The 144,179-nt window shown below is 42.5% G+C and overlaps 5 protein-coding genes and 1 pseudogene across 10 annotated transcripts; 3 read left to right on the forward strand and 3 right to left on the reverse strand.

Annotated features, from left to right (window-relative positions):
- The first annotated feature begins 6,231 nt into the window (after positions 1-6,231).
- sema3ga (sema domain, immunoglobulin domain (Ig), short basic domain, secreted, (semaphorin) 3Ga) lies at positions 6,232-28,096 on the forward strand. 3 transcript variants are annotated; one of them, XM_083768916.1, is made up of 18 exons: positions 6,232-6,305; positions 10,829-10,969; positions 16,749-16,909; positions 17,841-17,903; positions 18,019-18,138; positions 18,786-18,879; positions 19,011-19,130; positions 19,288-19,433; positions 20,043-20,157; positions 20,932-21,001; positions 21,101-21,245; positions 21,544-21,766; positions 22,041-22,129; positions 22,427-22,468; positions 22,573-22,730; positions 25,808-25,875; positions 26,341-26,468; positions 26,595-28,096. In XM_083768916.1, the coding sequence occupies exons 2-18, from the start codon at positions 10,858-10,860 to the stop codon at positions 27,018-27,020; spliced, it is 2,280 nt and encodes a 759-aa protein (XP_083625042.1). In that variant the 5' UTR covers positions 6,232-6,305; positions 10,829-10,857; the 3' UTR covers positions 27,021-28,096. The 3 variants fall into 3 exon arrangements, with proteins under 3 accessions (XP_083625042.1, XP_083625041.1, XP_083625043.1); XM_083768915.1 differs by lacking the exon at positions 6,232-6,305 and adding an exon at positions 8,835-9,193; XM_083768917.1 differs by lacking the exon at positions 6,232-6,305 and adding an exon at positions 8,835-9,193 and having other exon boundaries at positions 26,344-26,468.
- Positions 28,097-28,392: 296 nt separating this feature from the next.
- On the reverse strand, positions 28,393-40,611 carry LOC310862089 (uncharacterized protein). Its single transcript, XM_083769826.1, has 10 exons — positions 40,331-40,611; positions 36,406-36,546; positions 35,965-36,051; positions 35,677-35,773; positions 34,319-34,360; positions 32,728-32,896; positions 32,390-32,565; positions 31,077-31,885; positions 30,413-30,524; positions 28,393-28,499 (listed from the first exon to the last, which is right to left on the reverse strand). Exons 1-10 carry the CDS (start codon positions 40,439-40,441, stop codon positions 28,450-28,452), a joined length of 1,794 nt encoding a protein of 597 aa, XP_083625952.1. The 5' UTR covers positions 40,442-40,611; the 3' UTR covers positions 28,393-28,449.
- A 64-nt stretch (positions 40,612-40,675) lies between these two features.
- LOC310861481 (sodium-coupled neutral amino acid transporter 3-like) lies at positions 40,676-65,471 on the reverse strand. Of its 3 annotated transcripts, XR_014569488.1 has the most exons (18): positions 65,414-65,471; positions 63,001-63,168; positions 58,065-58,167; positions 57,177-57,261; positions 56,853-56,968; positions 55,088-55,161; positions 53,106-53,198; positions 52,483-52,564; positions 51,874-51,956; positions 50,978-51,036; positions 50,059-50,217; positions 49,073-49,152; positions 47,913-48,013; positions 46,904-47,028; positions 44,300-44,444; positions 44,076-44,179; positions 41,296-43,486; positions 40,676-40,747 (listed from the first exon to the last, which is right to left on the reverse strand). XR_014569488.1 is itself a non-coding variant. In XM_083768941.1 (17 exons), the coding sequence occupies exons 3-17, from the start codon at positions 58,103-58,105 to the stop codon at positions 43,382-43,384; spliced, it is 1,452 nt and encodes a 483-aa protein (XP_083625067.1). In that variant the 5' UTR covers positions 58,106-58,167; positions 63,001-63,168; positions 65,414-65,471; the 3' UTR covers positions 40,872-43,381. The 3 variants fall into 3 exon arrangements, 2 of the variants coding, with proteins under 2 accessions (XP_083625067.1, XP_083625068.1); XM_083768941.1 differs by lacking the exon at positions 40,676-40,747 and having other exon boundaries at positions 40,872-43,486; XM_083768942.1 differs by lacking the exon at positions 40,676-40,747 and having other exon boundaries at positions 40,872-43,486; positions 62,995-63,168.
- A 1,148-nt stretch (positions 65,472-66,619) lies between these two features.
- Positions 66,620-72,344, reverse strand: LOC310861477 (DNA-(apurinic or apyrimidinic site) endonuclease 2-like). The gene is made up of 7 exons (XM_083768935.1): positions 72,133-72,344; positions 71,864-71,947; positions 70,293-70,476; positions 69,440-69,583; positions 69,284-69,353; positions 68,038-68,440; positions 66,620-67,705 (listed from the first exon to the last, which is right to left on the reverse strand). The coding sequence occupies exons 1-7, from the start codon at positions 72,245-72,247 to the stop codon at positions 66,996-66,998; spliced, it is 1,710 nt and encodes a 569-aa protein (XP_083625061.1). The 5' UTR covers positions 72,248-72,344; the 3' UTR covers positions 66,620-66,995.
- A 1,460-nt stretch (positions 72,345-73,804) lies between these two features.
- Positions 73,805-102,137, forward strand: LOC310861465 (protein bicaudal D homolog 2). The gene is made up of 11 exons (XM_083768910.1): positions 73,805-73,881; positions 76,204-76,575; positions 82,603-82,815; positions 83,162-83,314; positions 85,980-86,492; positions 88,648-89,340; positions 89,722-89,928; positions 91,737-91,916; positions 94,665-94,816; positions 96,905-97,277; positions 98,962-102,137. The coding sequence occupies exons 2-11, from the start codon at positions 76,312-76,314 to the stop codon at positions 98,965-98,967; spliced, it is 2,754 nt and encodes a 917-aa protein (XP_083625036.1). The 5' UTR covers positions 73,805-73,881; positions 76,204-76,311; the 3' UTR covers positions 98,968-102,137.
- A 1,725-nt stretch (positions 102,138-103,862) lies between these two features.
- Positions 103,863-113,152, forward strand: LOC310861222 (5'-nucleotidase domain-containing protein 2-like; annotated as a pseudogene). The gene is made up of 5 exons: positions 103,863-104,219; positions 104,310-104,396; positions 104,513-104,641; positions 111,102-111,166; positions 111,520-113,152. The product of its transcript is annotated as a 5'-nucleotidase domain-containing protein 2-like (transcript).
- Positions 113,153-144,179: the final 31,027 nt, after the last annotated feature.

Consider the following 144,179-nt stretch of genomic DNA (forward strand, 5'->3'; position numbering starts at 1 on the left):
GACATTTTAGTCGTCATAGCTTAGTTTTTATTTAGTTTTTTCGTCAGTGAAAAAATTTAGTGGACAAAGAAATTTCGTCATAGTTTTAGTAAAAATCTACACTGCCCCAGAGGCAAATTCAAAGGAAACAAACAGCAGAGGGTGCTGTTTTTATCCTTTTTTTGGCAATGGGTTCCCAGATTGATACATGCAGTACAAGCCCCCTCCTACAGTATCTATGCCCTCCGGCCCTCCTATTCGACCCTTTTACCATGGTCCCTGGCCGTGCGGCAACAATGGTTGGACTATACCGCTCGAACTGCGCTGCTCCCGTGCTATACCTCATTTTCTGCCCTTACAACCCAAGTGGTGTGTTTGTGGGCCTACCCGACCTCATTCTGGGTAGCACGGGGTGGAGGTTCAAAGTTAATTGTCTCAGGGGCCCCCATGAGTCCCCTGAGGGACTTCGTTTAAATTGATAATAAAACGTTTTCGTCTTGTCGCAAATCTTCGGTATAAACTAGGCTTAAAGGTTTTGTTTTTCTGCTGGTTAGCAGACGGCTCATGGGATCCCCCAGTGTAAACTACACTCCCCTGCGTTAAGCTGACAATGCTACTGTACACAACATCCTCTTGTCATGCCAAGTCACTGTATATGATAATATCAGATTTCACTTAAGGTGGTTCCCCCCATACGTAGCCTGTTGCTGAAACCGAAGACTCCAGAATGGGCCATAACTTCAGAGAGGTAACAACAATACTTCAGCAAGTCATTATCTTCAGTGTGATTGATGCGTAAATGGGAGTTTGAGGTGGATGCGATGCGTAGAAGAAAAGAGGTGCGCGGCACTCGGGCTCATCCATGGTAGAAGGGTAATCTGACAGGTTAAGACAAGGCCCCTTAAGCACCACGTATGTACCTCTTGTGTGTGCATGTGTAGGTGCCCTGTGTAGGTGTGTCAGTATTTGTGCACATGTGCACGTGTATGTAGGTTTGCATCTGCGCGTGCGTGTTCCGGAGGCTTGTGAAAACGTGCTTTTATTTCTATGCAAGCATGCACATCATTTATGTGCATAATTTGAATCTTATTGCATAACATTAGTTATTTTCAGGTTTTCTATATCACTCTGCAATGTCTGCTGTGACGCAAGTCTTGTTGTAGATAAATCAAGATTAAAGACGGCGTTTGACCTGCTGTGCAGAGAAAATGGAGGGTTGGATGAGAATAGAGGGTAGAATGAGCCTGTGGACCATGGTGGAGGGAGATAGATGTGTGCAGCGATAAGCCCCGGCACCCGGGTCCTGACAGATATGCGCGGCAGATGGATGGGTCTTATCTGGGAGATCACAGAGGGCTGCACGGTGACGCCTGCCTGGGCCCCGTCACAGAGGGCCATGATCACACCAGACAGATGAATAGGTCTGCCCCCCCCCCCACCCCACACCATCCACAACACACGCACACACACACACACACACACACAGACTTCACAGAGTGAACAGATTGCAGTGCTTACCTACTTGTCTTTGACATTGAAATTTACCTGATGCACGGTCCCTGAAGGATGTCTCGACTCTAGAGAGAGATTTGTGTGTGTGTGTCTGTGTGTTATTTTGCATTATATTTCAATATTTGACATAGTTTCATATTGTGAACACCTTCAGAACTTGTATGATTTAATCAGTGTTTTTTAATAATGCCAGTAATGGCACTTCGTAACAGAACTTGTTTTGTTTTGGTAGAACGTTTGCATAATGAACACATTAAATTTAATGGCCTCACTGACAAGTTGTTAATATGTGCTAGGAAGTAGCATGGAGATACGATGAGATACGATGTATTATCTTCACCTGTACGATTAGTGCTGTATGCTACTGTTTCTTATTGGACTTGAGACTCAGCTTTGATTTGATGACTTTAGACACTTGGACGTCTTTAGAAGGCACTTGATAACTTCCAACAAATGTACAGCTTGTTTAGGACTCGAAATTGGACTTGGACTTTACTTGGGACTTGTCAGTCTTGACTTGGGACTTGACTTGAGAGCAAATACTTGAAGTTGAGGCTTACTTGTCCTTGCAAAACAGTGACTTTGTCCCACCTTGTGTTGAACACGCTGTGGAATCAAATATCCCCCTGGGACAATAAAGTCTAATCTCAAAATCTACATTGTTCCTGTTCAACCTGTAGGGGTTTAAGCGGTGATGCACCAAGCTCTATGGGGGTCATTAGTTTCCATTCAGATGCACACGGGAATCGGGATGCTGACTGGTTTAGATTTATATTTAGACTTGGTTAACAAACACTGTAAAGCTGTCTAACCACTCCACTTGCTTTTCTGTGTAATGCATTTAGTTTAACAATGTACTATTTACTATCTATGCACGCTAAATGACAAGTTGACATTGACTGGTGGTCAAGTGTCCCTGATTGCCTAATGAACCCCATAACCCCTTAACCTTAAACTTGAACCCTAGGGTCACTAGTATTGGGCTTCTGACAAATATAGCAGACCTACAAGCTCACCGAACAATCAGATACATGAACGAACTGATAAGAACCAGAGTGCCCCCCCCCCCCCCCATCTTGCACTATCGGGCTGTAATTGCACCTTTAAAAAAAAAAAAGCTGTATATACGGAATACGGAACATAACCTCACATTGCACCATCTTAAACTAAATTGTGTTGTATGGAACATAACCTACTGTGAAGCTGTTCACATAAAGTTTACCTAACTTTTGCTACTACAGGGAAAACATGCACATGTACATATGTTACTATTTTATTTGTACTCTTTGAATGCTCTTTCTTGCACTCATTATTCTATCCCTGTTTGCTGTGCTTGCTGTGTTTTGTTGTTTGAATGTTATGTTATGCTGCTGCATTGTCTGTAAGGAAGCCAAACAAAAATAAGTTTTACTCTTATGTACCTACAGTACACAAGATGTAGCAATAAAGTACAACCTTGACCTTGACCTCACTATGCGCCATGTTATAAGGTGTTGTGAGCTTGTTAGAGAACATTAATAGCAGGCCTAGTATAGGTCCCTGGGTCTATTAAAACCCATTTTGGGCGGGAACCCCTTTTGGTGTTTTAAGCATTATGTTATACTTTAGGTATTGAAAAATAGCAGATCTGCTATTTTTTGAAAAATCTTGAAAATGTGGCGCAAATCTTTGAATAATTATTCTTTCAAAGCAAATGTTTTTAACTCGAAGCCTTGCTTCTGTGGGGTCCCTGGAACAACATATTTTCAGATGGGGGTCAGTGGCCAATTACATATATTTTTGGAGGTCCTTGACATGAAAATGTCGACTAACATAGAAACATGGGTTTTTCCAGAAAAGTGTCAGGATTTAGAAGGCATTTGTAGAATCTCCTCAGGTCTAAATGGGTTAAGTACAGTATGGTGTAAGAGTAGATGGATCCCTATATTGTGGCTGACATCTTATCTACATAAATAGTAAATACACATCATTAGTTTCAATGTACGTTTACGTAGGTACACATGCATATGCGTGGGTGCATAACATACATAATGTACTGTATGTTTGATTGCAAAATTGGCCACCATGTAATTTCAACATTCTCATATGTGAATGATCATCAGAGGCCCCGTGCATATGCCAAATGTAAACACAAAGAAATGTTTAACAAGTCAATAAGTAATTGAAAGGCTGGAATGGAATCCAAAGGAAAGTACGCACATCTCTAAAAAACTTCCAGTTGCTGAACAAAAAGATACGTACAGGAGAAGAAGTAGTCCCCACACTGTTTCGTTGTTCCCACAGGAAGACAGGATATTTATTTAATAAGGATGACAACGTTTCGACCCCCTTATGTCTTCGTCAGATGACGAAGACCAATGGAAGTAGTCAGATGACGAAGACCCATAAGGCGGTCAAAACGTTGTCATCCTTATTATTAAATAAATATCCTGTGGGAGCTACCGAACAGTGTGCAGACTACTTCTCCTTCTCCTAAAGGCTGGAATGGACACATCAAAATAACCCATTTTGGTCCCCCAAAATAACACGTATATCTATAACCACTTAAACCCTATACTGTACTTAGCTGACCGGGGTGCCCCAAGGGTCTATACTAGGTATCCTAATATGTTTCCCCTCTACACCGAATATCTCAAATGTTTGCCCCAGAATAGGGACGCTAGGTTCAAGTGGTTTCTAATCCCAGAGCATTAAGCACATTCACCCACTCTGTCTGTTTGCAAAAGACTAATGCTGGGGTGATGACAGATTTATCTCCCTGGACCCATGTGCTGCACGTTTTCACCATTCCTCTTTTCTGGGTACAGTACAGAGTACAGTACAGTACCCTACTACCCGCCTGTTGTTTGTCGGGTCATCCAGCTGCATTTTATAGTGAGAGAAAGCGAGTGCCAGTCTTGTCTTAAAGGCAGATGGTAGAGCGGCTGGCCGGCCTGGTGGACACGTGGCATCGTGCTGCACATATGCAGACCGTGCTCTGCAGCCAAGTGGAGCTTTGATGCTGCTGTACTGTACTGACCTCGCTGTAAAACACTGGTTATCAACGTGGGGTTCCCGGGGACCCCAAAGTATATTTTAGCTGACAACATGTTACATTGTGACGTGTTGTGAGCGTGTAGATCAGCTATCTGTTTTTTTTCTTCTTCTTCTTTATTTACGTTTTTGAAATATCTTGAAAAATTTAGGACACATTTGGAATAATTACTTCGTATTCATTCATTCATTAATAATTCATAATAACACAAATATTCTCTTATGGGGGTCTTATTCAGATGGGGTCTGCAGCCAATTTGGGCTGAGGGCTTTGACGTGCTCTCTCACTGCTGTAAAAACCCTGCACTTACACTACTTCCATTGGTAGTGAAAGGCAAGTGAGCTGCAGCTGGAATGTGCCACGTATGAGCCTTTCATGTCAAAGACGGTTACAAGAGATGTTCTCCTTTGATATCCATCGATGCGTGAAGTTCATGGATGGTCCCTGGCAGCACCTGTTGCATTATCTTGAGTTGGGTTGTTGATATTTTGTTTCTGCTCTGTGTGGTCATAATTCTATAAGGCTGAGGAAAAAAAAGAAATATCTTGAGAAACATTCCTGAAACATTCCTGTGGCCACAGAAGTTACGCAGTGAAAATATTTTGTATGATCAGGATCAGTTATTGAAATACTATAGATAAAGCACGTTCACTAAATCAAATCCTGGGCTCTCTCTTCCTTGCGGCAGCAGTCTGCTCTTCACTTGTATTGATTGATGTGTCTGAAGGTCAGGCTTAAGCCTAGAGGGTTTTGTTAAAACTGCAGACAACCCCAATTTGCTTCTCAAATCAGATTTTTAGGACTGACTGTCGTCCACATTGTTATTTGAAAGTGATCAAATCAGATTTGTGTAGGTATTACATCGTCAACCTATCTGCATTGGTTGCTGTGGTAACGAGATAACGACATACAGTAGGTGTGCATTCACACTAGCAGATACAAAAGACTCAAAGCTACACAGCATATTTGTAGCTTTGCATCTTTGTAGCTGAAATTGAAATCATCTCGTTTTTGTAGCTGCTTGTAGCTTTTGTGGCAGCTAAATGTCTTTGTATCTTCATGTGGCTACATGGCTTCTATTGAAAACGAATGGTAGCTGCCAGTGTGAACGCAGCGTCAGGTTTAGCCTTACCGTATACTCACCGGTTGTGGGCTTATAGATCTGCTATTTTCCATGAGCAATAGTAATGGTAGTAAGTATCAGGCTTCAGTGCCAGATCATGCAGAGTGACTGAGTCGCGTCTTTAGAAGTCGGATTTGAATGAATCGCCTTTAACGGAATAACGGCACATCAAAATGTGTTTCAAATTTGATTAGCTAAATTCCAGTTTCCATGTTTAGTTCTCGCTGTTCAGATTGTGATTCCAATCCTAGGCCAGTCAGTGTGACCATAACAGCATTGCAGGTATGGATATTGTATACCTGCCGCAGGCCACATGATGACACAGGATGTGTTTAATCAGACAAGCGAGTCATTCCTGACAAAGGAGTCTGACTAAACCCTATGACCTCATTGACCTGTGTACACAATGTCAATGTAAGTGATGCATTTCTGTAGCGACTTCATCCAAAACGCATTGCAACATGTGCAATGCCCATTTGACTATGTATGTTTCTCCCATTCACACACTGACAGTGCCAACCTGTTCATCGGGAGCAATTCAGTGTCTTGATCAAGGATACCTCGACGCAAAGCCAGGAGGATCAGCCGGGGACGAACCATGAACCTTCCAGTTCCCACGCAGCTGGTCTACTCTACCTCCTGACTGACATTTTGGAAGTAGGTAACCAGTCTATATGGACCCTGTGTCTGGTCCACACGCTGACAACCTTCCTATGTTAGAGGGGGGCGGGAGATGCTATCTGAGAAAATTGCGGCAATAGTGGGTGGGTGAAGGTCAGATAAGAGCATTGAATGGTGCATTATCTGATCCATGGGTGACGTTAGTGGTTCATAAAGCAGTGGGATCTGGCTGGTCTCTAGCCTATAGTGCACCGTATGGAAACCTGAACTCGGCACGCACACACACACACACACACACACACACACACACACACACACACACACACACACACACACACACACACACTTGTGACTCATTTCCTCAGCTGGAAAGAGGGGGATGCCTCCCACTGAGTTGGGAACACAAAGCCTGCCTCCCATCCGAACCTCGTCACACACCGTTATGGACGACATCTGGTCGAAGCCTGCCGTAGGACAAAGGTGGCAGCTGACATTATCCTGCGACGCTCGGGACAAATAAAAGCTAAACTTGCAACAAAGGTCATTTCCAGGAGGGTGCCAATTGAAATACGGCACTCCTCTCCGACACACACATGACGCAGCCCCCTTCGCTTCATGTTTATTTTATTTCAATGTCTGCATGGCCATTGCTCAGGATATATTCATCCTCTGACTATAATTTGGGGGTCCTTTGTGTGCCCAATGTGTCAGATCTTCCCCACAAAACCATGAATGTGCAAAAGCTGCTCAATGTCAAGCTACATATAGGTGGTTGTGTTAAGATAGTGAATGTCTTTTATGTACAGTTGACCCCCGCCTGGGTGCTTTGTGAGCGTTGTCATGAGCCTGAGAGTCAACTACAGTGGAATCTGAGGAATCTATTAAGACTGTCCTCACACTTACGTTGAAGTTGGAGAGTAATGTGACATTGAAAGGCTCTGTAATCAGGAGTGAATCACTGCTCTTTGCACTCTGTTTAATCACTTAAATCTTATGTACAGTACTTTGTTGACTGGGGTCGGCCAGGGGTCTGTACTTGGCCACCTCCATTTTTCCCTTTACACAAAATCTCTTTGCCGGTGAATGTTCACCTATTATGGGGACTCTAGGGTTCATGTAAAGTGTCACCTCTGGCCCCTTTGACGCATTTGTCAGACTACATTTGTATAAATGTACATCTGACCTTGGCTTTTACACATGGTAGGCTACTACAGCACAGACTAATCATTATATTAAGTGTCACATAAACAACAGATGTCCTTTGACATAGTGTGGTTATAATAAGAATCAGAAAAGTAGTTTGTTGTAAAAAAAACATTTTTGCCCAAGCTCCTCGAACTCCTCGAAAATCACACCTGTGTGAAGTGAGGGGCGCTCTTATCATCGTACATCATCAATGCCGACTTCTTACTGACAGTGGAGAGTTGAAAGCCTCCTACAACATATCAATGTTTGTGTTATGCAATGTTTGTGTTTACATTATGACGTAAAATTGTCCATTCATTGTCAATTGGAATTTAATATTTGTGTAGGACAAACTTGGGCTCACACACTAAAAGCTGGACATAGGAGGGACTAGCGCCCCTCAAAAACCACAAATGTCTTATCTGACTGTCAGTGGGTCTGCGGAGGACGCAACAAATCTCTGTGTTTGGGGGGTGAGCACCAGCTAACCTCATTGGCGAGCCTATAATATTTGGTCAGTCGGGACTTGGTTGTATGGTAATGAGTACGGCACTAGTACTCTGACAACGCATATATTACTACGTTCAACGTAGTAATATATGTTACAATATTTATTTATCTAAATCAGTTTCACCTCTACACCAGGGGTTCTCAACGTGGGGTCTGGGGACCCCCAAGGGATCCCTGATAGTTAGGAACTCTAACTAGGGACATTTTCAGAATACATTTAACTCTCAATAAGCATTTCAACCATATCTTCTTCATATTATGGCACCATTTGTGAGTTAATTGGCTCTGTGTCTCATTGGTGGGCTTTGAACATTTCAAAGAAACCGACCTACCAATTATTGATGAGGTTTCAAAGCTAATGGCCTACAGCCATGCATTCTCTTCCTGGAATGAACATGCTTAAATTGAAGCCATTGTTCTTACATCAATAAAAGGTAATACCACCCCCTCTGAGACAGAGTAATGTAGACAGGCATCATTTCTGTAGTAAATGCTCAGACTATAGTCTGAGCATTTACTCATTATGTGGAATGTGGATATTATGGATAAAGGCTGAAAAGTGAATCAAATGGGGGTCTGTTAAATAAATGCATATCAAACTGGGGTCCTTTGAAATGAAAAAAGTTGATTCATCACTAATCTAAACTAAACATTTTAAACCTCTTCTAAATATTCCTGCGATCGACTGAGAGAGCAGCACGAGGGTTAAACATATGCATACCATATGGTTTAGCAAGGGGTTTGGTCCATTGCTGCCGTGATGGCCAACAGCAGTAGGAAAGGAAAGGAAAGGAAAGGGGAGGGAGCCTAGAGCAGGGAGGGGATTCTAACAGAACGGAGAATCTAAACACCTGCACACTTGATGGTCACTCCAGGCAGTCAGACAGCAAGAGCCTCAGAAAAGGATAAAAGGACCACCACCGTCTTGATTACGTCAAGTGTTATTGGAATCAATATCGGACAACTTAAAGTTTTAGACACAGTGTTCGGGGATTAGTTGTTTTGTCTTGCGACTGACCTGCCTGGCATTTTATTTATTTATCAAGGGAATTTATTGAAGACAGTTTCGTGCCGCCTGGAGTTTATTTTTCTCGTCGAGATCTGGGAGCGATTCTTCAGTCCGGTGTTGTGCCAACGCGCGTTTACGCACGGAATGTAGCGATACCATCTCGTCAGTCTTGAATATCCGAAGCCTTCGTCCGCCGGCGGGTATAGAACAAACAAACAAGGTAATTCCCTACATGTTTTTATGTCTTAACTCATGACATGCACTTGTGTTGTAACTTGTGTAGTATGTCTGACAAAAGTGTAGATGGTGAAGACTAGAGAGAATGAGTGATAGCCGTTAACCCTACCCATGACAAGCTGTTATCTGATGGCTCCTGTCTTGGGATGTGTTGAGTGAACAGGTAAACACATGACTTCACCAGCGAAGGTCGACCGTTCGAAGATTTTCTGTTATGATGATTTGTTGTGCTTGTGTATATAGTTGTCTTTCTACAGCCTGTCTATTTCTTCAGAGTTCTTTATTTTTTATTTTATCCAGTTGAATAATGATTTTCTTTCTCTCAGTCTGTCAGACAGAAACAGAAATTGCTTTTGTAAATTGTGAGATGGCCAACATTGGTATTGGTAGGTACTTCGTAGCCTACCAAATTTGCCATCCATCAAAATAGTTCAGGAATCAGATTCAGTCTGATTAGATTTGTTTCTGTTGGCCAGGATGATATTGAATCAAACGTGGTATCCATTTCACATTGACTTTGATGATTTGTATAGATTTCTGTGAATTACTGCAGTTTTTTATTGGTATCACTGCCACGATAATGGTGGATGGTTTGTTCACCATCATTTTGTTACAAGTCCCTGATGGTCCAGGTCTGGCACTCTGGCTACACCGAATTCTTGAGAGAGAGAGCCAGTGGGTCCCCACAGTCACACACCTGCGGGGGGGGGGCACAATTTAATGGACGTTATGGACTCAGCTTTGCCTTTTAGTATTCATAATTTATAGCCTATATGGAATAGGCTCAAGCAAAGTGCAGATGCATAATGAATGCATGAGTTAATGTCTAAGTTATTGGGCTGTAACCTTCAACACCCTTCAACACTTCAATGCTAGTGTCCCTGTTCTACGGTGAACATTAGGCAAAAACATTATTTGGTGTAAAGCGAAAAATTAGCGGTCCTAGTATTATTATCAACGCCCTGACTCCGGTCTCCTGTCAACTAATATATACTTATAACAATAAAACATTATAACAAAAATACATTTTAGAAACTGGAGCACCTGTAGTAGATTGCTTAGTAGATGTGCTTTGATGAGATTAGAGAGAGAGAGAGAGAGAGAGAGAGAGAGAGAGAGAGCTCTATCTGTATTGTAAAATAAGTAGACAGTAAGTAGACCATTATCTATAGTAATGAATAATATAATTACTCAGAACAGGAGTTGGGTTGTGTTTCCAACTTGTGTGCAGTCTTTACAGTTTAGCCTTCTATCCATAGTCCTCTAAATAAAGAGTAGGACCACTAATGTTATACAGAGCAGGTGTGTCGATTTGGACATTACATTCTTTCATGCCAAACGATAAATCTGCTGCTAACAGGCTGCGTGCCAATCTTCTGATCAGAGAGATCAGAGAGAGAGACACACACACACACACACACACACACACACACACACACACACACACACACACACACACACACACACACACACACACACACACACACACACACACACACAGAGGGGCTGTCTCCTGCTCTTCTTTCATCCTGGTTCTATCCTTTCTCATAACTGTCATAAGGCACTGTGCAATAATACTCATTTTCCATTTACATTTTTTTCCTGTTGTTTAATCCAGATTTAGATCTCTGTGGGTCGGTTACCTGCATGGTGGTTACCATGGCAGCCTGTGGAACCCTGCCTCTCCTGCTGGCCTTATGTGTTTACAGTATCTCCGCTCTCCAACTGTCCGCTCCACGAGTTCATCTGTCCTTCAAAGGTGAGCAGATACGCATCACCTAAAACCCCACGTGTCAGACTGGGATGGACGCGCACTGCAGTGGACGCTTTAGGCTGGGTTGGGTTCTATTGTTTCCCACTCACAAGGGAAAATGTGTGCACATATCCAGTTATCCACGGTTACAATTGACACGTGTGTGCGCTGTGCACGGCACGCACACATGCATGAACAACAATAAACACATGCACGCATGCATTTGCGCGCACACACGCACACACACACACACACAGTCACACATACACACGTGTACACAAATCTGTAGAATGTAAACACGCACGTACGCTCACTTGCACGCACACACACACACACACACACACACACACACACACACACACACCAGTTATGTTTCCCTTTTATACATAAAGAGCTTATTTCCTGGCTCCTGTCAAACAGCGCACCACAGAAAACAAAGGGTGGATGTTGCGTGTGGTTGGCTTGCACTGTGCCCTTCGATACTTGTACATGTTGTACAAGTATTTTTCCTCACACCCAGCAACCCCCCCCAAACACGTACTCACGCACGCACACACACAAACAGTCACACACACACACAGCTGTCTTGTTTCTTTGCTCCTGATGTTTAACCTGATCACAATAGTGAAACAGCTAGTGCAGTGTAAATACAAGCTAGGGCAGATATCAGATAGTTTGTGGTTTTTCTGGCTTTTCTTGAAGGGTTTGGGTTTTCCCCCACAATGTCTCCTCCCTGTCGTCATTAAAGTGTAATGGTAGAGCACCAGGTTTCAAATACCTGGATGACATCTTTGATCAGAACCAGCCTGGAAGATTACTGTTATTTTGGCAACTCAGTGATGATGTAGGCACCTCTTTATCACACACACACACACACACACACACACACACACACACACACACACACACACACACACACTGAAATCATTGTAAATAAGAATTATAACAAGTATGATTCACATTTAGATAACTAGAATTTCGCGGCCGCTCATCCCAGAGTTACGTTGCCACGCACTATGGGAAGAAGGAAATTGCGGGAGTTGACTCCACATGTAGTAACGGATGGGTTATTAGTTATTATTATGTGTCCTTATTAGTGTAGTGTAGTGTAGTCAACACGTTATGGCTCATACACACTGCCCGGTATTTGCTCCGATTATGCTGTCGGGGAGCATTTTTGGCGCTGGCCGACAAAACCCCTGATCTGACGTTAAGCGGTGCCCAAAAGTTATAGATCACAAAGGCTTTGCTTTGATAATGTTTGTAGTAAACAAATGCATTGCCGCCGTGAGTGTGGACGGGAGGCATCTTTGGTGGCACTGCAATGAGCATTTTTTGGCGGGTGGTGTCGAGTGTTGGCGTTGGGCGCGATAGGAGGAGATAGATCCCGGACACTGCGAAGGTAAGTGTGTGACGTCACTGCCGTGTGAGTGTGTGTGGGTGTAGTGTGTAAGATGGTGTTGTGGGTGTTGCAATAGCGACGTAGCTGTTGTGGCTTTGGGTTTCTTGCCATGTGTTGGGTACAAGTTCTCTAATATATAATAGATTGCTCGTAGCTTTCATGTTCTTTGCTTTACAGATTTGTGTTCACACGATTGGCGTCTTGTTAAACACCAATAACTACTGAACATGAGCAGCTAGTCTGGCCTGTGGTGGCACGCTGGTGGATGACTGGACAGTGCGTCAACCACTTAATCGATTCCATGTCCTTCCCTGTCTCTACCCTCAGTTTCCTGTCTTTCTATTATCCCATCTAAAAATAAAAACACAAAAAAACCCCACAAATATATTAACTACTTAAGCACATACCTCAGTCATCATACGACGGTTAGTGAAAATAAGTACACAATGCGTTTATGAAGAAATGCCAACTTTGTTGATTTGAAGGAAGAAGATCTGCAGATCTTGATCAGAATATTCAAATAGTTAAAGAATCATCAGGAAGTGGACTGTCTGTTTTATATATAAATATATTTTGTAATGTCACATACAATATTGTCAGGATCTGCCTCATTTGCTTTAATTTTTGTGCTAAAAGTTTGGTGTTGAGACCACGTTGCACCTTGTAGTGTCAACGTGGATTCAATTAGTCAATTAGGAGAATATTTTGGATGATCAGTGAAGCAACTACTGAATTATATCTCACCAATATTTGTGTTATATAATGGCAAGGTAACAACTTCTACCAAAAGGGTAATTTTGCTGGAAGAAAAAGTAAAGAATTATGGCCCAATTTGAATTAAACACAATTCATTTTGCAGCTGTAAGGCAGTTTGCACTGCCTTTTTATTTGACCCTTGGCCTTGACACTAATCTCATTCAGTAAACAGCTTATAGTGTGCACACTAATGTAGAAGAGTTTTTGTCATACTTGAGGTAATATATGCAGTAGCCGAGCCAATATGTGACAACTGAGAAGTGCTAAGTTATTGTTATGACATGTAGGCCGCCAAAATCAGTCCATTCATAGAAGTCATTAAGTAACCCTTCCCCCAAATTCCAGAGAATTGGTGGAAAAGTGAGATTTACTCCCCAACTCTGTTTTCTGCCATTGGAAGGATTTATTGTTCATTGTTTGTGACAGGGACACTCTTTGTTCTCATAGGCGCCTGTGGAGGAGGTTTTGGGAGGGGGGTCGGGGTGGGCATGTGACTTCGCTGAATGAACATGCCCGCCTTGGTGACAATCTGGGTACCAGAGGCCTGCAGGGGATAGAGATCTCACATTGTTCCCGCTGTCTCTGGGAAGTTGTGTGATCCCACACTTCAGAAGGACTGACGGACGTAACTGTGACTCAGGATTGCTAGACAGCAAATACGCTATATAATTATTAATTAAAGCCACATTCAGTATCTCTGCATCCTAGTCACTTTCACCCGGCATCCCTATGCTGGGTGCGAACATTTGGGAAAATAGCAGTTCTGCTATTTTCCACATTTCTGTTATTAGAATAGATTTATTACAGAATTCTCTGTACTGTATGTGGGGACTAGATGACACCATGGAGTGGAGAGAATGAAAAAATAAAAAAATATATAGGCCTATATATATATATATATATATATATATATATATATATAAAAAAATGCAACCGACATGCACATCCAAGTCCCAGACCTACTTGGCAGGGTGCTGAATCAACAAAAGTTTCACCATGCAGGAAAAATAAAATCTGCACACCAGGTAGCTCCCATTTCCAAAGATGTATTCTAAAGTTATGTGACGTTTCGAGCACCTCAGACTTTATAACAAAGTTTGAGGAAGAGCCTCCGTGCTCAAAATGTCACTCAACTTTACAATAAATTGGAAACCCAATTTATTTATTATAACACCTGCCTGGTGTGCAGAATTTATTTCTTCCTACATACTGGAGAGGGATTTTACTGAGGACCCCCTGGAACCGCCTCAACATGCCTTAATATGTTACCCCGCACCCCACTTTAAAAACAGCTGTCTTAGGGAGGCTCAGAGTGTGGGCAAGGTAATTGTTCCAGCAGCATTCTAGTGATAACTTGCTATCATCTTGTGTTACGGAAACTTGTAATGGCCTAAGTGATCCTATTACTTGGAACAAAGTGTCATAACAGTGTTGTTAGAATGTTGTCAGGGGATAAGTGTTTTGTGAATGTTTACTAGATGTAGATGATGCCAGTACATTGTCTGCTATTTACAGAAGATGGGGACATCGATCGTGCATGGTGTAGGGGTGTGACGTTGCCAGTTTTAGCCTATCCTCTGAATCCACTAAAACCCTCGTCCCTCGTGGAGTTTGGCTTGAAGGTTTGTTATCCTGTGTTTACCTCTCAGGAACAGAACCGGACTTGGCCCCACCTCCCTAAGACCCCAACCCCTGTCCTGTCAGCCGGAGATCCGATTGCATGGCTTATTTTAGTGGCACGTCTACTGCATCCTGTTAACGTTGACCTCAGAAGGAAAGATGGCAGAGGCACTTTGATGTAAATAAAGATATTCTTCCCGCTGCCTGCCTGCAAAGCCTGAAGGTCTCTGATCTGTGTTCTCTTATGTGACTGCGGGCCTGTTATCGTTCACATGCCTTAGCCATATGTTAAGACTCTCTCTGTACACATTGTACACAAGGGAAATCCTCAGTGTCAATTTAGCTCCTAGAGTGTACAAATGGAACCGTAACACTGACACTTTACTACTACTAGTACTAATATGTCGCACAACATGTTTTTGTTTCTGATATTTGTTGAGCGTGACCACAAACCCCAAGAATGTTATTTAGATAGCATGTTGTTTAGACAGATGCTAGGTTTGATGTTTACCTGGTATCCTAGTTTCTTTGAAGCACTATAGTTCTCTTTGTACTCTGTGTGACTATTTACCCTGTCGTTTGTTGACTATGGGTTCAGACTTACTCGGCTTACTCTGATTTCACACTTGTCACTCTGGATAAGGGTGTGTGCTAAATGGCTAAATTGTAATTGTAGAACACAGATTACTATCTGATGTCAATATAAATTAAAGTATTGCATCAAAGCATAGTTGGGTGGTTATACATGACTGACACTGTGTACACAGAGTAAATCCTGAGTCTTAAGAGTTAAATTAAGACTTGGGATTTTGCCTTGGGGGGATTTCATGGTTGAAACAATTTACATTTTGAAGTAGAATGCTGCAGAGCAAAGTCCATTTACCTTGCAGCAAATGAAAATGGTTTAATCAGAGCGTTCAGGGAGAACACGTTGTGAAACAAAAGAGCAGAGAGACGTTTCCCCGTTTTCAACATGTCTTAACAACTTCATGCTCTGCTGAACACAGCCGTGCCCGCGATGCGAGGAATTATCCCAGAGTGCAACCAGGCCGCCGGTTTCTTTAGAAACGTGCTTTTTTCCCCACTGAGCTCTGCAGGGCATTTAGTGGCCTTAAACTCCATCACACTTGGAGGGCATGAAATATTGAGATCTTAAAAGCAACGCCGTTTCTTAAACTGCTCTGAGATGGGTTATATTTAGTCTTTGACACACATTTGACTGAAAACAAGTGAGAATGGCGTGGGTCCAGCCAGGGGGTTGTGAGGTCATTAGAAAAAAATGAGGCATTTCATGTGTGAGATGCCAGAGAAATAGTATGCAGTATGCACGTAAGAAAGGGACACGTTTGCTCCCCCTGCTGACTGGTGTTTGTAATTCTTTGTGATGCTTTCTTCAACTGTTGATGTTCTCATAGGGACAGATACAGTGAGACCAATAGAGATCAATATTTTATTAGTCATGTACTGTACGTTAATTTAGCATAATAATTTGACTTATGTTTACACCTGTGAAGGGTGTAATCAAATGAATGGAAATTAACATATTAGACTATTAATTATAAATAATAATATATCTGAGGACAGTGGTTGTCCCTGGTATATCAGAGCATGATATTGCACTGCCTGTAGGTACATTTGCTGAATTTGTACATGCGGTGACATAGACCTACTTCATTTAAAAGTTCAAGTTTCAACCTTTTATTTGTTAAATGCTCAAAAAGGCATCACTTGACTTTTTAATTTTCTTCAGCCTTATAAAGTAAGATACAAATAAAATACCAAATAAATCAAGACTAAAAGGTGAAATAAACTGTAGTACTATAGTGTACTACAGCATCTATAATGAAGTGACTGCAGTAATGTTGATAGTGAACACTGTACAGCACAGAAATGTGCATTTCTATGTTTGTGTGTTGAGGAAATATTTCGTGTAAGTTTCTGGATGTGTGTGTACTCTGGTCCACAGAGCTGATGGTTTTTGAATGTGTGTGTACTCCTGGTCCACAGAGCTGATGGAGACTCGGGCAGCCAGACCTTTCAGTTTCTCCTTCAACACCAGTGACTATCGCATCCTTCTGATGGACCAGGATCAAGGTCGTCTCTACCTGGGCAGCAGAGAGTACCTTGTGGCTCTGGACATGCAGAATGTCAACAAGGAGCCCCTCATAGTACGTATTTTAAGCCTCATTTATACTCTGTAGTACGATGGTGTTGCTTTTAAAAAAGAACACATGTTTTTAGCTTGTAGGTCTGTTCTTTTAGATTCTGCCTTTTTAATTTCATGGACCCTCATTTGATACATTTGTTTATTTTATTTTATTTCTGGGACCCCAACCATGTAAATTGTTCATGTGTTAGTGTGCAGGTGCAGATCTTGTGTTTTTGCTAAAGATATGAAGCTCGATATGAAACAAAGGCTTAAATAAATTTGTATGCATTTGTACACCCTGAGTTACCGACCAGTAAAGGTCCATTTGATCTCTTTGCGGTCCCATACCCCGAATTGAGAAGCAGTGGTCTAATATCTGGAAGTAATTTCTGCAATGGGTTCCGAATTCCAAGAGCAGATCTCCAATGGAATTTTACATTGGGTTTTTGCTAAATTAAGAAATGAAACAAAGGCTTATTTATACAGTTTTGTAATCCTGTAATCTTGTAATTGGGGCCACTGTAGTTTAGTGAATAGAGAGGCCACCTGGTAATCAGAAGGTGACTGGTTCGCACCCAGCTTACTTCAAAGTGTCCCTAACCAAGACATGCTTCCGACGTCTGAACAAACTTCTGGTGGTCCATAAGAAAAAAGGTTCCTATTGACAAGACACCTTTCATACTCCATACTGCCAACTGAACTGTTCTGAGAGATGAGCCCTGAGCTCTGTCTAATTGGTCTTGCATGGTGGAATTTCCCTATGAGTATTAATTATTGTTGAATGAATGTGGTGTAATTATACCTCCTTATCTGGAATCCAGTATCTGGTATCGGTTCCTGGTATCTGGTATTGGCATTGTTCTTTGCATGATTATTATTGCTATTCAGTTACTGTATGTACAGTAATAATCCCTGGTGTTTGACAGCTGCTGTACGTTTGTCCCCCATAGATCCACTGGCCTGCATCTGCAAAAAGGAAGGGAGAATGTCAGATGACTGGGAAGGGAAGACAGGTGGGCTCAAGATTCTATATCCTGATTCTTTCTCATATAGCAGGAAGCGACTGTCCTTTACTGATAGCTGAAAATAGCGTAGTATAAGTAAGGCTTTTCTCCCTTTGGTTCCCAGGGAGAGTGTGCCAACTTTGTGCGGTTGATTGAGCCGTGGAATCGGACTCACCTTTACACCTGTGGAACCGGAGCGTACCAACCTATCTGCACCTTCATCAACAGAGGATGGAAGTCTGAGGTGAGCCCCGACGAATAGCTTTAAACCCTCAAAACAACAGTACACTTTACAGCAGGGATAGGCAACCCTTTCAGGGACATTTATGGTCACTTAACCGCTTTCCAGGGCTGACGTGATAACTCAGTGCCAGACAGTGAAATACCATTGATTTTACATCTTATTATAGACTGCAAAATTAAGCGTAGAATAAGTAAGTGTCGTCCCAGACGGCACGACACATGCACGTTATGAGTATAATTTTATCACCATAGATTTCACTGTGTAGGCTAGTTTATGAATGGAACACATGCGTTTCCAATTGCTGCGGATGACAGTGTGAAGGCAAACCGCAGCGAATTAAATATGCAAGAATCCCAACTTCTCCGCCCATTCGCATCGAGTCTACCGAAGTATTAGGTGGGAATGTGACCTATCTTAGTAATCCAGTCTAATCACCCCGTCATAGATCAAAAAGAGACAGTTGCCCACCACTGCTTTACAGCAAAGTTTCACTGCAGTAGAGCTGGGTATACATCAATATTTCAGGAGTACAAACTGGGCCACTGATTCGTCATATTAACAATTAATATTACATTTCCATATTCCATTGTGACATTTTAGCAGTCTATTTTTACGTGTTCCGCTCATTTTATCATGTGTCTTGGCAGGACTACCTCTTCAGGCTGGTTCCTGGCTATGTCGACTCAGGGAAGGGAAAATGTTCCTACGACCCCAACCAGGAGAACATTGCTGTTCTGATCAGTAAGACCGATTTCTTTTACGGTTCAGTACATTGGCTCAGGAGGCAAAAATAGAACCCCACACCAAACCTTTGGATTCCCTTGAACCACAATCTGTTCTGTTTCTGTTGTGGTCTTATCACATCTGTGCAGATGGGAACCTATACGCTGGTGTGCACATTGACTTCATGAGTACGGACGCAGCTCTCTTTAGGACCATGGGGGGCAGATCAGTGATCAGAACGGAGCAGTATGACTCCCGCTGGATGAATGGTGAGTCAGTATGTGTGCATCGATATAGAAAATGTTGTTAATAAATGATCAAAGTGGTTGGTTGGTTTATGATTCCTTTCACTGTATTTGACAACGCTCTCTCTCTCTCTCTCTCTTTCTTTCTTTCTTTCTTTCTTTCTTTCTCTCTCTCTCCTAGAGCCCGTGTTTATTAGGATCCAACAGATCCCTGACAGCGCTGAGAGGAACGATGACAAGCTCTACTTCTTCTTCCGCGAGAAGACTCTGGATTCGGGTGGCGGGTCAAGTCCTAGTGTGGTGGCGCGGGTGGGGAGGGTGTGTCTGGTGAGTCTCACACACTGAAAATGAAGTCACGTAATGGATCACTGTCTATATCATGATTAATCATGGTTTAACGATCAATTAATCAATTGTGTTCCGGCTTGGATCAATGGAACCCACGTAGTATATACTTAAAATAAGTTTGATTGATACAGTATCACTATGAAAACAAATTTTTCAAGGTTTTAAAGAAACAAATCGAAAAATAAAACTGGCACAACCAGCTGAACGGCAGGTGCAGGACCTACAGTGGAATAAGATAAAGAATAATAGAAGTCCGCACACTGTAACCTTTCAAGAAGCTCCCGGGCAAGGCTTTGTATCGGTAGAAACAAATACAAAATAAAGCCTTACCTGGTAGCTTCTTGAAAAGTGTGCTGACTTCTATTATTCTGTAAAGAAAATAAATACTACCGGTATGTCATTTTTTGGGGGTTCACTTGCAACACCCTTGCGTCTTGCAAGTGGACACGTGGGTCCTGGCCCACAAGTTGGGAATCACTGATCTGCATGCTTTTATATGAATCACTACTGATCTGCATGCTTTTATATGAATCACTGGTCTACATGGTTCCATATTGAACACAACATTCTTTTCCAACCTCTGAGCAGAACGACGAGGGTGGTCAGAAGTCACTGGTGAACCGCTGGACTACGTTCCTGAAGGCTCGTCTGATCTGCTCCGTGATAGGAGAGGATGGCGTGGAGACGGCGTTTGATGAACTGAGTAATGCTACTATAAAATCACTCACCAATATTGCAATACACGTTGACAGTTGGGTTTACCTTACACCTGTTATACAGTAAGTGTAAGGTAAAGTGCAGATATAAGGTACTTTCAGGGCATGGATTAATGCAGACGTTGTCGCCTGGATCAACGACAGGTCTGCTCCAGGTCTGCTCATGAGGGGTGCGACAACGCAAGCGTAATAACACAATCCAGTCTAGTCAGTCGCGGGGACGAAAACGAGCACACGCGTGACAATTTCACGGGACCGCGCCCACATAATTACACCAGTGCGTTGTCGCCCCTTGACTTCTCTGCGTGTACAGAAAAGATAGTGTCTGCTTTCACTACCGAAAGTTCATACAAGCTAAAAATAACATTTTCATATCGGCCTGATAAAGATATTGGCTTTTCAAATAAATATAGGCAGATACCGATATGGTGAACAATACATAATGTATCCCTAACGCAAACTAAGTTTTCAAAGGTTTGAGAAAATACTTAACGTATCAGACCTCTACAACCTCACAATACGTTGCATCTCGCAGGGGAAATGCTGTTGTCATAGCAGCAATGGCAAATTTGGTGTGAACTTGTGAACGTGTGGGTAGACTTTGCACCCCCAGGCCAGGTGTGCCTTGTTGTGAGCTTGTAGATCGGCTCTTTTTGCTGCTCGATACCGTCATGCATGCGACGCAAGTAAACAGACGAAGTGTTTTGTAACTGTCTGGAGCCCTTTGTGTTATTGATCGATCTATTTAAATATCTTTCCAGGGGATGTGTTTATCCAGCCGACACAAGATGAAAGGAACCCCGTGGTTTATGCTCTCTTCACTACAGCTGGGTGAGCAGATTAACCATATGTGCAGAATTCAGATATATATCGTACTAGACAGCCATTTATCTGTTCATGTTCCTGATTGCCTCTCTCCCCGTGTTCCAGCTCCGTGTTCAAGGGTTCAGCGGTGTGTGTGTACTCAATGGCTGATATCCGCAATGTCTTCAATGGACCCTTCGCCCACAAACATGGACACAATTACCAATGGACGGAATATACAGGCAGGATCCCCTATCCTCGGCCCGGAACAGTACGTCTCTCATGAATCAAGAATCAAACGGGGGTTTACACATGGGTTGCATTGATCCGGAATGTACATTTGTTTATATTTGTAAACTCTCCGTGTCTGAAATATGGCCGATTATGTCATCTTGATCTTGATGATGATGGCCTTGAGGTCTTTGACCCAAAAGTTAATCATCTGTTCAAGGAAGCAGTAATTTCGTTCAAAGACACACTGCCACACATACAGGGTACAACATTTGTTCATATCGTTACAACATTATAAAGAGGGACCCCACCTCTCTCTCTCTTCTCCTTGTCCCCAGTGTCCGGGAGGGACGTTCACCCCTGGAATCCACTCCTCCAAACAATTCTCAGATGAGGCTGTGAACTTCATCAGAGCTCACCCCTTGATGCACCACCCAGTGTATCCCATCCAACGCCACCCTCTAGTGGTGAGGACCGGCGTAGACTACCGCTTCACTGCCCTGGTAGTGGACCAGGTGGATGCAGTGGACGGGCGGTATGAGGTGCTCTTCCTGGGGACAGGTGAGAGATGGGCAACTACCATACCATTTGATCCAGTAACTAGGTGGTCAAGAAACAAACTACCACACGATTTGATCCAGAAACCAGGTTGTCAAGACAAACTACCATACGATTTGATCCAGTAACTAGGTGGTCAAGACACAAACTACCATACGATTTGATCCAGTAACTAGGTGGTCAAGACACAAAACAAATTCAGAATGCTTGGTAAGTTGGTAACTGCAGTACCAAAAAAGATGATCAAGCTTTTTTTTATATCCATCTTCCACTACAGATCGTGGCACGGTCCAAAAAGTAATCGTTTTGCCCAAAGACCCAACCAGCATGGAGGAACTCACTTTGGAAGAAGTCGAGGTTTTCAGGGTATGTCTTAAGTATGTAACTGTGATTAGTTTAATTAGAATTATTGATATAGTGTGTTTTATCCTACTGTTAGTTTAATTTACAGCATTGCATTATGTGGGTACAATCACAAATGACACATTAAGGCAGTATAGGCTAACATTTTGTAAAATAGTGAAAATAGACAATCTGCAAGCTTGTAGATCGGCTATTTTTGCTGTTCTTTGTACGACGAATTATAGATTACGCTGTCCCGAAAATAGTACTGGTCTCAAATGTTGAACTGTAGTGATGTCTTTTTGTACGTTTTATTCACAGACCAGGGCTGCTGTGAAAACAATGACGATATCTTCCAAAAGGGTAAGAGAAGTCCAGGGAAACGGTGACAGTGATGGATATCTGATGCAAACTTTCACAAGCATACTAAATGGAGAATAACTTTGTTTTCTTTACCCCTCCAACAGCAACAGCTGTATGTGTCATCAGATGCGGGGCTTACCCAGGTGTCCCTGCACCGCTGTGGGGCGTACGGCCGGGCCTGCTCCGACTGCTGCCTGGCACGAGACCCTTATTGTGCCTGGGACGGCGAGAGCTGCACCGCATTCACCCCTTCAACCAAGAGGTCAGAGGTCATATCATGCATTTACAATAGAGATGCACGATATTGAAATTATGACCGATATCCGATTATTATTATTATTTTAATCGGCCGATACTGATTCAAATACCAATATTATATTTACATTTATATTGAACTCATTGCTGAATATTTAAAACATAATTTTTTGTTTTGCTGGTGATATTAGATGGTAATATCCCATAACAGCTGACGCGCCTAAACACTTTGACCTCTATTAACGAGTTGCCCGAGTTAATTCATTGTAGAACACTTTCCCTGCGATTCACGAGTTGCCTGAGTTATGTTTTCATTGTTTAATCCACGTTTTAAATCCACCGGACAGAATGGGATATGAGACGCGTTTTGATGACGGCATCGCAAAAAGGTCCATCACGCCGGCGTGCAAAGGGTTCTGGGAAATTGAGTCCCATTGTTTACAATGGCGAATTTGCCGGATGAACAAGCGGGCTGTTGTTGTGATCGCCGCTATGGAATACTTTTCTACACTACAACAAGCGATTACACCGTTTTAAAGTGGATTTTCATGACAAGCAACTCAGTGGTTGGTGCAGTGGCTGTTCAAAGGTAACTCTATAGAATACCGGATGACTCGCCCCGGTGCTTGCCCGTTTTTCCTCCCGGAATTGTCACCAGTGAGGGGGATAACTTTGTAATATGCTATTGGCTGTTTGTATTCTTTTTGGAAAAATATAAAAAGATACTCCTGTAGAAAGGCTATATTATTTTTACTTATATTGACCCTATAAACAATTTAGTATTATTTAGTATTATGTAAGGTTTTGCACACTCAAATGGTACCTCGTCAGATAATCCCCACATAGCCTACAACAACTTCTGTGAACAGACTTCAATGTAGTAGCTTTTCATAAATTATATTTGTACTTAGGCTGTCTGCTGTCATGAAAGTTTATAGTTAGAGAAATTAAAAGTCGGGCTGTCTGCTGTCCAGCCTATCCCACCCCTCACTGGGGAAAATTCTGTGAGGAAAACAGAAAACGGGGGAAACGAGTCATCTTGTTACCACTCTATACTTATGCAGTCTAGGCTATTAGACCGCCGTACATTGCCGGCATTCAACCTCTTAAAGAGACGGAGACGGGCAGACTAGCTGCTCTGCGATTACAAAGCCATTGACAGTCACATTATTATTGTGTCATCAATATCTGTGAAAATAATCTGGATTATTTTTAGACCGATCCGATACCGATATGGCATTTTTATGGCCGATTTCGATATGCTACCAATTATATCGTGCATCTCTAATTTATATACTTTATAAATCACTTGACAGTCGAGAACAAGGAGGAAGGTATGTCGACAGCGAGGCCTTAAATTGAGACTCATGAGGCGCACCCCAGTGAGCTGCTAGGTGATGGAGTGCCTGCACCGGGCAGCCTCGTGCATCATCGGGCGTACTGTCCGAGTTGGCAAACCATGATGGATTGCTCCCTTCCTCCGCGCATCACCCGCTCCCTCCATGTGCCTCAGCCTATCACAGCTCCCTTCCTCCGTGCATCAGCCTATCACAGCGATCGGGGCCTATACGCCCCCCCCCCCCCCATAGACTAAATGCACCTAATTCCATTAAAATCAATTTCTCTGTTGTTGTTGTTTTTTTCTTTCTTCAAAGATAGATAGAAATGTACCTACTGTAGGCTATATCCCCCCAATGTTACAGCACAATAGGCAACAACATGCACAAATAGTCTAGTAGCCAGAATGTGAACCCGGACATGTTGAGTACACCAACGTTTTATGTTATAAATGTTTCGTATGGGTCCCCAGCATGTAGAAACTGCCGGATGCTAACTTGCATATGTTGAGCAATTTTCGTAATTGCCATAATATGTGACCATACCATTAACAACCTATAGAAGGCAAAATATTAAAAATGTCAAACTAGGGGGTTTTCATGATGCTGAATCCATTCCAAGCATTAGTTTAGCAAAAAATCACTCATTGGGCTAAAAACGGCCATTGCCGTCATCACAGATGTGACGATGTCATGGGGGGTGCACTGCCCGGGCTAATGTAGAAACGACTGCTTTGTGTCGATGCAAGTGAATTGCTTCGGTCGCAGTTAACTATGGAATCGTGCATTTCCCGTCAGGGTGTGTGTTTGTTGGTTGGTTGGTCGGGGTGAGAGAGCACGTGAAATCATCAGGGATGGAGCATGTGACATCATCAGGGATGGAGCATGTGACATCACGTGACATCATCAGGGATGGAGATCCCTGATGTCATCGATATTAAGCCCATATATGGATATCTCTGATGTCATCAATATTGGCCAGCAACTCTACATCTGACCTCAAACCTCAATCCCTTAGATCTCCATATATGGAGCTGACCTGTTCTGACATTCCATATGTTGATCCTTCCCCATCTATCCTTCCTCTTCGATGTCTCCCTTTTGACTGATACCGGTCCATTTAAACTCTAGACAGGCCTGCCCCAAAGTTATTAGTGCAGCCACGCAAGTTCCGAAAATTAAGATCTTACCCTCCCTGTTCTTTGACTATATAGAAGTGTCTATTTGTACGTCTCTAAATGTTTTGATGAATTGAACAAGGTGGACCCTCTTGTAAACAAGTGTAATGCTTAATTGGGTCGTCCACTCACAGTTAACAGTCTTTGTATTGAGTTTGTGCTTGAAATGTACTGTAATTCTGCAAACTGTTAATAAATATTTCAATCAATCAAACCCTCGCCCAGCAGTCTGCTGTCACCCAGGCAGATATGTTGATCTGACCCCCCATGCCAAAGCGCCAGCGCTCACCCAGCAGTCTGCCGTCAACGAGACGGATGCGTGCACGCGACCTCACTTCTCGACCCTCACGACAAATCATCTATTTGAATCAAATAATATTTTTGCGGTGCATCGTTTTTTACATCATCACAATGTCCTCTTGGTTCAATACCAGCAGGCGTGTCTTCCCCCCCTCTCTGCCTTCAATCAGTTTCCTGTGTCTCTCTATGCTGTCCTGTACTGTACTGTATATTAAATACATGAACAAACTGCCTAAAATGAACCTGCAAATTGTGTTCTGTTGTCTCAGGAGGAGCAGGAGACAAGATGTGAAGCACGGCGATCCACTGAGGCAGTGCAGAGGGTACAACGCCAAAGGTTTGCCTGTTTTTCTGGAATTTTAACCACATGAACCCTATGGTCCCTATTCTGGGCATGTCATCATAATATGCAAACATTCTACAATAATATTCAAACGTTCAGTCAAAATAGCCGATGTGGGGGCCAAGTACAAACCCCTAGGAGACACCGGGCAATGAAGTATAGTGTTTAAGTGGTTAATAAGGGCTCTTGTGTGGCCGGGGATTCTCACCACAAATATCAGTTAAGGGCTGGCTCACCAAGTAAGAGCACACATACCACACAAATACGAAAGACAACAGTGTTTTCTAGATGATGCCGGCTTGAATCCGTACTTTAATGCATGGCTTCCCTTTTCTCCCTCCACTACCTGTATGTTCCCGGTCCTATAGTATATGAATAAAAAATACTTTAAAAATAATACATAGCTATATCAGTTGATCCTCCATTTATTGCTGTACTTTTTTCCCCCAACATGTTCAGTAGAAAAACGTTTGACAGAAACAGTGCAGTTTGGCGTTGAGGGCAGCAGTGCGTTCCTAGAGTGTCAGCCTCGCTCCCCTCAGGCCACAGTCAAGTGGCTTTTCCAGAGAGATGGCAGGAGGAAAGTGGTGAGCAATAAGAGTGGTTCTATTCAAATGATAACACATACCTGTATATTCCTATGTACAGAACGACCCACCTTGAACCTGAAATCCCCTCAATATGACGTGCTTTGTCTTTTCTTTGCTGTGAAGCTCAACCGCGAGGGCGGAGTGGTGAAGACCCACCACGGCGTCCTGCTGAAGAGTCTCAACCGATCGGACGCGGGGCTCTACCACTGCCTGGCCACGGAGAACAACTTCAAACACACCATGGCGCGTGTGGCGTTGCGCATCCTCGACCGAGACATCGTGGTGGCGCTCACGTCACCGGACGAGGAACAGGAAACTGGCAACGGTGGTCCCCCGCCTGGACACAGCAGCCACAAGCACCACCACCACAGTGTCCCCCATCAACCTCAAACGCTTGCGTCCCCCGTCCCGACTCCCTTCCCCCCGGAGATTAGACTGATTAACCAGTACTGCCAGTCCTACTGGGAACAGCTCAGCCCCAAACAACGACAGCAGCGTAAACGCACCAGCCGCAGGCACACAGAGAGTCAGGAAGAGGGTCTCGGATAGAGACAACAGTGCTGGTACTGGACACTCCAGGGTGGACTTCCATATTAGACACCCCACCACTCATCCCTCTGACTAATGCTTAATTTATGCAGCGCCATACGACGGTGTCACGTGCTGAAAACAGCCGATCTACAAGTTCACAAAGCATCGCAGACACAACACGTTGTGAGCTTATAGTTCGGCTGTTTACGACACGCAACACCGTCGCACGACGACGCATACATCGGGCTTGGTACGGGTGATGCTCTCATGTCATTCACATGTATCTCAAAATAGAGGTGTAATATATTGATTTTGAATATAATATATGGTCATGATCCATTGAGTCATTATTGTATTATATGATAATTAAATAAGGATGTAATTGGAAAATATTTTGCATGCTCAGTTGTTCGTAAATTGTCCGCTGTTTGGTTTTCAATGATTCTAATGTCTGTATGGTCATGTGTAGTAGTGTATTTTAACAAACTAATTCCATTGGATGTTGTCATGTGTTGTTACTGTCCCACAACCCAGTGACCTGTGTATGTATTGAAGATATGACATGCCGCTATGACATACAGTATTCTTCCAGTTATGCACTTTGATGGTGGTGGTTTTAGAGGGAATGAGGGCTCTTTGCACACAAAAAATAGTGGACATTTTTATATACAAGCCTTTTCAAAAATGGGAATGAAACTAGCACAGGTTTGGTGTTTTCTACATAATATGCTTCCAAATGTTAACAAATGCTCTTTTTGCTGGAGAGACACGTAAGGGTAAATAATTCAGAACCACCATTAATTTTAATGTGAGTGAAACAGTGCGCTGTGTGCAGTCAATCCTACACTGGAAATGTTCAACCAAATGCATAAAGACTTAAACATTCTCGAATTGGCCTGTATCCAGTCTTATGTGTTATTTATTTTACATATTTACTCAGTCACTGTTTTATTAATATAATAAAGCCACCAGTGACAATTTTGCAGTTGAAGAGAACAAAGAATTGATGGTTTTGTGTCAAGCAACAGCTGCTTCCAATCGTACTGATTTCAAAATAAAAGCTCCAACAATAACCTGTGTATTGTTGCAACATTCATTGGTGTTGATCAGACTTACTTTTGTTTACGTTTAGATTTTACCCTGATCTATAGTGCCCCCATGTGGTTGGTTGAGGAAATATTATCTATTGCAAAAAATTAAAAACATTGGCTTGAACTTCTAGTAGGCACAAACATTAACAAATCAGCAAAAAACTACAGGTTTAGCCCTCTGGGCTTCAACCACAAACCAGTCACAATCCAGTCTGTAATGAATGAAGCTTTAATTGACAAATCCAACAGCAATTCAGTGTTTTAAATTAGCAGTTAACAAATAAACAATCCCAGAATCCCAGTGTTCTGTGAAGTTTGATGAATAAAGAACATGAAAAGGAAATTTTTAATTTACATCAGTCGTCCCATTCCTCATCAAATTCATCATCATCCTCCTCTTCATCATCTGAAAAAGAACAAGAGAACATGTTTATGTCACAACCGCTGGAGGTCTGCTCTTTACTGGGGCCAGCTGTCTCATCAGCTTGTGTGTATTCAGTGTTCTCTCGTTAGCCTGTGTTAATTGTTTGTTTGTTGATTGTTATTCTGTGGTTCTTTGTACTCGCCTACTGTACCTGTTCTTTGTCCTCACAACACATCTGCTGTGTGCCGTGTGTGTGTGTGTGTGTGTGTGTGTGTGTGTGTGTGTGTGTGTGTGTGTGTGTGTGTGTGTGTGTGTGTGTGTGTGTGTGTGTGTACACATGTGTGCTGCAGCTGGGTCCTTTTTTACTACAATCCATTCCACACCCTGTGGTGGAAAGTAATTAAGTATATTTTCTCAAGTACTGTACTAAAGAAACAACATTACTTTATTTGAATATTTCCATTACTACTGACTATTTAATTTATTTCCTACCTCCTACCTTTTACTTAATTAATGTATATATATATATATATACACATACCGGTATATATATATATTAAACAGAACCACAACGGAAACAAGCCTAATGGCTTTCTTGTGTCTGTATCCTTTTGAATTCATTTTCAATAAAGTTTTCAATCAATCAATCAAATGTGGCAATGGAATTCAAGCCTTTTAATGATGATCTTAATACTGAGCTGACCATAGAAGGAAAAAGATAATTCTTTTTTTGAGGATGTCTATTAATGAAAAGAAAACAAATGTGATACATTTCAGAAGCTCTCTAACTCACATTAGTAAATATCAGTTTTTCTTTGGGGAGAAAAAGATGAACTATGTAAAATCGTATAGATATCTGGGTTTCTATGTTGATGAGCATATGAGTCTTGTCCATGGTTCCACAGTCCTCTCTGAGTCTGCAGGCAGAGCCCGAGGTGGAGTCATTGGTAAAATCAAGGTGCTTAGAGATGTTGGTTTCCGCACCTATACAACACTTTATCAGGCATGCGTTTGCCCAGTTCTAGATTATGGTGCTGGACTCACTACTACTAACAGTCTGGGAGAGTGTAGCTGTACATAACCGAGCCCTCCGATACTTCCTGGGTGTACATAAATATGCACCAATGGCAGCCGTCTCAGGAGATATGGGATGGGAACCTTGTGAGGTCCGGTGGACTAACAGAGAAATAATTTAATTGGGACAAACAACAGAATGGACCATGGATAGAGAGGTCATGCGTGATATGTTCCGGGAATGTGGAGTTCAAGATGTTTTCCTCGGATTGGAGCAGGTTAATGTTGTGGGGCTAAGGGAGACGCTTCTTGATAAGATCAAACAAACCTGGATAGAAGAGATCTGGAGTAAACCAAAATTACATATGACTATGGCACGGAAAACTGTGATGTATTTAATTTACCAAAGAAAAAGAGATCACTTTGTGCTCAGATTAGAGGAGGTATTGGCACTTTACATTGAAACTCGTTTCTATGTTGGGTTGGATGAAGAAGATTGAATCTGTCAAATGTGTGATCTCAATGAGAATGAGTATAATTTTGTTTTGTATTGTCCCTTTTATGAGAGGGTCAGAGAAGAGCTGTTTAATAATATAAACTATGATGATATGATGGATATAAATGATGCACAACTTATCAACCGTTTATTTGAAAAATATATTTTTAAATTGGCAAACTATCTAGAAAAAGCCTGGGACCTGAGGAAAAAAGCAATGTACAGCCAGTAAGGGATTATGTATGTTATGTTTTGTTTTGTTTTGTTTTGTTGTACTTATGTTGAGTAGACGATCAGCATTGATGGTAACCATCGGAATCAGGACCCGAACCCGCGATGCGATGCCAGACTTACCAGCCTAGGTGCCCGGACCGCTAGGCCGGCCCAGGCCTATTTGCATGTATTTGAATGAAATATGTTCAACTGTGATTTGGCTAATAGTTACCAGAGGAGTGGATGGCTTTACTTCTCTTCTGCATAACCATCATCAGAGCTCCAACGATGCCCGCCCCTCCCTCTGCGTTAGCTGCTGGAGGTGGTTCAGGACACTCTGACACCTAGAGGAGAGGTCAGGACACACACAACAATGTTGGCACAATGGGCTCTATGCACACATGAATTTGGGCCCTTGGCCCCCTTTCCTACTTCCTTCCTTGTGTTACCGATGATACTAATGAAGGCTCTTCTCCATTCTGGTCAAACAGTGTGAGGGTGCTGCTATTGTGTGTGTTGGCTCACTGGAAACACTCTACACTGACCCACTCAAAGTGTCCTTGAGTGGGTTCCAAATGGCCCCGTACAGGTGTGTAAATCTGAGTGTACAAATGGAACCAAATGCCATTTTACTCCATTTGTACAAAATGGTACAAATAGTTCCATTTGTACAATCTCAGAGTTATGGGGGTCCGTGAAATTTAAATGTTTGAGAACCATTGCACACTAAATGGAACAAAGCCTTAATTAGTATCATCGGTAACACCTGTGAAGGAAGTAGGGAAGCAGCCTGGAAGTAGAAAGAGTTATTCTGTGTGCATATAGCCCATTGCAATGTGACATACAGTAATATATAGACTGTGAGGGGGAAAAAAGAAAACAAGAGGTGTGTTTACGTTTCGGAGCTTCCTCCCCAGGCGGATCTGATCCAGCAGGCCTCCTCTCCCTCCTCCACCTTCTCCTCCATCTCCACCTCCACCCCCACCTGCAGGCTTAGGAGGAGGAGGAGGAGGCGCAGGGAAATCGTCAATCGTCGGCGGAGGGGGTGGTGGTGGGGGTGGCGGCGGCACAGGTCCGGGTGCGAACGCAAGAGGGGGAGGGGGAGGTCCGCCTCTACTGGGTGTGGATGCAGGAGGAGGAGGGGGAGGTCCGCCTCTACTGGGCGTGGATGCAGGAGGAGGAGGGGGAGGTCCGCCTCTACTGGGTGTGGATGCAGGAGGAGGAGGGGGAGGTCCGCCTCTACTGGGCGTGGATGCAGGAGGAGGGGGAGGTCCGCCTCTACTGGCCGTGGATGCAGCAGGAGGTCCTCTACTGGACGTCGACCAAGGAGGAGAAGGTCCACCTCTGCTGGGCCCTGATGGAAGAGGAGGAAGCGGTGCGGCGGCCATGGAGTGATGATGGGGAGCAGAGGGAGGCGGGGGTCGAGGAGTGGTGTGGGAAGGGCCGGGGGGTGGCGGCGGCAGGAACCGGTCGTCTGGCGGCGGGGGCATAGAGTGCGGTGGAGGTGGGGGCGGGAACCCACCCCGAGACGACGCAGCAGAGGGGGGAGGAGGCAGGGAGGTCTGGCGACGATGGGGATGGCCACCCGGGAGAGGAGGTGGCAGGGAGCCACGTGCTATGGAGGAGGCAGAGGATGGCGATGGCGCTTGGCCAGGTAGTGGAGGGAGGGGCCCATGTCTGGGGGGTGGACCCCGGGGCGTGGCTTCTAACAAGACAAACAGAAACAAGTTAGGAGATATTATTAGCTCACGAGGTGTGCTGAGTAGTGCATGCTTGTACAATCCGTCATTTTTATGTCCTCTTCCGTAGATGAGAGGTGTGTGACTGTTTTCCTTCATTGGCCTATTGGTATAATCAGTGCATTCTTCATTCTTTTGCCTATCCTGTAAGTTATAGAGCGTCGCAGTCCGGAAGAGAATTTACAGTTCATTCTTTTTTTGTTGTTTTTCTTCATTCTAATTATTTGTTCGGCCCAAATAATTGTGTTTATTGTCTTGATTTGTCACCATCCGAGTAAGCCTAATGGCTGTAGTGTAAACTGAGGCTTACAGGTCTTTAAATACATACTTTTTAAAACGTCTATGGGAATAATGAATGGGAAATTCTCTTCCGGGCCGCTCGTCGTCATGAAAGGGGGCGGGACTGCGACACTCTATAGTGTACTATAATTGCACTAATTGCAATCTACATGGTGATGCTGAAGTCTGACCTCTGCCGGCTTCTTGTTTCAGGGCGTCTATGCCTCCATACTCATTGATGATCTCTATGACCTTCTTGGAGGTCTCCTCATCATTCATCATCGCTTCGTCGATCCCGGCGCTTGACAGCACCTTCATCAGATCAGGGTCCGGGTTGTTGGGGTCCCAACCGAAGTGAGACACATGTCTGACAACAGAGAGAGAGAGAGAGAGAGAGAGAGAGAGAGAGAGAGAGAGAGAGAGAGAGAGAGAGAGAGAGAGAGAAAGAGAGAGAGAGATGAGAGTGGTGAGAAATACAAATACAATACAAATGGAATAAGAATATAATGATTAATGAACTTAAACGTACTGAAACCCACTGGGTCCTGAGATGTCTGCTTTTGACAGCTTGGAACCCTTTTTCTTGCTTTTCTTCTTGTCTTTCTTCTTTTCTTTTTTGCTCATACGCGAAGGTACAGAAGGGTGGAATGAGGTTTCTGTCTGTGGGCTCTGGATCTCCAACATGGTGACGGAAGAAGCTATCAGCAGCAAATAAATGACATTTAAATCAGCCCACCTTTACCAGCTGCAACACAAGTGCTGAACTAGCACTACTAATTTACAGTACGATAATATAATTGTGAAATGGAACATTATGCATAATAATCACTATACTTACGTTTGGTACTATAACCATTTTTGGTCCAATTTTACTCAACATTTTGAACACATGGTTTAAATTACTTTAAATTACAGTCAGTTACAGTTATGTCAATTTAAGTAAAGAAATCTGAGTTGAGGTTGCTTGTTTATCATTAACCATAATATTACCTTTGTATGTGCGGATTGCGGAAGAGAGGTGAGGAAGAGAGTGCAAGCAGGGTGGAAAAGATGGAGAAAACTTCTGACAACAAACAAGAGGCGGAGCTTGATGTGGCAGAATAGAAGATAAGCAGGAAGATGGGAACCTATTTTTTACAGTCTATGATGGGAACCCAATAACCCATGCATTTTTAGTTTTTAGCCTTACCCCTTATCGCCCATATGCCTAAACTTCTTTGCCTTTATTTCATATTTTGATAAACATTTTAAAATAGTTCAAATAGCCAATCTACAAGCTCACAGCGTGTCAATAGATCGTCTAGTTACTAGCCAAAGCAAGAGATTGAGATGGTTTGGACATGTGCAGAGGAGGGATGAAGGGAGATGGATGCTGAAGATACAGAAAGAGGTGGATTGTGGAGAGCTGAAAGGACATGTTGGAGTGACCGTGGAAGATGCAGAGAACAGATGGAAACAGATGGTGATACACTGTGACATCCTTATGATGGGAATCAGAGAGAGGAATTGCTGTGCTGAATACAGAACCTTTCCCTACATTTTCTGATAGGCTACATTTATTTTACGTGTAGTGCAAGTGATATTTTGTGGTTTAATAAAACCCAGGCCCAAATTTTGTGACATCATAAAATTGACATTTCCACACAGCTTGCAATCAGACTAACCTCGCCAGTCGCCACACCAGGCTTTCCAACACAATCAGACTACCGTAGGCTAATCAGCAAAGTAAGTGAATACACCTGTAGCCTATGTGTTCAACATCAGGGCTTTTAAAATACGTACATCATGTTGCTTTGCAGTTTTAGGAATATAGGCCGACAACCTTTTGTGGTAAACAATTTGTGTGCGTGTTTTATATGCATATTATAACAAAATAGCGTAGATTAGATTAGCCGAAATATGCCTCGAACGGCCACAGAAAAGGGAAGATAAATTGGGATGAACACGGTGAGATTCGTGCGAACCACACGCCACCAACATTTGACGAACTCCAAATGTTATGGTGCTTTTATTGAAATACGGTACATCAGATTATATATCATCTCACATGCGTGTTCTGTTCTGTACTTTTCTAGATGCTTAGTTAACGTCAGATAAATTCATCTATATTTGTGTCTTACCTTTAGTTGACGGCAGGTGTCGCTGCTTCCTCTCTGCGACTGCTATTGAATGGAAGGACAAGGTTGGTTGGATTATTACTAGCATGCATCGAAATTATTTCCACTTTTAAATACAGTTGCCAGTGGTGAAGTAACTAAGTAGAGTTACTCAAGTCTTGAATTTATTTTTTATTTTTTTTACTTTCATGGGAGTATTTACAATTTACAGTAGCCTACTTTTACTTCTACTCTCCAACTCTCTAACATCTCAGAGGCAACATCTCAGAGGTCTAGGTACTTTTACTCCAATAACTTTAGTTACTAGTTCCTTTGTAGTTATTTCTTTATTATTATACATGGCTCGGCAAGGCTACTTAATAATACATTACCCATGTTTTGAAAATAGACGATATATCGCAATGCATTGTGAGATGTGAAAATGTGTGAAATGAGACATTCTGCATAATGAGTACTTTTGCGCCTACTATAAATACATTTAGATACAAATGTATGATAGCCGTGATAGTATGTCAAAGAGTGTTTGTTCAGAAACAGGGGTTCCCCCCAGTCTCTTCAGCTCTTTAGTGAACAGAAAATACATTTTCAGTTTGGGATACCAATTGAATTTATGTTCCACTTACGATTTTGTCTACTCATCTTGGTATTGTTTATTCTGTATATTAGTTATCTTCTTTATTATTATGACTATATTTTGTAACAATCCTAACTTGTAGCCTACAGAAAATCTTTTCACTGGTTTGTTCCTCTTCATTTACAAAGTTCCTCCATGATGAATCAAGCAGGGACGTACTGTACTGTATGTGTTGTTCCCCTCAGCCCTATGTCCCAACATCCCTAACCCAAACCCTAAAGGTCAATGTATGCTCCTTCTGACGTCTGGAAAAAGTTCAGTTTTGAATGGGCTGCACAAACCCGTCAGAACTAGGTCAGACAGTCAGGACATCTGGGGGTGCAGTAGTGTTAAAAAACAAACAAAATAAAAAACATCAGAAGTTCTGAATTATGTCAATGTATAGCTATCACCTCCCTAAGAAAAAGGTTTAGGCATACGAAGGAGCATGCATGGCACTTACATGTAACCCCAAACCCTCTCTAACATTGATGGTGACCAACATGTCTTTTTTCTAAAGTCTCAATTATCAAAAACAAAATGAGATCCACCATGGAACAAATCAGAAGTAATCTAACATGCATGTCTTTATAAAGTAACTTGTTAAAGGAACTGGAATTGCGATATTTGGGCTTATTGATCAGTAGTGTGGTGTGAATATCAGAGGAAAGAAAACATGCTGGCCAAAGTAATGATATGGTAGACATAAACCTTAAAGATGCTGATGTAAAGTAAAGGATATACTGACCGTGGCGATTAACTCTAAGGTTTATCTTCTCTTCTACAACATTTTGAAAATGTTGACCTTCTTGCGGATCTGCAAAGTTAAGGCCCACTTGACAGTCCTGCATGGTGTTAGAGTCAACAATATCATACACATACTCATTTTATGATAAACACAATAGATGGAATACTATTTGCTGCATAGAGATTCTGCATGCTACAGTAGATGCCATCAATATGCAGGACAGAATGACATAACCAGGCCATAAGGTTTTTGTTAACAAAACACTGTAAAGAGAGGGTGTTTGCTTACGTCTGCTGCAAATGTGTGAAAGTATGTGTGGGGACAGTCATAGGTGATTTCGTTATAGAGTTCCTGTTCCCATAGCTGTTTTCCTGCCTGGGGAAAAAAGAGGATTTCAACAACAACCATCTGTATGCCATCCTTACTACCGGCTTACTTTATTATTTACTATAATAATAATAATTAATAATATAAATAGTTTTGTTGACTTCTAGCTGTATACCTTTTTCTTTACCTGCAATTTCATTGCTGAGCCATGACAACTGAATTTCCCCTGTGGGATCAATAAAGGTCAGTCAGTCAGTCAGTCAGTCAGTCAGTCCTTCTGTCTGCCCATCTGTCCGTCCATCCCTCTGTCGTTGTTCTCTATAAGATTGGCATTGGGTGTAACTAACAGCAGAGTTTTCTTTCATGGTCAGAGTTGAGGGACAGTCGTGGTGTGCTTAATACCTTCACGTCAAACATTCGTATGAAGTAGGAGCGCTGATGGTTGTCCTTGACGAAACATGCCACTGCGGTGTGTTGGAGACTCCAACAGGACGGACTGTGAGGCAACGCCATGTACAGCTGCACCACTGATGTGGCTAGAGACTACACACACACACACACACACACACACACACTTGTGAGGATATCAGCATTTTAGGACCAGACTGTAATAATTTCTCCTGAACTTTATTCAGGATATTGCGGGGCGCTAGAAATGACGTAATGTGGAAGCCAAGTCTATGCATTTTTCATGTTTAGAAGAAAAAGAATCACACCCATGTGAAGTGAGGGGAACAATTATCATCGTCCTTATTAGATGCCCGAACCACCTAAGCTGGCTTCTTTACAAGCAAAGAAGCAGCGAGTCTCTCTCGCGAAACTGAACTTCTCACCCTGGGCCCTATCTTGCGCCACCCTTATCCCTAAACATATTAGCCATTTTTTACTATTTAGATTTTTTTTTTAATAGTTCAACTAGCCGATCTACATCGACACGTTGTGAGCTTGTAGATCGGATATTGTTTGCTATGTTGCAGACCATTTTCCAGCCATAATTAATTTCACTTGTAAGTATATATTGTATAATACAAAAAATTCTGGCCAATCACAAGTTGCGTCCTCACTTTTGTCATTGTTTCAAGCAAAAGTATCCCTAAACTACTTTAGCTTTTTGTTTTTTATTACTATTTTGACAATCATTTTTGGATAATTCTAGCCGATCTACTTCGACACGTTGTGAGCTTGTAGATTGGCTATTTTAACTATTCAAAAATGTTGCCTGCGACGTTTCCCGCGACGCAGCTTGCAATGCACCTGGCGCCCGAAGTATAGGAGTATAGGAGCTTACTCTGCCCCTTAATGGTATTTTGGTCCAGCATCACCCGCTATCTTTTTTGCAGACACCGGTATTTGCGCCTAGAGGTGTGGTCATGGGTATGCTGGCACGCTTCCCCTAAATTGCTATTTTGGTCACACACATTTGGGAAGGCGCATAGTGGATTTTAAAAGCACCCGTAAACTGTATGCCAAATTAGTTTGGTAAAGAGCGGCGCGCACTGCGCACCTGCATGGAGATGTCCGCGTAGTGCAGGCTGCGTCATCTCTCCTTATTCTCCTATTGCATCTCTTTGTAATTTTCCTATAATCAACCTGCCACTTCCTTGTGTCCATTGTGTTTATATAATTGTATAGTCAAAGAAGTTATTTGTGCCAGGCATTGTGCGGTGTGTGCGATTCCATTTGGTTTAGTTCATCACCAGTGCAGCAAATGGCCTCCGATTTACCGAACTTTCTGAAAAGACGATTGTTCTTGTCTCTGTGCGGGGGGGGGGGGGGGGTGCAGCACAAATGAGACTTCAAGGCAGCAACGCAACACTCTTCCATGGGCTATAGACCGTAAGGCTATAAAGCAATATAGCACTGGGCATAACGGGCTAAGGGATAAGGGATCTCTTAAAGGCAATGGCATAGCCTATGTGGCACGGTGATTGATTTAATTATTGTAACGCCCAAACCACACCTATGCATAATATAACGGGTAACAGAGGTGTTTTAGAGATTTAGACAGGTAACCAAAATACCAACTTTAGTGGGGGAACACCCCTTCCCCACTGCTAAATCCCAAAACAGTGTATTTAGAAAGATCAAACGAAAATAAAGCCCCTAGTGTCTATTTTACGTCATGATGATGTACGCCCCTACACTTGACACGGGTGTGATATTCTTTACACAAACACTCAAAACTAGTCGTAGGTGGCGGTAGAAAAACAATGTTTGTGTTTACACAAACCCTGAAAGCTGGACATGGAGCCCTCAAAAATATGTGTAATAACAATATTTGAATTACCGCATTATGAATATTTATCATGTACAATACTGGCATTTAGTTTAATGTAGTTTAATCAAATAAATAAAAGAAAGCATTACTAACGATTTGTATCAGGGTCACCAGAGTCATTTAAAATGGGGGTGTATCATCACGCAAGTCAATTTGTGAGTGTGTCATGATAAGAATTATCATTGAAGTAATAATTGACCCGAGTCAATAATTGAAGTCAGGGGCCCCCACTGTATTTATCGACCATATGATTGATACTTATGTCGTCATTTACTACAAACATTAAAGTCCATAGACTTGGCTGGAAAACAATTTACATCATAAGACAAGTGCTCTAAAGTGAAGTCTAAATAAACAGTCCATAGACTTGCTCCACAAACTATTTACGTCATAAGCTCTCTAAACAAATATAAAAAATACCATAGACGTGGCTGCCATATGACTCTTCAAAAGCATGCATTGGGGGTGCTAGAGCCCCTACAAAACTGTTTGGGGTTGTTACAAAGGATATGACATCTTGCATGAGATTTTCACCTAATCCGGCATAACGGCAGTGTGATGTCCCAACATGACATCACATCTTCATTTACCGTAAATGCATAGTGAAACAACCAGAGATACAAGAACAGAAGCAATGGAGAAGCTAAATAAGATCACCCATGTATATCTTAACACATTAGCTTTTACTGAGAAACTGCTGCCTTTAGAAAGATCTTGAAACTTAATACAGTCAGTCATTCCTCCAGCTAGAGAATAATCTCAATCTCAATCTCTATAGTATCTACGGTAGTATTTACAGCACTATCATTATGTTTTAAGGATTTAAGTGACAATTCACAACCCAAACCAGTGCCCTAAGCACATTCTTCACTATAGGGTGTTAAAACATGCATAATGATTTGCCAGGTTTTCCACAACAGAATTAAGGTATATATTTTATGTTTTAATTATAATTAGTTTAAGATCACTTGGCAGCTTTTAGGAAGGCCACTCGATAAGCCCTTCTGTGTTTTTTTGGCCTTTGATTTTGATTTATTTATTTTCATACAAACGTATTTTATCCCTTTGATTTTACCTTTGTTTTTTTTATGTACACGTGTGCTAATAAACTAAACTACACTAATATAAACTAATATAAACTAAGGTATGTGTTTGCCTTAAACTCAAAATGTCAAGGCAGTAAACAGGAAGGCAAGTGCTGCTGAAATGTGTGTGCTCAACGACAGGCTAATTCTCACTAGAGGAAGAATTGTTTAACCACTGTTTCCTGCCAGAGCTGCCTGCCTGCTATTTTGATGACCTAATATTAGCACCCAGCCACCCAAGAATAAACAGATATACTTTTATATGCAGCAAAGGTATTGCAGTACTATGTCATGTCCAAAGCATACTACTACTACTACTACTAATATTAATAATAAAACCCAGTATTTCACTGCAACAGGAGTGTGCATGTAATTGAGGATAAAAACTACAATATGTAGTACAGAAGGAAAGCTCACTCTCACCTTTCGGCCTACTCATGGGAATTGTAGAGATTAGTTTCACCACCAACCAGAAGAGCAAAGATTTGAGGCAGGCAGGTGAAAATATTCAAATACTATATAGTGTATACTCTACATACAAGTTATAACCTACCTGTAAAGGTTTTAAAATGGTGAGTTGTTAAACAATTTGATTTGTAATGGAAAAAAGAAATGAATAGAATAGTTTTGTGTCTATTAATTGATATTTCGAATATGACAAACTCGTAAAAACACACTGCTTGATTAATTGACTAATCAGAAAAGTAATTGGTATACCGCCTGGATGTCATTTTCACAAATTAGACCAGTGGTTCTCAAAGGTAGTCCATGGACCCTTTTGGTTCCTTGAGGAGGTTCCAAATGGACTGTTAGAGGTCTGAAACTCAGAGATTAAAACGTTTGAGAACCACTGATTTAGATACGTATTAGTCTGCAGACAACATCAAGGACGGATCAGTATACAGCATCCTGCAGTACAGTATAGCTCATGTTACATCCTCTCCTCCCACTCTCCAGAACTTACAGCACACCTTCTGCCGAGAAGGTCCAGCACCGTGTCGTTCTCCTGTGAGCTCAGCAGGGCGCTGGTGACGCTGGTGACGCTTTCACCCTTAGCTTTGGCTCGCCGGTTCATAGTTCTCTTAAAACGTTGTCCCTCAGCTCAGCGGTAGTCTTGAAAGAGGGCTCTGGGAGCAGACAGCCAGAGCATCTGTCCTCTCTTCTGGGTGTTGTTTGTCTTCAGGACTCAGCCTGTGTTGCACACAGCGGCAGGAAGCAGGAAATGGACACAACCGCATTATTCAACACCCTACTTTTCTTCTCTTCTTTTCTCTCAGGGGCTGAAGTGATACTTCCAGTTTCTAGTTCAGCTGCTTTTATAATTGGCTGTCAGTTGTTGTTGTTCTTCCTCTTTTTGGCTTCACTTTGTGCTGAGAAATGTCTGCAGAGGAATGATAAGAGGTTAGGGGTGTATTTCCATTGTTTCTCCTTTCGGTACACAATATACAGATGAAATGCAATACAAAAAACCACAGCAAAAAAGCATTTGGTACAAATGACAAACACTGATCTTTATTGACGGGTCACAATACTGAAATTAATTTACAAATGTACAGGACAAATCGTAAATATATAAGTCATATATTTTAAGGACATTTTATTCAGATATGGCCTTCATTCTATATAACAGTGGTTCTCAAAGTGGGGTCCTTGAGGGGGTTCCAATCAAAGGGGTCCCACTCCCCAGCTAAATGAGGCACAGTTTACATATTTATTTTCTTTCCGAGCTATTTTAGAAAAATCTTGACAAATGTAGAGACATTTCTTATGGCTGGATCTATATACTGTACTGTACTATATATACTGCACATTTGTTTTAAATGCAGGGGTCCTTGAAAATGTTTGAGAACAACTGGTATATACAGTAGATGGCATAATTAAATTGTAGAGCACATATTTCACGCTACCGAAATTGAATTTCCGATATACCTCATTCCTCATTCTTTGGTTCTTTTAACAGATATGTACACAATAGTCCTCAAGAGTATTCTGAAACGGTTTCAGAATCACATACATACTGCACCACAGGTCTGGTCTGCGCTTTCAGTTTCAAGTATTACGAGTTTGAGTTTATTAGAGTGTCCATCGTGAAATGGCGATAAATGTGATTCATAGTATGTCACGCTCAAATAACGAACTTCACAATTTTTGTTATCAAAGTGTATCAAAGTGTAGAATGATTAAAAAAAATAACATATTCAACACAATAAAAGCCTCCCCTTGAAAAATACGTAATTCTTTGGTAGTCTGGATTCGGCATGTCTAGTAATTACACAGAATCACAGCCCAGAGTAACAGTAAGTCAATTTCATGAGACTATCACAAAGTAAAAAAGGTTGAACGGAGTGAAATGTACTCTTATTTAGTACAAAAGAAAGCAAATTCCCAGAATTATGGGACATTTTTGGAAGGTGCCACAATATCAGATCGATTTAAAAGTGGAATTACTGGGAGGTGGTGATTAGACCGCTTCTCGGGACTGTGTGGGCATGTACAGACCATGATTAACTAACATTTAATGCTATGTTCATGCTGCCAGCCCAAATCAGTTTTTAGCCTTTCTAGATTTGGAATCAAATTGGTTTTTATCAAGTCTGAACAGTATAAAAAATAAAATAAAATAAACATGGATTTGTGCGTCGCAGAGTAAATATCTAATAATATATTTTAAATTATTCTCATTTCAAAACGTAAAAAACAAAACACATTTTGTTCACAATTTTTCATGAATTAAAAACAAATTCACATTTTTCAGAACGATTTCATGAGTACAAAAGTACAAAAAAATCTAAAATGTCAGTCATAAATTAGAGAGAAAAGTACTGAAAATAGCCGATCTAGTAGATCGGCTATTTTCCCTATAGTTTGGTTTCCGGGGAGACTTCTCTTTTGGGTCTTGAGGCAAAACGTTTGGGAACCGCTGCTCTAACCGCACATTTACAGTAACTTTCCAAAAACATTTACTTGCACTGCTACACATAACGATGACATGACGTAAGTGGCATACAGTAAAGCATCATTATTGGAGAAATCAATGCCATGATGACTGCAGCATAGAAAATGCATTGCTTTATACAGTATATCCACCTCCTCCATCGAGCACTGTCACTAGGGAGAGCTGAGAAGAGGTCTACTAATCAGCCTGTGTGTGGACTTTGGATGGGCCTAGGGGCTTTAACCACATGAACTGTAGTGTCCCTACTCTGCGGTGAACATTCAGTGAAAATATCCAATCTACAAGCTCACAACGCATTGCAATGTGATGCGCATTTACCCAAACCAAAGATGTTTGTTTAGAACGAAAACTGGCGGCAGTATAGACCCCTGGGGGACTCGGGTCAACTAGTATCTTAGTAGTAGGCCTATATAGGTTTGAAGTGGTTGAAGTCATACTGTGTAACATACATTTTATAACACCTATAACTCTGGTGTCAGGATCTGTCTATGGTCTGATAGAACTTTGATTCCAGAATTCAGTTCCAAACAAAACCAACTGAAGTACCACACTAAAGCGAATGCTGAGGATATTGGAACAACATTGTCAGAAATGGTACGTATTAAAGTGAATAAATAAATACATTAATTTGTTTTAATTGGAAAAAGTTACACAGCATGACTTTAACATGGATAGGAATTACTGTGGCAGTGATGGAGCTATTCAATGGAAAGCACCACCGTTTCCCCGCAAATTCCCATCGAGTTCCTTCCTGTCATTTCAAAGTCTCCATCTCTGACCATTTCCTCTCATCGTTCATTAGGCCTATCTTGCTTATTTTTATTCATAATGTGATCCCGCAGTATTTGTTAATGGAACACAATTTGCTTTGTGTTCTCTTGGACTCGTGTGCTCTCTGACCTACACTGAAGGTCAAAACTCTAAATGTTCTTGTTTGGGGAAGGATCTTCTTTTGCCTCCGTTCTTTGGCTTTGGTTGAGTACAGGGCAGGCCGGGGGGTAATTTAATGACTTGGTTTGGCATGCTGTTCATGTGTCACTTCAGTCTCAACGGTTATGGTTAGTGACCGCCTCCACTTCGAGACTCCCCGGTCGACCAGTCGATGATAATGAAGGACAGACTCATCACCATGAATATAACCCCCAGTCCAGCGAAGACGGCAGCCTGTTGATGAGAACAGAACGCATTTAAGCAGTGGTGGAGGAAGTAGCAATACCACATACCACATTGTCAAAATACTATAGTCTGTTATAAGTCAATTCCTGCATTCAAAAGTACTAGTATATACTGTACTTACAGTAGTACTAAACATAACGGTACTCATTATGCAGAATGGCCTATTTCTAAATCATATTATTGGATTACCCAGATATGGCTGGCTCACATAATATTGATAATGTCATGGGAACATCCATACGCTATTATCTTGGAGGCACAAACAAGTGAAACAACACGGGTATCACCATTGAGGTTGTGCGACGGATCATATACAAGTCATATATTTTTATGTCCTGGCGCAAAACTGTGTTTAAGTATCATAGTGCAGGGACCTGCAACATGAAAAAAATAAGTGACGTCCAAAGATTTATTTTTCAAGCCCCCGAGCCAGAAAAATGAGCCAAATCTTTGACAGAAGCACCTTTAGTTCCAACACACTTATGTGATGTTGATTTCCTTTCCCAATTCACACGTAGGGTGTGACGTCACTATAGCTAAAATAATAATGGAAAAATGTATGCAATGAGCAAATTACCTGGATTTTGGGTCGGGAAAACAAAGGCTCCTGCTCTTCTGGAATAATCCTGATGTAGAAGACTCCAGGGAGAATGAAGATAAGGCTCGGGGCAGAAGTGGCTCCTGAACGTCCAACGGATAGAGAACAGAAAAGTAAACAAGACTGAACATGGTAAATAATTACTGCAGACATTTTGGTATACGCCGAGAGAACGGAGAGGGTATCCCATTCTGTGCCTTTACCTATGAGGCCAAAGATGTCTCGTATGGAGGGCACGAAGATGACGAGCACGTTGACGATGCAGAGCAGGCAGACGGCGATGATGATGTGCCTGGCCCAGTGGAAGGGCTTATCTGGGAACAGGATCTGGAGCAGCGCCCGACGGATCTGAGGGAAGACAGAGAGAGACAATAATTATGACATCCCCATAGCGATGGAAGGCAAATGTTGTCTTAAGACATTCTTAAGACAGATTCTTAAAAATGTCTTGTCAAAGAATGTCAGTGGTTCTCGAACTTTTTGAAATATATGTATTTGGCCGCCGACCACCATCTAAAAAAATGTGCTCTAGGGACCCTCAGAAGCCAATACGTTAAAAAACATTTGCTGTGAAAGAATATATATTCAGAGATTTGCACACATTTTCACAATTTTTCAAAAATAGCAGATTTACAAGCTCGTAGCGAGGCACTCTGTGCTGTGCTATGAGCTTGTAGATCTGCTATTTTTCAACAGAAGTGGTTAAAAGACAGATGACACAGATGCGTACGCATTAAATCATTAATGCAGGCTTGCAGGGCTGTGTATCGTTGATCCGAGCGCCACATAAACAAAGAAAGAAACCTTGTATGTACTGTAAAATAAGGTAGTGAAACCAGTATAAATAAGAAATACGGCATTGCAGTTGTATGACTCTGCCGCTAACTACTTGCATTGTACATCAATGTCTGGCCAGACTTGCAGTCATAGTGCCCGTCATCTTTCCCTGTGTAATACCAGACGGTGTCCTCCAGGGAGAGGGAAATTCATATTTTTGTTCTTTTGCATCAAACTACCATCAACAGCCTGGATTCTTGTTTGCCTACTTAGTGTACAGAATCCACCAAAACAAACCAACTACATTCTTTCTTTATGCAGATTTTCCCTTTAAAATGACACACTTGCAAAGTTGCAGCATCTCATGTCAAAACAGCTTGCTTCCATATTGGCCCATACCCATTCAGCTATGACCACCGTCTCAACGTAAATGTCAGACAGGGTCACACAGTGACGTCAGTCCAGGAACAACGTCTCCAAAAGGAATCAGCTGACTCTGAACTGATTAACAAGTTGTAATTCACTCTCTCTGTGTGTGTGTGTGTGTGTGTGTGTGTGTGTGTGTGTGTGTGTGTGTGTGTGTGTGTGTGTGTGTGTGTGTGTGTGTGTGTGTGTGTGTGTGTGTGTGTGTGTGTGTGTGTGTGTGTGTGTGTGTGTGTGTGTGTGTGTGTGTGTGTGTGTGTGTGTGTGTGTGTGCTTTATATATTTGCGGCACTCATTTGCATATAAATGACAGATGGGAGACTTTGCCAGCTTTTTAACATAGCTCATTCAAGTAGGAAATATTCCATGATGTGGAGTGAGTTCAAACTCAGTCATTCATTCATTTATTCAAAATGTATACTGACTGAGCATAGTGAAGAGGACGTATAGGAGCCAATTCAAAGTGCTCCCAGTGGAATCTTAGGGTCATTCTGTCTAGGTTGTCATTGTACATAACCAACTGCACAATATATAAGAAATAACATTTCAGTTAACTCTAATAAAACAAGGGTTTACAAAAAAGAAGAGGAGAAGATAACATACTGAAACTGTATTGTGTGTTTACAAATAAACCTAGTTTTAGTCTTTGTCAATAATTCATACATTAGCCTAGTATTTTGGGGTATTATGAAATCTATCTTCAAATCCTTCGTTTGATCTATTATTATTATTGCTGCTTTTATAGAAGCTGGCCTTGACATCATTTAAACAAGCCAAACTCTTGGGCAGCTAAAGATGGACAGGTGCATAGGAGAAGACCAAGCAGCTAAAGATGGACAGGTGCATAGGAGAAGACCAAGCAGCTAAAGATGGACAGGTGAATAGGAGAAGACCAAGCAGCTAAAGATGGACAGGTGCATAGGAGAAGACCAAGCAGCTAAAGATGGACAGGTGCATAGGAGAAGACCAAGCAGCTAAAGATGGACAGGTGCATAGGAGAAGACCAAGCAGCTAAAGATGGACAGGTGCATAGGAGAAGACCAAGCAGCTAAAGATGGACCGGTGCATAGGAGAAGACCAGTGTAGAAGAAAAGGCCCCTGCACACCGTCTTAAAAAAGAGAGAATAAAAAAGGAATGGGAATCACAGCGTTTCTTCTCCAAGTTATCTATCAATATAATCATCTTATGAAGATCATCTGATGAAGGTCTCTGGACAAAGAAATACACTTTTATAATTTTTTATCATTTATGTTGTTGGATGTCTGCTTACGATGTTGGTGGATGTAATCACTATTTTGTAGTTATACCTCGTCAAACGACAGTATGAATCAAAGATTTGAGTTAAAAATGTTCGCTGGGAAAGAATAAATATTTGAATAAATATTTTGAATAAAAGATTTGCACACATTTTCACGATTAAAAAAAAATAGCACATCTACAAGCTCGTAGCGTGGCACTCGGTGCTTGTAGATCTGCTATTTTTCAACAGCAAAAGTATAAAATAATGGTTAATGTGGTTAAACGTTGAAGTGACACAGATGCGTTCCAGGTCCTAATGTTGTGTGTGCCTGACGTGTGTGTGTCGTTAGGTGTAGGTGTGTCTCACCGGGAAGAGCACCACAGGGACGGTCAGAGTGACGGCCACCAGCACGGCCAGGCGCACGCAGAGGATCAGCGTGTCCAATGGGTCCACTTTGCTGTAGGTCGCCAACAGCTCCGACTCCACGTTAACTGCACACAGAAAGGTTTGATTACTTCTTTTTTTACTTGAATAAAATGGCATTTAGTTTTAGTCATATTATTAGTCATCTGAAAAGTTTTAGTCAGTCAGATTTTAGTTGACTAAATGTTGTACGATTTTAGTCGACTAAATCTACAGTTAATTTTGTCTACTAAGCTCTACAAGCTCACACCACGTTGTGAGCTTGTAGAACTGCTATTTTCAGAGCGCAACCAATCATAAAATGACTTGTCTTTTAGTTCTGGATCTCTCTTCTGGATTTTCACTCACGATGACACAACACATGACGTTCAATCCATATGATTGTCAAGTGCCGGACTCTGACCGGAATATTACTTGCACGCCAGTGTCATCGCACACCGAAAATAGCCGACGTACAAGCTCACAACGAGTCGCACCGTGTTGCGTTGTGAGCTTGTAATATAAGCTATTTTTTCTTTTTCTTTTTTTCTTTATCCCACAATTTTGTAACCCATTTTTCACATCTGTGTCAATTATCTAATGTGATCCTGGGCTCTACACACCCTCCGCCAACCTAGTCCCCATATATGGGGGACATGGGGAGAGCAACGGACTTGAACTCATGCTTCCTTCATGCCTGAGTGTCCAAGTTGCTCCTTTACATCTGACAAGGGGGAGTTTCCCTGGTTGGATGTAGCACGTGGAAGGAACACATTATTCCAACCAGTTCCTTTCCCCTCCATCAGGCGCCCCGGCTGGCCAGGGGGAGGCAGTTTAGTGACCAGGATTACTGCATGTTTTTTGTGAGGGTACCTACCCTAGGGAACACGGGGAGAACATGCAAACTATAAATATAAGCTATTTTTATATGAATAATTATAAATAAGGCCTGAGGAGGCACGTAGCGACTTACCGTAGAAGGTGAGGTAGCCAAAGAGAGCGGTTAGCAGGTACATGACGAACATGGCCAGGATGGAGACGTTAGCGACGGTCTGCATGCGTTTCTTGGTAGCACTGCAGTGAGAGGTGATCACAGGAACAGCATGGATTAGTTTACAGCAGTGGCTTTCAACTCTTTTCATATCAAGGCCCAATGTTTATTCGGCATTTGAGTCACGGAACACCATTTGATGAGATTTAGCCTCTCAGACCCAAAACGTAGAATATGTTTATGTTTATATTGTTGGATACGATTTTTTCCACAATTCCATGATGTATTGATGTTGGTAACTTGGTGCCATAGGAGGGATAACAGGAAAACGTTGATCAAAATAACTAATTCTTCTAGATTCTATAATTGTGTAGACTTCTTGTAAATTAAGTAATGCAGATGCTTAACAATAATTTAACCCTTATGGGTCCATTTTGTTTCATTTTACTGTCTCAAGAGTTAAAGATCTATAAGGCTTAATTTGGTTACCAACTCTTAATCATTTATCTGGAACCCCCTCAAGGACCACTGGTGGTCCCCAGACCACTTGTTGAAAACTGCAGTTCCCTCTGTTGTGATTGCATAGAAAAAACGATGTAATATTTTAAACTCAGATGTTATGTCTATGGTTGTGTGCTCTTTATACTATGACAGTTTTCCTCAAATTAGATTGTTGCAATACATTGACTCGGAACCCCTGTATCATGATATAGGCTAGATTCTTGCCAATAAACAGTGTTATTGTGAATGTACAGCAGAGGGCACACTTGAGGCAGATTTGTTTCCTTGTTGGGGAGCTCTACTAAGACAGGGGTCCTAAATGTTTTACAGCTTGAGACCCCACACTGAAATTTGTCCTCAGCTTGGCATTCACATAATGAAAAATGTGTTTATAGATGGACTATTTTCACAATTAGTAAAAGTAAAAGAAAGATCTGGACATTTACTCGCGACTCATGAAAACGGGTTCACATCACGACCCATGTTTGGGAAACACTGCTGTGTGGTGTGTGGACTGACTCACTCTCTTGAGTTCTGTGTAGATAAAACACTGCTGTGTGGTGTGTGGACTCACTCTCTGAGTTCTGTGTAGATAGATAGAAACACTGCTGTGTGTGTGTGTGTGTGGTGTATGGACTCACTCTCTGAGTTCTGTGTAGATAGGGAGGACCTCAGGATGACACACGAAGGCAAAGGCCAGGATGGGGACGGTGTACGCTGTCTGGAAAGATGAAAACAAACAAAGTGCATGAGGAACAGCAAACTGAGAAGCAGCATTTCAAGTCCGACAGGTAGGCCTAGTCAAAATGTATTATTTATTGCAGTCTCCCTGGAAATTCAGTTCCCAGTGGATTTCTCACAAATTTCCCAAAATTGCACCTTCCTAGTTTAGTATTAAAATCAGTTTAAAGGCGTCATATGTCACTTTTCCATCGTAACAAAAGGATATCAATTATTTTATCCATTTATTTCCCTGCTGAAACCAAGCCCCCAGTAAGGCTATCCAACGTCGAAGATGCCACTACCTACTGGCGAAATGTGTAATTGCAGCACTTTAATGGAAGTGGATGGACGTTCACGACGTCACGTGCGTAAGCACGGACCTCAGGCTAGGCTAAACTTCCGCTCCATTCTGTTCGAGCCATTGAGTTATAAATATACTTCCGGCAGTCTCCCGGGTGCTTCAAAACGCCACTGAGCAACTTCCACTGAAATGAATAGCGGGGGCTAACGCTCCGGGTTTGGTCTCTATCCTTTATAGCTCTATGGCAGAAACACATTGCCCTCTTGCTGCATTTTGAAAACGTCCCCGTCTATCAGACAGCGAGATAACGAGGTGGCTGATAACGGCTGGTATAAAATGGAAATGATTGGTATTTTAGTTTTGTTTTTAGTTTTGTTACTGTATGTAAACACAGGGCAAAGTTACTTACTGTACTGTGCCTTTAACCCTATATACATCAGCTCTAAAAATTGCCGATCTACAAGCTCACAACACAAATCATGTATGCTATAATGGGAGTCCCTGGCACAAAATATTTTCAAACGAGGGTCCAGTACGCGGCTGAACACATGTTAATTTGGGGGTCCTTGACATGGGAAAAGTTTGAACTATACTGATGATAACCTGTGAGTTCATGGTGAACAACTTGGCCTCGCAGGAGTCATCAATCATCGTGTCCGTCCCGTTGACCTGAGGGAGGTCCTGGTCCATCCAGGAGGTTGTATTGGTGCCAATAAGAGTCTCGCCCAGTGGACATGGGATGTTGAACTTCTTATAGATCACCTGGTGGGACACACTCCGGTTAAACACCTTCACTGTCAATCATGAAATTCAAGAAATCTAACTAAATCTCAGTGGTGTAAAGTAACTAAGAACATTTACTTAAGTAGCCTACTGTACTTATGTACAATTTTGAGGTATTTGTAGTTTACTTGAGTATTTCCAATTTCCAATTGTACTCCACTACATCTTAGAGGCAAATATTGTACTACATTTGAAAACTTTATTTAGTAGTTAACTTTGTAGATTTTTATTATTATGAAACATACAGTAACCACTTTGTTCAGGTACAGTACATTTTGGCAATTTGAAAATATTTTTACATTTTCTAAAGATTTGTATATGCATTTGAAAACTTGAAATGGGACCTTCTGCACCATGACTACATTTGGTACATTGAGTACATTTTGATGCCAATACTTTTGTACTTTTACTCAAGTACATTTAGAATTCCAGACTTTTACTTGTAGGGGAGTATTTCTATATTGCAGTATTGAATTGATACTTTTAAGTAAAACATTTGAGTATTATTTCCACCACTGCTAAATATTTCTAATTTGTTTAACCCATTTTGGGCGGTAACCCCTTTTGGTGTTTTAAACATTATGTTATCATTTAGCTATTGAAAAATAGCAGATCTAGGTCTGCTATTTTTGAAAAATCGTGAAAATATTTATTTCAGAAAACTGGAGGATTTAGACGATTTTTTTTTAATTTCGAGGTCAGGCCTAATTTGTTTCACATGGCTGTAGTGTAGACTCACCGAGATGAGGAAGAACACCATGCAGGAGAGAGAGAAGCCGCTGGTGTAGCCCAGGTAACCTGCAACGCCAGCCAATCAGCATGATCATAGGGCTGGCACCATTTCATTGTTTGTTTTTTTGCATTGAACATTTTTTTGTTGTTGCCTTCTAGGCATCGTAATCACAAATTGCACAAGGCAGATATGAAAAATAGCTTAAAGGACCACTTCACCACTTTTCAACCTAATAGGTCCTCACTAATAATCATGAAAAAATTGCGCATTTCTTTCCTACTCTGTCTGTGTCTCATAGGAGGGCTGTGGGCAGTTCACAAACCGTCTTCCAGTGACATCATCGATGGGGAATACAAGTTAAGAAACTGCAGGCTTTCTAGTCCTGAAAAGTTGCAATGCGAAAATGGAAGCCATCGTTCTCACGATAATGAAAATCTAAACATTTTTGTTAACTCTTCTGCCTAATGATGATGTCACTGGAAGACGGTTTCTAAACTGCCCACAGCCCTGCTATGAGACACAGACTGAGTAGAAAAAATCGTGCCATTTTATCATGATTATTAGTGAGGACCTATTATATGAAGATAGGTTGAAAGTGGTCCTTTAAGTATACAAATAAATCACTGGCCCTTTTCTTTTTTCTTTCAAATTTCTTTACAAAATAGCGGAGATAGATCTGCTATTTTTGAAAATGTATGGACATATTTCAACATGGAAACGATTATGCAATTGCGATCATCTCAAATAATTGTGATTATGTAATAATTGTGACAGGCCTAATCATGAAGTTAACAAATAATCAGGCAACGTCACGTGGCAAAGGTTCAAAACAATGAGGAAAGTGTAGATGATGATGGTGATGATAGACGGTAACGCATGGAGGTGTTGATGGGAGGACATACCAAGCTGCTTCATGGTAGCCAGTGGCAGGATGATGGAAGCGCTACAAATGATGATCAAATAGTTCCCATTCATGAACCACTCTCTAAGAGACACACGGACAGACAGGTGGACAGACAGACAGACAGACAGATGGACAAACGGTCAGAATGCCACATGTCATGGTTAATGTTGCGGGGGGCCACCGGGGGGGGGGGGGGGGGGTGGTTGGCAGGAGGGGGAAAAGAAAATCAAAATAGTATGGCGATGCGTAGTGAACCATTTTGCAATAGGTGGGCCACAACCAGAGGCTACGGTTACTTGGGGGTCCTTGGCATGGAAAGCTTTGCATTGTGTTTGGCTGAATGCGCAAAATGGGGCAAAGACAATACATATGGCAGCAATCATAGGGAGCAATGTCAATAGCGCTCAATAGCGAAGACGCAACGCTGAAGTGCGTTATGGAGCTGGTGGCTACTGACGTGTGATAATTAGAGATGTAATGTGCGCAAACATAGCAATGGAAAGTGGGGGCAGTGATAACGGTAGCGTGATAACCCCACCTCCTGCATCTTTCCCCATGTGCGATAAGATGCGGTGTACATGAATCGGTGCTGAATGTGAGCTCTCACCCTGTGTTCTCAGTTTGACCAAGGAAAGCCTGGATGACCAGTGGAAGCTCAGACTTAACGATGAAGAGGTAGCTGGACATCGCTGGAAGAAAGGGGGAAAAAAACACATGCATTTTCACAAATGTGGTGGAAAAAGTACTCAAATGTTATACTTAAGTAAAAGTATCAATACTGCAATATAAAAATACTCTGTTACAAGTAAAAGTCCGGAATTCAAAATGCACTTGAGTAAAAGTACAAAGGTATTGGCATAATACTCATTATGCCAATGAGTACTCATTGTGCATAAGTTATACATTCTTTTTTTAAATAGCTGATCTACAAGCTCATAATGTGTCGCTATGGCTGAAATGTGTATAGGGTTGAACTGCTTAATGTATGTTTTGTAATAATAATCCAAATCTACAAAGTAACTAACTAGTAACTAAATAAATAAAAAAGCATGGAGTAAAAGTACAATATTTGCCTCTGAGATGTAGGCCTAGTGGCGCAGAAGTAAAAGTACTGGTAATTGGAAATACTCAAGTAAAGTACAAATAACTCAAAGTTGTACAGGACATGTACTGTAAATGTACTTAGTTACTTTCCACCACTGTTCAAATTGCACGGTAACGCTCCAGTACCTCCGATGTTGTGTACTGTTATGATGCAGGCAGCCACAACTTTGCCCGGGTGTCCAAAGGCCCGGTTTCCAAGCTGCTCATAGGCCCGAATGCCTACAAATCACACAGATTCACATTATGTGTTAGAACAGCAACGAAGGAAGGCGGACATTCTTGACTACTGGTTGTTGACTAGTTTTGTTATTTTTGCATGACCAAAATAGGTGGAACAGAAATAGTTATAAGCTACCGTATCTTGTTACATTAAGCTAGTTTACAACTTTACATGTTCTTTGTTCTATACCATCCTTGTCGGTGGAAACCTTGTAAGTCCAAAACGTTTTAAAGAAATTGAAAAACATCCTCTTTTCCAATGGATCCAATGTAGTTGTTATTTAGTCACAATCTCTTGTTAATACTTTTCATTGGTTAAATATTTATAAAACCCACAGACTTAACCACTTTCACTTTAACTTAAACATTTTAGAAATGGCACAAATAGCGAGTCTAATCTACAGCGAGTTTTATTTGGAACGGACCATCCTGCTAGGAGGAGTTTGTTCAAGTATGACCTGTGGAACTAGCATAAATTATGCCAAAACGCCACAATAAATTAAAAATGGATGACTTCCTGTTTGGTTTAGGTCAATTTTAGTTTTAGGTCAATTTGCATAAATGTAGGTGAAACCGTATTGTGGGGCTTCAAGCACAAACTTTTGTAGGGGGGCGCTATTGAGCCATTAGGCTACACCCCTTTTTGGGACGATTAAAATATGTAATCTTTCGCCACTTGTGATGTGTGTGCAAAGTTTTGCAACTTTCCGAGTATGTTTAGCAACTCAAAAACGCATACAAGAATGATAATCATGGCGATTTCAATAGGGCTTTACACTACTGTGCAGTGCTCGGGCCCTAATGATAATAATAAACATTGCGATTTCAATAGGGCTTCGCACTACTGTGCAGTGCTCAGGCCCTAATGATACTCATACACCATATATAGTGGATTATTTTCAGCACGATTCTGAAAGTTTCGTTATTAACGGAGATGAGGAGATGATCATGAATAGCTTAGGCTAGCTGACATTACCGCAGGTAGGCTCACCTCCTTATAATTATTGTATTATTGTATCCCATCTTTCAGCACCATTGAGGCAGAGATCTCTCTCTCTCCCCCTTTCTCACTCCGTGTGGGCTCTGACACCGCTGGACTGCGCAGTGTGTGTTTGAAAACATAACTTTATTGTTATGCAGGCACACATGTACACATAGACATCAAAGGGGGCTTGAGCCTCTGACCTTTTACCGTCTGTAAAAACCTGCCCTCTCCAGACCATGTTCTATGGTGAAAGAAATGCAAATAACCCCCCTTTCCATACATACCCGAAGGCAGCATTCAGGAAATTGCCTGTTTCTGAACTCTTCTGAACTTGAACACAGCATTTATCGTTGAAACAATTTGTTTCTAAATCCATGTTCACTTCAGACAGTAGCTAATGAGTGCAGTGTTTCGCCGTGAAAATAGCTGATCTACAAGCTCGAGCTTGTATTGTAGATCCACTATTTTCTGCTAAAAGCGCCCTTCTGGGAACAGAAGGGCCTCTCTAACATTCTCTGCACGTGCCTGGTGTTATGGACGCTAACTTCATTATAGTCATACCGTAGTTATCGTGCTCAGTGTTAGTGGAATTCATTAAAAAAAATCACACCCGTGTGAACTGAGTAGTGCAACTCCCCTCTCCCCCCCTCTCTCTCTCTCTGTAATTAGCAGGCAACAGTGCAACACTATCTCTCTCTCTGTTTCTGGCACAACAGCGCCACTTTTGCCCCTACTGGTACTCTAAACATAGTCACATACATAGTCACATAGGACATTGCTGTTCCTTGGAGTGGTTCCACCACTCAAAAACATACAAAGCTGAAATATGGAGATACAGTACAGGGTTTCGATATGTTGATGTTTATTGATCAGTTCTATGTGTTGAAGTTTATTAATGACTCACCGACAACTCCGGCACTCCTCAGAAGCAGATGGATGGAATAGCCTGACAGAATAGCAATGGACACCAACAGAATTCTGCAACACATCATCAGACCATGAAATGAACCTCAAAGACAAAACCAATGGTTCAGCCATTCACATTTGTTTAAGACTGGTTCTCAAAGTGGGGTCCGGGCCTCCGGGGACCACCAGTTGTCATTGAGGTTATTCCCGGTGGTCCCCAGTAAAATTAAGGTAACATCAAAATCAAAACATCAAAGTCAAAATAGACAATCTAACAATCTCACAAAACACCTCAATGTGACACATTGTGAGCTTGTAGATCGGCTATTTTTGGAAACAAAACAAAATATTAATCATTTTGTTTTGACAACACACATGTTCTCTTTCTCTTAGATGGGGCTAAATGCATGTCAATTTTGGGATCTTCTTGAACATGGTTTAGAACCATTGATTTAGGAGAGCTGCTAAACCTCCATGTTTATTTAGCTGGCTTCAAGATGGCAACATCAATCTGTTAATTTGTTAATTCACCTCAGAGATATTAAGTGCTGAAGATTAGTTGATGACGCATCTGACTGGCCTGCCAGCCAGCCTGCCTCCCTCCCCCTCTACCCCCTGTTGCCGGGGCTGATCCAGGCGTGTGCGTGTGTGTGCGTGCGTGCGTGCGTGCGTGCGTGTGTGTGTGTGTGTGCGTGTGTGTGTGTGTGTGTGTGTGTGTGATCACTATGGGTGAGCTATATTTAACTCCTACTAAACCTCAGAGCATATGTGAAAGCTAATATACGCGCTGATAGATCAGGATGCCTGGTCACGACAGCAGTTGTTGTTATTGTATGACGCACTTACTCACTCACTCACTCACACGCTCTCTCTCTCTCTCACACTATCTCTCTCTCTCTCTCCCTCTCTCTCTCTCTCTCTCTCTCTCTCAGACGAACACACACCAAGCAGTTGTTTCAGTTGATGGATGGACTTGCGAGCAGAGGGTAAAGCATGTTATGGTCTGGACATTCTCCTGAGCTGGTGCATCATCATCACCATGCAGAATATATACAGCGCAACAGTTCTGAATCAACATCATGTTTGGCTGCAATTTACAATTTTACAATTTAGGCATTTAGCAGACGATCTTAATCCAGAGCGATTTACATTTAAGCAAGAACAAAAGCATGGGAATACATCACATAAAAGCATTTATCATGAAACATGCGTAAGCTAAGAAAGTAACAGTGGAATATCTATATAATGAAACTATACATACACTATACATATAAACTATACATATTTACTACTATGCTATACATATGTACTATGGCGTGCTATGACTATATACAATACAATTATAGTGCTGTCTACATAACATGCTATAAGTCTGTGTCAAATGCAAAAGGACATGCAAAAGGACATGTTGATGAGAACCTGGACCGGACTTATTTTATTTTTTTATGGACGGATGGATGGATGGATAGATATTTCAATAACATTTTAATTTATAAGATTATTGTGCCAGTTTAACCACTTTCAACCCGGTGTCCCTATTTTGGGCATGTCATTGTAAAGGCATTTCTAAAACAAATCCAGAATAGCAGATCTACAAGCTCACACCTCATTGCAATGCAACACATTGTGAGCATGTAGATTCCAGAGTCTGTGGCTATATCCTTGGCTTGGGAAAACCTCAACTATGCATGCAGAAAACACAAAACACATACACTTAACAGTATAGGCCTGTGTGGGATGGGAGGTTTGGCTTGCATACTCACAAAAACAGAATGATTCCGGTATTGGACATTGCATACGCCAGTCCTAGGATTCCACTGCCCATTATGGCGTTGCTGAGGTTAAATATGGACATGCCAAATGACGTCTTCCCTTCAAACTGCAGAGGTTAGAGAGTTCAAAACAATACATTCATCTCATGATCCACGTCAATGTATATGAAACTGGCATAAAGATTTATTTGTAAACAGAGCCCGACGGTTATGTCATATCAGTGTGTAAAGCTAAGAAAAAGTGAAGGTTTTTGGGAAAAAATGGCCTGATACTTGAACGATTCAACAAATCAAAACAAGTGCCAAATTACTCACATCTGTGAAGTGCATTTCTTTCTTTTCGTCACTTTTACCCGGAAGAAATTCATCACGGTCAGCCATACGTTCCAGCCCATCAAATCTGGAAAGAAAATTAACAGAACATGTGTATAATACACCAAAACACATATAGTCTTGCATTGCCAGACTGTTGCCTCTCGCAATTTTCAAATGCTTCTATATAGCATTCGGAGATTGTGGAATTGTTGTCTGGCTACGCGAGACTAAAACACATATGGCACAAAGTCTGCTTTAGAAACACAACCTTTATATCCGGTGACAAACCTCCCTGGCCAGTTTCATGATTTCATCTATTTGGTTTGTGTTGTGATAATATCTCCTTATCCGTCACTACTGCTCAGGCTTACAGTAAGTCTGGTTATCAGTAAACTAAGGAAAGGTATTTAAAGGAATCGTACCCATCACTGGTGGTGGTGGATATACTTTTCATAAGTAGTGAAATGTAGTAGTAATGTTACGTGTTATGATCTAAGAAGTGGTACAATGTGTCACTTTATTTTAGTCTGTTCTTAAAACAGATTAAGTGTTTTACTACTGTGTAAATACTGTAGTTTTACAGTATTTACACATTCCCATTTTTACCTTGTTTTGTCTTACTTTCTGTGGTAACTTGTTTTATTATATCAGGGAATAAGGATTAGCATTAGCATTGTTGATAAACTCCTCTGTATATTAACACTGAATTCTAAGGTACTGTACTGTCATTGAATGCCATGTTCATTCATGTATATTGTCCCTCTCAAATAAAGTAAAAGTATGTAAAGTTTTTCATGAACCCTAAGAATTCCTATGCTCCTATTCCTACTCCTATTCCTATGCTTTATCTAACAGGGAACCTGATAAAGGAAACTAAACTAAACTTACCCATCATCCTTGCTGTGCCCGTTCATTTTCTGTAGCTCCATTGCTGGTCTCTTAAAGCTGGGTCGTTTTGAAGACTTTTATTGAGAGGACTGGGACCTTGAACCTTTAAGGAAAGGAGGAGGAGAGTTCTGATTAAAATACAGGTATGTGTGTGAGTGGAGAACTTCTGACATTTGGTCATGATTAACTCAATCTATAATCCAATAACCAACTTCTCACTCTTTGATAGGCTAAAGCGGCCTAATTTAAACTCTGTGCCTTGTCGAAAATAACCGGTTCTCAACTATACCACACAAAGACAAGCAGTGGCGTGCACAGATAGACACTAGGGGGTGCTAGAGCACCACCTGCCCTTGCCCTCTGGACAGCAATGTGCCCTTTTGAAAAAAATGGCACATTTATTTTTGAAGCACAGAGAAAACTGTTGCGCCAATTTCTTCGTCCTTTTTTCTTCCAAACTTGACTACGGTAGAGGTGGTCTAAAGAAAACAAGGGAAACTTTGACAGAATAAGACTCGCTCACCGTATAGAAAATATAAGTAAAACTCCTTGGACTGAGACTTTTTTCTTTTATTTCATCATGCTCATAAAGTGCTCTGTGCTCAAAGTGCAATTAAAAAGCAAACGTTTCGGTCCTAAGACCTTCATCAGTGCTATCATAGCACTGATGAAGGTCTAGGACCGAAATGTTTGCTATTTAATCAGTGCTATCATAGCACTGACGAAGGTCTAGGACCGAAATGTTTGCTATTTAATCAGTGCTATCATAGCACTGACGAAGGTCTTTGGACCGAAACGTTTGCTTTTTAATCAGTGCTATCATAGCACTGATGAAGGTCTTAGGACAGAAATGTTTGCTATTTAATCAGTGCTATCATAGCACTGACGAAGGTCTTTGGACCGAAACGTTTGCTTTTTAATCAGTGCTATCATAGCACTGACGAAGGTCTTTGGACCGAAACGTTTGCTTTTTAATCAGTGCTATCATAGCACTGACGAAGGTCTTTGGACCGAAACGTTTGCTTTTTAATCAGTGCTATCATAGCACTGACAAAGGTCTTAGGACCGAAATGTTTGCTTTTTAATTGCACTGAGCACTTTATGAGCATGATAAAATAAAATAAAACATATTTTCTTAAGTCTCAGTCCAAGGAGTTTTACTTCTATTTTCTATACGTTGAGTGAGTCTTTTTCTGTCAAAGTTTCCCTTACATTTCTTTTTGTACAGTGTACAGTTTGTGGACCATGGTGACATTGATCAATTCTTGATTTAAAAAAAAGCTTCTAATTTATTATTTATGCCACAAAATCTATAAATCTCACACTATTAAGGCAACTGGCCGGTTCCACAAGGTGCCCTTTTTTCACGTGAGCACCTGCCCCTTTAAATGTCTGTGCACGCCACTGAAGACAAGTATAGGGCTTTATGCCTGAATGGGCCATTAATTGAATACATGCCACAACCTCTCAACCAGGTAGTCATCCAACATATAGTAGGGGGGCAACAGTTAATCAAACGTAATCAATGTAATCGATGATAAAACATAATCGAAAAGAAGATCAATTTAGTCGGCTTGTTGAGATATAAAAAATAATACAAATAATATAAAAACGCTTCTTGATTGTTCGATTAATCTACGGATAATCACTAAGAAACATTTTCGATAATTGCAGCTCTAGTAAATTAGATTAGATCCTGAACTTCCTGACACAGAGGAGTAAAACAGGAGCAAGAGCAACACATCTAAACCGAATTGAACTACTCAGATCTCCTCAGGGCTGCGTTCTGAGTCCCTTATTGTTCACTCTATACGCACGACCGCTCGGCCAGGCTTAAAAGCAACCACATAATAAAGTTTGCTGATGACACCACCATGGTCGGCCTCATCACTGATGAGGGTGCCTAAAGGAGGTGGAGCAGCTGTCAATTTGGTGTAAAATGCTCAATACAGAAAAAAGAAAGAAATTATTGTCGACTTCAGGAAGTGGACCAGACCACAACACCATCCAATGAGGACTATCGATAGCTCAGCTGTGTAGAGGCCAAGTACAACATTGTTGGGAGTATTGCTGACAGACAACCTGGCCCCGAGCAGCAAAACCACTGCCATCACAAAGAAGGCCCAACAGCGTCTCTACCGAACCCTGGCCATCTTTTACAGAGGTACCATCGAGACAAGCCTCATTCTCACCCACTGCTTCACGTCCTACGGCACACACATTACGACTTTTATAGGTGTCTGGAGTCACATGGACTGTGAGAACAGCCGGAAAGATCATTGGTACCTCGCTGCCATCCCTGCCAGATATAGATATACCAGCAAGACGCCCTGACGGCTGGGTGACGGCAGACTGCTGTCAGAACAGGTCAGCTCCATATATGGAGATCTAAGGGTTGGAGGTCAGATGTAGAGTTGCTGGCCGGCTCCATATATGCAGATCTAGGTGATGATCCAGTCTTCTCCATGTATGGCTATCCAGGGTTTGATGTGGTCAATGTCGTGATCTTCATATATGGAGACATATATAGAGCGTGTCACAAGGCGTGCCGGACTGACGGACATATATGGTGGCGTGACGGAACGACTGGCGGAAAGACAGGTTTTGCAGGTTTTCATAGTACTGTAATCTATGACCTATGGTCACAACCAACAACGATGCACGAGGAGAGTGACTAACATCATCAAGGACACTATCCACCCCTCTCACAGCCTGATCTCCCTTCTGCCGTCAGGGAAACCATACAGGAGCAGTGGAGCACCAGTGCCCGGATGGAAACGATGCAAAACGGTTCCTTTTCAGACTTTTGAACTCCAATCTCCCTACTATTATATTGGGACGTATGCATTCCTATGCATTAGATTAGATTAAATCTATAGATGAGATTATGGGTTAGGGTTAGATTAGGGCTGATTATGCTTTTTAACGACATGAATCTTTCTAGTTTTTAGGATTTTAGGAGGGGTTTTAATTTATTCATTATTTTATGTTTTTTTTGCTGTCTTTAACTACTGTAGGTCTTTTCCCAAAGCTGGTTGCAGATGGAAAACAAATAACAAATAAAGCAATCTTGATCTCCTAGTCCAACATTTAATATAGTGTATATTCTTCCACATGCTACATCCCAGGACTGTTGCACTTATCTTGCAAACTTTCCATTGTTTGCTAATAGATTCCAGCCCTAAACTCACAGGCTGGCTGGCTACTATAGGCCTGCCTGTGGCCATGTTCAATCCACACCATGGATCCATAGGCGCCTGCATATGGATCTTCTATTCTAGTCAATCAAATTTGAGATTTAGAGCAGATCTGCTCTATTTCTGCGATGAATAGTTGAATAGGTGTTCAGATTTAGACCTGCCCACTGGTGTGCCTTAGGCACAAACACTCCTGGTCTAGACAACCGTGTATGTCATATTCTGTACGAGTCAACAGATAGATTATTTTCAGAATGGCCCTCTTCTGCCAGAAACTGCCAAGAAATAAAATTCCCCCAGCTTGATACTCCCTTGAAATGAATACTATATTTGTGTTCTAGCCAAGTCTAATGACACAAATCAAGTTGTGATGATACAGATGAGACCAGCTGCCTTCTTAAATCACTTCGGTCTCAGACCATTTTTAAGGTTGATAATTGAACAAAGAAACAATTAAAGATGGACTTATATACTAACAACAGTACTTTTTCAAGCAGCAGTATTAAGGAAGAGAAGAACAGTTCATGTCCATTTGTAAACTGCTCCGGGCAGCAGAGAGCTAGCATGGAGAGACTCTGGGGAATGATGGGTCACCTCCCTACTCTCTGGGTCAGGCGGAGCTCAGGGGTCGTCGTCGTCCGAGCCCCTAGGGCCACGCTCACGCCACGATGTGTCATTCCTGAGGAGCTTTCACATGACACTGGAATTCGTATTATTCCCACGCTGATCATTGAACAGACACTGTGCACTTTATTCAGACAATGTGGTCGCATAGAGCAATGGGCCTTGGCGATAGAAACAATAGATTTGCGGTCTAAAAGGTAGTCGTTAGTCTGAGAGCGCTGGTTTGACTTGACCCCTGCATCCTGGGCTGAGGTCAGGTTGGTCAGTGTGACTTTACATAGCTATCTGCACAGCCGACCCAGTTCCCATGACCCTCAGCCAACAAACACAGCCCACACTACAGAGAAGAAAAGTCTTTGCATGTGACGAGTTGCGTGGAACAGCAAGTTCCACTCAACTTCAGGAGTTCTGGTTCAATCACTGTGATCGGTTCGAATCCCGGCTCCCCCTGTCTACATGTCGAAGTGTCCTTTGGCAAGACACTGAACCCCAAATTGCTCCCGATGTGCTGGTTGGTACCTTGCATGGCTTCTGCCGCAATCGGTGTATGAATGTGTGTGTGAATGGGTGAATGTAATGCACAGTCTATGTAAAGCACCTTGGATAAAGGCGCTATATAAATGCACCATACTGATCACGGTGAAGAGAGGGCATGCATTTTGGACTTTATTTTTTGAATCTTGAAAAAGTATAACCTTAACCCTAACTTTTTGAACACGGTTTATTACAATAAAATAAAAACACATTTTATTACAATAAAATTAATACAGACTCCATGGTGAAAATGTATACTAATAAATATGTGTGTGTGTGTGTGTGTGTGTGTGTGTGTGTGTGTGTGTGTGTGTGTGAAATCATGCTGTATAATCTAATAACTACAATATCCACCACTCGTAATATCCTGCTGTGTGTGTGTGTGTGTGTGTGTGTGTGTGTGTGTGTGTGTGTGTGTGTGTGTGTGTGTGTGTGTGTGTGCGCGCGCACACACATGTGTATGAGTAACACATGGAGCTTGTCTGATGCAAGACCGGCTCACTATGTCAGTTAGCCCTTCCCTTTCCTCTAGTAAAGGATACATCATGTAGAACTCATTCATAAGAGTCACTTACACTTACCCTGTTGGTCAGCAGCAGGTTCCTGTCCACGGTGGGATGCCTTGCCCAGTGCCCACACACACACCGATGATTAACTCCTCAGGGACACTGTACTAATTGTCTCTTCTCCCCCAGTGTTTGTGTCCAGTTTCCAGTGAGTAGTTTGTCTAGTCTGCTAAAACAAAGCTCCTTGGTAGAGAGAGAGAGAGGGGAAGGGAGGAGAGTGTGAGAGAGCTTAAGGTCTAGGAGGGAGGGATGAAGGAGGAAAAGGAACACCCATAATACTTAACCCTTTGTTCAACCAGTTTGCAGGTAGTTCAGTTTCACGGGAGGCGCGTTCTATTACAAAAGGAATGGGGGGGAATTGTGCCCTGGGTGAGAAATCACTCAACCGGTGTTCCCATTCAGGAGGTGGTGATACTAGCAGTCTGGCACAAGGAGAAGAGAGAGAGGAGAGGAGCAGCTGTCTGTGTTTAATTCCCTGAGACACTGTTGTGATGTTAATGTCAGTAATTAACATTCCACTACGTAGTGGTCCATGGCAGAGGGGAGTGTCTTCACTGGGGGTCAGCTCAGGTGGGCTTTGTTTACAAGCAGTGGTTCTCAAACATTTTCACTTCGAGGACCCCCAAATTGATGCTGACACCCATTTGAAAAGATATTGTGCCATCCACCCCCGTAAAATAACTTTTTTCTGGTTAGACTAATAATTCTGCAAGTGGTGGGGATTAGAAATAATCTCAAATAGTTCCCCGCGGGAACTAATACCGCCCCCCTCCTCAACAACCATGAGGGTCCCCAGACGCCACTTTGAGTAGCACTAAAAGCACTGCTGGATACTGGAAGTTAAATTAACGTTTCTACCATGCGGGGCTGGAAGTCGCTGTCCCAAGTTAATTAGCTTAGGAGATCAGTTCTTTTTAAAGGTGGCTTGTCGTCGTTGCATGTGATTCTGCTGCATTTAGCATGCTAACACGTTATCATGTGCCTCCACGTTAATCAGGGCAGGCATGTCTAGCAAAGAACAAGCTGTATTAACCACAGCATTCTGTCAATTAAGAAAATCCTAAAACTTTAGTCCACACAGTGCCTGATGCCCCGGTGTCCCCCAGGGGTCAATACTAGGTCCCCTACTTTTTTCCTCTTCGCTAAAAATAGAAGCTCACGATAGATTTTTGCACAATGTTGTTCGCCCCAAATACTATAGTACTGACCAAGTTCTATGTCGTTAAGTTAAATACCCTATATATAGTGTTTGATATGCAAAATATTATGGTGTAGGGCGCAGAATACATTTTAAACACAAAGAAATACAGTAAACTGATATGTTCAACTAATCATTTCATCAGAACTGCCTTAGTTTTAGTTGGTTTGGACAGCTGTGGCCCACAAATCATGCAAACAGTTTGGCTAAAAACAACCCAGGATAAAAACACAATAGAAGTATTTTTTCCCATTGTGGTCCACCGTCCACAGAACGGCTAGAAAGGTCAAAAATCTGCTTTGTTGATAAAGTTTAACTTAAAGATATGGGTTGAATGTACACACACCCAAGCAACACCCACATTTTGTTTATCTCATCAGAACACAAACTCTTCAAATTTCATTCACACTTTCAGGTTCTGCTGTAGGGGTGCAAAACAGATCGAAATAATACATTTAATTGATTACCGGTATTTTAAAACAAAACAATGTAATAAAATAATCAGTTCTGGGGGGAAAAACTCAACATTTGACATTTCATAAAACGGCTAAAATGAACTTGTAGATCTGCTATATTTACACAACACCGCTGATGAAGTATGTAGTTAATAATCAGTCTGAATTAGATAATAATGAAAAATGTAAATCCATGTCATGTGAATTTGTCGTTTTAAAACAATCTGCTTTTCGATTATTCAAACAAGTTGATATCTTAAAAAAATAATCCAAAGCTGCTCTACTTTGCTTAAAAAGTGTCCCAATGATCACAGTACAATTTCATTGGTGTTCAGAGAACCTGGAATGTTATTCTCAATTTCCTTCCATGTAAAATAAAAGGTTTAAACCCAAAAGAAAAACATAACACTGAATGTAATGGCAGAGACCTTACTGACCTCAGTGACATGTATTCAAACAAAGTGGTTTGGAAAATCCAACATCTCCTTGGCTTTTGATTTAATTAGACATCTTCATTTCACAAAATGGACACGTTTGGAAATGAAAAAGTGGGAACTGTAACTGAAATGACTTATAAAACGTTATGACAAGGATGTGCTTAGATATACTGAGAACTTGAGAAGATGGACTACAGGACTATATTCTTAGTCTAACAGTATTAACCCAGCTGTTTTGATGCTTAACTGTCAAACATGCATGAATGGATGAGCTTGTCTCATGATGAAACACTGCCACATTATTATACTTAAGACAGGAAGATATTTGTTATACTCACGTCTTGAGACAGATGTCTTCAGTACACAGCAGTATGGCCAAAATGCACCTCAAAAACCTTTTTTATTTAGGGTTCATGTAACTGTGGTGAAAGTAGAGGAACTAGAATGAAGAAAGGCTATAAAGGGTTGAGGAAGGGGGGGTGTATTAGCGCGGGGTTTAGAAGTATCTAAGCCACTCCCCTTTCCTCCAGAGGCAGATAAGGCCACGTGTGGAGCTGCTAGTTTATGAAAGAATCTTATTGTAAATATTGAGTCAGAATGTTTCCACGTGAGGCCTATACTGCAGCAGGATACCCTGGAGTTAAATGTCTACAGACCATAGATAGACCCAGGGTGGGATCGGTTGTTGGAGTGGAATGGGGAGGGATTATCCACACCTCTGATTTTTATATGTCATACGTTTTATCCCAGGCCTGGTCATGCAGACTTACTTAAATACTTTTGGGGACATGTAGCCTCTCTGATAGTTCAACATTTTATTTCCAAAATAGCAGTTTAATTTATTTTGTACAATTCAAACTATAAAACTAACAAACACTTGTTTGCACTCATTGCACTGTAAGCCTGGAATAGACAATGTCTTAAAACTATTACAGTCTGTCTCCTGGCATCCAGAACTCTTCCTACTGTTCTGTTTATATTGTAGGTAGTAACAAAGTGGGTCATTACATTTCCACCACTCTGGTCTGTTGGCTGTGGGTTCTTTGGGGTTACTTTCAGTCATCATCAGCATCATTCTCCATACCCTCTATATTACTGCCATCTAGTGGATGTAAACACTCATCATATCATACTTTAATAAAAGCTCAATGATAAACAGGCTATTATAAAAGGTAACAGTCACCCCTTTTCCATCTCGCCCCTCTACCTAGCTGTAAATAACAAACATAATTCATGTTGGTGATGATATAAAAGGTATTATCATATTAATTTATCATTGTTAAGTTACATGGAAAATATGTGTATAATAAAACGAAATGAACTGCTAGAAGGTCCTAAATTAAGCAGTCACCATCTCTGTGTCATGTTATTCGACTACTATACAATCAAATAAATCTATATACAAGATTATTTCAAATAGGTAGGGAAATACTAAATTAACTGTTAACTACATTAAAACATTGATTTGAACAGCTAGGCTACTATAACAGTTCTTGCCATACGTCATACAGTAATTGAGATTATGTGTATCAAACAAAGACATTTTTTGCACAACTTTGAACAGTAATGCTGACTTCCATTGACTAAAGGAGTTTGAAATTGGACTTTACCATTTGCATCCTGTCAGTAATTTGCACATTGTCATGTAAATTATTATTGTCATTTTGTTTCATGTGACACCTTTACCAAAACCAATAAGAGTGTTCTTAAGCAGTCTGTTTAAATTACTATCGATGTCATTGTTAGTCATATTTCAGTCTTTACTTTGAGCACTGACAATATGTAAAATGGATACTATCAAAACATTATATTCTGAGGCTGAAAACACAACATATAAATGTTAAGAAAATGTGAATGAGGTTTAGTTGGCAGTTCAAAGTCCAAGATTTAGAAGAAATATGTAGGTGTTAACAGAAAAGGTCATTTCCCCTTGTCAACCCATGTGAAACAGTTACAGCGAGCCTCAGGATTAGAGGCGTGGCCCTGAGGGCGGGCGCACACGAAGAATTGCCTGCCCATGTTAGGCCCCTCCTTTTTTACAGTGCGGAGGACGCAGGGTTCCCCGTGAACCTTACAGGGCGGCGGCGGGGGAGGTCCGTGAAGCACCGACTTCCAAAACGTCAACGACGTCCCCTTCTTGGGACCGGTGGCGGCGGTGGACACAGAGGTCAAACACTCCTCCACCTTTTTCTTGGTTTTTCCGTCACTCTCCTTTTCTGCGCTGCTATGGGGTGACAAACGTGTGTCATTACGGGCCCGCTCGGTGAGGTCAACGTCCTCGTCTGCGATTGAGGGGACGTTCGGTTTAGCGTGGGCTCTTGGGAAGTTCTGTGACGGGGTCACTCGATCCGCGGCGGCCGCATTGGTGGGCTTGGGTTTGAAGAAGGCCAGCAGGCTGCCCTGTGGCTTTGAGGGAGGTTTTGCTGTTTTGCTTTTCTTCCCCTTCGTGGTGGCAGAATCCACCGTTAACGTTCTTTTCTTTCCGTTAGAGCTCCCCGCTGCTCCGAGCGGGTTCAAGTTCTCTCTCCTCTCCCCAGCCTCTTGTGATCCAGGTAGCGGTTGAATGGCCTCGGTTTTAGCTGCTTGTTGGTCCACCTTCACCAGAAAGCGGGAGAGCTTCTGTTGCTTTCCTACACCACCATCAGGGATGGAAATAAGAACCAACATAGTTAGAGTCGGAAACGCTAACTCAGAGAATCGTCATCCCTCTACAAGCTCACAATGCGTTGCGATGCGAAATTTTACAAAATAATGGTAAATATGTAAACATCGGTAATCGTTGGTCTAGGACTCTCCAGGTTCTGGATCAGTATTGGACCCAAAAATCTGTCATCGGTCTGGTTCTAAATCAGACCAAAAAGCGGAATCAGTTGTGATTCTGCTTAGCTGATCATTAATGACTAACGGTAATCAATAATCATTAACTAAGCATTGGAAAATAATATCAATTCCCAACCGCTACCTGCAAACTCTGGCAGGTGTCGAGTGCAGAGAGGAGGCGTCTTAGAGCTGGGCAGAAGCTTGCAGATGAGCTCCCCCCAGACAGGACAATGGTCCGAGCCCTCCATCTCCGGCATGATGTCTGCCTTCACAAACTGCTCCGTGGCCAGCGAGCAGTCGGCGAAAATGTAGTCTATGCGAGTTCCGTAGTTGGTCTGCCGCGCTCCAGTCATCGTGTTCCAGCATGTGAACGCGTGCGAGCGAGTCGGGTGGAAATGGCGAAAGGTGTCCACAAATTTCCCACCGTGGCCCGAATTTGATGAAGTCTCCCCCAAGTCTTCATCCTCCTCACTTACGTTCTGTTGACAGTCGTTGTGTAAAAAGCCACCCAGCCATTTTCTCCCAGGGTTCTCTTCAAAATCACCCTGGGTTATGATAGCACAAAGAAAATGGGCAAAAGCATTATTATATATTTAGAATCAGAATCAACTTTAGTGTTGCATTACACGATATCAGATGTAAAAGAGTGGGTGAAATGATTCTTTGTGCAAGCTCTCAAAAGAAAGTAGAAACGAAGAACAAGTCAAAGAAGAGGAATACACAATTCCAAGGTGCAATGGAGGCAAGGCAACTCCTTTTGAAAAACACTGACTGAGGGAAAAAAAAGAGAGGAAAACACCAAAACCGAGAACAATTAGTGGGCAGTGTATTGTTGGCTCCTCGCCCGTTCCACTTCCGTGTAGCGCGACTCTCACCCATTTGTAAATGTATGTCTTTGTCTCATGGGGTGCCAGGTGTGAGGGGTCAACCTGTACTCGGCTGGCAGGAACAATCTCTTTGAAAATCTGTTTAGTGTTTCTGATTGTGCAACCACAAAATGCAATTGAAAAGTGGGACGTAAATTAAGTTAGTACAACCCGACTGCTTTGTTCCCACTCAAGCAAAGTGTCATTACTTCCAGCAATGTTGAAATGAGTCACTAATGTGTGCAGGATGTCATGTTCGTCTTATCTGTAATGCTGCATAGGTCTACCATTTAAAAGATATATATAAAAATACATACATTTATACTTGCATATTCTTTTTATTAACTTTAGTGTTTGTTTTTTTTGTCCCCCACAGGCCCCCTGCGGGTGTTCCGCATATTTTCTTCATTTTCTGTCTTGACAGATTTGGGATACCTAAAGTATATAAAAAGTATAAGGAAAAATCCTCATACTGTATTGTATAAGAATAAACTGGCCAGGCTGGCCTAATTGTTCACTTACAATGTCATCGGGGTCACAGTGGTCTATCGGTCGGTGAGAGGTGTTCACATCTCCTAAAACAATCACATGGCTGAAACAAAGAAACACAATATTGGAAAAAATGTTTTTATTCAATTATCTCCAGCTCAAATGTCAGTTCAGTGCTGGTACTCTCACCTTCCAGACTTCAGCAAAGCTTCAGCGCGACACTGAAGCAACTTGTAGAAACGTAATTTGAACAGTTTCCGCTCTGGCTTCTCGGGGTCTGCTCTCGGACAGTACACATTCACTACAGTCAGAGTTTGCATTTGTTCTTGATACCTAAGACCATAAGAAAGAAGGGACACACATTAAGATGAATGCCAGGGCATTCATCTTAATTCATTCAATGTCATTCATTCAATGTCAGGGCTCCACAAACATTTTCAGTTCAACAGCATCTTAATGCTAACTTCAAAGCAGACCATTTCCTCACACATGGTTTTGTGCCGAGTACTGACGGCTGTCTTACATCATTGGTTCTCAAAGTGGGTTATGTTGACCACTAGGGGTACTTGAGGGAGGCTAGGGGGTCCCTAGCTAAATTAGAGATAGTTAGGAACCAAATGGACCCTTATGGGTCTGTAACTCTTAATGTACAAATGGAACCAAATGGAGTTACATTAGCAGTGATTTTACAATATAAATTGGTGTCCCAGAAATAGAAATGCCATTAACACCATGTGTGTACGGTCATGTGCACGGTCATGTGCCCGAGACGGAGATTGATAATCTCTGTCAAATTAGTGCTATGAAAACTGATAGCCTAGAAGCGCTTGCTGACGATGGGCACATTTTATTAATGGATTAAATAGGCCCGGGCCCTCAAGGTGTTAAATGGGGGTCCGAGGCCTAATGCATGTCAAACTGGGGGTAATTGTAATTAAAATGGTTGAGAATCTGGCAAATTTTTTCAAATGGGGTGGATAATAATAATAAGTGTGGATTTGGGGGTCCTTGACATGAAAAGGTTTGAGAACTACTGTCTTACATAGTTTTGTGCTGGGTGATGACGGCCCGCCCTTCGTTGTCCAGTTCGTACAGCTCCTCGGTGGAGAAGTCGTGATTGTCTCCGTAACAACCCACAGAACCTTGGTGGTGGTTGGTCAACAAGCGGCTGAGGCCTTCTTCAGCAGCGAAGGGCGTGGCGCTGTCCCTGCAGTACGTAGCCACACCTGTGTGTGATGGAAAGGACATGTGTCCACTCACTGTGACTGTACTAGTGACATGGTCACACCTGGGTTTGATGGAAAGGACATGTGTCCACTCACTGTGACTGTACTAGCCCTAGAATGTCTTTGTTGTTACATACAGTTGTTACAGTATTTCACATACCGGAGCCATAGAACACCCTGGTTTACTTCTGTGAAAGTTCTGGCACAAATGTGTATTTAGTCAAATATCTCCACTTTACCACCGCATTCGCACGGACACCTTTCACTCCGGGCAAAGAGGTCTGGAATAACAGCTGGACTGAATTTACCAAAACTTCCTCTGATCACCACAAACATCATCACGAATTGACCAGGGAAGCACAAATGTTTGGGGCACACAATTGGAAGGTGGTGATGATGTTTGTGGTGATCAGAGGAAGTTTTGGTAAATTCAGTCCAGCTGTCATTCTCGGAGTGAAAGGTGTCCGGGTGCAGCTTGTGAAAAAGTGGAGATATTTGACTAAACAAACATTTTATGACAGAACTTTCACATGGATATGAAAGTTGAGGACCATATCTGAACTCCCAAGAATTATTTATTGTACACAAGGAGTGCCGACCACATTTATGCCGCCGTTCTGCTGCTGCAACCGCAAGTCTATGGAAGAGTTCTATGGCTCCGGTATGTGAAACACTGTAACAACTGTATGTAACAACAGAGACATTCTAGGGCTATAACTGTACTAGTAACTGTTTAAATTGGAACAATAATTCTAACAATAATAAACTTTATATAGCACCTTTCTTAATGTTACAAAGTGCTTGTAACTGCAATACAACATTTAAGGTAGTGACACTGGGAAAGGTGATTGATTGATTGATTACTTCATTATTACTAGTAGTTTGCAGAACAAAATCACAGGACGAAAGTACAGTTCAATGTCTATTTTATGCATTTCATTTGATTGTTGTTGGTTATCCCTTGACACTGTAAAGCACTTTGTAAACATTTTTTTCGAAAAGCACTTTATAAATAAAGTTTATCATTATTATTATACAAGGTCTGCTAAGATTTATAACCCAAGAAAACCTATGGCTTGTTTCCATTTTTTTTTTTTTGATTGATTGAAATATTTATTAACAGTTTGTAGAATTTACAGTACATTTTAAGCACAAACTCAATACAAAGACTGTCAACTGTGAGTGGACGACCCAATTGGCAATTAAGCATTACACTTGTTTACAACAGGGTCCACATTGTTCAATTCATCAAAACATTTAAAGACATACAAACATTTAGAGACATACAAATAGACATTTCTATGTAGCTAAAGAACAGAACAGTAATTCATCCTTCATATTCAATTCATCTGAAGGTAATAACATCATGTCATCATAATAGTATTACCTGAATAGCCACTGCGGCCACGACTGAAGCTGAAATAGGAGCTGTATCCATCAACAATGGCACATCTCTCATCCAGTAGGTCTCCTGTTGTGTGTCAGGACATTTACAGTTCATGTTAACACTAGTAAACACACTTTAAACAGAATAAACATTGATAGCCTATTGCTATGTTAAGACACGTTTCGTTTTACTGTGTTGCTGTTTTAGAGCTCAGGTTAAGCACTTTTTAAACATAATTAAACATGATTCAATAGTTTGCTGTCACTCACTTGTCACCTTGGTCTCTTGTAAACAGACAATATCTGCATCCAGTGAATCCAGAGCTCTTTTAATCCCTCCTTTAAACGTCCTGATGCCGTTTATGTTCCAGGTGACCACCTTCATTGCGCACCTTAGCTATCAATGCAATCGATTTATTAATGCAATTAAACGAATTAATTATTATTGCATTGACTGCAGCCTGAAGGAGTAATACAAAGAGCAGAACGTGCCAGCACGGAAGTAAAACGGAAGCGGCTTAGGATCTAAGCGGAAGTCTTTCATAATATTATCCTCTCAGCTGTTTTGCTATTTTACTCATTCATTTGTAAATTAATGGCCTGGGTTGTTTTCACGCGTCGAATCGTATATGTGGATAAATCAACCAAATCAATCAAAAAGCAACTAAAAACAAAATAATCAATTAGAGGGAAAGACTTGACTAGACTAGATGGTTGCCCGATGAGCTTGTTCACAGTCTGGCCGCTAGAGGGAGTCGTGGAGTCGTGTCTCTACATGCCGCTTTCGGCGCGCTTTTGACAGTGGATCAGTGATGGGTATTTCGTCTCTGTTCTGGGACGGATTCTTCACTCAAAATGTAACCCAACGGTCCCAACCCATCATTGTTTGTTTGTTTGTGCAGTCATGTGCAGTGTGCACATACACAGTGTACAAGTGCTAAACAAATTATAATAACAAAAACAAACGCCATGCAAACAGCTGTTCTATAGACCAGTGCTTCCCAAACAGCTCTTGAATTCATGTCAAGGACCCCCAAATTGGTACAAATTAGTCCGCGGACCCCCATTTGAAAATTTATGCCAAGGAGGACCCCCATAAGAGAAGATTCTTTACGGTTTTAACAGTGACTTTCAACCATTTTAATTTCAAGGACCCCCAGTTTAACATGATGCATTTAATAGGCCGCTACGGACCCCATTTAATGGCATTTATATCTCTTGGACCCCCACTTTATATTGTACAATCACTGTTAATTTAACTCTGAGAGTGTACAAATGGAACTCCATTTTGTACACTCTCAGAGTTACAGATACAGACTCGATCATAAAGGTCCATTTGGTTCCTAATTATCATCTAGCTGGGTATCCCCATGCTGGAACTCTCAAGGACCCCTATGGGTCCCCGGACCCCACTTTGGGAACCACCACTGTTCTAGACAGTCTTGCATGATTACCTCAGTTTCTTCAATCTTCATACCTCCTGGCCCACTGTCCACAGTGTCCAGTGTCCACACACTTCCAACATTATATGATGAATCCACATTACATAACTGAGACATTCAGAAAGACTGTATACCGGTAGTCAACAATTAACTTATAATAAGCAACACAAGACATTTAAAATGCTTTTAACTGGTTTGTTAACTGGTTTAACTCGTTTGGGAGGTCAACCTCCTTGACCGCCCAAAAATAGATGATGCATCATTCTCAAGGGCATATCTGTGCGACTGTGCCTCTATCCTGGTAAATGAGGTAGTGAAGTGAAGTAGGGCAATCTCCACACTTTATTGTTGCAACCGCGCCCCCTGCTGGACATTAGAAAGATTCAATGGCTGAGTGAGTCACTTCCGCATGTCGCGCTTTACTTGGAATGAACGCAAAGAGCCAGCTCGTTGTTGAACAGCACATCACACTGTAGAAACGAGAGAAGCGGGGAGGGAGCAACAGAAAGAGACGGGATCATATCTCTCTGTGTGTACCGGGACCGTACCCGGCTGTCACCGCACACATCACATCCTGGTGAGTGACTACTAGCTTACATTTGGACTAAATAATAATAATAACAATAACGTTTAGTCTGATTACAAATTAACTGGTATCCGGGCGGTAGGCAGCGTCTCTGGGTAAAGTAACGTTACAGGGCAGGCTGAGTAAGATACGTAGAAATAAGGAAATGTAACGTTATTGAATTAGTGTGAGACGGCTACAGCTGATGTTGGCTTTTATAACGGCTTGATGTTTTAGTGTACCCCGGTGTGGGGTGTTGCTGTTTTGTGCTATAACGTTGTGTCGGGACAGCCGGGGCGAACGAACGGCCCATCCGATCCATCCATCATGTGTTGTCCGGTTAATGCCATAGTAATGCTAGCAATGCTGCTGCTGTGTGATGGATATGGGGCCTCGCGTCGCCCCGGCGAGCGGCCCCTCCCTCCCGGCTAAACGTCACCGAACGTGTGCGCGTGCGATCGAGTGTGAATCCAGGCTTCCATGGGCTGGTTAATCAAGCGTACCCTTATCTATGCCTGGCTTTACAGCCCGTAGTGCGGCTGTGTCGACCCACCTGCCCCTCTAAAAAGAACGGATCTACCGTTAGATCTGTCCCTTTTGTTGGCAACTGACCAAAACATGGATTTAGTTTCCATTTAAATAATTCACTTAAAATGGGAAATTCAGATGGTATAAACGATACTTTATTTAAACGTGGTTGGCTTAGATTGCATCATTCTGAGTCAAATTGTCAATGATGCTGATTTTGTATTGTGTGATCAGATATGTTATTCTATATTATTCTATTTATTTTGTAATTGTGTGATATTATAATGTCTTGATACTCCACCAATAGCACCAGTTCACTGATTGTTTAATGTTTAACTAAGGGGCTATGTAGTGAGCTAATTAGCTCACTACAAGCTAGCTGCCATCTATGCTGCCATGCTATCATCATGGATGATATGGACGCGCGCTCATGGACAGTGGACCGTATGCAGTGACACACTAATAATGGTGTTTATGGTTACACAGGCAGCATTAATCGAAATCAGAGTGAATGGAGCACCTTGCAGGCCAGGATCCTGGGGGAAATGTCCTTGAAGGACCACACTTTTCGTTTTCAACCTATCTATCTTCATATAGTTGGTTCTTACTAATGTTTATCATACCACCATTTCTTTCCTACTCAGTCTGTCTGTAGGAGGGGAGTGGGCAGTTTATAAACCTGTCCAGTGTCCACCAGTGACATCATCGTTAGGCAGATTTTTTTTAAACAATATATATTTTTAAATATTTACATTTGTATTATCGTGAGAACGATGGCTTTCTTTTTCACATTGCAACTTTTCAGGAATAGAAAGCCTGCAGTTTCTATTAGCTTGGATTCCCCACCGATGATGTACTGGTGGACGGGTTTCTGAACTGCCCACAGCCCTTCTATGAGGCACAGACTGAGTAGAAAAAAATAGTTTTATTTTATCATGATTAGTGAGGACCAATTACGAAGATAGGTTGAAAAGTGGTCCTTTAATGGTCTTAAGTTGTGGTATCAAATGACCAGGATGTTTAAAATGCAGCGTTTTTTTTTTTTTTTTTTTGCGGCTTACGCCTTTATTGATTTTTTAAAGGATAGAAAGTAGGCTGACAGGAAACGGGAGAGAGATGGGGGGATGACATGCGGTAAAGGCCGTGTCGGGTCCGGGAGTCGAACCCGCGGCACACCGCGACTGGATCACCAGTCCGGTGCCCAGACCGTTACGCTACGGCCTGGGCCAAATGCAGCGTTTTTACTATAAATTCAGGCTCACAAATTCACAATACATATAGTCTTGATGCACCAATTCTTTTAGCTGCAAATAATATCCGATCTACAATGAAGCTCACATAAGCTCATATTGTGTGTTCACCTATTTTCATTAATGTTCACCATATTTCCCTCTGTGCAAATAATGTAGAGCAACAAATACCCCCAAAACAACGAAACAAACAAAATAGGGATGTCACATGCCAGTGTTGTTGATAGTGGTTAAAATAAATCTTGTGGGGGCGGGCACGGGTGCTTAACCCATTACAACCTGGAAAGCATCTGTGTCATTTTAAAAAAAAAGCATTATTGTATATTTTGGCTATTCAAAAAACGTGAAAATGTGTCCTGGAACAAAATGTATTGAGATGGGGGTCCGCGGCGAAATACATCATTTTGCGGGTCCTTGACATGAAAAGGTTTTGAGCACCACTGATATAGCAACACAGGTTTTTCAGGAAACCAATGACATTTGTACAATCGGCCTGAAGTCTTAATGGGTTCAACCAGATTATATTTCATAACACTGAGCTTTGTGTTTTGCACAGCGTGGAGTGATGTGGCCAGCGTGAGGATTAAAAGAAAACAAGGCGGCAGGCCCCACCGTGGAGCTTTCGTGCTGGAATACAACAGAGGCTAGAGTGACGTCGAGGAGGATGCTGGAGGCCGAGGCAGACCCCATGGGCAACGAGGAGGAGGAGGAGGAGGGGGAGGAGGGGGGCGCTCTGATGGGGAGCGGGGACATGAGGAGCGAGGTGCTGCGGCTCACGCTGGAGCTCCAGGAGGCCACGGAGGAGAAGCTCCAAGCCGCCCGCTACGGCCTGGTGGTGCTGGAGGAGAGCGCCGCCCTCAAGACCAAACACAGCCAGCTGGAGGAGGAACACGAGAGCCTCAAACATGAGCTCCAACAGATCAAAGAGGTAGGATACTACCTCCCCTGATCCATAGATCCATGATTCTCAAACATTGTCATTCCAAGGAGACTCAGAGAGCCTGTAGTCCTAACTATCAAACAATTAGCAGGGGACCCCCTTAACCCCCCTCAAGGACCCACTTTGAGAACTACTGCTGTATAGATAACTCAAACAGGGATGTCTAATTAGTGGCAGTATCCATCATTTAATCCAATGTTCTCATTTAACAATTCGATTAGTCCTGTTAGACACAGTTTTTCTATCTTTACCATTTCTGCTCCTGTTTTACGGCATGCTGCCTTATATACCAGTTTAACTGTACAGTGCTATAGCTGTATGTATGGATGTTGCCCAAATCTGTATTTTTGAAATCCTGTATGATAAAATGTCTACAGGTGACCCACACATGCCTTAAAACCAGAGCAGTGTGTTTGCGTGCTCTGCCCACCCGTTCTGCCCGTTGTGGGTTAAAAGATGTCCAGGGGCCCGCACGGGGGTTAATCCGTCCCTGATTAGACCCTGTCTTGTTATAAATAATTAGCTTGTTTCTCTTCATGTCAAACAGTATACATGTCTTGTACCATGTGGTCAAACATGAATGTTCTAGAACAGAACTGAAGTAACTGTAACTGTTTATCAGTGATATAAGAAGTAATTTTTATTATATGGTCTATGGTTGTGTAATACATATTATTCTATCATGAATAGTGTCATTCTCTCACTGTCTGTACATCATTGACTACTGACTAAATTATGTACGTTGTACCATGGAGTATAAATATCACACATTAAGTAATGCAAAGGGGCTGGTTTTGGACCATACTCCTGGGACTAGTATTTTGCAACTATGTGTGTGGAGTGGGCTATGATAGTTAATAGTTATGACAGTAGTGCATATACACAATGACTATACAGTTCATCTTCATATTCATCTTTCATTTTCTAGCTTCAGGATTACACAAACAAAATAATAAATACAGTCCAGATTGCATTCTAATTTTAATTGGCGTCATCAAATGCCCACAGGTCAGGATGGTGAAACAATTGGCTCAATTGAGCTAGCTCAATTCGTTTACTGTGTATGAGTAGTACCAATGTGTGGTTCATCCAGTATGACTATGACAGAAATTCTTAATTTATTCGGTGGCTTTACAGAGGCTTTGATTCAGCGAGGTTTTATGATTTCAGATAACCGGTTCTGATTTTGGCCTCGAGTTTCTTATGAATCTTGACTCGTGACCCTTATATAACCAGTTAATTCGTAAACGTGTTAAGGAGCCAGTGATGAGTCAGGCCTTGGTTTGTAATGTCATACGATAATGAATCCGGTGTTTTGTATTCAGCTGCAGTCAAACAGGCTCACAAGTCCGTTAGTCAGCATCACAGTCAGTGTTTTCAGTGTTTTTAAATTGTTGTTCCCGTTGAGTGCAAACACAGTGTCAGATTGTCAGTGCATACAATATTACTGGGCAAAAGATACGAAGCCTGGAAATGTACTGCATACATTTGTTATTGGAGACATTTAGGGCTTTTGAGAAATCCTCCCTTGGTATAGTAGATTATGAAGACAAAGGTAAAACGTTATTGATTTGGCAATTCAGTTTCATCTTCACCCAGCTGATGGTCATGAGTGCATGGGAGGAGAACAGTTTGAGGTTAGGGTTTTAGTTTCGCCATGTCTGATTTCAGTCATTTGGATTCCATGTCTTCTATGGAAGCATGTTGTGCAGCAAAAATAGTCTATGAGCTCTCAAGCTTGTAGATATTTTCGATTATTATTATTTTAATATATATACTGTATTTATATATTTTAAGATTATAGCATTTGAACTCAAAGTGGCAAAACTATCATAAGGTTTAGAAGCATTTTCTAGGATATTTCATAAAAGCTAAAGTTAAAGCCTGAGTCTGCGGTTTCCTCACATGGTTGGCAGTACAGTACTGAGCAGGAACAATATTACAAATGCATAACAATGTTACATATTGTGTTAATTCATTGTTTAGGAAACAGCGCTAGCTCCTTTCACACTGTTTCGGAAATAGCATAATATGACTTGGTGATACAAATATTTTGAGTCGTGAGATTTCTTTTAGCTTGAATCCATGTTTCTTGCACAGGGACATAAAAGTCATACTCCGAAACCGTGGGTAGTAAATCAGAGAGATGTATTTGGGACGGGTGAGCGAGCAGTGAAGCTCTTACCACCACGGCGTGATGCCATGTTGTGGAGGCCTTAACATGTATACTGGGGGAGCCCGGGGTGAACCTGTGACCTTCTTTCTGATTACCAGGCGGCAGGCAGCCCCCATCATCAGCTACAGCTGCCCAGAAGGGAGGCATATATTATTGTTGTAGGAAATTGGCGGCACAGAATTTTATAGTTTTGAAATATGATCTATTACTCTAAATGGTATGACGCTGTCGGGGGAATAGTAATTTTCTTGGGATGGAAGGAGTAGCCTGTATTCTTCTTGTCTAATAGGTCTATCATACATTGTCAGCATTTTGGCTTAATTTAGATGTGACAGATGAAGAAGAAGATAAAAACATCAGCATTCAGTATGCTGTTTTTAAGCTCCAAAAACTTATTTTATTTCTGTCTCAACGTTTCCACACTTCTAGGGCTTTATCAGGCAATTATGCAGTGTGCAGATGGACAGGAAATTGAACTGGGAAACTTGTGATTATGTGATAGACACATTAGCCAGCTAACTGTGCTCCCTGTGTTTCAGCAGGATGCTGTAAATGGATCACAAATACATGATTACACAAATCCCTTTGGTTTTCAACACATTCTACCCCATAGATCGTGTCACGGCCGTTATGACTATGTTTTATTCTCGTACAGACGTTTTCATGATGGTCATCCACTGATTAGACTTTACTACACGTTAATAATACTATGTTTTAATATCATGAAAAAAATACATCACATTCCTTTAATGGCTGTGTAAACAAATTGAAAATCCAATACACATTGCTCAGCAAACGTAGCATCATATTAAATGTCTTGTAGCAGCAGGTATTATTAGCAGGTATTATTAAACAGTTTATATACGGGAATTCAGTCATCACATCAGATACTAATCTATCATGTGAACAGATATGAGGTAAAACAAAACAAGAAAACGACAACAATATACCACATAGCGGCGTATGTACCCTAGCGTCCCTAGTCTGGGCATGTCGTAACGCAAACATTTGCAGAAAGTAGCCGAACCACAAGCTCAATAAGATCTGCAATTTTTTGGGGAAATGAGGCATAGTATAGACCCCCGAGGAACCTTGGTCAATGTATATTATAGGGTTTAATTGGTTTAAAGTCCTGCTTATGTGGAAATGCACATCATTGAGTTATGAACAGTTGCCAGAATTTGAGTGAAATTGGCAGATTCCAACATTATAAAACCAAATGCTGAGCAAAGCTGTTTACGTTGGAAGAGAATTAGTGGTAAAAGACTTTGAGCTATTTCACTTAATCTGCCAGGAAGCTCATTTCTTGCCAGTTCAGCAGCCTGCAGAGTCCCAAGCACACACGGATATATAGTATATAACAACGCACAGAACAGTTTACATGTGTAGTAAATCGGCGTAATTAATTATATAACCTCAATATGGTGTTCAGCTGAGTGCATTTAATGTCCTGTTCATTTCACTGAGCTCCTTATATGGGTATATGGTTATATTTGTAGCAGTAGAGTTACTGATGCATGTTGATAATAATGACAGTTGCGAAACATTTAAGACGGCGAATAAGTGCATATTTATACACAGTAAATCATCAGTGTTAATTTAACTATGAGAGTCTAATAAATAAATCAAATAATAAATCAAATATCACATGACAAATGGTCACATGAAGAGTAATTTATTGTTATAACACTAGTCTACAAATGGACGCTTAAGTGGTGTATTCACTTCCGGGTAAATCATAACACTCAGGATTTTACAGTGTAGTATATCTAGGCTATTGTTGTTTTTTGCTGAGTGCTAAACAACTAGCCTGCATGCATACATACATACACACTCAGTCTCAGCCAAATCTAATTTACACAAACTCAATTTGTGTGAAGTTTATTTGATGTGATGTTGTTTGGCAAACAACATCACATAAAACTCAATAAAACTCGAGGGAAAATGTCTCTTGAGTGAGTGAATGGGACGTTCTTTTTTGGGAGGGGACATGTCTGCTATCTTATTATTATTTGCAACTGGAGTGGCTGCATATGATTGTTTGGGAAGGCAAGGCAAAGGCACGGCACATTTCAGGAACTGTGACTTAACATTAAGAGTGCAAAAGAAACGCATTCTAAAAATCACACCCATGTGAAGTGAGGGGTGCTCTTATCATCATAAGCCATCATCACACCTGTGTGAAGTGAGGGACGCATCATACATCATCTCATTCTCAAAACCAATCTCCCACCCAATCATGCCGGCCAATCACAATTTGCGTCCTCACTTTTGTCTTCTATGTTTGTGTTTACACACTTTTGTCTTCAATGTTTGTGTTTACAGAAACACTCAAAGCTGGACATAAATTATGATGAAATAATCTCAAAAGGCAGTAGCAAACAGATCTTTAGCTTTGATAGAAATTAACTGAAAGTTAGCAGACCTTCAGTTTTCTAGGAGTTTGTCATTCACGTGGTGCTTTCTGTCCTGAGGACAGAAAGCAGACCTGTCCCGGATGACCTACAATGACCTTAAACATTGCTATGCTTCAATTCCAAGGCATTCTGTTCCACAAATGTAAGGTTGATTTAGATCCTTGTCTGATATATATTGTGGCATCAGATCATATTATGCAACAATACTGGTTATAATCACTAGTACATCACATGACTTCACAACGGAGCACAAACATAAAATAACGTTTCCCTCTGTGGATCTCGGACGTCATACTGATGACATCAGACAAAATGTGAAAAATACGGTATTCACGCACGAACAATTATATTCACAAACTCTGACAAATATCCACACACAAAAATAAAATATTCAGGTCATTTTTACTTCCATGGCCTACTGGTAGTGTGCACAAAATAATTGGTGGTGATTTGTCGTCTAGTGGATTAAGCACAGACAGACAGACCCTCTTCAAGGCGACTCGTGTCGTGTCCCATGAGCCATGCAGCAAGAATGCTGGTTAATCAGGTTCCAGCTCATACTGGTCAAGGTCAAATCCTATATACGTATGATCCTATACAGTATATCATTGAAAACTTGTATCTCCATGTTTCAACTTAAAAACAAGCCCAAATTGATTAAATCAATTAATTACCAGCTGCATTATTATTATCTGTGGGTCTGCTGCTGACGACTGACGTTATGCCACTTTTTAGCTGCGCTCCGCTGTTATGCTCATATTAGTGACCCTAAAGAATTCTGAGGCAACATGGCTGGAGACGAGGCAGCCAATCAGAACTGCTCGACTAGCCATGCCGTGCAGACGATGGGATGTTATGGGTTGTTGCCGTGGTGGCAACTGTCGTGACAGAAATAAGCTAAGCAGCCTCCAAAAACCAAACCAGGCAAGCAACTGTGAATGAATCCACGTTAGGCTGGAAATATGCAGGCTTGGCAACCACTAGCAGAAAATGATCTCCATTCTCCAGTGTGTACTACCCGGTCGGAACTATGGCAAGCTAATATTGACCAGCTTGCAGCTGGTAAAAATACAATAAGCTACCTTACTTTGTCGTATAACAGTAGCAAGTAGATCTGCAATTGAAGTTAAAGTGAAAGTTATTGAGTGTGTTTTGTGGATTTCATAAATATTTACCCAGTGAAAAGTACAAGGGTTTGTGTCAACAACAGGGTTTGTGTCAACCACATTGGATCCATTTTTAACACAGATTCCTTTTTTTTCTTTCTTCTTTTTACATTTCCTGAAAAGGAACAGTTTCCCGCTGTCGTGAGGAAACCTTATGATTTTGTCTTAAAATGAGCATGAACAGCTCAAAAGCCATTGTTTCTAAGCAGATAGTAGTTTGAGTGATTGTAATTCTTCTGTCCGGTGTATCCCGTAGGCGTTCGCAGACACCGTGAGTAGTCAGAAGCGTGCGGCCGCAGATGGAGAGTGCCGCGAGGAGAGTCTGCTGCAGGAGACGGCCTCCAAGGAGGCTGCCATGGCGACACGCTTGGAGGAAGTGCAGACGGAACTAAAACAGTCCCGCCTCTCTCTGGGAAACGCCCACGCAGAGATCGAGAGACTCGGGTCGGACTCCTCCCAGTTGAAGAAGGTACGGTGGACCAGCCGATAACGTTCGTTTATTGTAACTCGGAGAGTTATAATCTGCTCACTCTCTTGAGTCTCTGAGTTACATTTGTACACTCTGAGTTACTGAGGATTTTATTGTTTATCTACTGACATACATCATACATAATGGGTGCTGAATCAATTATTTCACATAACTGTAACTAGTGCTTTTCTTTTTCTTTTTTTGTTTCATGGCCTGCGTCTGATAGCCAATAATTATGGTGGGTCGCAGTACGGCGTTTGAGAACCACTGGTTTTTAATATTTGGCGTACTAAGCCCAGTGACACAAAGGCTATACAGTAGCTTTACATATCGATGTTCCACACAGGAGTGCGAGTGTCTGGAGGCGGAGAAGGGCCACATGAGGGACGAGATGAAGGAGTTCAAGGTCCGAGAGCTCCGTCAGCTACAGGACAACGGGGAGCTGGAGGAGGAGAACACCTCGCTGCAGAAACAGGTGTCTGTGCTCAAGGAGAACCAGGTCAGTGAAACCCTCCCCCAGTCTCCATTTTACTACATTTTACCGACGGCTTTCTGAAAAACCTATGTTTCTATGTCAGTGGTGCTCAAACCTTTTCATGTCAAGGACCCCCAGAATGATATGCATTTGGCCGCGGACCCCCATCTCAAAATATTTTGTTCCAGGGACCCCCAGGGAAGCAAATATTAGAGTAAAAAATATATATTCAAAGATTTGCCCCACATTTTCACAATTTTTCAAAAATAGCAGATCTACAAGCTCTGTAGATCTGCTATTTTTCAAGTTTAAAATAATGGTTAAAGAGTGGTCAAAAGCTAAGGTGACACAGATGCGTTCCAGGTCTAAATGGGTTAAAAACACATCTGACAACACTGTGACAACACCTCATTGTTAATGTAACTCTTAGGAGTGTTAAAATGGAACCAAATGGACCCTGGCGCTGTGTGTGTGTGTGTGTGTGTGTGTGTGTGTGTGTGTGTGTGTGTGTGTGTGTGTGTGTGTGTGTGTGTGTGTGTGTGTGTGTGTGTGTGTGTGTGTGTGTGTGTGTGTGTGTGTGTGTGTGTGTGTGTGTGTGTGTGTGTGTGTGTGTGTGTGTGTGTGTGTGTGTGTGTGTGTGTGTGTGTGTGTGTGTGTGTGTGCATGTGCGTGCCTGCGTGTGAGTGTGAATCTTGTGTTTTTGTATGTGTGTGTGAGGGGGGTGCTTGTGAATGCTGATGAGCTTCACTTAGTGGCTGTCAGTGTGTTGTGCCCGAGTTATATTCTAAATATTGGGTAATGTAAGGGCCTATTTTTGTTGAATTTATGAATTACTTTAAATGACTTGGGCTGCGTGTTAAAGGTACTTTAAGGGATATGTTTAGTAAAAAGAAAATGTATGTTCAATTCAGGATAGCAATTTTATCCAATCAAGAGAGACAAAGATGATTTATAAAGTTCCAATTTTATAGTGTTCCAGTTCTAAATTTGTCTGCTCATTTCCTTTCTCTACCATGAAAAATAGACGCCTTTAAATATCGTGTCAGAAAATTCATGTTTATTATCCAGTCGGACCATCGAAGAGACATCCATCGGCTTTATGAGCCTGCGAGTGTGAGTAAATCTATGTTTGTGTCACCCTGAAAAATATGACCTTTCCTTGGAGGGTGAGAGCGAGCTTTGTTGTTTGCAGTAACCCAACAGCAGCGTAAACTGTTTACAACGGAACAAGGAGTTCCGGCACATATTTTACTAAGTATGTGTTCCGCCACTTTCAAGCTGTTCGCCACAGTTATATTATGAGCAGCAGTGTTGTTTGTTTGTGTACATTGACTGTGCATGCCATGAATATCGAACAGTTTCCCTGTAGATATACAGTAGCTTAACCACGAAAATAGGCAATCTGTAAAACCCAGACTTTTATCCATCCATGATACTGTATAATCCATAAATATTTTTTTTCTAATGGTAACTATTGGGACAAAATCCAAACTATTAGTTTATGGATTCTAAACCAAGTAATGTAATTGAAGAATACTTAAACTTGAATGTGTCCTACTGTATAACCAACTTGAACCTCAGCAAGACCTTTCAAATCTAATAAGTAAAGATATGTTTTAATTATTTAACAAATGACCCGATAATTACGAAGAAATGCTGCCTAACAGATAATTCTTTATACAATGTAGTCAGTGACATGGAAGTCATTTATTATTAAATACTTGAACATAAAACATGAATCCCTAAAGCATGCATGGTGACTGTAGTGTACTGTAGTAGTACTAATATTTTCTTAATTTGACCTGGTGTTCATAGACATCAGGCTTTATCAAGATGAAACTCCAGCACACCTTTGATGTTGTGTTTGCGTTGTCTGTTATTATTATTTTTCAACAATGTATTTATTTTCCTTTTTTACACACACAACTGACAATACAAACATACAAAAAACAACAATGAACATTACAAGACAATTACTGGTATAAAGAAAGCAAAACAACAATAATAACCACAAAACCCCCCAAAAAAACAACAACAGCAGCACTGCGTTGTCTGTTATACTGGAATCTGATGAATGTTGTATACATGTACTCATGGAAAGTTGATATGGGTCTCAAGCCTTCCCTGTTAACTTGATATCCTTTACCCGTCTCCTTGAGTGCCTGAATCGTGACTAATCAACAAGGTACTTGATTTACATGAACAGGATTTCTGCCAAGGGGAGAGACAGATGAGTCTAAACGACAAACTATTCAAAATTGGTAATACTGGACCGGTGCCCTTGGGGAACCTCCATGCAAGTTGTAAATACATGGCAACTCATTTATGCAATACTTCTTTACCTGATGTAGTTGTCAGGCCTATCTCACATGTTCTCATACGCCGCCCGCCACTTACGATAATTGGTCAGTGCAGCCTGTGTGATTTCTGGTCTAGAGGGCCGGGTGCCGGTCAAACACACAGATCTGAATGCCCGCTCCCGAAACATTGAACAGGTTTTTAAACTGTATTTAATTATCATAGGGTCCGGGAACTCCCTGTGGTCCTTGACAGAGTTCTAGTTAAATAAATGATTGACAATAGTTTAGAAGAACCAAATTGACTCTTAAGGTCGCTGCACACTGCTGTGTTTTTCGGATCTTTAGCAGCGTTTTTCCATGAATACTGACGTGCTGCTTTGTTCTCCCAGGTGGAGTTCGAGACCCTGAAGCTGGAGGTGAACCAGAAGGCGGAGGAACAAGACGAGCTGCGGGCGCAGTTGGACGAGGCGGCACGCCTCCGTCAGATCGCCGAGCGTCAACTGGATGAGGCCTTGGAAGCCCTGAAGGAGGAGCGCGAGCAGAAGAATAGCCTGCGGCGCGAGCTCTCCGCCCTGTCCCTCAACCCCTTCGACTCCGTGGGGAACCTGGAGCTCCACCTGGACCAGCTGGACGACAGCCAGGATGAGGGTCCGGGCGGAGAGGGAGGCGAGGGAGGGGAGGACCAGGACAGCGGCTATAACAATGGCCCTGGCTCCGCTCCCCATTCTGGTCGGCCTCCTCACTCGGGCGGCTCCAGGTCCAACGGCCTCATCCAGCAGCGCTTCTCCACGCCGCGGAACAGCGATGTGTTCCTGCGCGCGCCCACCTCCGGATTGGTGTCGGACCTTCTGAGCGAGCTGCATTTCTCAGACAGCCAGAAGCTCAAACAGCAGCTCATGCAGGTTGGTTGGTTGGTTGGTTGGTTGGTTGGTTGGTTGGTTGTCTGTCCTTCAGCTAAGTCCTACGTGGCCGGTTGTTTGTCTGTCCTTTGAGTCGTACTAGGCTGGTTGTCCGTCTTTCATATGAATCCTACCAAGTCGGTTGTCCAGAGTCCGAACAAGCTAGTGGTCCGTCCAGATATCCAGAGTATACACTTTTACTCAAGAGGATACAAATGGAATAAAGTGTTTAATGTTCTGTTGTCCTAATGATGACAAAGATATACCCACCACAAAAACACTAGCTTTTATTGCATTTTATTACCACCACTTTTATTACTTGCGTGGTTCCAGACCATAGACCTCCCCCCTCTTTACTGAGTGGACTGCTTCTCTGGTCTGGCATTGTGTTTTGAACCTGCTGTTTTCCCAGTTGACAAAGCAATTCCAGAGCGTGGGGGGTGGGAGGAAGTGGGGTGTCATCTAATGACTAGTCATTAGATGACACGAGCTGTTGTTAAGCTGTGTGTGCAGGAGCTGACTGGTGAGGAACGTAGTGGTGCGAATTATCTTTCATTTCAGCAATGGCAGACTGAAGCATTCAGTGTGATATATCGGGCTATTATTTATATGTCTGTAAGTTATTTACCAGTCAACCTCTCCCAAATAAAGAGGAAGAGGAACATAATAATTGTTTGTGGTCTAGATGTGAGGAACATAATAATTGTTTGTGGTCTAGATGTGAATGTCATTAATGACATTTTTACAATGTCAGCTCAGCAGAACCCTCAGGCGGAACACCACATCCGCGTCTCACTGAGTTTAACACTTTTACTGTATGCTCACACCGTTACTCGTTTTTTATTTTAATCATTATTGAGGAAGCAGAGTAAAGAGCCTTATTTGCGGTACACTGTGTGGCTGCTGACAAAACAGATCTATAAGCTGAACGTGATGCCTTGTTGGCTTGTAGATCAGTAAAATGTTGTCAGGCAACACGGTTGTGTGATGGAGTATACACACGGGACATACATTAAGTGCATTGCGGTTGCCAGACAGGTTATTCCTGCTTGACCGCTCCCCTTTAAAACACGGATGATGACTAATGTATGCAGCTACTTCCTGTTCTAGACCACATCCTGTTTGAGGACACGGACGGAGGACTGCGTCTTTGTTCAAACCACCACAGTGACGCGGCATCATCGCACCCATCCTTCCATCTAGCATCGCTCACACCTGTTAATTAGGCTCCATTAATAAAGCGTACTTTAGAAAATTAAGAATGACCTTTTAGTACTGCTCTTTTCCTCAATGACATGTATAATTCATAATGTACTCAGAGAGAAAGGGGGTTGGGTGTGTGAGCGTCTGCCCAGCAGATGTTGGGAATGTGGGAGCCGAGATGTCTACCTCGCGTGCTCCTTTTACATAAATAATGCAATCAGATGAAAGGCAGTGGACGGTGAAATATATGTTTTAAGGCCTTTGAAATATCCTTATGTCTCCTGGATAATAATAGTAAACAGGCCTGCCATGGCCTCGTCCTGAAGATTAAAGTGAGGAACCACTTAAACCCTATATAATTTGTTATACGACAAATAGCAAAAATAGCAGATATACAATCTCTCAACACGTCACATTGCACCGCATTGTGAGCTTGTACTTTTTTTTATGACAAAAAGCACGTCATGTTGAAAGTTGAAAGTCTTTATGAAATAAGATGATATTGACCATAACAAATAAAGAACGGAACCAGTTCTAGAACCAAAGTTATTTTGGCGGAAAAAGGAGTAGTAATAGTAGTAGTAGTAGCTACACTGCTACAGTAGAGGATGAACGGATAGCATGAACACCATCTATTTGCAACGCCCCCGGTTTGATTCCCACCACAGACCTAGTATCATCATTATCATTAGTAGCATTATCATTATCCCACTCTGCTTCCACCTCTCTACACTCTTCACATCTACAAAGCTAACAAAGCAAAACCTGCCTAAATACAATCTTTACATAGGGTTTGTGTTCAAATCTTTCAAAAATGATTCAAAAGGTCACAATATATTGCCAAAGCTTTGTGAACTTCTTTTATAAACTTTTAAAAATAGAGTAACCAATATTGATTTGAATAACCCGAAACATTTCCAGAGGTTTTATATTTCCGTCTTTTCTCTCGTATTAGGCGGAGCGGGAGAAGTCCAGCCTGACCTCCACCGTGGAGGAGCTCCAGCTGCAGCTCGTCAAGACCAAGCAGCTCCTGGGCCAGCAGGAGGACAAGGTGGGCTCTCTGACACAGCAGCTGGAGGCGGCACAGGGCCGACAGAAAGCGGCGGCGGAGCGTGAGAACAATGGAGACGATGACGACGACGACAACGGCAACAACAACAACGGCAGCGACTTCGACTACGAGCTGGACGCCAAGAGCACGGAGGTGCTGGAGGCGCGCATGCGCGCCGCCAGCGACGAGCTGCTGCTGCTGCGCGAGGAACTCTCGCAGGCCGGCGCGCGCTACAGCAACCTGGAGCAGCGCTGCAGGCAGGAGAAGGAGCGCTGGCGGTCCGAGGCGCAGGAGCTGGCCGACAAGATCCGCCAGTGCATCAAGTCCAGCAAGCAGGACCAGGACCGCATCGGCGAGCTGGAGAAGGAGATCGGCGCCACGCGCCAGGTGGCCACCGACCAGGAGGGACACCTGAGCGTGGCCCAGGAGGAGCTGCTGGCCTTCTCCGAGGAGCTGTCCAACCTCTACCACCACATCTGCGTGTGCAACAACCTGACGCCCAAGCGGGTCACCCTGGACTATTACAGGGACGGGGCGCGAGGGGGCGCGGCGGGCACTCCGGGCACCGGGAGGCGGTCGCACCACCTCAACCCGCAGGTAGGTTAATGATTAATGATCGCGAAATGTGTAATTGTCACGCAGATAATTACTATTTAATTGTTTTTGGCATTGAATGTTGGAGTCTGTTTGGCTTTAGGTTTTGTAAACAAAACATGCACAGGACAGATAACAAATATAAATAAATATTATTTATTTATTAAATAAATAATATTTATTAAATAATCAGAATAACCAGAATTTATCTGAATAAATATAGGTCATATTGAATAATTATCTATAGTAAAAATAGCTGATCTACAACCTCACAATACGTTGCATTGCAACACATGATGAGCTTGCAGATCTGCTTTCTGAAAATGTTTGAAACGATTTCAAGCGTGATTTAGGCAGTAATGGTGCCAGTCCTCCTGCCCACAGGCACGGGGGAAGCAGCAGCAGCGCACCAGTGAGCTGTTGATCTCCAAGGCGGCGGCGTTGCAGTTCATGGGGGACGCGGACGGCGCCGGACACAACGGCAGCGGCGACCCGCCCAGCTGTCCAGGGTCTCCCACCCTGGACTTCAGGGACCCTTCCAACGTCCGCAACCTGGTGGCGGTCATCCGCTGTCAGATCAAACATCTCCAGGTAGGACCACAGTCTTGTCAGATCTCGAGGTTTAGCACATCGAGAGTTTATCAGTGGACTGCTACTGTTCTAAGGGGGGATTATCAGGTTCCCTTAAACAAAATAATTTCAAATTAAGTGATTAAAAATACACCGTGGTTTGATCACCAAAAAAACGTACATCGGCAGAGTATGAAAAATAAATAAATAAAAGGATAAATAACATTGTACACTACAGTGTATTGAAATTCAAAACGGTAAATGTGTCATCATTCTCCTTCACTCGTCCACTTCCCTGGGTCTCTCATTTCCCCCCATGTTTGCTCTAAATGAGTATGCATCCTGTCATTGTAGAGTGGAAGGATGTGAGAGAGAGAGAGCAGAGGAGGTGAAGTGAGAGAGTTTAACTAATGCAGGGTGGCAGCTGCAGAGAATCCCTCCTCCTCCTCCTCCCTTATAATCAGTTCAGGGTGCCCCTTTTGCTCTCATTTTCCATATAATATGATGCTCAAAATGTGCATACTGATGACTAAATAAATACTTTGCCATCCACACGTTTTGTCTTAATCCAACTGAAATATATTTTATCCCTAAGAATTGAAAATCGAATTGAAAGCTGATAATTTGCATATGATGGTTACATAGGCAGGACTAGAGAGTCAGTAGACATAACGCTGAGCCCAGACAGTTTGATGTGGTTGAGTCTCTCTAGGAACGGGTCACGCCCTCAGGACGGCCTTGACCTTAATATAACCTGCGTGCAGGTCTGACTAGCTTAGATAATTAGAGAGTGGAAGTTGAGCTGCACATAGAATGTTTCCATGCATAAAAGGATGTTCTTGTCATTTTGTTATCTTGCATTTTTAAACCCTATATATAGGGCATAGCAGTGGGCGTGGTTTTCTGGTTCCACTAAAAAAAATCATCAATTGTTTTTTTTTCATAGAGATTTACAAAAATATTTATATAAATTATTGTAATCCTAGAATCAAGCCATCCAGGATCCTGCTGAATTGTAACTATAACACCTCTGATTCTGTGAAGACAAAAATAAAGAAAATTAATATTTAATCATGATATGAAAAGTAAAAACTCACATGTCATAATAATATATTTGTGCTGAATGTTGCTGTAATTTGGTAGAGATATATATGTATTTGTTTTTTTCCTCCCAGGAATGTCAGCAGATGTCTAGTCTAGCACACTGTTGATCCCCTGCAGAGAATGTTTCACTGCATAACATATTTCTGAGCCTTTTAAGCAGATTGTTTGGCATTTAGTTATGATTAGCGAACCAATAATTGGACACGGGTGGAGTGAAACACTTAAAGATTATGTCAAGATTTCTCAAAGATGATTATTCTCTCAGTCACCTAATGCCCAAGAGCAGCGTTGCCCGTGAAACAGAATTTTCTTTGGTTGACACTGATGTCTGAACCTCTTTAAGCTATTAAGACCTGGAACGCATCTGTGTCACTTTAGCTTTTAAGTTTTAACCACTTTAACCATTATTTTAAACTTTAGCTATTGAAAAATAGCAGATCTACAAGGTCATAGCATGGCACCGAGTGCAGCGCTACGAGCTTGTAGATCTGCTGTTTTTGAAAATCGTGAAAATATGTGCAAATCTTTGAATGAAAAAAATTCAGATGCTGGTCGGCGGCAAATTACATATAATGTTTGGGGTCCTTGACATGAAATAGTTTGAGAACCACTGATATAGAAACATAGGTTTTCCTGAAAACTGTCACGATTTATGATTTAAGTTATTTGTAGAATCTGGTCGCAATGGGTTAAGGCCTGTGTCAACTTCCTTTCTGCTCCCTAAGGTGGCGGTGGACCTGTGTCGGCAGAGGGGCGCGCTGCCGTGCTCGGCGCTGTGCAGCGGCATCGAAGCCGATCGGGATCCCGAGACCCTCCTGGAGGAAGTCCTGAAACTGAAGTCCCTCCTCAGCACCAAGAGAGAACAGATCGCTACACTCAGGACCGTCCTCAAGGCTAACAAACAGGTAGGATACTTATACATGGACACCATTTAGCAGACTCTCTTATCCAGAGAGACTTACAATAAGTGCAAGATCGGAGTAAATGTCTACCAAGTAAACATCACACCGTCATTTTAAACAACATACTATCTAAAATATACAAATGTAAACAACAAAAACCAAATAACAACAAATACCAAACATTATCTGGCTGCATAGTGCATAAACATACAAGGAGAGAGCTATCAGGGTGAGGTTGAGTCTGAAGAGGTGCCTTTTCAGACTGTAAATTGGGTAGTAGTGAGTCTGCATTTCTGACTGATGGGGGAAGGTCATTCTACAGCTTGGGACTCAGCCAGGCGGGAGAAGAGTCTAGTACGTGTGTGAGTGTTGTCCAGCTGAAGGCCAAATTATTCTTGGAGCATTGTGAAAACCTTGTCATACATACTTATGGCCTGGGTAACGGGTACGGTCGCCCCTTTTCCATCTCGCCCCACTACTCTACCTAGCTGTAAATAACAAATTTCATGTCGGTGATTATATAAAAGGTTTTATATTCATTTATAATTGTTAAGTTCACTCTGTATATCCATGGGCATAATAGCATCATGATGCCATTACAAAACATGGGCTACATATGGAAGAAATGTGTTTAATAAAACGAAATTAACCTAAATTAACTTAATTAAGCAGTCTGTCCCATGTTATTCTTCCTTGATTTTACAGAGTAAAACTACTATACAATCAAATAAATCTGTATACAAGATAATTTCATATTTACATTAACACTTTTCGCGGGGGTGAGTTGGTAAAGGGGCGAGTCATCTGGTATTCTACATACATTGACGTCACCAGCTCATGTCCACGAGGACATCTGCATAATAATTAATTGGATTAACTGTTGCACCCATTATCACCAGTGTTTAGAATTGGGAGCGGGCAAAAACTGGAAACCAGTGAAGTGAATGCAAAAGCGGGGAGACATGTGAAAACACCACATGCTGTCAGTCATGCTGTTTGCCTACGCTGGGCAACAGATGTACAGGCTAACAATACTGAAAGGCCTCAGCCTGTCAGCCGTGTCACTGAAGCCAGGCCACATTTGGTGTTTTTGGCTGCTATTTCAAGGACGTAGAATGGACAACAGTTTTTTCACCCTTTATTTATACGGGGTAGGTTGAGGTTTGTGAAAGCTCTTTTTCTCCCTGCTTCAAAATCACATGCACGTTTAAAACTGGGAGCTGCCCTGTACAACCACAGTCCTATTATTACTGTTGCTCACTGTGCTGCTCCACAGGAGCAGTTGGGGGTTCAGTTCCTTGCTCAAGGGTAATTCATCAGCTGTGACTCAGGGAGGGTTGAGTGTCAGTCATTCACCCAGACTTTGGGAATCTTTTGACCACAAGCGTACTGCTCACTCCAACCTTTAGGCCACCGCTGCCCCTCTGTTGTTTTTACCATGATGCTGCTGTCAGTCAGTGACCTGACCTCAGCACACTGTAATCCTTTAGGAGGATCAAAGGTCAACGTCAGTGTTTTCTTTGTGTCACTGAGGAACTGGGGAACTGGGAGAGACACTGGCATAGCCCTTTGATCTGATTCTGACCACTAAAAAAAGTAACCATTATTTTGTTGGCAATTATTCTATTGATTTATTTTTTTGATTAATCGAATGATCAAGATGTTTTTTAAATATCGAATCGTTTAGTCCGATTAACCCATTTAGGCCTAAGGCCGATTCTAAAAACGCCTCTAAATCCTGACCTAAGTTTTCTGAAAAACTTAAAATATTTATATAGCATATTTATTTACATTTTTGAATACTGTACAGAACCCCAAAATGTAAAACAACAAACAAAGTAAAACACCAAAAGGGGTTCCCGCCCAGAATGGGCATATTAGACCTATTTTATACTTGATTGTACAACACTCACACACAAATAGCGGAAATTGCTGATCTGCTTGCTTGTTATGAGCTTGTATTGTGTGTGTTATTTGATCTATTTCCAGTAGAGTTTAGTGGTTCAATCATTTCCCCTCTTACTGTAATATGACCCTAAATGCTAAATTTAGCCTCAGAACTGTCAGTGTTACTGGTGTTTAAATGACTAGACTAGATAATGTAAAACCGTGTGGAAATCTTTGATTGAATGAATAAACATATGTTGACATAAGCAGTGTCAGACAGTGTGGTTGCCCTATTTCTTGTCATAGGCACAGTTGTCACAGTGTCCTGATGTGATTGATGTGATATAGGTTATATTTTCATGATGGCGTGTGATCTGCTTCTGTTGTGCTTTTTCACACTGTGAAGCGCTCCCCTTTTACAGTACACACACAGACACACTGGTCTGATTGTCTGCTCCATATCCACCTTTATAAAGATTCAGACTATAATTAATTTAAACGCTAATTTCAACCCAGCATCCTGTTTTGACATTCTGTCCTTTTGTCCAAATGTAAAAAAAAAAAGAGAAAGAAATGGCAGAAAACAGCAGATTTTCTCTATTCATACTCGTAGTACGATGGTGTATATAGGGCTTAACTTTCAGAATGCATGGGATAGGCAGAATTTATAGACATAAAATGTATGAATTGTTCAACTAACTAGAGATAAGTTACTTTTGAGATGTAATAGATTTCACTTCCCTTGTTAATTTGGTTTGACTTGCACAGACTTACGTTACGTAATCTGTCTGGCCGGGTTCTGGGCCCTTGAACTCAGGCTGGGCTGTCTGTACTAGACTCAATATATCCTTTTAATTGTTTCAGACGGCAGAGTTGGCTCTGGCCAACCTGAAAACCAAGTACGAGACGGAGAAGTGCATGGTGTCGGAGACCATGCTGAAACTGAGGAACGAGCTCAAAGCACTGAAGGAGGACGCCGCCACCTTCTCCTCGCTGCGCGTCATGTTCGCCAGCCGGTAAGCCTTTGTCAGTGCTCGGTTACACGGGTGTGTGTACTGATCACTCTTAGATCACCAAGCAAATGAATCAAAAGTCATAAATGTGTTAGGAAAACGCTGAAGACCACAGGTCATTGGTTAGAAAAGCCTTATTTATACTACATTGGGCTGTCACACACTGGAAAATATCCGAGCTATAAGCTCACAACACGCTATTTGTTCGCCTATTTTGATATGTCCAGAATAGGGATGCTGGGGTTCACGTGGTTAAAAAATGGGAAAATATCTTCACTGGTTCTGCTTTTTCTTTTGTACCGGAACCTCTAAAATTGACTGTACACTCAGTGGACCTTTTGCTCTCTGAGTGGAGTATGATGTTAGAGCAAAATGATATGGTCTCTAGGATAAAACTGTATCCTCTTGGAGTCTGGTAATTTAGTAAAACACGCACGAGGGTGTGTCTTGCAGAAACAAAACTAATATACAAGCTAATGCGATGCAGCACGTTAGCTTGTAGATAGATCTGATTGATCTTTGTATCTAAGTGACATGCAGCGTACTATGGTGTATAAATTAGCCTTACGCATTGTAATCCTAATTAAAGAGAGTTTTCACTCATGCCGTCCAGTGAGAGCATGGACTCTTGTTCTAACCATCTGTTTGACCCTCAAACAGGTTTATCGACCCTGTCTGGTGTCTGTCAGGTACCGCTGGTATTCCTCACACTCTGTATCGGTGCTTGTTGTCACAGTGGGACAGGTTTTCACTGCTGCTAGTTAGTGTCACCTAATGAGCTTAGCTGGCCTTCTTAGGCCTCTGGTAGTCCGGGACACTGCGCAGGCTCACGTGAAGATTAGGAAGCACATGCCTTGGCCTGTGGTAACAACAGACCAACTCAGGAACCTGGCGTCTCACTCAGAGGAGAAGATTAATGACAAGAGGCAGTGAGAGCGAACCGGAGACCTGGCTTTGTGTGTGTGTGTGTGTGTGTGTGTGTGTGTGTGTGTGTGTGTGTGTGTGTGTGTGTGTGTGTGTGTGTGTGTGTGTGTGTGTGTGTGTGTGTGTGTGTGTGTGTGTGTGTGTGTGTGTGTGTGTGTGTGTGTGTGTGTGTGTGTGTGTGTGTGTGTGTGTGTGTGTGTGTGTGTGTGTGTGTGTGTGTGTGTGTGTGTGTGTGTGTGTGTGCGTGCGTGCGCCCAGGTTTAGACTTACTGTTCACAGCATACATTACTTCATTAAATTCCTCTCACGTGGGCTCTAGCGTGTCTTGAGAGAAAGTTTAAGTTAGTGTGTGTATGTATGTGTGTCCATATCTTGGAATGTTTGAAATTGATTAATACTTTTGTATTTCATCCTTATTGCAATTTCTTCTTGGTTATGTTTAGTTGGTTAGTTGTTCATTGCCATGCAGGAAGTGTTTATCTATTTTTATGGAGCTGCATTAGACGTCTGGTCTGTCTCCAGACTCTTATGAGCTGTCATTTGATTATCCATAAGAAGGATTGCTCTACAGACAGAAAAGAGGTCACCACTGGTGCAAGCTTTCTGATGCCATCTTGTGGGCATTTAGAGACATTACGTTTGTGTATAAATGGAGAAATCTTTGGTTAACCACTTAAACCCAACATCGTCAACGACCAGGGTACCCCAGGTGTCTCTACCTTGCCATTCCCTGAAAGCTGAAAATGGCTGATCTACAGTACAAGGCCATAGTGATCTTGTAGATCGGCTATTTTTGCCAGTGTTTAGAAAAAGATGTGGATTGATTGATTTAGTTTGATTAACTTTTGCCTAAACAGGACTATTAGAAAACGCCTCATTTTGCCACGGGAAGGAAACAGCACTAAGTAAGCTATAGACGATAATCAATTTGGGTGCATTGTAATGGTCGTGAAAATTGTTTTGTTGTGCATGTAGACTGGGTTTTTAAAGCGACCAAATAAACAACGCTTGAAAGTGTGATTAATCCGATTTCTCACAGTAACCTTTTTATATGGTGTGCATGTAAACTTTCACATGTGGTTTTATTCTTCTAACGTGTGCTTTGTCTGTGTGTGTTCTGTGCATGTTGTGTGATGATGCATGGCGTGTGTTTTGTGCATGTCTCAGGTGTGACCAATACGTCACCCAGCTGGACGAGATGCAGCGTCAGCTGGCGGCGGCCGAGGACGAGAAGAAGACCCTGAACTCTCTGCTGCGCATGGCCATCCAGCAGAAGCTGGCCCTCACCCAGCGCCTGGAGGACCTGGAGGCCCCAGTCTCGCCCCACCACAGCCACAGCAACAGTCCCCGCCGCTCCCGGGCTAAGGAGCTCGGCACCAAATCCGGACGGGCCCCCAGGAGCCCCCGCAGCAGCCCGGCGCGCCCCCCTCCGCTACGGGGCAGTCCGCGCGCCAGCCCAGTCTTCGGCAGCAGCGGCGGCGTCCCCGCCATGGCCACCCACCACCTCCGAGCCCTGACGCGAAGCCTCCACACAAGCCCCGTAAGAACCCCCCTCTCACGTCGCCCCGAGCCCCCCGGCCAGGCGGGTGTCCGGTCTCGCCGCGGCAAGGGCCTCTCCCGGGATTCCACCTTTGTTAGGAGCCGTAGCGTCGGCGATGTCTTTAACGCGTCGTCGTCAGATCCCGGAGAGCTCGGCAGTGACGTGGGGTCGGCCGATTCTCTGGACAGAGGTTTTCTGGTCAAGACGTACGTCAGAGATACGAGAAAGGGCGCCACATCCCGGAGGGGTTCCAATCCCGCACGCCAGGACACGTTTATTTCAACCCACGTCGCTCACTCTTCTGGCCCCACATGCCAGTCTTCTTTGTATTCTTCATCGATAGAGAAACTAACCTCTTCTTTTAAACCTAAACCTTTGTCTGTCTGTCCTACTAACACGTTTGAAGCACAGGGCACCGCTAAACGAGACCCAAACCCCCCGTCAAAGGCGAACGTAGATGTTTCCGTGCGAAGAAAACAGCATGTAGCATTAGCCAACAGGCCTAATTCTGTACAAGCGGTATCTACGAGCCGCAACGCATCTGACGGAGACACTGCGTGTTCTCAGCTCAACACTCGGTCCGTCGGCTCCCTGGGAGCCTCCCCTCACTCTGCCCCTGGGTCGGCTGCTAAGAGTAGTGTATATGGGGTCAGTAGAGAGGCCAGACGCGGAACAACCGAGGCGGCCAACAGTAATACCAATAAGTGCGGTGGAGGTAGAGCTCAGTCTAAACCAGCCCGGGCCCAGAACTCACGATCCAAATCATCTCGCAGACGATGAAATGCTGAACTCAGTGGCAGAGCCTGACCGATATATTGGCTATTATTGGACATTTCTGACAACATTGGTATTGGAAATTATTTAACACTTTGAGGGCTTTATATTAATTTATGACATATTCCGAGGCTGCCGGTATTGTTTAATTACCTTTGGAGCATACGCCGAAGTATTTGCGCCTTTGATCCATGAAAATCCGCTTAAAAACATTCCAATGATTTGTGTTTGAGCCGACAAAAATCCACTTCCGTGATCTGGGTCATAGACAAAGAGCAAAGCGAGCTAAGATTGTCCCTACCCCCTCGTTCACTTTGCATTGGACTCAGTTTCCCAGAAGCCCTTGCAAGCCGGCGGTTGGTTGATTTCCGGTTATGTCATCATAACACGTCCACCTCGTCAACAGGTCCGCGACAAATCCGCTATTTCTTTTAAATTATTACAAAACAGCAAATTAAACGCATAAAACAAATAGCAGGTTTAGTTTACGCAGGGGGAGACAATGGATTAAATAGCGTGGAACGCGGGTTATGCAGTTAAACTATAATGCAGCCGATGTGCTCTGCTATTATATAGTGTTACTCTTTAGTTTAGTTTTTGCACATTTAGTTTCTTTCTAATATATCAAGGCGGGCTAAATTACCCATTTTAAAAAGTGCTGAAGTAGAACTCTTAATAACAAGTACCCTTCAAGAATTATTGCAATATTTATAGTTTGATCATGCACACTGATTCCATAATGTCTAATAGGGTAAACGAATGCGTGTCAACTCCTTATTTGTTCCATACCTTCTGTTGTCCCATATCGGTGCTTTGTTTTTGTTTGTTTTATATGCATGTTTTTCTATCCTTTCCATTTCATGAACTAAACGTTTTTCCCGTTTGTCTCTGTCTCACCCTGTCTCTATAGCGCTGACATGGTGCCGCCGTCACTCCAGCCCCTCTCTCCTCCATAAGGACATGTCTGCCTGTCGACCAACCCTCCTCCCCCTCCCTCCGTCTTTCCTGACCTGAGACATCTTTCCTGTCCATCCCAGAACCTGACGCCACATTCCAACACCGCATCCACCGCAGCAACGGATTAACACGCCTAAACTCAACCCATGTCATCTCTGTCACTTCTGTCCTTTCTGCGGGGAGTGGGGAAGGTGTGTGTATGCAGTCTGGAGATGATGGGTGGGTGCGTGGGTGGGTGAACTGGCTGCTCATTGCTCTTTGGTGTCATTGACTTGGTGTCCTGCTCCCCGGATGTGCTCCTCCAACTCCCACCTCCATAGTCTGCTCAAGGCGTGTGTGTTGTGATAAAAGCATTTTGACAGTATTTATTCCACTCGAATGAAGGACATTTCATGTACAGTATTTCCCCGTTTTTTATTTCCTCTAGATTTACAAATCTTCTCATTCCAGCCGTGCTGCGTTTTGCGAGGCTGCAATCCATTTCTTTGATGTTGCGTATATTGACACTCTTTTGCCTTTAGCCTGGTCACCTCCTGACATTGCCTGTCTGGCTTGTTGTAGTATTAGCATTAGCCCCGTAGACCAACCACGATAGTTACGACGGTGTCACTTGCTGACAAGAACTTCAAGCTAACGGCAAGTTAACAACACGCCACAATGGGACATGTTGTTAGTTTGTTGCTAATTTGAAGATCAGCTCTTGCCGGCAAACAATGCCCCCATGTGATGGGGTATGAATTAATAATGAATTAGCTATAACCCTCTCAAGTACTTGACGTGTTCTAGAACACTTGCAGCCTTACTAACAGAATTGATTTCCTGCAAGCACAGAGAGCTTTCGCTGATGTGTTGAACTTTATCCCTTCCCCATCACTGGTGGTACCTTTTTAAATCCACTCCTTTATTATTTTTTTTATTAAATCCTGCGATCCATCTGACACTTTGGGTTTGGCCGGCCAGCCATAACCTGTAACCTTTTAACCGTAGATCAGTGAAGAGTTCATCTTCACTGGTGGAACTATAGCTCTGCCATAACATCACCAACTGAGGTCAAAACACTCGTCGGCTAACAGGATCTGTTGGATGGTTGACGGGCATAGTAGAGCCTAAACTCCCTAAAGCCTAATTTATGCACTGTCGCACGGCCGAGAATGGCAGACCTACAAGCTCTCACCGTGCGACACCACCGCGCGACTAAGTATAAATCGGAGTTAAAGATCTTCTTGATGTTCGGTGGGATCAGAGTACGTTTTTAAACTGCCTTCGCTTTCATTTGAAATTGCATTCTGCAGTGATGACGCAACATCTTCACACATCATTTTGCAGCAAGGGCAGAATCAAATGGATTCTGCCCTCCCTCTCATTTTGTTAGGCCATCTAGAAACACAAAATGGTGTGGAGCACCCCTCCACCTTAAGATGTATCCTGCATCACCCTTGTATTGCAGAGCATAAATGAGGCCGGTTGCCTCGGCCTGTTGCAGGGCTGTAATAACACTGTAATGTCAATGTAGATATCATGGGGCCTACTGTAACTGTACCCAAACCATCTAATAATAAGATCATTTGAAGTTGGTCCGTGGTATAGGAAGCATCATAATCTGTTCATGTTCTCATTAACAGCAGATAGTCTCATTGCATGTAGTACTGTAGTTAAGCTTTATTCACACCTTTAGAGGAATACTTTGACATTTAAATACTTTTTTATTTATTTAATCTGCTTGTCCTTACCAGACATTGGTGTCTGTCATTAACAAAACCATTTTGATACTTTGCAGGTCTGTTTACATTAAAACAAGCAAAAATAATAGTAAATAAAAGTTAATTAAAAAAAAAACATTATTAAAAAGCTTTAAATCATGTAAATCATCCCGTTTAAATCAAGGTTGCATCAGGCTAGAAAGTGAAGTGATTTTGAAAGCAGACACATCAGGCAGGTCATTTCAAGTTCTTTGTGTTCCAAACGATAATATAGAAATAAATGTCAAGGTATTCCTGATGAATAATTCATGATGGGGTCATTGGCACCCCATCAGACTCACTCCTGTGGAACAAGGTTAATATTTAAAGTCATTCTTTTAAAATATGTTGGGGCCAGTTATTTTATTCAGTCTTTGAACATGGCAATTAAAACAAAACACAAAAAAGCTCAATGAAGATAAATTAACTATTGTTTAAAATGTCTTTTACGTCCTTTGTTTAATAATTTAGTGCCTTGGTTTACCTCATGGTCACAACTCACCACTGTAGAACATACGTTTGGTGGTGTCATTTCTGAAGGTGGTTGGAAGGTATGTTTTTGCTTTTGAGGAAACTCATTGACTTGTTTTAGCACTGATTTAGACAATATTCTATTCTGTTGTGGTAGAATATTGTACATTGTTTCACTGGCATGCTTCATGAGTTCATTAACATTCAGCTTCCAACATGAATCCATGATCACCCTTCCACTCTTGTTGATAATTGCAAACTGACAAAATTAGATAGAAATGGATTTGTAGGCAAACGTTTTGACAATGATAGTAAATCCTAATTAATAGTTAGTCTCTAGGAAATGCATTATTTTACGGTGAGTGACACACCATTGTGAGGCAAAATATAAAAAACACCTTGAATTTGGCCTCCCTGTTTTGGGTGCCATTATAGGCGAACATGTCTGAAAACAGCAGATCTACAAGCTCATATCACGTTGCGATGATCATGTGACACTTAATGAGCTTGTAGTTAGACTGTTTTCAGTATTTCTCACAAAAACAACTATAGGCGTAGTGCTTAAACGGTTAAGGGTCATGCTATGGACAAACAAAGGTCTCTTTTATTGATGGGTCATTGTTGACGAACTCGTGTGGAGGCAAAGGATGCTCTGAAATGTGAATATACTGTACGTTGTACCATAAGGAAGAAAAATGCTGATTGGAAGTTGTAAATTAATTTGATCCACTCTCACAGATGTGTATAATTTAAGTATTGATGTATGATGATTTTAATTGACAACTATTTATGTGGTCCTGCTTTTTGTGTACATTGTTGTAGAAAAAGAAGACCTAACTTGTTTGGTGGCCCCTGGCTGTTGAAGTGTATGCGTGTTCCTTCCATTGACCTGTGAACCACTTTTGTCCTGAAGAATAAAGCAAATTGTACATGTAATCAGATTGTATTAGTCATAATTACCATGATGTATGTGTGTGTCTGACTGTGTGTCATGTGCAGTGGTGGAATGTTTTAAGTATAAGTATCAATTCTGCAATGTAGAAACACTGTTTGCAAGTAAGTCTGGTAATTCAGTTTGCTTCAGTAAGTACAAAAGTATTGGCATAAAAATATACTTAAAATACATTAAATACCAAAAGTAAAATGACTCATCATTGTGCAGGATGACCCGGTTCACCAGTTATAGCCATAGGCTTTCAAAACACCCCTTAAACAATAACAAAATAAAACATCTTAGGGCCTTACCCTTAAGGGATGGCGTTAATGACCATTATATATATATGTGACATGCACTTTTAAATGCCATAAATAAAATAAATCCTTTTCTTAACATGTGTGGCAGCGCTACAAGCAGACAATAACACCTTGTTCCTGGGATGAGAGGATTTTTGGAAACGGGAGAGGATACATCTTTTGTTATAATTCACATATCAGTCAGAGTTTGAATAGCAAGATCAAGTTTTGTAGTTCCATGTACTGTCCTTTTATTCCTTTGTTTACGCACTGAATTGTTTGAATACTGGACAACTCACCCCGGTGAGTTGTCTTCTGACACGTGATTCAAGATCCCTATAGGGTTGTGTAAAGACCCGGCCCCCCGGTAATAATTTGCTATTCTGTCCATATGGGGTTGCAACTCGAACGGGGCTGAGTTCGACGTTCTAAACGGCAACTTGCGCATGTCTCTCGTGGCTCAAGTTTGCAAGAGACGGCGCCCCTCCGTCATAGTCTAAAACTATACTTTATCGGCAAGAAAACGAGTCATCAGTTGTTGGAAAAATAGTGGCAGCACTGCAGCAGCGGGATTCAAACCTGGGAGGTGCAGATTCGTAGTGTAATAATTAGACCAGCAGGCTAGAAAGTTGGCTGGCAGAATTGGTACCCTAGCTGTGGTAGAATGTGAGAATGCCCTGCCCCGTGAGGCCACAACTACTACTTCTACTACTTCTTACTAGTAGATTGACATGATTCCGACATACAGACCGTTTGAAAGTTGTGTTAGCCAACAAGTCTGTCTTAAGATATTACTTTCTGTGTTGCCAATCTAGTTTGTCATGTATTTTAATATTGTAAGTTTTGTGAATCCATAGAGAAGTACATTCTAAGAGGAGAGGAGACCCATGCTGTGCTGCATCGACTGGTCAGTCAAGGGAAAAAACTATTCCTGATAACTAACAGTCCTTTCTGCTTTGTGTGAGTGTCTCCTTAGTATTGCTTCTCAAACATTTGAATTTCAAGGACCCTCAGTTTGGTTTGGTATGCATCGACCACATATCCCCATAACTCTCATAGCCAGTAAGGGTCCATTTTGTCCCACTCTCAAGCCCAATCCACAGCATTGATTCGCAACACAACAAGTTGAAACTGAAATGACCTTCAACAGGTAAATTCAGACCGATGCAACTGTTTGCATGGTGCAACTCGTTGCGTAGTGTATCAACGGTGTGGACAGAGTTTCAGACCCATAACAGTCCATTTGGTACCTACCAATTAATCTTTTAGCTGTGGACCCCCTGGAACCCAGTCTCAAGAACCCCTGTAGGTCCCCGGAACTCACTGCTTCAGAGAGATTCATACCTGAAAAATGACGGATGCATTTACACTCCTGTCTGCAGGGATAAAGGAATGACACTGGAGAGATGTTATCATTGTCCAGGTGGACAAGCCTCACTTCTTCACTGACTGTATGGTCAAGTGAGTGTGACTGGGAAGGCATCAACATGATGAACGTTTGACTCAAGCATTAAATCAAACCTGATGAACTGGCTTCAGATTCTTGCACTGGAGTTTGAATTACTATAATAGATAAATAGATAGATGGATGGGTGGATCATTGATTCATTGGGTTGTACATTATATTACTATATTACTACTACAAATACTAATACAAGCTGTAAGACCTCAACATTACTTCCCCAGACCGTTCAGACGCTTGGATGGGAATGGTAACCTCCAATGGGACAAAATAAAGAGTTTGGACAAAGGACAGGTTTACAAGCAGGTATATGTATGCTGACACTAAAGCTTTGTAGATCTCTCTGTGCATTGTGTTTTACCTGACCTGAGTTTCTGCTGACTTGTTGGATTTCAGGGGAACCTGTTTGACTTCCTCAGACTGACAGGATGGAGAGGAACCAGGGTGATGCACTTTGGTGACCACCTCTACAGTGACTTGGCTGTGAGTATCAAATACACACACAGACACACACACACACACACACACACACACACACACACACACACACACACACACACACACACACATAAAGACTGTGTCTTCCTGGTATTTGGTAGGACCTCATGTTTCGTCACGGCTGGCGTACTGGAGCCATCGTACCTGAACTAGAGCTGGAGACTAAGGTGGTGAACACAGAACAATACACCTGGCTGCAGGCTCTCACTGGTCTACTGGAGCGCATGCAGGTCGGTGTTGCAACACACTCCTCTGTGAAATGGTCTTTAAATAGAGCAGGGGTCTTCAACAGGGGGTCCTCAGAGTTATACTACAGGGAAACCGCCAAATGTGACAGGATTTATTTTTACATTAACCACCTGAACCCTAGCATCCCTATTCTGAGGAGAACTTTAGCCAAAATGAGTAAAGATTGGCTATTTTCAGCAAAGAGGTTTGGTGTAGACTGTAGAGGGAAGAAAAAAATCACACCCGTGTAAAGTGAGGGGCACTAATAAATTAAAGTCTAACTCATGTTGATGTAATGGTGATATAAAACAAACGGTGCCAACACAAACATTAAATGCCATTAACAATAAAGAGACAATATGACGTAATGAGGCACATTATGACGTAAATTGTCCCTTCATTGTCAATGGCGTTTACAAAATACATTGACTAAAGACAAACATTAAACCTGTGTATAGGAGGGGCTGGCGCCCCTCAAAAAGAGTAGACCAAGTACAGAGTGAAAGGTAAAGTTTACTAATATTGACCCATTTTGGGGTGGGAACCCCTTTGGGGGTTCTTGTTGCTATGTACAGTATATTGGCAACATTTTTGTCATTTAAAAATTAATATTCGATAATTCAGTCAGTATTTAGAAGGCGTTTTTAGAATCGGAATAGTCCTACATGGGTTAAGTGGTTAAATCATGAAAAAAAAATCAACATGACACAACACACAACATGATAGTGCTATCAACAAGTCTATGGAATCTATGAAAACGTTTATTCAGCAACATACTGTATAGTGGGCTTCCCTGCTTCATCTCTATCTCTCAGCTATGGGGTCCTTGGGTTGAAAAAGGACCCATGAAATAGAGTATAATGTGGATACTTACTGTTTCATCTATGTCTCAATAAAAATGCAGCTGCTCACCTCCTAGAAGCCTTACTGTAAAGAAATCACACTTGTGTGAAGTGAGTGGCGTATGTATCTATTGTACCACATGACCTCACATGACATTTACTGCTGTAAACAAACAAAAAGTCCATAGAGTTGGCTGCCACTCTATGTTTAAAAGTGCTCTAAACAAACACTTGGCTGCCATATGACATAATTTCAAAAGGCAGACGTTGGAACAGCTAGCGCCCCTCAACTAGCACCCCTCAAAGAGGTGTAATGAACAAATCTAATTTAAATTTCATTTCAATTTAATTTTCATTTCTAATTTTAATCATTTCAAATCATATTTTCCCCTCCAACTGCCCCGTGATGTCATGTGGCAGCCAAGTCTATGGACATTTTTACTTTGACTTTTTTCCTATGCACAGCTTTGTGTGTTTGTGTGTACCACGGAATGTGAAGATTTGATTAGATGAGCACTGAATGTGATGTATGATGATAAGAGCGCCCCTCAATTGACACAAGTGTGATTTTGTGCGTTCCCGTGACTTCATCAACATACATGATCATGATAAAGGTCGCCCCTCACTTCAGTGTGACGACATTCACAATGTCGTCACAATCCTTTAAAATGAACTGTCAGTTAAACTAAATCTAATTAATCAACTCTTAGAGCCAAGCCCTGAACCATTTCAGAGCTTTTCCCGATTTGATCCACTGGCGAGCTGGTGTGAGGAATGCTGTGCTGGTCAGTGCACCTGAGGTGCACTGATCTACCAGAGGTAGATCATGCTGCTGTGGCAGTAGGACACAAGGTGTATTCCTTTGTAGGGAGCGACATGGATCAGATTGAGGTCAACATCTTCAATGCAGTGTCTTTAAGCTGGGTGAAGGTGTCTCCGGTGACAACCGGGAGAGGACACCCCCCTGAGGTTCCCTCCAGGCGCTGTAGCCACACAGCTGTGCTCATAGAAGACATCATCTACATCTGGGGCGGGTTGAAGCACAGAGGGGGTTACTGCAACGTGCTTTATGCCTTTGACGTCGACGCCCGGAGGAGAGGATGTACCACTCGGCCTGCGTCTTTGGGAAGGCCATGTATATCTATGGGGGAAGCAACCAGCTGACCAGATACACCCAGTGCATGCACAGGTTTGACACTATGACCATGGCCTGGTCTTTAATTAAGACCAGAGGCACTCTTCCACGTGGTTCAGAATGTCACTCTGCCACTATCATCGGGACAAAGATTTTTGTTTTTGGGCGCGGGGGGTTCCACCAGGACAACTTCGGAGGGCTCCAAAAGGACGGCCTCAGCGTGTTTGACACAGAGACCAACTGCTGGCTGAGCATGCCCTCTGAACAGCTTCCTGAAGAACGTTGGTTTCATTCAGCCTTTGCCTACAATGGAGAGCTGTACATATTGTACATATTTGGTGGTCTTTGGAAATTCAGTCCAAAGACCTTCTCCTGGAAGAAGGTTGAGCCCAAGTGGGAAGGCCCATCCAAGATGTCCTTTATGTCCTGTTGCATGGTGGAAGATCGTATCATCCTTTTTGGAGGATATACAAACGTTCCACACCCACTGATGACCTGTACATCTTAGACTTAAATCCCAGTCTGAAGACATTCTGCAAGCTAGCAGTTATTCAGCACAGCCTGGAGCAGTCCGGACTCCCACAGGACATCAGGTGGGAATTAACAATCATGAGTCCCATCCGCAACAGGAAAAAAAAGACCACAAAAAGTCAAAAGTGGGCTGGGCTGGGCTCAATAGGCTCAATAATTAAAACCTTGAGGATGCCCAGGCTTAGGTAGATGCCAACCCTGTCTCCCTCTCCTCCCTGAATGAGCTACGGGACCGGCTGGCAACCATGAAAGATGCACCAAGAGATCCAGGGAAATTATAGCAAGGCTTCTGAGATTTCAAGACAGAACGCATTACACATTTCTACAGAAAACACTCACCTGGGAAGGAATGTATGTGATGATGAGATGACATGATTTTCAGACACAATCTAGCAGTTGGACCAGTTGTAGCCTTCCACACCTTCAATGACCCGGAGAAAGATATGGACTTTCTCCTTTTACCCTACCACCTTTTTGAGGGGCTCCCCTCCAATGTCTGGCTTTCAGACATGATGTCATATGGCAGCCAAGTCTATGGACTTGTCTTATTTTAAGCATGCCTCCCCCACCCCCCGTGACGTCATGTGGCAGCAAAAGACTGAGACAAGGTGCCCCTCACTTCACACAAGTGTGATTCTTTTTATTTCTACTTTATTTGTATTTCCCCCTCTCCATTCCTCTGGAATAAAGGGATTGGTGTTAATCTCTGTTTTAATTCAGTGTTTTGACAACTTTGATCTTTTTATTTCCTTTTTTTGCCCTCCTACAGGTTTAATGTTTGTTTTTAGTTCAATGTTTGTTTTAAAAACGCCATTGACAATGAAGGGAAAATGTACATCATTATGTCATATTGTCTCTTTATTGTTAATGGCATTTAATGTTTGCACCGTTCGTTTTACATCACCATTGTAAGTAAGTAAGTAAAGTTTATTTATAGAGCACCTTTCACAGACAATTACAGTCACAAAGTGCTTTAACAACAATAAAATGAAAACAAGTCAATAGTCAATAAAACAAGTTAAGAACTAAATCACTAATAAAGTAAGACAAAATCGAAAATAGAAAAAAGTAGAGTAAAAATAAAGCAATCAACATTTAACCAGGCCAGCTATGGAAAGGCCTGTTTAAAAAGGTGAGTTTTTAACAGTCCTTTGAAAATGTCCACTGAGTCCACAGTTCTTAGGTGGAGTGGAAGCTCATTCCATAGCCTAGGGGCAAAACCTGCAAAGGCTCGATCGCCTTTGGTTTTCCGCTTTGTCTGAGGAACAACCAGCAAAGCCTGTGATGTGGATCTCAGTGACCTCAGTGGAGCAGGTCAGAGAGATAAGGAGGTGCCTGGCCACGTGATGACACAAATGCATGAATAATAGTTTCTAACTCCGGGTGTGAAACAACTGATCTTAGTTTGGCAATGTTACGAAGGTGAAAAAAGCAGGTGCGCGATACAGAATTTACGTGTTTGTCCAAAAGCATGGACTGATCTAAAATAATGCCAAGGTTTCTGGGGTTGGTGGATATGTTCTGTTTTAGTGACCCAAGGCGATCGGCAATGACTTCAGCAACCCTACTTGGGGCAACAATTAGGACTTCTGTTTTGTCTGGTTTCAGTTGCAAGAAATTGCTTCTTGATGGCATTAATGCATTCGTGGAGTATGGTGAGCATATTATCCATTTTATCTGGTTTGAAAGAACAGTATAATTGAATATCATCAGCATAGCAGTGATAGGAGATTCCTTTGAAGGTGCTAATAATGGTTCCGAGGGGAAGCATATATAGGGCAAACAGGAGTGGGCCTAGCACAGAACCCTGTGGAACACCACATGTTAGGGTTGTGGATTCCGAGGAGTAGGGGCCGATGGCCACCGAGAAGCTTCTGTCTGCTAAAAAAGAACAAAACCAATCTAGGGCACTACCAGTGACCCCCACCCACTTATTTAGCCGATCGACCAAAATGCGATGGTCCACGGTATCAAAGGCCGCGCTGAGATCTAGCAGTACCAGGATGGAGCAGTCACCGACATCAGAAGACATCATGAGGTCACTCGTGACTCTAAGAAGGGCTGTTTCTGTGGAGTGTTTTTGACGGAATCCAGATTTAAATTTGTCGCAGATATTATGTTGATCTAATATGATGGTTAGTTGACTGGCCACTGTTTTTTCTAAGAGTTTGGAGATGAAGGACAGTTTAGAGATTGGCCTGTAGTTTGACAGTAGTGATGGGTCCAGGTTCGGTTTTTTAAGGAGTGGTTGAATTATTGCCGTTTTGAAGTTAGGTGGAACACGGCCTGATGTTAACGAGGAGTTGATGATTGATAGTAGGCATGGGCCTACTGAATTGAAAACATCCTTTAACATGGGTGTGGGCAGGATGTCTAATGGACAGGAAGATGTTTTCATACTGTAGATCTCACAAGAACAGTCAATTCCTGTAGGGAGATTGGGGAAAAACTGCAAATAGTTGGTTGTCGAGTAGGACAGGGAGGACGGGGTGATGCTGGATCTGACTCTGTCCACCTTGTCAATAAAAAATGAAAGGAAGTCACTACAGTCGTTATTGGAAAAGACTGGGACAGTCGGAGGGGCAGGGCTGACGATATTTTTGATTGTGTTAAACATAATTTGGGGATTTTGTTTACTAGAGGCGATGATATTGGAAAAATACGAAGCCCGCGCATTCTTGACTAGATTGTTGTATTCGATCAAAAGTTATCTTAAATGAATACGGTCTGCCTGGAGCTTGGTGGATTTCCATAGGCGTTCTGCTTTTCGACATTTTCGTCTAGAGCAGCGGGTGACCTCAGTTAACCAGGGAGAGGAATTTACGGAAGGAACAGATCTAATTTTTATGGGGGCAATCCGGTCTAAAATGAGCAGACATTGTGAGTTAAAGGAGTTAACCAAACTCAGTGTCTGTTTGAAAAGGCTGTGCTATGATTAATCTGCTGTCAAAGGCGGCAGCAAATTCCTGGGTTGAAGACTCATTTAAAAAGCGTGAGAGCTTCTCTCTCTTGCCAATTAAGCAGCTGGGATTAAATGATAAATTAAAAGAAATAAAGTAGTGATCAGTCACAGAGAGTTCCTCAGTAGAGACACTGTCAATGTCTAATCCTAGGGAGAAAACAAGGTCCAGAGTGTTTCCCCCAATGTGTGTGGGACCTGACACATGCTGACTGAAATGAAAGGATTCTGTAATATTTAAGAAATTAACAGCAAAACTGTTAGTAGTGTCATTAGTGTGGAAGTTAAAATCACCAAGCATAAGGAGTCGCTCAAATTTGATGATAGAAGTTAAAAAAATCACTAAACTCAGATAAAAACAAACCATTTGGACCTGGAGGGCGGTAAATTAAAACACAAAAAACACAATTGTATGACCTAATCAACATGAGTTAGACTTTAATATATTAGTGCCCCTCACTTTACATGGTTGTGATTTTCATATATATATGTAAAACTGATGGTTGTCACTCACTGTTTCGTTTCTTATGTTTTGTACATAGGTGGAGTTGTGTGCTTGGAAGCACACTGCGTTGGTGTTACCATCTTAATAATGAGACATAGACTGAAAAGTTTAGGTTATATTTTGTGGGCAACTGGGCTGGTGGCTGGTTCTTTTATTGGCACTACAGTATATGAACTCAGTTTAGGAGGATCAAAGTTTTCGTTTAAGTTTAGTTGTTTTTTTGCCATAGATCATAGTGTATATTGAACAGAATGAAGGCAACTGTCCAACAGTCTGAGTTGCTCGAGTGCCTTCATTCCTTTTGCTATGTGTCTTGCTCCCGTGATGCACCGGTCCAGCCTGAACCTGGCTTGGAGCGCGATGGATCTCCCTATAGATAATAATGGCTGAGTATAGGAATTATAGGTTGGCGTTATACTACTTTGATGTAAATATACTACGCTGTCAATAATTGTGTATACCTTTTTACCCTTCATTTTCTTCATTCCAGATGCATCGTCACCCAAAGTCAAAGCAGGTTTTGCAGGAATGGCTTAAGGAGAGAGAAGAACTTCGGTGAGTATACCTCTTGTTATCTGAACATATTTTTTCTAATTGTCTGGTCTCTCCTTACACTTTCATGCTTTATACAAGGTACCCCCCCCCCCCCCAAAAAAAAAGATATTAACAATAATAATAATCAAAACCCAAAACAAAAACCCAGTGGCTCAGACAGTTTTTGCACAGACCACATGCTCATTGTGAGCATGAGGACCCGATTTAGAATCGACCTCCATCTTGTCTCGCATCTTGTCTCTCCTGTCTTTCTGCCCTCGCGGTTTCCTATCTCTATATACTTGCCTAACTAAAACAAGTAGCCTATTACATCTTAAATTCCTAAAACTACACATCACTGCTTTGCCTTCCAGAGCGATGACAAAGAACCTGCTCAATCCTCGGTTCGGCAGCATCTTCAGGACGTGTCACAATCCCACCTACTTCTCCAGACGCTTGAGTCGCTTCTCAGACCTCTACATGGCCTCCCTCAGCTGCCTTTTGAACTACGACCCCTCCTATACCTGCTACCCCGGTCGCACGCCGCTGCAGCACCAGGAAGCTCTGTGGATGGACCAGGATCCATGAACACACCTTTTTTGGAGGAAAAGGCTCTCATACGCTGAGCCACACAATTTACAATTACAATTTAGGCATTTAGCAGATGCTCTTAATCCAGAGCGATTTACAGTAAGCAAGAACAACACATAATACATCAAATACATACAAAATTGTCATCAAGAATCATAAGGAAGCGAAGAACCTATCATCTGTCTATCAGCAGAAAAACTGTACAGTAAAGCTATGAGTATACACTATAGAGTGCTATATCTACATAAAATGCTATCTAAACCACATAAGGTGAGCCTTTGCATACGTTTGTAACCTGTAAGGTCGTTGAGGCTGGTGCAAGTGCTACGGGCTAAGATGGAGACTGAAGAGGTGAGTTTTCAGACTGTGGTGGAAGATTGGGAGTGACTCTGCAGTTCTGATTGCAATGTGAAGTTCATTCCATAGTTTTGGAGCCAGAAGGGAGAAGAGTCTGGGGCGTGTGGAGCGTTGTCCCAGCTGTTTTAGTGAAGGTTCTGCCAGCCTCCCTGTGTTTGCTGATCTGAGCGAGCGAGTCTGATTCATTGCCTACGTATCGTATGGTTGTGTTATGCATCGAAAATAGCTGATATACGTATAAGTATACGTATTTATAAAATAAATTAGGCTATGTTTATGTCAAGGACCCCCAAATTGATACTGTACTAATGTTATACCCCCATTGAAAATATTTACTGTCCATTTTACATTGTTATATTAGATTATTTGATTTTGCGCAGAATTCAGTCTTTAGCCTACTGTATGTCGGGAGATAACCGTGCAAAGTGAAACTATAGTTTTACATATACAATAGTAGTATGTAATACATTTTGAAATAATATAATTAAACTGTTCATTTTGCTGGGGACACTCTGGAACGCCCTCAAGGACCCCTTGGTGTAACTGGGAGAACCACTACTGCTTAAGTTTAGACAGCCTTCAAGTTTGCAAGCACAGCTGCTTTCTGTGCTTTTACTTACACAGTGCGCCCACTAGAGGGCACAGTCAATTTAGTGATAATCATAGAATACTAATTTCCTCCAGAGGTTGTAGCCTTAGCCTAAAGCCTACTTTCATGCAGAGCACTCAGCCACCACTATAGAGCAACAGTTTTAGAGATAAACTCTGAGATTTAGTTTATAGATCTATGTTGATATATTTATAACCTCAGTGTGAAATTGTGGAAAAAAGCAGTAACATGAAGTAGCCTGTAGCCTACATCTTTATAGACTTTATAATGTTACTGATTTATTTCAGACCTCCAGTTCTAGGCAACACAGAATTAATATTTCCACACTCTAAAGTATATTAATGACATAGTAAAATGTTGAAAATGAGTGGTGTTTCCCTTTAAGTAAGTTTGTTCATTTTCTGCTCATCAGATTGTATGTTCCTTTAGTACCTGTTTGTTTGCCATTTTTAGTTATGGTTTTGTCATTTATTGAAAGTTACCTTCCCCATGTTGTAGCCTAAGCACTTTGGTTGATTTGGTTTTCCTATAGCGTCATCACCTCACTCATCATCATCGTTTCACTGCCATGCCACTGTACTGCCATCAATAAATAAGAACTTTTAATTGTCCATCTGGTCCCCTGGTTATACTCTGATAGGCCTATATGTATATCCTGATGTTCGAATTTATAATATTATAATACAACTAAATAAACACCACACCACACACACACACACACACACACACACACACACACACACACACACACACACACACACACACACACACACACACACACACACACACACACACACACACACACACACACACACACACACACACACACAAACACACACACACACACACACACACACACACACACACACACACACACACACACACACACACACACACACACACACACACACACACACACACACACACAAACACACACACAAACACACACACACACACACACACACACACACACACACACACACACACACACACACAGGAACCAACTTCCTAGTCTAATCATTTTTACAGGTCAGTTAACTGATATTTTAATTCAAACTGGGCTCAGCTTCAATAAATAGGCCTACTGACATTTTAAACGTATTTTCAATTCAATGTTATTAAAGTGTCAATTTAAATCACAACAAGCTGAGAGAAATTTGAGATTTGGGAACCCTCCATCTGTGGGATATCCTATCCTTTGGCTATGCTAATACAATGTTTTCATTGGTCGTTTCGTCGCTAGGCAACTCAGCACAGCCTCCGTTCAACATCACTACACGCAGTACACAACTATAGTCTACACACAAACACACCCTCTCTCACACACAGCTATTAGCACACTAACTCGCCCCAGCAGCAGCACCACTGTGCCCGAAGAGAAGACAACACTGCACTGCACAGCACGTACGGTAGGCTACTGTATATATCATTCTGCATGTCACATCACGGCTTTTACTGGGTTAATAATATAGTGTAGAAATTAGAATAAATGGCCTAGTACGTAGTTCACTTCTCAAACATTTTCATGGTTTATGCAGGCTCTTTGGCCGCGCACCCCTTATTCGATTTGGTTGCCAGGAGGGATCCAATGGAGGATTTGTAAACCTTTTTCCAAAATGTTTTCGAATTGCCAACATTTCAAATAAAGCAACGCTAAAGTGTTTAATTTCTTCCTCATTTTGTTGGGGGATAACGCCCTTAATGACCCCGCGGGTACCAAGCCCACTTGAGAACCAGGCAGTTGGTTTTAAGAATTTACTAAAACAAAAGTGGATCATTTGACTGTTATCAAAAGTTGCGTTGACACGCCCACAGCGTATGGCGCAGCTGTAGGTTGTCGTGTAATGGGTTTTTATCATTGTATGATGATGAAGAGAAGAGGCTAAACGTACAGCAGTATAGTAGCCTGCTTTAGACGTTGTCAATGAAATGAAGCAGCGAGCGAGCGTATATGGATGAATGGGCTTTCTGCCTTTCTCTCTGCACGCTACAGCGTGGTCTCTGTGGGATTATGCACGCCTTTGGAGAAGAAGAAAAAACAAAACAATGCATGCAACATGCACTTCTCGTCCATTCAAACATGCAGTATGCATGATGAACCCGAAGCTACTGTACCGAAACCAGTCACTAAACAGTAAAACCTAATTTACTGAGGCAGCCTATAGCCTATTTAGGCGCCTATCCCATCTGAATGTTTTGTGCCAGTGACCCCCAGAAGAGAAGAGAAGATTTGTGTTAAAAAAACAAAAAAAAAACGATACTTTCAATAATTTATTTTGTACAAGCAAATATGTACAAGGTTGCAGTGTGGCACAAAGTGATGCGCTGTCAGCTTGTATATCTGCAATGTTTCAGTAGCCAACACAAAATATGGATGAAGTGGTTAAAATGACTGTGGTGCTACAGTACATTAACTATTTTTTTGCTGGGTACCCTCTGGAACCCACCCGAGAACCACTGTCTTAAAACATAAACTACTGGCTTTAAGTGTCAGTCAGTGTGTGAGTGCAAGACCTCCATATGAGATGTTGATTAATGCATTTGTCTTTCTTGGCTGAAAACAAAATGTCAGGTTATCCGTTTATCCTGGTAACGCTTGATTTATTTATGGGTATCCTACACTATTGGTGTTTTACGGTATTAGCATGACATGTATTAACCTTGCTTCTAGTCAAATGATTGTAGAAGATTTTAAGGATTCATGTGGCTGCTTTATGATTTATTTCTTTGGCAGAGCATCATGTTTCTGTCAGGCTGTTGCATATCTTATTATGCTGAGATTTCTTGTGTTGACCCTCTAGCATATGTAATAAGATGTTCCATTTGGCAACATCCACTCTGTTGACACTGTCCAAAAAGTATTTTCTCTTGTGAAACATCATAAAAGTCTGATTTGTTGAGCATGATTTGATATTTTAACATGCAATCAATCATACTTGGCATCAATTAATTTGGAACATGTATTTCTTATTATTGATGGGTTGCAATTGAATACAGGTCGTTGAACTAGGACTCATAAAATGTCACTGGGACCCATCTAAAAGACAACCCCTGGGTCTCGGGACCCATTACATTGAAAGCCTATTTACTTCACTGCATTAGTATTCATTAACCTGTTAAAAGGCCTACAGTATCAACAGAACCTACAGTGTCAAGTTCACACTTTTGGGTGTGATCATGCATGACATGGATAGGTAGATATACTGGCCCGCATGTCCTGAAACCATGACTTCACAGTTCACACACCAATGTCTCGACCTTTCTCAGAAATGCTGAGAAAGGCTGTTTACTTCTGCAGCTGTGTGTTATTAAAGGTTTTGCATACTTATTTAAGTGCTGACAGGATGACTTGATTTGCTATTGTTGTGCATTTGGGTTTGCACCCATCATACTCTGAGAGTCTGAGTCTGGAGAGTGTTCGGCCAAACAATGTTTTAACCAATATTTTGTAAAAGGAAAAAACATTACTTATTACATTTTTTCCACAAATACAGATTTTTTACAAAATAGTAGATCTGTAAAAGATTTCATCACGTATAGCCTATCAATAATATAAAAATCACACCTGTGTGAAGTTATCATCTTACAACATCAATTACAATATAATGTTTGTTTAAGCAACAAGTGATAATGTTTGTTTTAGTCCTCAATTGCCTATGGCCGAAACGTTGCCTCTTGTACCAAGCAGATCAGCAGTGTATGTGTGTATTTTTCCATTTTATTATTGATGTGCACTTGCCTACGCACCTGCTCCTAAGCCTCTACTCTACCTGTAGGTGTGCAAAAGTGTTTCTCTACCTGTGGTATGCCCAAAATAGGGACGTCAAGTTGAAAGTGATTCAACAACCTGGCCAAATCAACAAGTTATACTGAATAATTTTTAGCTGAATAATAAGCTAAATAATTTTAAGCTGAATAATAAGCTGAATGATTGGCTACGTTTACATGAAGGGTGATCATTCCGAATAAATACTTCAGAATAAAATACATCCGATGTAATGTTTTTTGCCGCGAGTTTACATGGGAATTGGTCATTCCGAATGAGTGTTTATATGGAGAAGTGATAGAAGACATGATACATGTTAATTCACGTGAAACTACGCCATCTGTTGGACACATAAAATATAGGCAGTTCATTCATTGTGACTTTCAGACGAAAGACGACACTTTGAAATCCCATCATTTCATTCCGCAGTAGTTTTGAGGCTGCTGCTTGGATAGGGACGGACATACATATTATGTTTACCGTCTTTTTTTCCCCACCTGCTGCGGCTCCCCTTCTCCGCTGGGAAGGTGATCATCTCGTTTTTATGTGTAGCCTACTTTATTATCTACAGCACGGCCAGGGCACGCAACACACTGATTATTATTGTATCGGGTCGCTCGTTATTTTTGAGAGAGAGAGTGTGAGAGAGAGACCGTTGAACACACACACACACACACACACACACACACACACACACACACACACACACACACACAAAATGCACGAAATAACGCGCTCCATGTGCAAACTCCTCGGCGCGCCTTGGATATGAGGCTTATGAGCGCCTTGGAGTTGGAGCGCAATGGAAATGAGCATGCTCAGAAAGACCAGAATGAATTTACATCCGAAGCAGTGTATACATGAGTCCAATTTTCTTTCAATCGCATTGAACATCGGAGTAATCCGGCCAGTGACATCGGAATGGTTTTTAGATCGCATCGAGCGTTTTCATTCGGATGTAAGTTTTTGTAGGTGTTTACATAACAGCGTTTAATAGGATTGAACTTCTATTCGGAATGAAAAGGGGATTTAACTGCTCATGTAAACGTAGCCAGTGTCTTGCTAAAACCAGACAGAATCAGCCTAGCCTTGTATTGAATGAGAGCAGGGTGGAAAGCAACTGTGGTTCAGTAAGAGAGAACTCAATGCCCATACAGAAGCTGGAAAATGGGCTCTACAAAGTGTCTTGAAACTAGATCATCCTGCTAGAGATGATTATATCCAGAATGAAAGAGCTGGAGGCAGTACATGACTGGTCAATGTTTTTAGATGCCTGGTAGTTGTTTTCACTTTCTATCTGCTATGGCTGCTTTAATTCGGTTTATTTATTCATAGCTTTTATTATGTTGTTTCTCTCTTGTAGATTCGTAAATTGCACTGCTCTACAGTATGTGACCCAGATCTCCCTTGGAAAAGAGATCTCAATGTGTTTTCTCCTGGTTAAATAAAGGTTAAGTTAAAAGAGAGAAATGCTGGCACAAAGGGACAATCAGGCAGGTGCTACCATGCTTGGTTTGTATTGTGTCTGTATTGACCTGATATCCAACACCTTTATATCTGCATTGACTTGCTGTCTTTGTCCATAAGTTGCATCTGTGGACTGAAATGACTGAAAAAGTGATAAACAAAAATCACACCCGTGTGAAATGAGGGGCGCTCTTGTCATCAATACATCTATTAATGTTAGCAGACATTTGACATTGCTACATAAGGTACATTAGGTGGTGCCTTATTGTCCAAGTGCTCCCACCAACATGTGATTAGTTAGCCGATTTTCAGGTTTGCCATACGGCGTACGCACATACAGTTAATATGTGTTTGTGTGTGTGTTAGGTTGCGCACAGGTAGTGAAAAACAACCATGCTGTTTTCGCGCTCAGACGCACCCACCCAGCCAGCCAGCCATGGCACCCACACACATAGCTCCGTAAGGGAGTGGTTGCACCACTCAAAAATAGATTGTAAAGAATAAGATAGTGCTGTGTGGGAGCATCTGTGTAGCTGTGGGGCTCACTGGTGTTTACAGACCCTTTTCCATGACCCCTGCCCTCAGGGAACCCGTCTACACCTGAGCTCCACACACTGCCAATGCTGAACGGCTTTGATCCTAACTGGCTGCTCTAGGAGGTGTTTGTTTGTTTGTAACCAAGGCCCAAGGCCATGGTTTGATAAATACCATTGTGCCTAGGGTCTCTGCAGAAATGCTACTGGCAGTCAAGAATGTCGATGTTCGGTTGATTAATCGGCGCATCAATCGTGATTTACACTTAGTTGCACACCTGTGTCGTGCACTGAAGATTTGGAAGCTCAAGCTTGTACAGTGCACTGGACTGTAAATTGGCTGCTAACGGTCCTATGTGCACGACACAGCATTCAACCAAGTTAAGGCATACGATTTATCTGACACCACCGGCAGCATTGTTTATTTTTTACATCTGAGATATCGCCTGTGGGTCAGGACTGATGTTTCAGTCTCATCTCTAATAATGAAGACAGTCCAATCCTGGGAGACCAGCTGCAGCTCAGGGAGGCAGCTAATTGGTGCTGCTGACCACCTGAGACATGACGGGTTGATACAGTATGCATCGCTAATCAATCCCACATGGTTGGCAATTTGTCTGTATAGATCAAAACTGAGCTAGATTAGACTTTTTTTTATAACCTTTTTTGAAACTCAAAGTATCCTTGCTAATCAAGCTAAGCTAACTAATTGATCTGCATTAAATTACCTTGAGGGTGATCATGTTGATCACTCAGTGTTCGAGGGTGATACTGTGCTCATAAGGTTTTTTCCAATAGAGCTGGCAGCAGTGGCTCTGGACGGAGGTATGTCTTGGGAATCGGAAGGTTCCCGGTTCGATCCCCGGCTCTGAAACTCTACTGCTTCCGATGAGCAGGTTGATGGCATAGTTTCCTCTGCCGTCTATGTGAATGTGTGTGAATATGTGTGTGACTGGGTATTATGCACAATAACATCGGAAAGCACTTTTGATACAGGTGCTATAGAGTTTAGAGGTTGGCGTCTCGACCTCCAGGCTGAATCATATTGTGTAAATAAATGAATTAAGCAATTAAGGGATAATTCAGGCCAGCCGGTCATTGTTGAGAAATAAAGCCTGACAGCTTGACAATCTACTTTATAGAGCACCAGTATAAAGATTTGCTGTGTTGAGACTAGACTCATAATTCATTCTCATGAGCCTCCAGACAGTTTTCTCTAAAGCTTTGCCATATTCTCATGGATTATTAATATGCTGGTGTATCACTGATTCAGTAGCCTGTTTCATCACTTGTAAAATAGTCTATTTCATCATAGATAAAATAGTCTGTTTTATCCCTGGTAAAGTAGGCTGTTTTATCCCTGGTAAAGTAGGCTGTTTTATCCCTGGTAAAGTATGCTGTTTTATTCCTGGTAAAGTATGCTGTTTTATTCCTGGTAAAGTAGGCTGTTTCATCCCTGGTAAAGTAGGCTGTTTCATCCCTGGTAAAGTATGCTGTTTTATCCCTGGTAAAGTAGGCTGTTTTATTCCTGGTAAAGTAGGCTGTTTCATCCCTGGTAAAGTAGGCTGTTTTATTCCTGGTAAAGTAGGCTGTTTCATCCCTGGTAAAGTAGGCTGTTTTATTCCTGGTAAAGTATGCTGTTTTATTCCTGGTAAAGTAGGCTGTTTCATCCCTGGTAAGGTCAAAAACCAAAACCCCCAAAAATTACGATCCCAGATGATAACTAGTCACGGTATCGATATATTGGTATATATTGCCCACCCTTGGCCTTATCTAAGAGTGTAATTTACTCCTTGCTGTACTCTTACATATAAATCATAGTTGCTGTGTCACATTGGTACTGAACCCATTCTAAATTATAGCCCTGATGTTTCATATTCAAGCGTGTTCTGTTAGTCAATGATTTGACCGTTGATGACAGGCCACAGTAAATGGATTTTATTGGAGGTAATTACATATCATGGCTTTGACAAACTGTGACTAATGAGAGCGAGAGATAGGAACATGAAGAAGAGAATGTTTTGGTAATAAATACAGTACTGTACACGCTGGGAAAACTCATCTAATAATTGAATCTGTTGGTTATCATTGTCTTTGCTTCATTGTCTCCACCAGGCCAAAGGCATGGGGAGAGATTCTGTTTTACACTCCGTCCGTGTGTGTGTGAGTCCGTGTGTGCGTGTGTGTCCGTCCGTCTGTTACCAGCTAATCTCCGGCACCGTTAACCCGGTCGATGCCGAATCTTGCACACATGCACTCCCTGGATGCCAACGATGAACCTCTGCCCCAAATCTTCCAGAACGGCCTGTGTCCAATATTTCATATTCCATCATAATTGGCTAACATGGGCTTTCAAAGTTTGCAGGATTGGCCCGTTTTGAACTGTCACAGTTCAAGTCAGGAGAGTTTGTAGGACCCAAATGCAGGAGGAGGCAGAGGTAGAGCAGGTCATTTCAAAAGGTTTAATAACTCAAAAGAACTATAGAATACAAACAAAAACACTGGAAGCACAAAAGGTGTCAAGACAAGACACACGCAACATACCACAATGAACTAGCAAGGAAACACTGGGATCAGGGGGGGTATAAATACATAAGGGCACAGGTGAACAACACTGTGATAGGCTGGGGAACAAACAGGACAAGGTGGAAACACTAGGCTAATCACAGCACAGGTTGACAAGGGAGGCAAACAGTAACAAGACAGACAGGAAACATTATGAACAATTCTACAAAATAAAAGCACACAAGGGTAAAGCAAAACTCAAACAGGAACTAGGAAAACAAGAACACAATACTTCATATAAGTATAATAATTATAAATCAGAGGAACACAACAGAAAAGTAAAACACAAACCATAACTGGAAAACATGAAAACCAACACATGTCACGGATCGTGACATTGAACAAAAAGCCTCAAATCATGAACGCAGCATGCAATTTATGTGAAATCTTTCACAGACTTTCCTACTAGGCTGAGGAATATGTCCCACCCTTTTCACATTGGCCTGTTATAGCGCCACCAGGAGGCCACAACCTGACCTGCCCTGGTGGAGACCTGTGCCCAGAGGGGCATTTTATCTAGTTAATTGCGCAAGCAGAGCGCACAAGTATTGTGGTTGTGCTCGTACGAATGCACGTGTAATGTATGCTCGGAGGTATGATGGTGATGTGATTAAGATATGTTTCAATGTCGGGTTATAACTGGCTGTCGATGGTGATGTAATTAGGATATGTTTCAGTGTTGGTGAATTAAAGGTATGTATACATGTATGTATTGTAATCTAAAACCTTGATCTTAATTACGTCACCATCAACATCAGTATATATACCTCCGAGCATACGCACATAAAAAAGACAGCCGACCACAGTATAGTAATTTCAATTTACCGGTACTAATACATACATGTATAGTATACATACATACGTTACCTGTTACCCAACCAATATTGAAAAATATCGTAATTACGTCACCATTGACAGCCAGTTATAACCCGAAAACTAGTCAAGTTGTAAAAACATGAAACCGTATATGGGTCCATGGTTAGGACTTTCTATACAAATATGATCTGCCTAAAACAATCTTTTCTAAAAAATTACATACAAATACATCTAATCATCTAATCTACAAAAGCAATAACAGTTTTAAAATGTTCCTAACATATTAATGTTCGCACCTCTGGCCCGATTTCAACCAGCGTTTAACTTCCTCAGATATTTTGAGATCAGTTTGTCTTTTTATTTCAGTTGGTATAGGGCATTCCACAAGTGTATCCCTTGTACTGAGTAAGAAGACTGACCAAATGTGGTATTAAGCTTTGCTACCTTGAGGTTGCCGGCTGCTGATCCCCTTGTGATCCTATTAGTTACTTGCGCAAGCAGAGCGCGCAAGTAATAGTTTCGCCCAGTCCGTATGCACCGTCCCAGCCAACCCGACACTTTTGATGCGTATGCAAATAAAACAGCAAATTGTGCCTGATTTGCTGGGACCAGATTACATACATGACCATATTTCTTATGTCATCATTGAGAGCTAGTCATACATATACTATAATTTGTAAAATAAAATAGCAAATTGTGCCTGATTTGCTGGGACCAGAGTACATGGTGTGTATATGTATAACTACTTAACTAGCTCCCAATGATGACGTAAGAAATATGTGGATTAAAGGACCCAATGCCAGAGTGTAATTGGTCTTCGATTGTGACGTAATGACGATATGTTTTAGTGTTGGGAGGATTAAAGGTAATGTTCCTGTGTATACATGTATGTAACCTGGTCCCAGCAAATCGGGCACAATTTGCTGTTTTATTTGCATACGCATCAAAAGTGGCGGGTTGGCTGGGACGGTTTTTGGCGCAAAGTAACCACAGTATACCGCTAATCAACTTACAAATTACATATATATATAGTATATTTATGACTAGCTCTCAATGATGACGTAAGAAATATGGTCATGTATGTAATCTGGTCCGAGCAAATCAGGCACAATTTGCTGTTTTATTTGCATACGCATCAAAAGTGTCGGGTTGGCTGGGACGGTTTTGGCGCAAAGTAACCACAGTATACCGCTAATCAACTTACAAATTACATATATATAGTATATGTATGACTAGCTCTCAATGATGACGTAAGAAATATGGTCATGTATGTAATCTGGTCCCAGCAAATCAGGCACAATTTGCTGTTTTATTTGCATACGCATCAAAAGTGGAGGGTTGGCTGGGACGGTTTTTGGTGCAAAGTAACCCTAACCACAGTATACCGCTAATCGACTTACAAATGACATATATATATATAGTATATGTATACTAGCTCTCAATGATGACGTAAGAAATATGTGGATTAAAGGACCCAATGCCAGAGTGTAATTGCTATAAAAGAAGATATTTCCATTAAAATAATTCAAAATGAAATTATACTGTATACAGTACGTGATAACATATTTTAATTCAGTTTTAGGTCATCATTGTCGAAAGTACTTGCGCGCTCTGCTTGCGCACTAGTTGGCCATGTATGGCCTACTAGTGTGCAACAAGCAAGTATGCACTCGACAGAGTGCAGTTCTAGTTTGTATTTTGTTTTCACTAGTCCTAGCTGTGATATCCTAATTACCCTGTCTCTACACTACTACACAACAAACCGTGTTTAGAGGCTCATGTTGATACGTGTCTTTTTATTTTATTTTTAGAAATGGGAGTGCATCGGTTTCCCTCCCTGCTGAATAATTCATTTCCGTGTGCTTTCCTCTCTGTGGAGTGGACTAGACTAGACACATGTCTAACAGAGAGTGGCTTGTAAGACGTGGAGAGGGTTCTGTCTCTTTGATCGGCTCCGTCTGTCTGACAGTGGTGGAAAAAGTACTCAAATGTTTTACTACGTACTGTTTTAAGTACGTTTCTGAACGTGCCAAGTATCGCGAGACTGTCCACCATTTCCTGTCTGGCAGCCAAATCTCGCGATACCCCCGGAACAGAAACGATACCTGCTGCTGTTGAAATCCTCAAATAAAATGATGTACTGTGCACTCTGTGCACATCGAAAAGCAAGTGATTACAAAACAAACTGTGATATCTCTTCTTTTATATGCCTGCAACCGATTATATGACACGGGTCTCAATGGTTCATAAATAATGTTTGTTATGAGCTGGTCCAGCTTGCTCCATTTACTGCTTTGTATTCATGTAACTATTATGTATGTTCCCCATGGGGGTTTTATCAAAGTCAAAGTCGTATGGTTAGTCACACATTACGTTACCGCAGTGAAATTTGTTCTCTGCATTTGACCCATCTCTTGGAGCGGTGAGCCGCAGCGTGCGCCACGCTCGGGAATCATTAGTTGATTTGACCCCCAATCCAACCCTTGATGCCGAGTGCCAAGCAGGGAGGCATTGGGTCCCATTTTTACAGTCTTTGGTATGACCCGGCCGGGGATCGAACCCCCGACCTCCCAGTTTCAGAGCGGACACTCTAACCACAAGGCCACTGTCTGGTACTTATTGTATTGTATCTCCCTGCTCTTAATGTTTAATGATGGTGTTTGATTGTGCCAAGCAGGGAGAAAAATGTAGCAAGATATATTCTCATTCTATAATAATTATTGGTTAAATCTATTCGTGAGTTATGTGACTGAACTTACAATAAAGGCTTTTTTCACTTGACTGGAACAGAGTGCCTTGGACTTCTTTAAATGTTTTCATGTTTGAACCCTCGCCAATGAGCACCTGTTTTCAGTTCACAACTACAGGACCACGGCAGCGCTTCTTTCCTCTATTCAACCTTTATTAAAACCTTTTTGAAAATGTTTTCAGATAAATGCCCATAATGGAGAAGCCAGGTTGAAAGTGTTTAAATGAGCGTCGACAATGATGTGAAGATAATGATATAAATATGACATTTCTGTTCATGCCATCTAGCCATTTTTATACAGATGAAAGGAAACAATTAAGCTAAAATAAATGCGATTAGTTCAAATAATTACCATCAAACGATTCTTATACAATTGTGACGGGCCTACTCAGACGTGCAGTGTTCTGTTCTGTCTCTTTGATCGTTGTTGTTTGTTCTCTGATTTCACGTCTTTGATACCGGATGCAGTTGCTCAAGTGTTTCAGCATCTACACTGTAAAATTCTTAAGTGTTAATTTAACTCTGAGAGCATACCCTTTTTCGCACACTCTTTAAGACGACACTCAGAAGTTTACAGTGTGCTGATGTGTCTTTGAAGTCATCCTTATTAACATTTAGATGACACATCTTGTCTCAGCCATAGTGCCTTGCACCCTTGATGCAATCATATATATAAGCTTTTTGATATTTTTCTATTAACCATTCCCTCATCCCTTCTCAGATCTATGAAATGGCTTTTAATGTTTCATGTGGTAACGCCTGCATTGCTCACATTTCTACTCTCGTTGTCTCCATCCTGCCAGCCAGGCGACGGACGTGACCGCAGACTTCCTGGATACTGTGGAGTTGGATTGATATCCCAGCAGGTCCCATTGAAGGTAATTGTACCGTCAGTTACAGTTCTAGGCATAGCAGACACTCTTTACCCAGAGCCACTTCACTAAGTGCAAGATCAGAGTAAATGACGTGAACCCTAGTCAACAAACGACAGAGTCATCGAAACAAGATGGCGTCCAATAACGGGGGTATGTCCTCGCATGGATCTTGGACTTTATGTGGGCGGTCTATGATGCCAGTCGTCTTATGACATGACTCAATTGGCAGAGCTTGGCTCTGAAGGAGTCTAGCCGATGACGTCATACATGCCCAAATGGGTTCCTTTAAAAAATAAAAATAAAATAAATATAGAACACGAGCGACCTCAAATTATTGGGATTCGGTCCAGCGGTTTGTGACATTAGCTCTGGAGTCTGGATAGACACAGACAGACAGACACTCTTATAGACAGCTTAGCCTCTTTAGGCTAAATCAATTTAGAGCTACAAACTAACCAGGAGAGTTGGTAATAATAACTATTTTGTGTAGCACCTTTCATAGCACATTTCAGCCGCTGTCGTGCCTGACCCCTACATCATTAAAAGGGGAGAGAAAAAGGCACAATATTATACCCAACTCACCCCCTATATCACTGTATACAGCTATTAATATTCCTTGGCATACTACATGCAGGACATTCATGATAAAGTATGCAGTACGCTGTATGTATTATGACTAATGCGTACTGTATCTATAGCTGTGGATTCAGCAGAAATAAATAGGTCAAGATATATATATATATATATATATATATAGTGGTATGGTCTATGCTCATGTCTTGTAGTTGTACTATGGTCTTTGCTATTTAGGGGAGCAGTGATTCAATGTTCAGATCTGAAAAGCGCTGCAGGTGACTGGAAAAAAAAGTACTCCACTAGAATATGTCATTACCCACTTAAACTCTGTACTTGCTCTCCTCCTGTTTCTCCCCTCTACACCATATCTCCTCAACCCAAAAAGCTGATCTGCAAGCTCAGAAGGCGCCTTGTTGCAGTTCTGCAAGTTTGTCCCAGAATAGGAACACTAGGATTCCTGTGGTTAACAGGCATTGGAGGATGTTAAATATAGCTTTAAAGCAAAAGTAAAACACTATTAAACCTAGAAGACATTGTACTGTATTTGTACAAACTGGGCTATTCATAGATGTTGAAATAGGATTACCAGCGATATGTTCTATACCAGTTTTCTGTTTTCGGTCATAAAAAGGGTTTGATTTCAGTGGTGGCCAGACATTAAACAGCATGATGATATCATCATTGGTTCGATTTTGGGGGAATTAGGTTAGCTACTTGTGGAACTTTCATGAACTCTATAATCTAATGTGACACTCGGACGACGTTTTCACCGATTAAATGTGAACCGAACAAGCCATTGTTGAAGGAATTCTCCCCTTCCCCTCATTAATTTTACAAACAAGTTATAAATTATTATAACACCAAACGGAATGGATTGGAGTTGAGCGCAGCGCGCACCTCTCTGACTGTGTAAAATCCTCACAGTGGAGGCTGCTGCTGGCGGTGTTGCCAATTTGCGAGAGAAATAAGCAACCAGGTCTATGAAAACAAGCCCAAAAGAAGCGAAACACACGAGCACTTCAAAAGCTATATATATCGTCCATTAAACAATGTGCATATTTATATATGTTGGCTATTTGAAAATAGACGATCTACAAGCTCACAACCGTTCTACAATTATTTACAAGCAACTTCAGAAAAATAAGCCCAATGTGGCTTATAATCAGACCAGGCAACACTGCAGAGATACTAGATAGGAGAGCATATGATATATTGGATTAGGGATAAATAATGGGTAGCGCAGTCTTCTCTTTTAGGTCAAATACAATGAGGCTTTTTATTTAAAGAGTAGCCTACGGGGTATAAATATAATTGTATAGGGCTGAGTTATTTGTAGACTATATAAATTAGTCTTTACTGTCTAGTCAATGTTTTAAACTCATGCCATGTCTATCTAAATGAGTGTCAGCCAGGAATGTCAAAAATAGTTTTTATTTGCCACTTTGACCACACATGGATGAAGTTGTTGGTTGTCAAAGTTGTTGGTTGTCAAAGTTGTTGGTTGTTGTCAATCAAACAATCAAAATGGTTCTGTAGGTCAAGATGCATTTTTCTTATGATCTGTTATAAGTTGACACAATGACTCTACAGTAATGTAACTGTTCAGAGAGGTCAAATTCTTAAAGGACAACTTTCGTTTTTTTCAACCAAGGTTCATGTTTTAGGTTGTTATTAGAGAAAGTAAAAGGTGAGTAATTTTTTTTCATTTGCTGTTTGTTTTAGGGATTTTAGCTGTTTTTGACAGGGGGGCGGGGGCATTCGAGCATGGGGCTAAATATGTATTTCTTTACAAAATGTTATAGCGATTTATTTTTTTATTATTTACTATAGTCCTAATAGACTCCAAGAAATTATATCTGGCCTCAAAAGATCACACAATCTACTGAATGTGTCAAACTGGCATATTGAGCCTATACACACAGTGTGCAGGCTTCCCCCCAGTAGGCTACTGTACCTTCACATTATAGATCCTGTGATCCTTCGTGGCCAGATGTAATTTCTTGCAGGGGTCTAGTAGGACTATAGTAAATAATTAAAAAATAAATTGCTATAAGATTTTGTAAAATAAATACAAATTTAGCCCCATGCTCGAATGCCCCCGCCCTCCTGTCAAAAACAGCTAAAATCCCTAAAACGAAAGAAAGCAGCAAATGAAAAAAAAATAACACTCATATTTTACTTTCTCTAATAACATCCTAAAACATGAACCTTGGTTGAAAAAAACTAAAGTTGTCCTTTAACAATGAAATGACCTTAACCATATTTCAGTTGTCCTTATCTTAATTTCATAGGCTCAACATTCTTGTCTATCAATGGTAAAACTTGTATTATCTAATTAAATTGAGTTTTACTTCAAAGTAATCGAAAAGTAACTGAAAGTAACTTGTAGTTACTTTTTAAATGGAGTAATCGGGATTACGTTACTGACTACATTTTTTAGCAAGTAACTTGTAACTGTAGGGGATTCCTTTTTAAAAGTAACCCTCCCAACCCTGCAAGGCACATAATCCCAAACTGGCTCACGGCTACTGTGATAAAGGGGAATTGAATTCTGATGCCAGAGGCAGCACAGTAGTCAAGGACGGGTGCAGATACTGTACAACAGAGTGAGAGAACTACTGTGAGAGATACAATCATAGAAAAAAAAAATATGACACATTCTATAATCGGGGAAATACTGTACGTACACACATGCAATCAAAAGCCACAGAAATACACCGATTATCGCTTGCAGAGTCAACGGTATAAACGGTACAGTAACCACACCTTACAGTGTTACTGTTGAATAGAATCGTTCATCTATTCATCCGTATAAAAACAGCTCAGTGAAATTAACTGAAATGTCATATGTCGAAGCTCATTATGCATTTCAATGTATGCTAACGAATTGGGGGCAACCCTGGGGGGGTCAACCCCTGATCTATGGCATCTACCTGTGGGCACAGACGGCCATGCATGACTCAGTGCCTCAGGACTGTTGAGATACTGATGATAATAGTCATATGTTACCCATTTGCATTCGATGACCTTACTGTGTTCACCTTGGAGATCTGAGATATGCTGTACTCCTCTCCCCACTCCACCTCGATTCTCTTCTCTTTATTATATTCTGTTGACCGTGGTCCCCAAGGCTCTATGCTTGGTCAGCACTTTTTTTCCCCTTAACGGCAAATCTATTTGCTGAAAATAGCCGATCTACGAGACAATTGTTGCTTTGTGATCTTTGTACAGTAGATCTGCTATTTTTGCAGAATGCGTTTGTAATATGTGCGTGGACACACGCACACGCACACGCACCCGCACACGCACACGCACACGCACACGCACACACACACACACACACACACACACACACACACACACACACACACACACACACACACACACACACACACACACACACACACACACAATCTGCAGTGAGTCAAGATCACAGAACAAGGTCATGAAATATAATGATTATAGATCTGTACCTGTATACTGCTGACACATATACTGTATTAATTTGGTGGTCAAAGGTCAATATGAGTCATGTGATTATACACAGTACCTATTGGGTTTTTTTAGAGGGGGGGGGTAATGTTGGCAGCTTGAAAAAGATGCATCAGACATGAAGTGGTCCAGTAGAGGTCGCTGTTACTCTGCCTCGTCCATCATCAGTTATATTACTTTACTGTACTGTGCTGTCATGGACACTGTTGAGACTAATTCAGGACATGTGCTGTAGTTCATGATGTAGTCCAGGGATTTTCAACTGATTGTGAACCAGTTAGTTAGTTAGTTAGTTGAGAACCAGGGACCACCACCGGACTATTAGTGGACTCTTTTAATGAACCCATTCTGACCTGAGATCAGATTCTAAAAAAGCTATGTTTCTATGCTGTTTCTATGTCAGTCGTTTTCAAAAATAGCAGACCTACAAGCTCGTAGTGCGCCACTCTGTGCTATGAGCTTGTAAAATGCCTTTTGTTAAATGTATTAAAATGTTTAAATAATACAGTATTTAAAGTCCATCAAACTTGTAAGCAAATATTTGAATTAATAGCTAATTAAAAACATTTCAATTAAATCATGATTGTTAAGGGCTTAATTTAATTAATTGCACGCAACAACACATATCAAGCCGGGGCATTATTTAACAGAAATATACGAATGGTGGGTTTTTTTGAGAACCACTGATGTATTCCTATGATCCTATTCTCTTACTTTATCCAACCTTCCATTAACTGATGCAGTACTGATGACAGACATGACATGATTATATGGACACATTTCCTAATAATGATGACAAAATAGGGGGGCTAGTACACTTACCCTTCTTGAGAGAGAACTTCCTTCTGTGGAATATCTTGTCCTCACAGCACAAAGGTTTAGTTTAGTTTAGTGCACTGTTCTGTGGAAGAAAATACAAAATCTTCACTTTACTACATACATTACTAAATGAATGGTCAGGGACCACATGCAATACATTCATGGACTACCAGTGGTCCACGGACCACATGTTGAAACCCCCTGATATAGTCAATAGTCTGATTGATGGATGCTTTTGAATTAGGGCTGTGAATTATCGATTAATGCATTAATAGTTAATTGATACGTTTTGAGCTTATCGATCGGTTAGTTGATAAGTGGCGTTAATTTCCCTCAATCCCAGTCTAACATCCAAATCTACATTTTGCTGATATACAGAAATAATACAAAAGGCTTATTATATTCCTTAATCAAATATTTATTTGACCATTGGCGATACAGGGCCAGGCAATGGCATCTTTGTATGTGCGTTCCTCTGCCACGCTCACGCAGACAGCATTACGTTAACAGAGAACCACCCATTGATAGAACCGAATTACGATTAGTTATTAACTGTTAAGTTTAACCGACTAATTTCTTAACAGCAATTAATCGATTGACTATTAACATTCCTATTTTGAATAGTTATGGTTAAAATAATATTTTAATTAAAATAGTACCAATGAAAACCAATGAAAGAAACACTCGAAGCTCGAATCTAGTCTCTCGTGTCAATATCGATACGGTATCGATGTATTGCTCAGGCCCTACTTTCCAACCTTTCTCTATGGGATTTAAAGGTTGTGTGATGGGTCCAGTTGGTCTCTGGCAGCAGAGCGCTGGCTGTCTACTATCGACCGTGTGTGGCATATACACAGTCCCTCCCAGCCTCCATCCATCAGGGAGCTGCCCAGAACACAGAGGGAGAGAGGAGAAAGCATGGTGTTGCCGTGCCATTAAAGCTGAAATAGATTCTTTCTGTGGAACACCGATCAATGCGGGAGAGGCAGTGTGTCCCTAAAGCTTTCACATGCAACGCGGCTCTGCGAGTCATTGTCTGAAGAAATGAAGAAGACGGTGCAACATGATGCATTGATTAGTGGGGCGATACTTTGAAGAAATCCCATAATAATTCTGGAATAAGTAAGCCCCCAGATTACAAGATGAGTCATTCCCCCAATTCGGGTGTTCTGAAGACGGTTGAAAGCAAATCGCCGTTTGATGCCTAATCGCTTCCCTGTCGAGCCTTGAGCTAGGAGCCATCACATCTCGCTAATTAAAGCACTTCATTTGTTCTCATGTCCTCCTGCTCTCAAATATCTGTTTCACATTCAAGTCCCACAGAGAGAAAAGCACAAAAGCAGCTGAGTGCAAGATAATTCATATTGGCATAATAACCTATACATCATACCACAGAGTGGAGGGAAGTGGACATATAAATCATTAATCAGACTGACTCGACTCTAAAGGGTCGACTGAACAGCAACCTTATTTTACTGCTATTTCAGCCATTATATCCTACTTTTGTGTGTGTGTGTGTGTGTGTGTGTGTGTGTGTGTGTGTGTGTGTGTGTGTGTGTGTGTGTGTGTGTGTGTGTGTGTGTGTGTGTGTGTGTGTGTGTGTGTGTGTGTGTGTGTGTGCGTTTATACTCTCGACTGTATTTTAATATAAGTCGAGTCTCCCCCCAGTCAACAGCCCCTGAAATATGAAAGCGTGATGAAAATTAAATGCTCACGGAGATAAGGCTCGCCTTATTACTTCACGCTTCAAAGCACAATGCCCCTTTGAATATTCACATATCCTCTCCTGCAAATACTTCTGTACAGTCACGCCCCCCCTCTTCCAAGATTCTGTAAATAAACCCAGCCATGTGTACGCCTTGTTCTATGAAGTTGCTGGAAAATATTTTGAATGCATACACCAGCCATAGGCAACAGTGTGTTCGCCGTGATACAGAGTCAATATTTTGGGAATAATTAACCTCCTTCCTCTAAAGGGCAAGTGCAAAATCCCTCCTGAGGTTTCACCATTTCACACTGTGGAAGGAATCTGGAGCTTTCTGTTGAAAGAAACCTTCAACTTCAAACCCTGCTGTGTTTCAACAACATCTCGCGGGGTAGAATGTAGTCCTCATGACGGTGTTGAATAATGTATGAGTCTGTCTGACTCATACATTATGAGTTGTCTGTTGGATTAAAAGTGTACATCTATTAATGCAGAGGAACTTAGCCCGGTTTGCTCTTCAACTGTGTTTGTTGAGAATTTATGGCAGTGGTTCTCAAACGTTTTCACATCAAGGACCTCCAAATTCATATACATTTGGCTGTGAACCCCCATTTGACTCCTCATGCATAGGAGGAAGCATGAGGTCAGTCCGCTGCCCCCCCCAGGTTGGCAGAGGAAGTGTAGCGCCCACAATTAAATTAGATGATCGACACTGGGTGAAGAAATGGGTTACAAAATCGTGGGATAAAAATTTTGAAAGGGGAAAAAATTATATAAAAAAGGCAGATCTACAAGTTCAGCTGATTTTGATGATAACTAATTTAGCTGGGGATATTATTTCATTAGTACATCAAATTTAAGACACATTTTCAACTAATAGGCGTAGAGTGGGAAAAGAAGCTTGCAATTAAATAATGCTTGATATACTTGTGTGCATTTGCACACTGACGATAACTGATCTACAAGCTCACAACACGTCATGCTCATACGCCTTCTGAATGAATTCGTCTTTAAGATAATTTATGTATTTTATCTTTATTTCCCCTTGTACTAAATATATATTGTTGTGGGGCTGGGTGGTCCCAGAGGATTGTTCTAAATATGCTAGTGGTCCAGAGCTCAAGAAAGGTCGAGAACCACTGATTTATGGCATTTGGTAATCCTTAAATAGATTAGACCCCTGCACAGGGGAAATTATAATAATAATTGAAGCGATTAATGCAGTTAATAACAAATCCCTCTACGCAAAACGAGCTGTTTTCATCACTCTTCTGTGCTTCTCTGCTGACAGGCGCCAATTTATTCAACAGGAGCAAATTTCCTGCTCTTGGAAGTGGAGGTCGCTGACCTCCCCCTCCCTTGTGTTTCAACCCAGACTGTGGGCCATTGCATTCGAGATCTCTCGCAGGAAAAAAGGCCTGCAGGAAGGAATTTTGTAGTTTGTTTTCCAGTTCATGTTAAAAACTACGGTAGGGTATGGCAGTCTGCATAAGACTGACCTTATAGTACACCGTGATGTAAGAAACACAGCTGCAGCTAATCAAACGAATAATTAGTTTAGCTCCGGCTGCCTTGCTTATACTAGCCTGCATGTTTTTATTCTGCTCTAGTTTTTAACCTGAAATGGGGAAACATCGACCTAGGTGGGTTTCATTCCCCTGTGTGTTGCCTCCACATGTCATTGTAGGGAACTTGCCAGTGGTCAGCTATGAGCCACTGTGGTCAGCTATGGTCAGACTGTCCCGTATCGCGTCGGGTTCGTTTGTCATACTGAAGAAGGTGCTATCACAGAGGGATCTCTGCTCCCTTTGTCCTTGTGAGAGCCAGGACTTCCTGTCGTCTGTCTGTTTTAAAAAACAGATCCCTAGGGACTGAGTTCTGTTCCTGAATGATGCGATTAAGCGCCTTTGTTGGTGCCGCGACCTGTTCAAATGCCACACACATGCTGCCACCACTCACCTTAATTGAATCGCCTGAAGAAAAAAATAATCTGACCTGGCTGAAGTGAGTGGTGCAACAGCTCCCCCTGTTGGTACCCTAAACATAGGGACATACGGATGGACATAGGGACATTGCCGTTCTTTGGAGTGGTTGCACCACTAAAAAACAGCAGAGGTTAAACTGGGATAGCCACGTGACTGAGAGTATTTTGCAATCAATCAAGTTGTCGAAGGTTGGTGATAATTACATCATTAGTTCATTAAGTCTTGTCATCATAAATCTTTTGGGCATTTCATTATAGTAGGGCTGACCTCGATTAGTAGACTAACCGATCGAGAGAGTCTTAGTCGACTACCAATCTCTTAGTCGATTAGTCAATGTTTTTTTTGTTTGTTGCATGATTCAACTTAGAGATTGGCTTAATTTGTTATTAAGTAACAAGTAGTTTGAAAAGTTAAGAAATATATCATGATGTATTGGGAGAAACCAAGCTAGTATATGTTAAATCAGACATAGCACCCGCACAGCACAAATTTTATGATTCTCTATTGCATAACATCAGACTGATTCGACTGCCAATCTCTCAGTCAAAATCATGCAAAAAAGCTAAAACTTTCTGTAGTTGCCTTTTGCCTATTAGTCGACTATAGACAACATTTGACCAAACATAGTCGACTATACAAATCCTTAGTCTAGGACAGCCCTACATTATAGGCAAAGATTTTCAACCATTTTCCACAATCTTCAGAATGTAAAAATCACACCCGTGTGAAGTGAATGATCCGTGTGCGGGTCCCCAGGTGGGGGGGCGGAAGTTCCAGACCCACAGGAACGCACCCAGGGTGCCGGCCCGATTTCCGGCGAGCCGCCCCGCGTCCGAAACGGTTGAAAAATGTACTGTACTGTACTGTACTGTACTGTACTGTACTGTACTGTACTGTACTGTACTGTACTGTACTGTACTGGCACACCCAAAATCACCATACAGTTAATATGTGTGTGTGTGTGTGTGTGTGTTTGTTTGTGTGTTAGGTTGCGCACAGGTGGTGAAAAACAACCATGCTGTTTTCGTGCTCAGACGCACCCACCCAGCCAGCCACCCACACACACAGCTCCGTAAGGGAGTGGTTGCAATTTGTAAGTAAAGTGCATAATGTTCAGTATCACATACATGCATTCATGTATTCATGTGACAAACGCAAAATAGGTTTTGCAGGTTTTTTTATGTCGTTAAATAATTCTATAGATTTGTTGATCAAATGGACAATTGAAACTGTCTACAAAAGTCTTACTGTATGACTATGATTCAGACAATGTTTTTTATTTAGTCTTGGACTAAAGGGAGAAGCCTGGATGTGCGTTACACTGTATTGTTACATGTCAAGACCATACCAGTACATTACAGTAGTACGAACACAAGAGATGTCAAGAGCTCAGGCTTTGTGATGAAGTGTTTCAATCAGAAGAAACTCTTATCAAAGTGGTTGTGTTTTGTTTGATGCATTGATTTAGTGCTTGTTCGCTCAATTTGCTATGAGTGCTTTGCTGTCGACGGTGATTTTGACGTCATTGTCCCAGCGGGGCCAGGATCAGGGTGGTTTAATTTATCACTGACTCATGGTAGAGCTGGATTCTTGTTGTGAAATACAAATTCAGCGTTTCCCACTGAAAACAACGCTCCTCTGTCCTCCAGCTGCATAGCGACCATGAAAATAGCTGCCTCCCTCCCTCAGCATGTTTAGAAACTTGTCCGAATGTTTTGGAAGTAAGTGAGTGTTCTTCTAGAATCTATAGGTTGCAATCCTCCCGTTATTCAATCATCTGCCGGTGCAGACACAATGCTGCCAATTCACCACCAATAGTACGGCTTTCTCATTATCTCTGCCAGGCCCGAGGGATGGAAATATATTTCCACCCCTGTCCATGTGTCATTGCCTCTGCAATTTACACCCAACTAATTTCCGCCATTTAGCATTTTTCTTAAAACTAATATTTTGCTACTACTACTGCAGATGTGGTCCGAAACTAACACAAATCACTACACTATATCTCTAGAGTCATATGTGATCAACATGTTTCATTCAGATTTGTCATATTCCATTCCAATTGGCTATAATTGAATTGAATCATATGTCATAGAACAGGGGTCCTTGGGTCCTGACCAGGGGCGCAGTCAGACAGATATTTCGTGAAGCCACTAAGGAAATCGAGACTTCCTGAAAGTTCATATAATGGCCTGTTGTGGCGCTGTCATTGGGCCCAACTTCACCTAGACTGTATTACCTTAATAAACATGGTCATGAATACTTTCTGCTTCCAGTCACTAGTTTAAAGTCTAATTTCTCATGTCATATTATTCTTTTTGGAAAATTATGGTCCATTTATTAAAAAAATGACCATAAAGTCGCGTATGTTTTGAGGGGCGTGGCTACCGTTACAGTCTATGAACGGGAGCCACCCCCCCGTTCAGTCAAAATAAAAACCAACTAAGAGTAAGGGGGGAAGTCCCGCCTCGTTGTCTGGGCCAGCCAATGGCCAGCTGGGCCAAAACGGATCTAGAAATATGGCGATTTACAGTGCAAGGAATTACAGGCTTAATTTTCCATGTTAGACCCGGGGAACGCTTTGTCCATATTTTTTACAGTCTATGGTCCTGACTCCTGACTGCTGCTAGCCATAACTTACAGAGCCCTGGCTTGGCAACCCAGCCTGGTGGAGATATGCACACCCCTTTCTATAGAATGTATAGCAATGGAGTGAGAGGAGAGAAACATGGGTTGTCTTAAGTTCCTCTCTCGAAGAGAGTCATATGGGGTGCCGCCACCTGGTGGCGCAAAAGCACAGAAACTCTGCATGTACTCACGAACAATTCCATTGGATCGTGAACGTGAAGCTCACGGTGAAGTCCCCAACCCCACCCACTCGGTATAAAACCGGGGGTTGGACCCATGAGCGTCATTCCTCTACCTTTCTGCCGCAGATGCCACATCGCTCTGACAAAGAATTCACCACCGGCTGTTGAAACTGTTTTCCCTTGAACGGACGAGTTCTCTCATACTTGTACCTGGAAATTCGCAGCCCCCTGCGAGGTGTTTTTCTTCACTCACGAACGTTGCAGAAAAGTTCTTCAAGCAGTAAGTCTTCTACGGACAATAAAACACAAGTGGGCAGTCACGCGGCTTGTTGTTTAGTCCTTTTCCTAGCTTCGCGCTTTAGCACCCAGCTAGCTTACTGCTTCCCTCGGTGACCTCGGTCTACAGTTAGCTGCCTTAGTGCTACTAGCCTTCGGCTTCCCTCACTAGCGAGCCCGCTGCTTGAAGCGTAGCCGTCAGGCACGTCTTTCCCCTCCGTCTACGCTAACTACGTCCCGCTGTTAGCCCTCGGCCTACCGGCGTGGCGCTAACCAGCTACTAGCTAGACACGGCCCATAGCTACACGCTTCGTCTACGCTACCTACGTAGCTATACGTTAGCTACATCCAGCCGTTAGCCCTGGGCCTACCGGCGAGGCGCTAACCAGCTATTAGCTAGACCCACGGCCCGCAGCTGCACGCTACGTCCCGCTTTTAGCCTTCAGCCTTCCGGCGTCGCGCTAACTAGCCACAGCCTCGCTAACTCCCGAGCCATCTCCAGCCGTTAGGCGTTGATTTAGCGTCACCATCGTGTTTCGACACTAGCTTGACGGCAGCCGAACGGCGCCATCAGCTAGCATTCCCCGAGCGTAGGTTACGTAAGTTACGTAAGTTACGTACTTTACGGCCTGTAGCTACACGCTACCTCCCGCTCTTAGCCTTCAGCCTTCCGGCGTCGCGCTAACTAACTACAGCCTCGTTAACCTCCGAGCTATCTTCGGCCGTTAGGCGTTGATTTGGCTTCACCTTCGGTTCTTACAACGTTAGATTGACGTCCAGCCGAACGGCGCCGCCAACTAGCATTCTCCGAACGTACGTTGGTTGCGTAAGTAGGTTACGAGAGTTACGAGAGTAAGTTACGTACGTTGCGTAAGTTACGTTTCATAACCCTGGTGTTGAGTAATTTTTTATTTTTTATTAAATCAACTCCATCGCACACCATGGCCACCGGCGGTGACGACAGTGACTTCGACCCCCCCCATGGAACCAAAGAGTTGCTTCAGACATGGCTGTCTCTACCTCCTCTCCCAGACAGACACACATGCACTGTGCATGTTTTGTCTTGGTCTTCCACACTTCAGAGATGCCTTGAGAACACACCACAGTTTCACAACGTGGTTTTCTCTGTTTAGACAGCTGATCTTCAGTGGAGCACCACGAGTCCTACTCTTTCTACTCCACCACCACTTTACTTTTACCCTGTTTTGTGAGTTACAGACAGTTTTCCTCACAACAATTTTGTTATATTATATATTATTATTATATAATGATATTATATTATAACTTACAAGAGAAGTGCTTCTACAAGCTCTTGGACTGCTGGTTCCTCCTTCAAGCTGCACCGACACCCAAGACGACCTGCAGGGGTGACAACAGCCCTCCCGGGTTCCCCGAGGAGGAACGCCACCGGGGGTCTAGAGCGTGGGTCTAAAGCATGCTCGACAGGCTTTCGAGACCCCTGGTCTCTCCCCCTGCTGCTTCTGTTGCAGACAGGGAGACAGACTGACGCATCTCACGCGTCAAGAGTCACCAAGACAGGTCCCTGGTCGACACCTCCGAGCCCTGCTGTCCCGACCAGCCCCAAACCTCGAGGTCTAGGCCCAACGCCTCGTCCTCTCTCTCCAGACCCCTCAACCTTGACGCGTCTCAGAGACACCATGACGAGTCCTTCCTCGGCTCCTCCCCTGCCAGGAAGGCGACTCGGACCGCCAACAACAAGCTCCACACGCTCTTCGCCACACTGGTGAACAGGCCTGTGGAGCCAGACCCAAGACATCAGCCAGGCCTCGCCGGCTGGCTCTGGGTGCTGCTCTCCCTCCAGCGGGATCTCGTCGGCCCACCAACGAGGCTCCCCCGATCCGGGTGGTTGCGACGACGGGATGTCGGATGCAGTCCTAGGCCTCCACCGACAACTACCGCTACTACTACTTCACGCAGCGGCCAAACGCACAAGTCTCACTCGACGTGGTTCCCCAACGACCCTCGACTACCGACTGCTTCCCTCAACATTACAGGTATGTACATTGTGAAGCTAGGTTTGTTTAGCTGTTTAGCTAACCTTTTCGAGGTCGGGAGTAGCAACCTCGTTGGATGGCCGATGCCACCCTAGCATGCTTAGCATTCTAGATAGGCTGCTTTCAAGGTGGACGATGGACAACGAGCTCCTCCAAGAGCTCCCTCCGTGGACGTGAGGGACAAATGTCCCCCACGCCCCACTGACCAACGCCGCCGCCCTCCAGCAGCCACGGCCGGCACTAGGAAGGGCCACGCCAGCCTGGCCGCCAAGAAGATGTATGCCCTTGCTGCTGCACAGGGCAAACATCTCAACGCCGCTTCACTGCTCCAAGGATCTCTCACAGCCATCTTCGCGGGTATGGGGGCTGTCCCCTCCCGCGATGAGGTGACGGAGATGAAACGACGCAAGGCTCAGCAGAAGTAGTGACACTTCCTGCCTCCTGGGGGAGACGCACCCTGACGTCTTCCCCCATCCCCCCCGCCTCAGGGCTTGCACTGGGCGTAGTAGTCTCGAACTGCACTCCCGAGCCGCCCCACAAGAGGTTGAGGCTCATGGCACGGGTTCCCGCCACGTACGGGCCCGTGACCAAGCCACACAAGTCTGCACTAAATGCACATGTTTCTGTATGTTTCTCCATAATAAGGGCACTGCCCAAAACAATAAGAAAACAACAAGAACACCAATGTCGGGGGACCATGAACCCTCTGTCAGGGGCAACCCACGGGCTGGCCACTGCAGAAAAAATTCTCTGGTCTGAGGGTGGACCACCCTTTAACCAGGCGCATTGCATAGTGGGAACGCCACGGCGCGTCACCATGGGTTCTGCGCACCTTAGCGAAGGGTTACAGACTCCAGTTCGCTATGAGACCCACCGCGTTCGGAGAGGTCATCTTCACCGAAGCACGGGGTCAAGCTGGCCATATACTCCAACAGGAGACGATAACTCTAGTGGAGAAGAAGGCCGTCAGAGGTGCCCCTCAGCCAGAACCGCAACGGTTTCTACTCGGGGGACCATGAACCCTCTATCAGGGGTAACCCACAGGCTGCCCACTGCAGAGGGGCGGGGCATGAAGCCGGTGGCGTGCTCAAACGCCACTGGGGAGACGGGTCATGCCGAAAATGTCTCTGGTCTGGGGGTGGACCACCCTTTAACCAGGCACATTGCACAGTGGGGACGCCACGGCACGTCACCATAGGTTCTGCACACCTTAGCGAAGGGTTACAGACTCCAGTTCGCTATGAGACCCCCCACGTTCGGCGAGGTCATCTTCACCGAAGCACGGGGTCAAGCTGGCCATATACTCCCAACAGGAGATAATGTCTCTAAGGGAGGCCGTCAGAGAGGTGCCCCTCAGCCAGAGCCGCAGCGGTTTCTACTCGGTTTCTACTTTCTACTTTCTGGTCAAGAAAAAGGGGGGGGGGCTCCGTCCTATCCTGGACCTTCGAGCACTCAACAGACATCTCAAAACTTTCAAGTTCAAGATGCTGACGGCCAAGTCTCTGGCACGTTCCATACGCCCAGGCGATTGGTTCACGTCCATAGATCTAAGAGACGCCTATTTTCACATCCCTATCTACCCACCCCACAGGAAGTTCCTGAGGTTCGGGTTTCAGGGGAGAGTGTATGAGTATACGGTTCTCCCCTTTGGGATGTCCCTGAGTCCCAGGGTTTTTGTTCGATGTACGGAAACTGCTCTCGCCCCGTTACGACAACAGGGTCTCAGAGTTGCGAGCTACATCGACGACTGGCTTCTGAGCGCGGCCTCGGAGCAGGAAAGCGGCACAGAACACAGCCAGGGTATTGTCCCACGTGACCTCCCTAGGTTTCAACGTGAACCATACCAAGAGCATGTTGACGCCGACGCAGTCCACGGACTTCATAGGCATCACGTTGGACTCAGTCGCATACACCGCGAAACTGAGCTCCGACCGGGTGGACGACCCACTGAAATGTACCGCACAGTTCAGGACAGGCCGCACACTTCAACTCGGGGTGTGCCTGCGCATGGCAGGCCTCATGGCCTCAGCCATATCTCTGGCACGCCTGGGCAGGCTGTACATGAGACCTTTCCAACAATGGTTGAAGTCTTTACACCTGCCTCCCAGGTTCACACAACGCCGGGTGAGGGTCTCCCCGGGCTGTGTATTGGCCTTGAAATGGTGGTCCGACAGACGCAACCTGACGGAAGGGGTACCGCTGGGGTTGCCCCTGTCCAGAAAAGTGGTCACCACGGACGCCAGTCTTTCGGGCTGGGGAGCCACTCACGAGGGCAGGACGGCCAGAGGGGTGTGGAACGGTTCCCTGAAGGGATCCGCTCACATCAACTATCTAGAACTTCTGGCGGTTTTCCTCGCCTTGAAGGAGTTCGAGCTGTTCCTCGGTGGACATCACGTGTTGGTCCATACGGACAACACCACGACGATGGCCTACATCAACAGACAAGGGGGGATCAAATCCCTGCGTCTGTGCTCACTGGCTCACAGACTGCTGGTCTGGTGCGACAGCCGGTTCTTCCCCCTCACGGCCTGTCACGTCCCAGGACTCCAGAACTCAGCTGCGGACCTCCTGTCGAGAGGTCCACTCCGCTACAGCGAATGGTCCCTCCATCCATGGGTGGTGGGCCAAATGTGGCGCAGGTTTGGAGTTCCGGTGGCGGACCTATTTGCCACGGGGGAGAACACAAAGTCCCCTCTGTTCTTCTCCCTCACAGGCAGGCCGCCTCTGGGTCTGGATGCCTTCGCGCATCGGTGGCCCCAGGGCCTACTCTACGCCTTCCCACCGCTGGAACTGATCCCACAAGTTCTAGCCAGGGTGAGAGTTTTGGGCTCGGAGCTACTGCTGGTGGCTCCGGCCTGGGGGTCCTGGAGACAGGACATCGCTTCCCTCCTCTATCGCGACCCTTGGCAACTCCCTCTGAGGGTCGCCCTGCTAACGCGGGCCAACGGCGAGATTTTCCACCCGCGCCCCCAGGACTTGGACCTTTGGGTTTGGCCTGTGAGGGGGCGCCGCTCGCAGTAGCAGATCTACCACAGAATGTCATAGAGACTATTCTGAGTGCTAGAGCAGTCTCCACCAGACGCCGGTACAACACGGCTTGGCAGCTGTTTGAACGTTGGTGCTCGACCAGGCCTGGTGGGGTCCTTCCTTTCCAGGCCTCGGTGGGGCTCATCCTGACCTACCTGCAGGAATTCCTGGACAGAGGTCTAGGCTTGTCCTCGGTTAAGGTCAACCTGGCGGCGATATCCGCCTCCCACTTAAATGTGAACAACGGACCGGTGAGTGAGCACCCGCTGATCCGTCAGTTCATGAAGGGTGTCCTACACCTTAGGCCGGTTGCCAGGTCCCTGGTCCCAGCCTGGGATCTGACGGTGGTATTGGACGCACTTACGAAGGAGCCATTCGAACCACTGGAGGCAGTGGATTTGAAGTTTCTCTTGCTGAAGACCACGCTGCTGGTCGCACTGACAACTGCGAAGCGTGCTAGTGACATCCACGCACTCTCAGTCAATGAGAGCTGCATGAGGTTTAGTGGTAACAACGCTAAGGTCACGGTTAGGCCGAACTTGTCTTTCAAGCCAAAGACTTTTCCTGCTGGTCGTGACCCGGTGGAGCTCATGGCGTTCCACCCACCGCCTTTTGCCTCAGAAGAGGACAGGCGGCTACACTGTCTCTGTCCAGTCAGGGCGATCAGACTGTACAGGGACAGGACAGCTCCCTTCAGACAGGGAGATCAACTCTTTGTCTCTTGGGCCTCCCACGCCAGGTGGCAAGGGAAGCCTATAACAAAGGTGAGGCTTTCACGGTGGATTGTGGAAGCTATACAACTGGCTTACACCAGTAGTGGGGTGGAGCTCCCTGAAGGGTTAAAAGCTCACTCCACGAGGGGCATGGCGGCATCCTGGGCCTTGGCACGGGGCGTCCCCATCCAGGATGTGTGCGCAGCGGCAAGTTGGTCTTCTCCCTTGACCTTTGCCACGTATTACAATCTTGACGTGGCACCCAGGGACTTAGCCCAAGCGGTCCTGGGTGCAGCAGCGCAATGATTGACAGTACATAGTGCCCCCATGTTCACATAAGCATTCCCTAGAATGGCTCTATGAGATGGTTAGCCATCGAGCCCGTTTCACGAGCACATAAGGCAGCTTGCTGTCGGCTCCTTAGTAGGGATTGATAGCAGTCGGACAGGTTTGTCTGTCCCGCTATCGGCTTTGTTCTACCTGGTCAGGGACCTAGGTAGCCTTTAATTGTCCTCCTTATGGGAGTATACACGTGCCACGCCTGAGGGTGACGTGCGTGTGTCTCTTGATAGGTGGACCGTGGATCGGTCCTATCAGCCGGTGTGATCATACGGGAGTGTTATGATCCCCATATGACTCTCTTCGAGAGAGGAACTTAAGACAACTTTGGGTTACTTCAGTAACCTCAGTTGTATAAGTGACTCGAAGAAGAGAGTCATCAAGACGCCCTTCTGCTTTGTCAGCGGCAGAAAGGTAGATTGATAGGAATGACGCTCATGGGTCCAACCCCCGGTTTTATACCGAGTGGGTGGGGTTGGGGACTTCACCGTGAGCTTCACGTTCACGATCCAATGGAATTGTTCGTGAGTACATGCAGAGTTTCTGTGCTTTTGCGCCACCAGGTGGCGGCACCCCATATGACTCTCTTCTTCGAGTCACTTATACAACTGAGGTTACTGAAGTAACCCGAAGTTATAAATGATGACATTGAATACATCTGGGACATTAAGACATGTAGCAGAAATGAATGAGATGGATAGGACATCATGTGCTATTGGGTCATCGTCATCAAGTTCATCATCATCATTTCATCTGGAGCCCACAGACATGGCTGCTTGTAAAAGCTTTTGTCATAATACTGTATATATAAAAACAATTATATAGAAGGAAATAATTCATCCAGCTTTTAAACATTTTATTGAGAATGTAACTCACACACACACACACACCTAAAATGTGAAATAATCACTTTAATCATTTTGGCCCGTCCAAAGTAGCTACTGTAAT

This window comes from Protomyctophum parallelum, assembly GCF_964188405.1.
Source record: "Protomyctophum parallelum genome assembly, chromosome: 7".
Lineage (NCBI taxonomy): Eukaryota > Metazoa > Chordata > Actinopteri > Myctophiformes > Myctophidae > Protomyctophum > Protomyctophum parallelum.

What these genes read in the sequence shown, in the direction of transcription:
- LOC310861465 (XM_083768910.1), top strand. Translation starts at nt 76,312, where the DNA reads ATGCTGGAGGCCGAGGCAGACCCCATGGGCAACGAGGAGGAGGAGGAG. An exon ending in ACTCCTCCCAGTTGAAGAAG is followed by an intron (nt 82,816 to 83,161) that starts GTACGGTGGACC and finishes TGTTCCACACAG; the next exon opens with GAGTGCGAGTGTCTGGAGGC. An exon ending in CTGTGCTCAAGGAGAACCAG is followed by an intron (nt 83,315 to 85,979) that starts GTCAGTGAAACC and finishes TTGTTCTCCCAG; the next exon opens with GTGGAGTTCGAGACCCTGAA.
- sema3ga (XM_083768916.1), top strand. Translation starts at nt 10,858, where the DNA reads ATGGTGGTTACCATGGCAGCCTGTGGAACCCTGCCTCTCCTGCTGGCC. An exon ending in GACGGCGTTTGATGAACTGA is followed by an intron (nt 20,158 to 20,931) that starts GTAATGCTACTA and finishes ATATCTTTCCAG; the next exon opens with GGGATGTGTTTATCCAGCCG. An exon ending in GAGATGGCAGGAGGAAAGTG is followed by an intron (nt 26,469 to 26,594) that starts GTGAGCAATAAG and finishes TTTGCTGTGAAG; the next exon opens with CTCAACCGCGAGGGCGGAGT.
- LOC310861477 (XM_083768935.1), bottom strand. Translation starts at nt 72,247, where the DNA reads ATGAAGGTGGTCACCTGGAACATAAACGGCATCAGGACGTTTAAAGGA. An exon ending in ACAAGAGACCAAGGTGACAA is followed by an intron (nt 71,948 to 72,132) that starts GTGAGTGACAGC and finishes GACACACAACAG; the next exon opens with GAGACCTACTGGATGAGAGA. An exon ending in ATCACCCAGCACAAAACTAT is followed by an intron (nt 69,584 to 70,292) that starts GTAAGACAGTAG and finishes TTATGGTCTTAG; the next exon opens with GTATCAAGAACAAATGCAAA.
- LOC310861481 (XM_083768941.1), bottom strand. Translation starts at nt 58,105, where the DNA reads ATGGAGCTACAGAAAATGAACGGGCACAGCAAGGATGATGG. An exon ending in ACCGGAATCATTCTGTTTTT is followed by an intron (nt 55,162 to 56,852) that starts GTGAGTATGCAA and finishes GATGTGTTGCAG; the next exon opens with AATTCTGTTGGTGTCCATTG. An exon ending in GAGGAGTGCCGGAGTTGTCG is followed by an intron (nt 53,199 to 55,087) that starts GTGAGTCATTAA and finishes TGTGATTTGTAG; the next exon opens with GCATTCGGGCCTATGAGCAG.
- LOC310862089 (XM_083769826.1), bottom strand. Translation starts at nt 40,441, where the DNA reads ATGAACCGGCGAGCCAAAGCTAAGGGTGAAAGCGTCACCAGCGTCACC. An exon ending in TTCACACATTTGCAGCAGAC is followed by an intron (nt 35,774 to 35,964) that starts GTAAGCAAACAC and finishes AACACCATGCAG; the next exon opens with GACTGTCAAGTGGGCCTTAA. An exon ending in TGGGGAGGAAGCTCCGAAAC is followed by an intron (nt 30,525 to 31,076) that starts GTAAACACACCT and finishes CCTCTCCTCTAG; the next exon opens with GTGTCAGAGTGTCCTGAACC.